The sequence below is a fragment of the Argopecten irradians genome, chromosome 12, assembly GCF_041381155.1.
Source record: "Argopecten irradians isolate NY chromosome 12, Ai_NY, whole genome shotgun sequence".
Taxonomy (NCBI): Eukaryota; Metazoa; Mollusca; class Bivalvia; order Pectinida; family Pectinidae; genus Argopecten; species Argopecten irradians.
Window position 1 is genome coordinate 20,781,204 of NC_091145.1, and position 144,179 is coordinate 20,925,382.

Consider the following 144,179-nt stretch of genomic DNA (forward strand, 5'->3'; position numbering starts at 1 on the left):
GTCAGTTTTTTTTCCAGAAATGCCTTAAGACTTTTACTTTGTTAGGCATACGGGAATAAGGAGGATGGGATAGTCATCGATAAAGTGATTTTTTGCTTCTCACGCTTCTTTTATAGTAAATGTGGTCCAGAACTCCCATTCTGTCAATATCTTCCCACCTTTTTTACATTGTATTATTTATCTTAGAAACGCCTACATACGTGTGAAATGTAAATATTAAACCTAAGACACAGATGACACGGATAAATTAAAAGTACATATTTTAAATTGATCGATGGCTAGGCGATACCGAATATCGCCTTTTGTTAAAGGCTGGAACCTGGTGTTAAATAAATAGAGATTTAGTTTTTATTATCAATAAGTATATTGCGGTGAAGGTCACTATAACTGGTGCATTATTGAAATAAACAGGGAGTCCTATAGCAGACTTGTTTCTTTTATGTAAAGAAGTTAAGCAGACTTGTATATTTGACATATAGAAGTAAAACAGACTTGCATATTTGACATAAAGAAGTCGAGCAGACTTGTTTATTTAACATAAAGAAGTAGGACAGACTTGTTTATTGGACACAAAGAAGTAGAGCAGACTTGTATATTTGACATAAAGAAGTCGAGCAGACTTGTTTATTTAACATAAAGAAGTAGAGCAGACTTGTTTATTTGACATAAAGAAGTAGGGCAGACTTGCAAATTTGACATAAAGAAGTCGAGCAGACTTGTTTATTTGACATAAAGAAGTAGAGCAGACTTGCATATTTGACATAAAGAAGTCGAGCAGACTTGTTTATTTGACATAAAGAAGTGAGCAGACTTGTATATTTTACATAAAGAAGTAAAAGACTTGTTTATTGGACACAAAGAAGTAGAGCAGCTTGTATATTTGACATAAAGAAGTCGAGCAGACTTGCTTATTTAACATAAAGAAGTAGGGCAGACTTGCAAATTTGACATAAAGAAGTAGAGCAGACTTGTATATTTGACATAAAGAAGTCGAGCAGACTTGTTTATTTAACATAAAGAAGTAGGGCAGACTTGCAAATTTGACATAAAGAAGTCGAGCAGACTTGCATATTTGACATAAAGAAGTAAAGCAGACTTGCATATTTGACATAAAGAAGTAGAGCAGACTTGTATATTTGACATAAAGAAGTCGAGCAGACTTGTATATTTGACATAAAGAAGTAGGGCAGACTTGCAAATTTGACATAAAGAAGTAGAGCAGACTTGTTTATTTGACATAAAGAAGTAGAGCAGACTTGTATATTTGACATAAAGAAGTCGAGCAGACTTGTTTATTTGACATAAAGAAGTAGAGCAGACTTGTATATTTGACATAAAGAAGTCGAGCAGACTTGCATATTTGACATAAAGAAGTCGAGCAGACTTGCATATTTGACATAAAGAAGTCAGAGCAGACTTGACATATTTGCAGAGCAGACTTGTTTATTTGACATAAAGAAGTCGAGCAGACTTGAATATTTGACATAAAGAAGTCGAGCAGACTTGCATATTTGACATAAAAAAGTAGAGCAGACTTGTATATTTGACATAAAGAAGTCGAGCAGACTTGTATATTTGACATCAAAAAGTCGAGCAGACTTGTATATTTGACATAAAAAAGTCGAACAGACTTGCATATTTGACATAAGAAGTCAAGCAGACTTGTATATTTGACATAAAGAAGTCGAGCAGACTTGTATATTTGACATCAAGAAGTCGAGCAGACTTGTTTATTTGACATAAAAAAAGTCTAGCAGACTTGTATATTTGACATAAAAAGAAGTCGAGCAGACTTGTTTATTTGACATAAAAAAGTCGAGCAGACTTGTAGATTTGACATAAAAAAAAGTCGAGCAGACTTGTTTATTTGACATAAAAAAGTCGAGCAGACTTGTTTATTTGACATAAAAAAAAGTCGAGCAGACTTGTTTATTTCACATAAAGAAGTAGAGCAGACTTGTATATTTGACATAAAAAGGTCGAGCAGACTTGTTTAATGTAAACAAGTCAGCCCTGGAACCACGATCTTTGAAGTTTTAATATATTTTAAAGATTGCAAGCAGATACATAAAGCTTTAACAAAACTTTGAACATGTGGTCCCATAGCAGACTTGTTTCATTAAAGTTTCAAAAATCGTAAGCATAAGCATAAAGCTTGAACAGACATTACATTTTATGAAAGATATTGATGAGAATAAAATTCTGCTTAAATTCTAGTCTTAAATTAGATATTATTTCTACAATATTTTACATGGTCTACAACAAATAATTCAATAAAGTCATAACCATCATATTTCAGATGTAATCATGTCTTACTAGTTACCATATCTTAGTGAAAGTCATATTAGTGGTAAATTTAGTTTAGTAGTTATCTCTTAATGAGAATATAATAATTTTAGTTAATCACAATTTTATTATCTTTAACTTTAATTGGGACATTATTTCATTGGTAATCTTATTTTACTAAGTAATTGGGATAGAATTTCATTGGTAATCATATTGGGAATGGGAATAATATTTTAATGAGGATGTCATACCAATGGTAATCATATGACAATGGTGATATGATAATATTTGGAATCATATGATTTTATTGGTAATCGTATTTTAATGGGATATTATTTTATTTTAATTTTAATGAGGATATTATTTTATTGGCAATTATATTTAATTGAGGATGGTATTGCATTGGTTATATTTTAATACGCATATTATTTTATTGGTAACTACATAACTTTAAATAAAGTTGCGCTTTAGTATAAAAGTATAATGCTATTTAGCAAATTTATTTCACAACTCTTCTTTGCAGTGTTCAGCGAAAAAAATAACACACATCTCATCATCAATATTTTAGCCCTTTTTACATTTGAAAGATTATACTACTGGATATAATAATTAACAATAAGTAACAAGGCATGTATTTGATATATGTTTGTTACAAATCCTTAAATACGTTGGTTCTGTTGTAGTATTCATTGGAAGAGTAATTAGGGTTAGAAGTAAACCGCAGTCTCGAATACGGTACACTGTGAGAGTGAGGCTGGTTATTAAAGTAAGTATTAAACCGAATTTAATATTTAGTATAAGTTACTTCGTACCCAACAGACATTCAAATAAATGTTACTTATATCTTATTTAACCGTCATTCGTTCAAATGTTATTAATTTTGGATTTACTGAAAACAGTTCCTCATTGAAAACATCTTACTATATTGGTGTTCTTGAATGCAATTTTGAATAACACTAATGGAATTTTTCTTTTGAAAATGTTTTAGCCTTAATTAATTTTTTTATATGATAAAAATATACGTGACTAGTTGGTCGTTTATTATTGTCTTTGACAGGGTAGTGTAGACAGCAAAAGGATAAAGTTGGTAAGCCTTAGGCCACCATGTGATGTGGCTCTAGAAAGAGGGAACACTTATCTCATATCAGGTAAATCGTAAATCTTATCCTTTATTTTCAACATTTTTGTTTCATTTAAATATTCTATAATGCTCGATTTCTTTAGATGTTGTTACCTTTCATATTTTTAAAACACTTTCAGCATAAATACAATTAACGAATTACTATTATTAATAATATACATGTATATATATATTTTGTTTTTCTTTTAGAATTTTTGGTTTTAAATAAATGATTGTTTGCCTTGCCTGCCATTATACATTAATACCATAGCCATGAATGTCTGAACATTATGTTCTTACCTTAGAAGATCAATCCGGAAGTTGCTTAATCAGTATTGATTCTATATGTTATCTAAAAAAATATTCAAACCAAATAAAACTCATCAATTCTGATCAACATAACGTTATTACCCGTTTAATACTATCCTTACCTATTCAAAGTTGACCAAACCTCTATATTAAGCATTCCTAAACCATGGCAGTGATGTTATCTATTGTTATAGCTTGAGGTATAGTCGGTACAAAGTCTACTATTATCACCTACTACTGTTAAATAGTTACCTTTTACTGTGGAATAGTTTGTGAATTATCCCATAGGAAACGGCAATTATTCCAAAGTTGAAGGTAAATGTATTGACTGGTGAACATGGCTTAGCATGTAGTCCGAAATACATCCTCATTTATTAAATCCACGGAGAAATGGATTAAAGATTAACTCAGGTACTTGCTAACGTTATCGTGATGGATTTTCATAAAACTGATATATACAATTTCCATCACTTCATTCCAAAATATATATCATCATTTCTTTCACAACCACTGTATCCATCGACTAGAAAAGAATCAAGAAGAGAGCAGATTAAGATTAAATTCCATGAGACAAATGCTGAATTCTCTGGAAAATGAAATAACAGATACTTGACATGATTTTACCATATTTCGTGTATCAAAATCACTTCATATTCCATAAAAATGGCATCTATCATACATCCCAAAACCTTTCATGAAGATAATAATTCCGAAGGAATACTTTCAAAAAACACACTCTTCTGCCGTATGATTACACTTTTTGTGTGTATATATGTACCGGTAGAATCATGATCCATAATATTGGGGAGTATTTTTCCCTCTAAATTCTGATTAGCTCCCTCTAAGGCCTGTGCTACATGGGAAAAGATTTTTGCCCACAAATCACTTCAAAGTTATATCCAAAAATCATCACTTTTGTGTTAAATCTGGATACAGAGCTACATATTTGTGCTCCTCCATATTGAACAGTGAAAACTAAACTGTGTAAATGTTTCAGTGTGAGTACCATATAGTACCTGTGCATGAATCTTTCAAAAAATCATGCAAATCATGAATCTTATTCTCCGAGTGAGATAGTGTAATGAATCAAGAATAGGTCTCAAGTTTAAACAGGTAGTTAGGGTTTACCTGGAGCTGTGGAATAGTTAAACAATACCCAGTGTAATAGTGGAAAGTACCGAAGACATTCTGTGCCATGTTTTAAGTATGAGAAACACCTCAAACTGTGGAATAGTCAAGATAATGAATAGTTCTCGACCCTTACGGACCTCGAACAATTAATTATTCTGACTATTCCACAGTTTTCGGTATTTCTTCTATACATATTTTCGTATAATGTAAATACTGTAGAATGTAAATATTAAATTTCGGCAGCTTTAAATTCTACTATTGTTTATGAATATAACTCCTTAAATTGATCCCATCCTTCAGATCTTTCTTTGAAATATTTTAGCAATAATTCGCAAAACGAAATACCTCATTGGAGAGTGTCAAAGCCTTGCTTTGGAGATTCCTGAGAAGGGCAAAAGGCAGTTCATAGGCCAGTTCGATTCCAAGAAGCCGAACAGTTATCCAGGCAGAGATGAAATCAACTGTCAATTGTGTGAGGTATTGTAGTTCATTCCCACAAGGAATTATGTCCACCTGGCCTGAAGGATAGGCTGGCTGTATTCGTTATCACTGCGTTCATTGTCACCTCTGTTCGTCAATAGTTGCCTTATTGTTATGTAAGATTGTTGTTGATTGGCTTCCCTCGTATACAAAGGGCCGTTTTCGATTGTTTGGACCCAGTTGTTCGTTTATGAAATAAAGGCGGACCTGATGATTTTATATTGTTTTCAGACGAGCCTTGACAAAGCCCTCACAGGCCTGTATCAAAACCTGCTGGCCCGTCAGGATTTATACTTGAAATATTGACTTTAACAAACGAACGAACCGGTTGTTCCAAATAAACGAAAACGGCCAAGGTGTTGTGTTTTTTTTTCAAATTTACTAACCATTCGTTATTATAGTAAGATTTTTAATAATCTTATTATCTTTATGAGAGTTTGGTAAGTTAGTGCGACGAGTTTTGGGGAGAATGTGCTATGCTGTACCCTGTTTCATGAACATTCTTTAACTTTAAGGAATTTTTTAACTTAAAATTTCCCATAATACAGCATATCAGAAGTTAAGAAAAAAACTGAAGTTAAGGAGCTTTCCTTAAAATCGGTAATGCTTTCCTATGGAGAATTTTAAGTTAAGGAATGTTCCTTGCAATAGTGGAACTCAAGCCCATATATAGTGATATATATGGCACTGAAACAATGACTCCGAACATCTCACCAAGTCACATTATATTGGCAATGCGCAATCCAGTCTCTTCACATCGAAAGATTTCAATTTCAATTGCACAGAATATATTGTGTATCGGCCAGGGAACGGCCAGTCCACAACTTTATTCACATGAAAAGCTGATGGTAGAGTTAATGTAAACGTTGAAGAAGTTCGTCTGAAGTAGAACTCTATGTACAATATCTTTTGTTGCAAAACGTATTGAAATGGTCTATATTTAGGGCGAGTTATTTTAGGTGAAGGGCATATGTTGTAAGAATCATGGGCTATAAGAACTGGACACAAATTAGGAACATACAGGAAAAATACAGGCGATGTCGATTCTTTTAAAACTACCCCCTCTGTTGTAGATCGATTATAACTCGTCGCAAAAAGATTAAAATATTACTAATCGTAAATCACAAAAGGAAAAGGCGTTAGGCATGCAAAAACGAAAATAAATCGCTGCGAATAAGTTTACTTACAATATCATTTTTCTATTTTGTTATCTTTTTAAAACATAATTTACTTCAGATAAAATATTGTGGATTGGAGGACTGTGTTGATGAGCCGCCTGCTAACACTTGTACCTACTTTGGTGACCAAGGACAGATCGACTGTTACAAAGACCTGCAGTGTGTTCCACATCCCGGCAAACCAGGAACATGTCGGTGGTCTTCCCAAAAATGTGGTTGACCAGTATGATATCTAAATCTGTGTTCCATGGGAAATTAAACGCATTCATGCACCAAGCATAAGATTAGTTTTTTTATTTGTTGGGGGGGGGGGTGTATACTGGAATCGGGTTGTCCGTCTTCTTTGTTGACACAACTTTGTCCGGCGAACCCCTCCTAGACTACTTGATAGTTTGATAAAATTTGGTACACAGAATCCCGACATAAAGAGGAGTTGAGTATACTATACACGGTAATATTATATAGGGTTCTGCAATATTAAGGATTAACTTGAATAGATTTTTTATGTTATGGAGATATAAACACAAAACATAAAAGCGGTTTATGATGAGAGTTCAGATTTTTGTGTTATATCTCCATAACATAAAAAATATATTCAAATTAATCCTTATAATTCAATTTACTAAAGATAATCTCTTCAATATTCAAAATTCATTATGGGACTCTTTTGTCTATGAAATCATTACGCCGTATCTCAGCCAATCAGAAGCAACGTATAAAACGGCGACGCCATTTTTTCCTTTATGGGCTGATAAAGTAAATTTTAAGCCAATAAATGCTCGTAACAAGCAAAATTGAATTATTAATAATAACAATATAAGAGTTAATAATAAATTTGTGAAGCGGGGATATTAGTCGGCCAATCTAGTGGCAGTTCTAGTTCCAATTCCGGTCTATATTAAATGAACATGTAGATAAATTCAGATTTTTGCATTGGGCTGTTGGGGGATAAAGAAAGGGGAAAACTTTTTCTTTTTTTGTTCTTGTATAGTATCAGTACCATGATAATATATGTATTGATAAATTTTGTTTACACAGTTCCTGTAAAACCTGTCTTACCGACCACCTGGTTAATCAGACCATTTTGACCATTTTCTACGGACATGCTGGTCATACATTAAATAATTAACTTAGTTGTCTTATTCAACATTCATTTTTCTCTATGAATTTTCATTTTTACAGCAAAAATGCGAGGATGTTTTATGAAAATAATAATACGAACACCAAAACCATGCACTTGAATGTAATTTATTTCGTCATTAATCATTAACAGTATCGGTCATTGTAAAATAAAATCATGGCATTGTTACCATATACTGCCTCTTAAGTGTGAAGGTTTTGATATCTAAAAGTGGCAATACTATCAAAACAAAGAGCAATTTGCATTTGTAATCAAAGTTCACATCTGCCAAACAGAATCAATTATAACAAGCCTATTGGTTTGAAAAAATCACTTAAACTCATAAGAAACAACCAAACTCAGAAATATTGCCTAGTCGTCTATTATCTAGTTTTCATTTCAGTCTCTGAAAAAAAGCTTACAAAGATGTTATAAAGATGAATGTTAAAGAATGATTTTTATATGCACTTAAAGTGTACTTCCACTTTTTTTTTTCTTTCAACAAGAAATCTATTAAATTTTCAAATGAAGATAGCAAGAACCTCCATAATCTTATTTGGGCATAAGCATCAAAAGGTCTTGTATTCCGAGAGAAAAATGTACTATCCACTTGAAGAGGATAGTTTTGATAGGGGTTAGCATTCGTTACCTCAATGAATTCGACACAAGTGATGTAATGTGATGAACGACCTATAGTGTACTGCATACACAAATGCACAACAAACATTTAGTGACCTAAAAATTTATCATGGATGCAGAAGTGTAGTGATTTAATGGCTTTAGATAGCTCCATAGGGCTAGGATTTTGACTAGGTTTTGTTTGATTTCAAGTTGTTCTCCATATATCTTGGTTTGAATGATGGCCTATCTGGTATGTTCCTTACACACAATGTGGTTGAGTTTGTGATTTCAGCAATGACGGACAGAAATAAATACCCCTACCACCTTCAAAATGGAACATCTTAAAAATAATTTACACTTCCACCTGTGAACCAGGCTTGTGCTAGAAAATTATACCTTTTTCAATACCCAACCAATTTAAAATTTTAATGAGGAAATTCGCATAAATTAGCTTAATTAATTTGTAAATAGTACAAAATTCATAACAGGTATAAAAATTATCAACAATTTTCTTAAATTTCAACAGTATTTTTCATAAAAGAATGAAAATAAATTGTATAAATTTTTCAAGAACCTTCTTATTTTTTCAATTGTCGGATACAAATATCATTGCCTTAGTAAATACATTTGTAGTTGTCTCTGTCCTATATTTCTCTTTCAAATAGTGTGAGATCAAATCAGTCTTATCCCAGACATTTTCTACAATAACTTTTTTTTAAATACATCATGTCATTTCTTATCTCTTCTTTACACAACTAGTGCAATGAAAAAACATCACAAATTGATTTTTCAAAAGTCTTTCGAATCACCATTTAATTTGACATATATTAAATTCCATATTATCATTCAAGTTGTTAAAATCTATTTTTAATTAATCCTTTCAATTTCCTTGAAGCAGTAATAGCACATATGACCACATGTTGCACTATTGCTGTGGGAGGGGGTCCATGTGACCAGACCCTTACCCTACTCAAGGATAGGGTTGATCCTCGTCCCTGTGGGAAGGTCTCCATGAGCGAGCATCAGTGTGGTCATCTTTAACTTTACAAGCCATTGAATGGTGGCTTTTGGAGCAGTGTGTACTGCTTTGATTTCAGTCACTTATCACTTTATTTCCACCACCTCAACGTTTCCTGGAAGTTAACATACAAATACATTGCTTCACATGTATATTCAATATGGCATTTAAAAACTGTTATTCAGCTTTATTTCATTTCTTTTATTTTACAGATGATTAAAATTCATGAATTTAGATCATGGAAAAAAATTAATAAGCAAAATAAGTTGGTAACCGTAACAGTTAATCTTGATTATGAACTTTAAAAAAAGCAAAAAAAACCAAATCGCTCAGAAATTTTAGCATCACTTTGGCTTCAGCAAAAGTTTTCATTTATCTTGTGTTAAAAATCACTAGGTACACTCATATTTATACTACAAATTTTACTTCCAATATTTGAACATAAAATTCAGATACATTGGCAATTTTGTATTATATCAAATTCCTGCTGTTTTCACCACTTGGAAATATTTTCATTTTTCTCCAAAAATCTTTTATACAGTAAGCATACTGAAACAGGAAAGACGAATATAAAAAGATATTTACTTTGAGCCAAATATGAGGTCAGCATCCGGAGCACCTTTGGGATGCTGGTAATTCCTTAACCTTCTGTCTCTGTTAGCATTTACCAATGGCATTGGTCTGTTTAATGCTGCGATCATTTCTGTAGTAAAAACAAAGCACTTAATACATGATTGTCAATTGGATGACGGCTTAACGTCCTATTAACAGCTGCAGTCATTAAAGGAGGGCCTCCCCCGTATGCAATGTGTTGCAGCATGTGTGTGAATGTCGGTATGTTTTGGGAGGCTACGGTATATGTTACAATACATGTGTGTGAATGTCAGTATGTTTTGGGAGGCTACGGTATATGTTACAATACATGTGTGTGAATGTCAGTATGTTTTGGGAGGCTACGGTATATGTTACAATACATGTGTGTGAATGTCAGTATGTTTTACAATACATGTGTGTGAATGTCAGTATGTTTTGGGAGGCTACGGTATATGTTACAATACATGTGTGTGAATGTCAGTATGTTTTGGGAGGCTACGGTATATGTTACAATACATGTGTGTGAATGTCAGTATGTTTTGGGAGGCTGCGGTATATCAAGCTGTATAGTAGGACTCTTGAACTTTTTATAGTGTTAACTCCCTGGAGCATGCTTCCAAACACAACAAACAGCACAACTCACCCCGTTACATACAGATAATGGGCAACCCGTCGTTCCATTCATTTTATACGAAGCACTAAGTAGAAGCAGAAACTTTAAATTTTATAGATTATGGTGTGTCTCAGCCAGGAGATAGAACCCAGAACCTTCCTCATATGGGCAAACACTCAACCCAAGGCCAAATGTAAGATGGTGTCAATCGGAAATGGTGGTGAGGTTTGGTTTGGCTTGGTGTGTCATATTTACATCTTATTAACAGCCAGGATCATTTAAGGACAGCCATCCATGAACCAAACTGCATTGTTTATACCGCGTGATACTCGATAGCATTTGTGCAGGACTAGTATCTCCAGTGGTGATGTAACGTAACTATTTGTAATCTTCCCACTGAACTGACGTTAATAGCCTAGGATATCATCTTTTGACATCATTCCATCACCAATAGAAACAATAGTCCCACACAAATGTTATCGGGTATCATGTGGTACGTGAATGATTCCCATTATCACTGGACATGACAGACTGTCTTGTGTTTACATGATGTTAGGCTATAAATGTAACCAATACAGACCTTGGTAGTCCTCCTCCTCCTGGCGTTCATGGATTCCAAGTACCACTTGCTTCATCCTTTCTTTCTCCATCTTCTCCGCCTGTAAAACAATAATCCACAGTGTTACTTTAATGTCACACTTGGTACATTCTCCTATCATCAAGCCTTTAACAACATCGCACTACATGTAAAATAGGAGGCCAATTTATTGTTACTCATCAAATTTATCTGTTGTACTAAGGGTCACAGTGGCCGTGTGGTTAAGGTATTTGACGTTCTACTAGCTCTCCACCTCTGGGTTGTGAGTTTGTGGCTTTGGTTTTGTTTGGTTTTATCAGATTAACATCCCATTAACGACCAAGGTCATTTAAGGACAAGTCAAGTTTATAGGAGGAGGAAAGCCAGAGTACCCAGAGTAAAATCCCAGACCAGTGGTCAGTACATGGCAACTCTCAACCCAGGGGAGGGTTTGTGGACATCTGAACTTTTCGGCACCTGTGAGTTGAAGACTTTCATGGGGTGATTGCCAGTTACTAATAACTAGTTTGGTAATCTTTTTTTTTATATATATGTATTGAATTTCTGTCTTCCAAGGAACCAAATTTTTTTCCATTACCAAAACCTAATATATCCTTAAGAACAAGGAAAGCTGTTACAGAATGTTAATCATAAACAAACATATTAGTTCAACTGCCTATCTCCTAATCAACTTACATGTTCCCTTTCCTTATACTTGGCAGCAAACTCAGCGGAAATGGGCACATTCAGATTGGTGAACTGAAACAGTACAAGTAGCAAAGATGGTTTTTTATCTGAAGTGAATGAGATGCAATTTAAACTTGTTAAAATCAATAATGGTAATACTGCATTAGCATAAAAATTATATTTACATTCTTACCAAGCGCAGTTTGCATTCATATAATCTATGAACTTCAAGCACTTATTATGATATCATTATTATTATTATGACATCACAATTGTCATGCCAGCGATCACGGCAAACAGCTATCAAATGGCTGTCCCATCCTTGACGATAACGAATGACTTAATTCAATATAGATGCAAAGTCTCTTGGGATTTCATCATAAGATTGTAACCAAAAGTAAATATAAGCATTGAACGTCTTTCAGTTGGCATTCACAGCCAAAATGAATGCCATCTGAGCAGAGGCAAATTCAATATGAAGCAGTAGCAGAATTCATGGAATTTGCCTCTGTCCAGTGGACATTCATATTGGCTATGAATGCCAACTGAAAGATGTTCAATGCTTATATTTACATTTGGTTACAATATTATGATGAAATCCCAAGGATTTTCCTACCTGCTAACAATTAATGACATAGCCCTGTATCAAAAGATTACAGCAAGGATTCCTTATATTACAAAAGGCCTACAGTAAATCCTTATTGACACACTGAAGTATTTCTATCATACCTGCTGTTTGTTGCCTTTCCTGGTCATCAGTACAAAGTCTATAGACTTATTCGCCTTAGGTACCTCCTGGCTCTGATCTGTGGTGGTAGAAACATATCAACCAATTAATGTTTTAATACCACTCAAGTCTCATTGTCTTGGTAACTATAGACAGTTTGGATGTTTGATGAGAAGTTTGGTTGTAACAAACAAAATACAGCAAATTCATCAACGTGCAAGGTTTTCTCAACATTAAGTCGAAGATTTTCTCAACATTAAGTGGATCCAAACCAAACTTTGCACTAATATTCTAACTCACTTAATTATAACTTGAATACAAATATATACTGTATATGGAAATTTTAAATATTGTTCAACTGATAAATCAATTATTAATAATATTTCATAAAATAAGCATTCCTTTCAATAACTAAGAGTCAACTAATTATTATTCATCCTTTTAGGTTATATATTGAAAGCAAGCAAGTAATATTAAAAGTTTAAGACAACATCACTTAGATGATCCTATAACTTACCTAAGAAGTTAGAGCATGCTGCCTTTTTGTTTTTATCCCTCAGGTGCATAGGGACGGCTATGTCTAGTTGTGGCACTTTGAGTGACTCCTGGTTTCTTGCCTGCAACACAATGTATGTATTGCATGAACATAAAAGAAATATTTTGCAATTGCTATGTAATCTTAAGAATTTAGAATGCATAACTTTTATGTTACCAGAATGTATGGAACAATCTAATTGGCTAAAATGAAAGAAGTGGAGTGATCATAATTTTTTTTTATTGATAATTTTTAAGAAAGAAAAAAAGGGGAAAATATGACATGTATGCAACACTGCATCTTAAATAATCTTCAATTGGGGATAGAATAGCATTTTTCATGAATCTACTGGTGATTAGTTAATTAATTATGCCATTTGAACACTCAACTTTGTTAAAGTAGTTTTACGAAGAATTTGACATAAATAATTCATTTATGATTAATATCAATATTAAACAGCTTTAAAATGAAATTAATTTGAACTGTTGTTGATAAAACATTTGATTAATAACTGCTAAGTTCAAAACTTAAAAAAACAACTTTTCAAATTGTTAAAAATGAATTAAACCAACCTGAATATTGTCTGTCATCATTTTATCAAATGCTGTCATGAAATCGTCATCTTCTGAGCACTTAACAAACCTGGGACCTCCAGTTAACAAGGTAATCTGGTCAAAACGAAAAAAACATTTAGTGGTCATCAAAAAGTCTTATCTACAAAAAACAGCTGAACCTATAGTCTAACTCAATAAAGAATGCTCAATTATAAAAAATAAACTTATTTTAGCCCATAATAATTGATATGAAAAAAATCGATGTTGGTTAAAGTAATTCACAAAACGTTGGCATTTCAAATCAATATGTTTCTTTATGACTTAAGCTTGTGATTGAATACAAATTGTACCTCATCATCCTCAGCATCCGAATCCAACATGACATCTTCTTCATTTTCACTCATCTCGACACCTTCTCCCTCCTACAAAATACAAACAAGTCATAATCAGGGGAATCTGAATATGAATTTATAAATAGCTAGTAATGAAATAATTTCATGTCTCTCTCTATCTAGTATATTTTAATCCTTTATTTTTGAACATCAAGAAATCTATTAAGAGATGTAATTTATAAGAAATCCTACTATTGAGAGATGTAATTTATAAGAAATCCTACTATTGAGAGATGTAATTTATAAGAAATCCTACTATTGAGAGATGTAATTTATAAGAAATCCTACTACTGAGAGATGTAATTTATAAGAAATCCTACTACTGAGAGATGTAATTTAGAAGAAATCTTACAATTGAGAGATGTAATTTATAAGAAATCCTACTATTGAGAGATAATAATTTATAAGAAGTCCTACTAGTAAGATACGTAATTTACATGTTATAATTTATATTTATAAGAAATCTTCATACTGAGAGATGTAATTTTAGAAATCCTACTATTGAGAGATGTAATTTATAAGAAATCCTAATATTGAGAGATGTAATTTAGAAGAAATCTTACAATTGAGAGATGTAATTTATAAGAAATCCTACTATTGAGAGATAATAATTTATAAGAAGTCCTACTAGTAAGATTCGTAATTTACATGTATAATTTATATTTATAAGAAATCTTCATACTGGGAGATGTAATTTGTAAGAAATCCTACTATTGAGAGATGTAATTTATAAGAAATCCTTATATTGAGAGATGTAATTTAGAAGAAATCTTACAATTGAGAGATTTAATATATAAGAAATCCTACTAGTGAGAGAAGTAATTTTCTAATAAATCTTAATACTGAAAGACATAATTTATCAAGAATTAGGATACGTAAATATTTTGACAAAATTTTTTTTTATGGTATTTCCATCTCACTAAGAACATTACGATTTTATCAACCAATACTTGATCCTGATTTCTTATGCTATCTGTGAGAGTTCACGTTTCTCCTTTATTTTACCTCGCCCTGATCCCGATTCCCCATGCTGCCTGTGTGACTTCGCTGACTCTGACTTCGGTCATCCCCGCTCGTCTCGCTATCATCCTCAGTGTTGGACAAACTGTTACTGAGATCATCTGTAAGAAGCAAAATCATCACTAAATAATGATTTTTCTTTGTTTTCATACTAAATCTGGCTTTCTGATTGGTCGACTCTTTTTTTATCATACCACTATGAAAAAAAAATATTCTGAGAATGGTGCAAAAACCCAACATTATCATGATGTCATAATAGAAACATTGACGTTGTGTTTTAATTTGAAAAAAATAATCCATTGGAAAATAAATAGAATTGTACAATGTAAATGTTTTTTATTTTATCAAGTATTCTGGAAAATCAATTATAAGCATATATGTTACTATATCTTAATTTCTAGTCTGACATATATCATGTATCTGGATCTGGAATTATGGTCCAACATCTTCACTCTGACAAACAGATGTAGCTAAAATTAATATTCCCAAAAAATGTTTTGTGTGGGACGATAAGCAATAATAATGGAATCTGGACGAGCAATCTGAAGCAGCACTGTTGTATATGTATACAGTGCTCCTATCTATATGTAGGCTATATACCCATACCCATTTCCTCTGTCTCCTGTATAGTCATCAGGCCTCCCTCATCTGCTTCACTACTGTTCCCTTCGTCTGTGTCTACGATGGGTAACACAGATGCTGAAACAACATACAGACAAAATGTCACATTAGTAATCTATATAATATATAATCCTCTAGGAAAGAACATCTTGATGAACAATATTATCCAACCTTATTACTGGAGTATACCAATATCTTAAGGGCAACTGATATCTCTCTCTCTGATTAAAGAAGGCTACATGTCTTTCTGACAATGTAGTACACATTGGCAATATATCATTAGACCAAATGAAGTCCATCACCTTATAATCAACTGCAAAGTTTTTTAAATTAAATTTAAACCTTGTTAACTAGCTCAAATTGTTAACTTGAAGACTGAGTTTGAATACAAATGCTTTGTTGGTCCAAACCAAGCTTTGTTGGTCCCAAACAAGCAAACTAAACTTGAATGATTCTAGTTTTATCATGATTGCAATTACTTTGAGATAGCTATTGCCAAATATAATATACTGCACAATGGAGCCTATTTAACCTTTGATCAATATAATCTTAGATCCACTGCTTTTAACAGCCTACTTAGTTTCTGTTTGTACTCTTCTTCATACAACAACCTACCTAGTTTCTGTTTGTACTCATTCTCCAGGTCCTCAGCGGCTTTGCTAGCCTCTTCGTAGTTCTGAGGGACCTGAGACTTGGGGCGTATAGCTTCAATTGTGTCCTGCATCAAATTTTCCACATCGATAGGGAATGGCCTGTCCTCAGTCCAAATGTTACATTGTCTCTTGAACCAGTAATATCGCTGAAATAGTTAAAAATAAATTATCTTCATGTAAAAATAAATTTTGCTTATTTCACAATAAAAGCAACCAAATTTGTTTATCTCGCAGTAGGGCAGAGAAAAACATGTTTATATAGAACACGCTTACAGCCAATTCATGGTTATAACATTGTAATTTTCATATAACAATGTTTTACTGTGTGTAGTACAACCACTAATTACCTGTTATAACAATGTTTTACTGTGTGTAGTACAACAACTAATTACCTGTTATAACAATGTTTTACTGTGTGTAGTACAACCACTAATTACCTGTTATAACAATGTTTTACTGTGTGTAGTTACTACTAATTACCTGTTATAACAATGTTTTACTGTGTGTAGTGCAACCACTAATTACCTGTTATAACAATGTTTTACTGTGTGTAGTACAACCACTAATTACCTGTTATACCAATGTTTTACTGTGTTTAGTACAACCATTAATTACCTGTTATAACAATGTTTTACTGTGTGTAGTACAACCACTAATTACCTGTTATAACAACGTTTTACTGTGTGTAGTACAACCACTAATTACCTGTTATAACAATGTTTTACTGTGTGTAGTACAACCACTAATTACCTGTTATAACCAATGTTTACTGTGTGTAGTACAACCACTAATTACCTGTTATAACAATGTTTTACTGTGTGTAGTACAACCACTAATTACCTGTTATAACAACTGTTTTACTGTGTGTAGTACAACCACTAATTACCTGTTATAACAACGTTTTACTGTGTGTAGTACAACCACTAATTACCTGTTATAACAATGTTTTACTGTGTGTAGTACAACAACTAATTACCTGTTATAACAACGTTTTACTGTGTGTAGTACAACCACTAATTACCTGTTATAACAATGTTTTACTGTGTGTAGTACAACCACTAATTACCTGTTATAACAATGTTTTACTGTGTGTAGTACAACCACTAATTACCTGTTATAACAATGTTTTACTGTGTGTAGTACAACCACTAATTACCTGTTATACCAATGTTTTACTGTGTGTAGTACAACCACTAATTACCTGTTATAACAACGTTTTACTGTGTGTAGTACAACCACTAATTACCTGTTATAACAATGTTTTACTGTGTGTAGTACAACCACTAATTACCTGTTATAACAATGTTTTACTGTGTGTAGTACAACCACTAATTACCTGTTATAACAATGTTTTACTGTGTGTAGTACAACCACTAATTACCTGTTATAACAACGTTTTACTGTGTGTAGTACAACCACTAATTACCTGTTATACCAATGTTTACTGTGTGTAGTACAACCACTAATTACCTGTTATAACAACGTTTTACTGTGTGTAGTACAACCACTAATTACCTGTGTAGTATATACAACTAATACCTGTGTTTACTGTGTGTAGTACAACCACTAATTACCTGTTATAACAATGTTTTACTGTGTGTAGTACAACCACTAATTACCTGTTATAACAATGTTTTACTGTGTGTAGTACAACCACTAATTACCTGTTATAACAATGTTTTACTGTGTGTAGTACAACCACTAATTACCTGTTATAACAATGTTTTACTGTGTGTAGTACAACCACTAATTACCTGTTATAACAATGTTTTACTGTGTGTAGTACAACCACTAATTACCTGTTATAACAATGTTTTACTGTGTGTAGTACAACCACTAATTACCTGTTATACCAATGTTTTACTGTGTGTAGTACAACCACTAATTACCTGTTATAACAATGTTTTTACTGTGTGTAGTACAACCACTAATTACCTGTTATAACAATGTTTTACTGTGTGTAGTACATCCACTAATTTCCTGTTATAACCAATGTTTTACTGTGTGTAGTACAACCACTAATTACCTGTTATAACAATGTTTTACTGTGTGTAGTACAACCACTAATTACCTGTTATAACAATGTTTTACTGTGTGTAGTACAACCACTAATTACCTGTTATAACAATGTTTTACTGTGTGTAGTACAACCACTAATTACCTGTTATAACAATGTTTTACTGTGTGTAGTACAACCACTAATTACCTGTTATAACAATGTTTTACTGTGTGTAGTACAACCACTAATTACCTGTTATAACAATGTTTTACTGTGTGTAGTACAACCACTAATTACCTGTTATAACAATGTTTTACTGTGTGTAGTACAACCATTAATTACCTGTTATAACAATGTTTTACTGTGTGTAGTACAACCACTAATTACCTGTTATAACAACGTTTTACTGTGTGTAGTACAACAACTAATTACCTGTTATAACAATGTTTTACTGTGTGTAGTACAACCATTAATTACCTGTTATAACAAATGTTTTACTGTGTGTAGTACAACCACTAATCACCTGTTATAACAACGTTTTACTGTGTGTAGTACAACAACTAATTACCTGTTATAACAATGTTTTACTGTGTGTAGTACAACCATTAATTACCTGTTATAACAATGTTTTACTGTGTGTAGTACAACCACTAATTACCTGTTATAACAATGTTTAAATGTGTGTAGTACAACCACTAATTACCTGTTATAACAATGTTTTACTGTGTGTAGTACAACAACTAATTACCTGTTATAACAATGTTTTACTGTGTGTAGTACAACCACTAATTACCTGTTATAAACAACGTTTTACTGTGTGTAGTACAACCACTAATTACCTGTTATACCAATGTTTTACTGTGTGTAGTACAACCACTAATTACCTGTTATAACAATGTTTTACTGTGTGTAGTACAACCACTAATCACCTGTTATAACAACGTTTTACTGTGTGTAGTACAACTACTAATTACCTGTTATAACAACGTTTTACTGTGTGTAGTACAACCACTAATTACCTGTTATACCAATGTTTTACTGTGTGTAGTACAACCACTAATTACCTGTTATACCAATGTTTTACTGTGTGTAGTACAACAACTAATTACCTGTTATACCAATGTTTTACTGTGTGTAGTACAACCACTAATTACCTGTTATACCAATGTTTTACTGTGTGTAGTACAACAACTAATTACCTGTTATAACAATGTTTTACTGTGTGTAGTACAACCACTAATTACCTGTTATAACAACGTTTTACTGTGTGTAGTACAACCACTAATTACCTGTTATAACAACGTTTTACTGTGTGTAGTACAACCACTAATTACCTGTTATAACAACGTTTTACTGTGTGTAGTACAACCACTAATTACCTGTTATAACATTGTTTTACTGTGTGTAGTACAACCACTAATTACCTGTTATACCAATGTTTACTGTGTGTAGTACAACCACTAATTACCTGTTATAACAACGTTTTACTGTGTGTAGTACAACCGTTAATTACCTGTTATAACAATCTTTTACTGTGTGTAGTTCAACCACTAATTACCTGTTATAACAACGTTTTACTGTGTGTAGTACAACAACTAATTACCTGTTATAACAACGTTTTACTGTGTGTAGTACAACCACTAATTACCTGTTATACCAATGTTTTACTGTGTGTAGTACAACCACTAATTACCTGTTATAACAACGTTTTACTGTGTGTAGTACAACCACTAATTACCTGTTATACCAATGTTTTACTGTGTGTAGTACAACAACTAATTACCTGTTATAACAATGTTTTACTGTGTGTAGTACAACCACTAATTACCTGTTATACCAATGTTTTACTGTGTGTAGTACAACCACTAATTACCTGTTATAACAACGTTTTACTGTGTGTAGTACGACCACTAATTACCTGTTATAACAATGTTTACTGTGTGTAGTACAACCACTAATTACCTGTTATACCAATGTTTTACTGTGTGTAGTACAACCACTAATTACCTGTTATAACAATGTTTTACTGTGTGTAGTACAACCATTAATTACCTGTTATAACAATGTTTTACTGTTTTACAACCACTAATTACCTGTTATAACAACGTTTTACTGTGTGTAGTACAACCACTAATTACCTGTTATACCAATGTTTTACTGTGTGTAGTACAACCACTAATTACGTGTTATACAATGTTTTACTGTGTGTAGTACAACCACTAATTACCTGTTATAACAATGTTTTACTGTTTTACAACCACTAATTACCTGTTATAACAATGTTTTACTGTGTGTAGTACAACCACTAATTACCTGTTTATAACAATGTTTTACTGTGTGTAGTACAACCACTAATTACCTGTTATAACAACGTTTTACTGTGTGTAGTACAACCACTAATTACCTGTTATAACAATGTTTTACTGTGTGTAGTACAACCACTAATTACCTGTTATACCAATGTTTTACTGTGTGTAGTACAACCACTAATTACCTGTTATAACAATGTTTTACTGTGTGTAGTACAACCACTAATTACCTGTTATAACAATGTTTTACTGTGTGTAGTACAACAACTAATTTCCTGTTATAACCAATGTTTTACTGTGTGTAGTACAACAACTAATTACCTGTTATAACAATGTTTTACTGTGTGTAGTACAACCACTAATTACCTGTTATAACAACGTTTTACTGTGTGTAGTACAACCACTAATTACCTGTTATAACAATGTTTTACTGTGTGTAGTACAACCACTAATTACCTGTTATAACAATGTTTTACTGTGTGTAGTACAACCACTAATTACCTGTTATAACAATGTTTACTGTGTGTAGTACAACCACTAATTACCTGTTATAACAATGTTTTACTGTGTGTAGTACAACCACTAATTACCTGTTATAACAATGTTTTACTGTGTGTGTAGTACAACCACTAATTTCCTGTTATACCAATGTTTTACTGTGTGTAGTACAACCACTAATTACCTGTTATACCAATGTTTACTGTGTGTAGTACAACCACTAATTACCTGTTATAACAACGTTTTACAGTGTGTAGTACAACAACTAATTACCTGTTATAACAATGTTTTACTGTTTTACAACCACTAATTACCTGTTATACCAATGTTTTACTGTGTGTAGTACAACCACTAATTACCTGTTATAACAATGTTTTACAGTGTGTAGTACAACAACTAATTACCTGTTATAACAATGTTTTACTGTGTGTAGTACAACAACTAATTACCTGTTATAACAATGTTTTACTGTGTGTAGTACATCCACTAATTACCTGTTATACCAATGTTTTACTGTGTGTAGTACAACCACTAATTACCTGTTATACCAATGTTTTACAGTGTGTAGTACAACCACTAATTACCTGTTATACCAATGTTTACTGTGTGTAGTACAACCACTAATTACCTGTTATAACAATGTTTTGCTGTGTGTAGTACAACCACTAATTACCTGTTATAACAATGTTTTACTGTGTGTAGTACAACCACTAATTACCTGTTATAACAATGTTTTACTGTGTGTAGTACAACCACTAATTACCTGTTATACCAATGTTTTACTGTGTGTAGTACAACAACTAATTACCTGTTATACCAATGTTTACTGTGTGTAGTACAACCACTAATTACCTGTTATACCAACGTTTTACTGTGTGTAGTACAACCATTAATTACCTGTTATACCAATGTTTTACTGTGTGTAGTACAACAACTAATTACCTGTTTATAACAATGTTTTACTGTGTGTAGTACAACCACTAATTACCTGTTATAACAACGTTTTACTGTGTGTAGTACAACCACTAATTACCTGTTATAACAATGTTTACTGTGTGTAGTACAACCACTAATTACCTGTTATACCAATGTTTACTGTGTGTAGTACAACCACTAATTACCTGTTATAACAACGTTTTACTGTGTGTAGTACAACCACTAATTACCTGTTATAACAATGTTTTACTGTGTGTAGTACAACCACTAATTACCTGTTATACCAATGTTTTACTGTGTGTAGTACAACAACTAATTACCTGTTATAACAATGTTTTACTGTGTGTAGTACAACCACTAATTACCTGAAAGTAGATGAGGAAACAATCCAGTTTCTTTTTACTTGAACCCTTGTCAAAGTACTGTCCACATGTCTCTAGCACCACACAGGTAAGTCGGATACGGAACAAGTGTTCTGGGGGGTCCAGCACGGACTGACCATTGTCTACAATGTAAGGTTATCATTAATAAAAACATACCATTTTCAGGATGTATTCTTCTGAGGTTTCAGTCCCGTTGAAGTCTCGTTTTGACAAAGATCAAAGATGTTATTAGATTTTCAAATAAAATCTAACAATATCTGTAGCAAGTTTCAGACTTTGTCAAAAAATTTCATTTCTATTTTTAGCAGATTTTTTTTATAGAGGAATTTTAAGGAACGGCCCATTTGACGGTCATTTTGAAATTGTGTCTTATCGCTTTGAGTAGAGCCACAGTTTTGCCTTTTATTACTGAAATAGTTTTTACTTGAATCATCACTGTGCCAGTATTTTTAGCTGTATCGAGCTAATTTTTGCTGTAAATCTTTACTAGGTTCGTGATAATGAAAATATTGAGCATTAATGTGTGAAATGATACACTTTTGTCACTTTATTTTTACATTTAATGTTAATTTGAGCACTTTTATTTTTTACTCTGGAATACTGAAAAATAACAAATATTCAAATGGGGCAAAACAGTAAGCACATGAACCCCCCATTTTTCTGCCTGATTTAGAAAGAACAACCTTTTCCCTGTTGATATGCAAAATATTAAAAACAAGAGGCCCATGGGCCTTAACGGTCACCTGATTTCAGATACAGAATGAAACAAAGACATGCATATAAACACTATATATTGACCCATCAGGCCCTTGAAGTCAGTCAGTGATTTTATAAATTTGACTTTTTAATCTATGAAGATTATGTGAATTCAGAAGAAAGATTTTTGAAATGTTATCCATTTTGACCCCTTTTGGCCCCGCCCCTCTCGTCCCTGGGGGTCGGCCAAGACCAATATGAATATGATGTTAAAATGCTATCTCAGGCTAATAATTCTAACCCAGATTGACTAATTTCCTATGAAAACTAAGCAAATAATGTTCCTAAATGTGTTTTTCCTTTATAAACTATAGTAAATTTGACCCCCTCCCCAGGGGAAAATCTGATATCCCAGGACCATGAAATTCACAATTTTTTGTAAAGGGCCTTAAGACCTTCCAATCTATCAAGAGTATCTGGGTCCATCAAATCTGTGAATTCAAAAAGAAGATTTTTGAAATTACCACTTTGACCCCTTTTGGCTCCGCCCCTCTGGCCCCTGGGGGTCAGCCATGAACAATATTGATATGATGTTAAAATGCGTATCTCCAGGCTAATGTTTTAATTCTAAACCCAGTTTTTGACTAATTTTCTCATGAATTACATAAGGCAAAAATTATGTTCATAAAATTGTGTTTTATCCCCTATGTGTATATATCGTATTGTGTATTACTTCGACCCCCTCCCATAGGAGGCAATATCGTCTGTGGTACTCTCTTGGTCTTTTTTATTTATCTTGCGGGGGGTGAATTTAGTACACCCTTGTAGGTATTGTGTTGTCCAGGGCTGCGGCGAGTCTTTTTTTTGGGTGTTACGGTGGGATTTTGATTTGTGTTGGTCTTTTAGACTAGATTCAAGTTTATTTTGGTTGTAACGGTAGTTTATTTAAGGCTTGTATTGTGTTTCTACCTGGATTTCCATTATGCATTCTGATGAAGTTTTTCTGAAAAGTTTTAGCCGGTGAACAGTAATATGGATTTTTTTTGTACCCCTTTGGATCCTCCGCCCCAATGGGACCCCTGGGGTCGGACTCCAGTCAGTGAAAAATTAGTTTTTAGGAATATATCGGCCATCTCAAACTGATTATTCTGACAATAAATTTTGTATCTCGATTATCCCTTTTACAATACATGGGATCATTTATAAGGCGGCTTATTAATGTGTCTTTCCCCAATTCCTTAAACTATAGTAAACTTTAACCAAATAACCTGGCAGGAAATGAATCTAGAGACCCCAGGGGGTCGTGATCAATTCCTACATTGTGTTTAGAGGACTTTCAAGACCCTTTCCTGTTTTCGTATCGAAGAATGTGTATTTGTTTATAGTCCATCTTACTGCTGTGAGTGTTTTGAGAAGAAAGATTTTTTGATAAAATTATTATCAATTCTATACCCTCTTTTGGGGCCACCTGCCCTCCCACAGCCCCCTTGGGGGGTGGGGGTGACCAATAGAATGACACTATATTTTGATTGCCTTATGCCTAAGAAGGTTTCTGCAAAAGGGTTAGGTGTACGATATGATTTGTGAGACTTTCTCAGGTGACCTAAAAATTTGAACATTTTCTATAAAGGGTTAAAAAAAAATAGCATTTTGTAGTGTTAGGTGTAGCATATGTTGTTATTCTGGGAAAAATATTAGTCTTATTAATCAAAACTGGTATATATTTAAAGAAGATCACTGGAAAATAAATTCTACAAACATCCATACATATCAAACACCTCATTAGGAAATTATGGCTTTAATCTCTTGTGTATATGGTCAAAACGGCACAATTCCCATAAAATCCAATATTTTGTTAACTAGGTATCTTTGAGTGACAAATAATAGCTCAAAAACGAGCACAGAAACATATGTTTTTTCTTCCATTTTCTTTTATGGTGTGGTATGAAATCCTATTTCCAAAAATCAATATGAGAAAAAAAGTTTAAATTCCTGCGCTTAAATATGAAAATTTCTTTGTTTGTATATCGTATCTTATTCATGTTGTTATGTGGATCAGAAAACAGTCCTATGCAAAATTTAGACCAAAGCAAACATAACCATATTTGACCAAAAAGTAAATATTGTGACTTGTCACCAAACGTAATGAAAGATTACGCTGGAGTGTTTTGAAAATGACTGTCAATTTACAATTCCAATGTGATATGAGAGAAAAGGATTTTGATCAACAGTCAGCTTACCACCAAAGATCGCCCCAATCTTAATGAAGGAGAGTTCAACTAATAACTACCAATTTTCAGTATCAAAGTTGAAGAAGAAGAGGGTTTTGAAAGTGACTTATACATGATAGAGGATTATGACAGAATACTAACCACCAAATGACACTCCAAACGTGATGAAAGAGTAGAGGGTTTTGAAGATGACAGTAGACTCCACCATTCTATAGTTATACAGCTCTCCAAGGAACTTGGCACAACTGACACGTCGCTGGTTATACTTGGGGTGGTTCACCTGGAAAGCAATCAACATCAATTACAATTATAGTTACACGTGTTCCCATAAACTTACCAGGTATCATAGCCTAGCTATTCACATACGGTTAACCAACTTTTGTGTGTGTGCAATTCAATTTTGTGTATTTAGCATAGCACTCGATAAGAAATAACCAAATAAAATTCTCATGAGAATGATTCAATGGGGGATGAAGTTGAACCTAAGTCAACTCTTGATCGTGAAATTATATCTTTGTGAAAAAGTTGTTATTCGTGCAGACCAAAATGAAGTCCCTGCATAAATAAATCGGTAATAAACAGTAGCTAACAATATACAATATACAATATACATACACAAAAACCATAAAAGGCTTTATCTGGGAACATAGACTGACATAAGTTCATTATTTCTAGCGAATAAATCATTCTCCGATACCCTGTGTAGATGTAATTACCTCCATTCCTATTCTGATATCCTCCAGCACTCCATCCACAACCTGTATAGCCACATGTTCCTGTTAAGGTATGAAATAAGTATCAGATCATTCTACATAAGAGATTTATACATGATAGCAAGCCTTTCAATTATAGAGAGCATTTATGGAATGACAGAAAATACAGTAACACGTCAAAAGCTAGTACGAACAAATCATATTGAAATGTCTTGCTTTGAACACATCATAGATCGGCAATGAAATAAATTCAAACTCATACTTTTAATTGCTATTCAATGGTTTTAACTTCAGGTCTTATTGAGTATGACTACAATCCAAAACAAACCTGTTTTTTTTATCCATATTAATAAGTGTATAACGTTTGGTCACATACCCAAGTATATGTATTTCCTTACGTAACATGCATATTATGAAGTTAAAGATGTGTATGACAAAACTGGTAGATACTAAATTTGGTTTGTGAAGACCTAATTAGACTTACATGGTAAGGAGCTAGACCAGCTAGGAGGTTGGCTGCACAGTGTATAGAGTTGTAACGCACATTCCATACTGCTATCAGTGACTTGGTGGCATAAAACGCAATCTGTTAAACCAGACAATTTTTTATTAATTATATCTAAGAAGTTGATACAATATAGGACTATATAGTCAGTATAAAGAATTCAATAACAAACTGAATAAACATGTATCCCTACCTCATGATCATCCCAATTCAATTTCCTCATTTGTCTCAGGACCTGTCAAAGGACAAACACATATCAAAAGAATTTCATTTTTATTATAAATAAAACAGTTAGTACAATAAACACTATAGGTGGTGATGGATTAGTTGTTAAGGTTTCTAACAATCTACCACAAAGATTCATTTAAGCATTGATGTCAGTATTTTTTAACTTCATCATGGTATGAAAGAAATTTTGTTTGCAAACTGTGTGAATCTGCGTAGCAAATTCTCACAAAAGTTTGCAAACAAAATTTATTTATAATTATTTTTTCCAGACTACTTCATAACATAAAACACATTTAAACATACGATTCCATTGGCTTTCAAATGGATTATTTTTCTAAATGAATACGCAACATCGATCATGCCTCTATTGTGACATCATGATAACATAGAGTTTTCGCGCCATTCTCAAATTTTTTTTTCATAGTATATGAAGAAAAAGAACTTGCTAATCAGAAAGTTGGAGTTAGTATGAAAACAAATAAAAAATAATTATACATGTAATGTTGCTGCCAGATGCGGAATTATAGGCGATTCATCTAATAACATGCAGTATTGCATTAGGAGGAGTTTTAAATGTGTTTCCAAGAGTATATCATTAGACTATACATATAGATATGATGATTAAAATACCAAATTTTTAATATTTTTCAACACAAAACGATAACTGATATGATGATGACAAAAAACAAAGTTGTCTGTAAGACATTGATTCAGAAGTGGAAAATTTAATCTTTTCAATCAATGCAGCCAATATATAGCAGCTTACGACCATGACAACTTTAAAAGACCAATGACTCTTTATTTCATTTAAGCCGCTGATTGAGATGTCAAACATATCCTTCTAAATGCCAGGTTATGATGCTGACCTTTTCTGTGGTGACCTTGGAGAGGTCCTTGTACAGAAGTTTCCTGATATACTCGTGGAGAGGTGGTCGGATCTTCCGTGTAGTCTGGGGGACGTCTGGAGGATTACTGTAGTAGAAGGCATTCTCTATCATCGTTGTGTACCGGCTGTCTAAGTGAAGAGCTGCCTTTTTCCTCATCATCACGTCCTGTAAAAGTCAAAGATAGAGGTCAAATATCAAATCTGAAATGAAGACTAAATAGAATACTGAGTCGCACCATATTACCCATTTTTTGATTCAGTAAAATTTGGGTAATGACAGAAACAACAGCTGAACATATCACAATTCTAAAGGAAACACGAACAATATATGAGAATGCCAACCCCAAAATTAGGAAACTGCTTATCACAATTTATAAATCTTAAATTATTGAATTTCTAGTCTTGATGAGTACTATCACCATGCTATACATGTCAAACAGTAATAAAAAAAATACTAGTCTACGTGTTCATTTTTTTTTACATGACATGACATTGGTGAGATGTTTTCCCGACAGGAATGATTGGGAAAATTAACAGTAGACTTCTTTTGAAACAATCTTAAGCACAAAATTGCTTTTGAACAGGTTAGCACAGCTATGTATGGATTCACACGTTCGTAATGATAGTAATACTCTAAATGTTGTGTCGGTGGTAAATTGGATTTTATAGTCATAATGTAAGTGCAATCATATTTTCACAGAAAATGTCAAGCACTAAAATATGATTACCACAAACAGATTATTTATAGCTAAGATAAACTAGGAATTGAGGACAGAAAATACTTTACATGAATCAGAATTCTTCAAGTTCATTTAACATTAATAGCTGTGTAATTAAGAGAATAATGATAGATTGCCTACACACCAGATAAATCTTGGTCCTGTGATGAGAGTCTTGAGATCTGTAGAGGAACCTGCCACACGTCTCAAGGAGGGAGCAGGCCATTTCAATGTTGTGATGGGTAAAGTCAAACATCAGAGACTGCAAAACACAAAATTTCAAGGTATAAAAGGGTCCCTTCTCCAAAACTAACGGCTAAAGCTTGACAGTACATTATCTCCGAAATCGGCAAATAAACACATTTATAGGTATCATTCAATATGGCTGACTGCAGGGCTCTCTAATCTTTAGATGACATTCTGTACAATAATTTTTCCTTAGTTCTTGATAACTGGCCCAGTCCAGTCTTAGTGCACTCCTGTCATAAAATCCCGACATGCTTCAAAATATTAAACTAAATTCTGACCAGAAACCACTTGGAGTTATACAAAGCTAAAAGTAAACCACATTACTTATGCAATACACAAATTTCTGTTTAATTTCACACAATTCAAAAGTATATATAATAAAATAAAATCAATATGAACACACAATTGTCAGTAAGATCCCTGGACAACAAACTTATGCATTTGCAAATATGTTGAAAACAACGCAATCTGGTTAAAATCAGCTGTTTGATAATCCACTAACTTCGTGCTACATAGCGGAATATCAAACAGTTTATTTCAATCAGATTGAAAACAACGAAGATACAAAATATTGTACACACGAAAAATAAAGTGGTTTGCTGTATACAAATCCTTTGTGTTGTAAGAAAACATACAGCAAAGTAACAGTGGAGCAATAAAATAGCTAACCTTTATACAATGCAGTGCCTCTGATTTGGGATATAACTTGAATTTGACTAGCTCTCCTGAAACACAATACAGAACATATTTACATAATATCTCTGTGCTTATAAAACAATAAAAAAAATCGACCATGTTAGGGTATACATGTTACATTGGTAACACTCAATAACTAGCAATATTCAACCATATAGATTTATTCATAATTATACCAAAATATCTTTATTTTTTTAATAAATGGCCCCTTTCCCCTTGACGATGAGTAAAGTACTTTCAGGAATATGTATACATTGTACTAAAACTTAAAGTAAGATTCCAATACATGTACTAGTAATCTTTGATTCAGAAACATATCAATAGTTGCTAGCATAAAAGTTTCCTGTACTTACCAATAAATCTAACAGTTTTTAACTTGGATTCAATGTTGATCTGATCCTTTTTCCTAACCTGTAAAAATGGCCAAATTACAAATCAATTATAGCTTCCCATATAAGGTATGTAAAACATGTGTGATTAGGCTAAAAAGTCATGTGATAACTGTATTGTACAACATCATTATATTGAGGTTTTAAGATGTCACCAAATAATTTCAAAGATGGAAAAAATTCTGCTAAAATTATTAAATGAATATCGATTATTTCAGAAAGTGTGTTTTTATAATATTTCCTACATGTGATATGAAGCATAAACATAATAATTGCATTGAATTATTTAAACTCATACTCTTTATCACACATTTCAAATATCCTAATATAGATGTACTCATTTATAAGCAGTTTATTATGAAATACAAGGCTAAGTGAACAATCGTTGGTCTAACACCCTGCTATGTTTAAGTGTATACTTACATGCCATTTAAAGTCTCCTTTGAGAAGCTGTACAAGGTCGTTAGCCACATCAGGCATACATGGGTAGAGAGTGCCAACCATCCGAGAGTAAAATGGCAGCAAATCATACCTGTAAAGTAACATCAGGTATATTTAATATTCAATTCCAAAAAATCAAAATTGATTAACAACTTGCAATTTAAGGCAAAGCTTAAATATCATTTTTATAAATATAATTTGTTTTGAGACTTTAAATATGTTTTTTTTTTACATCCTTGAAATTCAAGGTGAAAAACCAAGAATGTGAATCTTATTACAAGATTGTACTTTGCGAGTAATCCAGAGATGATAACCTTACCTGGTTCTGTGTACAGTAAATAATGCTTTCACTAACTTCTTCCTGTTGGCTTTGTTGTTGAAATTCATACAGAACTCTATACTAGCCTGAAACATACACATACATTTGGTTACTGTTAACCAACATTCTTTCGTGTGCGATTTATGTTTGTGATATAACATCTACATTATTGATATTGATTGGAAATTCAATCAAAATCTTAAATCTGTGAACGGTAAATCTTCACAAACTTGTTTTGAAATAGTAATCACGAAATTTAGTAGCTGCGAAAATAACTTAAAGATGCTCCACCGCCGACAGAGCATAATTGATATTTATCATTTGAATAATAATTGGTGTTTAATCGTGTATAATTAACACAAAAAAATACATAAAATAATTTATTTCGCCTTTGGTGCATGCGCAATCATTACTTCATTCTATATACGATATAGTGCCAAGGAATTTTTTCGGGATGCAATTAATTATTTTTTCTATCTTCAACTTGAAGTTAATTTAGAGGCTTAAACTTTTCAATGGTGTAAAGTAAGTAACTTTTGTAACTGATGCAATACTAAATCGTCTGCTCCTGTTTTTGATAGATGCTCTAGTGAAAAAAATACCATTTGTCAGCGGTGGAGCCTCTTTAATTTTACAGTAATAATATGAACTTGTGGGAGCATCCAAAGTAATCAATAATAATTATATAATGTACCTTCATATCAGTACCTTTTTGTGTATGATTGTAGCCTGTATGATTATAGCTATGTAGAATACAAACGTTTATAATATCTTTCAGTTTAATGACAGGTCTAAATCTTTTTTTTTTCTTTCCGTTTTTATATTTTCATTCAAATGGTAACCAAATGTGTTTCTAATCTGGTGTAGAGAAGTAATGAAAACACGTGTACAATATTATCTGAATACAATCATGTTAACTACATATGGTGACTGATTTTGTATTGTACAGCACAAATATCGCAAAACCTGCTTTGCAACAACCACTTCTGTGTAAGACAATTTTCTAGGGTCCCGAATGATTAGTTCCAACCTGTGTATAAAGACCACCTAATTATAGAGACGATTTTCTCTCTGTCCCTTGGGTGGTGTTTATAGACAGGTTTGGCTGTGTATGTTTGATGACTGACCTTGTCCAGCAGATCCCTGTTGACACAGTTAGGGAGTGACAGGAGGTAAGCATCTAGTTGAACCTTCATCAGATTACCGGTGTCGTTATCGTCATCAACTGTACAAAGACACAGAAAATGAACCGTGATATTGGTGTTAGAAATAGGTTTCACATAAATAATGGTACGTGAATCGTCATATTCTACTGATATATTATTTCTGTGCGAGTTTCTTTTCCATCTACAGTCAATGAATGTGTTCAACATTTATCCACACCATTTTAAGCATCTCATGCATTTTTACATTTTTTTCATTTAGTTTTCCAAATTTGTAATGATGAAAAACTTTATTCAGACCCATCCCCCTACATTTCTGTATATATTACCCCCTCCGCTGCTGATAATGTATATTACTGTACAGTGGACCCTCGATAATCCGGACACCTTCGTTTCCAGCCTAAACCATCTGGATTACGAGTTTTCCGGACTGCCGAATTCCATGTTCTTAGTCGATTGAATTGTCACATACAAGTTACTCCCCTTGACTTTGTAATCGATAATAGGCCTTTATGTAATATACATGTATTATAATAAATACTTTGTTTGTTATGTTTTATTAGTGTTATTACCTTAAGAATATTAAATAAACATATTTTTCTTTGCTTTTTGATGTACAGGCCTGTGTAACAACCATGCGACCGTTCATGTCTAAATTCGTGCACAATGTCTCACACGTGTAAATGGCATGTGCCGTAGCCTTTTTATCTTATACCATAGACGATGAATTCAAATAGATTCACATACATTTAAAATACTAATTAATTTTGTGAGTATTATCTCACTTTATTGTATCCGAAACTCAGAGCGATACCTTCTGCATGTGAAACCAGTAAGGTATCTACAGCATACGTACCCGTAACCAAGCTCAAACTGGATGTTTAAAGATATATTGCGTATCTCAATTACAACACTAAAGTTTGATCTCCTATATAAAACCAATGAACCGTTACATGACTGCATGTACCCGTGTGAAAGGTGTTCAGGTAAACGCCCGTGGCTATGACCTGGCAGCCGTCGTTATGACAACACACAAAGTCAAGTGGTAGGTTAATTTTACACATGACTGTAGGTGGCCTTGGATTTTCTCGGCACGTGGCGACAACAAATTGTCCAGATCATTGCGGGAATTTATAAACGGAAATTACATTTCGTTCCCAAAATGGACTTCCGAATTTTGAATCCAAATTTCTGGACTAGTGAGTATAAATAACGTTACGAAAATCCGTTCCCTGACATTTCCGTCCGGATTGTGTGTTTTCTGGACTATCGGTGTCTGGATTACCGCGGGTCTTCTGTATAACATGAAATATTCATGGGAACTTTCCTCCGTAGTATGGAGCTTTCAAATTTTTTCATGGATAGAAATATTTGTGGTTAGTCAACGGAATAACTATAATAATGATGCAATAGATATCGTTTGTTATCTTTATAATCATGGTTCCATGGTAACTATGAAAACAAGAAATTTTCTAAACAATGAACATACCATCCAGATCATGGAGAGCGCTGTAGTCCTCCTCTACAGGGTGTGTCCCCTCCTCCTCCTGATCTTTCCCCTTAGCTGCCTCCTCCTCAGCTTCCTTATTCTCCACCTCAGCTATCTGTTGTTCTGTCTCCATCTCTCTCTCTACATCCTCCACTTTCAAATTCTCCATGTCTGATATGATTAAAGAAAACAGAAAGAAACTCAAAGACTTCCTTTAACTTTAATTTTCCATGTCTGATATGATTAAAGAAAACAGAAAGATAGAGAAACTCAAAGACTTCCTTCAACCTAAGTTTTTTCCCCAAAATGTCTTGGCTGTATAAACACAATGAACCAAAAACATCCAACGAATTTGAAGTCTTACCACAAACCAACTGGATTCAAGGTAACCAGGTTTGAATTATCAATTGATATCGATAATTATCTAATAGATGTTTTTGATTTACTATAAACAGAACCCTGAGTGTTTCCACCTTTCAGTGGTAATACATTCAGTGATAAACTTGTGTAATTGATTTCGAATGAGCCAAATATGTAAATAATTCTTGTTAAAATCTCTTTGTTATTTTTTTTCTAAATCATATTTAATAAAAGTGTTTTTACAAAAAAGGCTTACCTTCCTCCAAGCCTGTTTCTACATCTTTGGTTTCATCCTTACCAGTACTCTGTTCACTTTCCTTATAACAAATCTTTAACAAAAAACATTATAATTTTTTTTTTATTTTATAAAGTTATTTCAATTTCTGATTAAAAGTTAAACCTGTATTCCAGGTATGCGAATTTCAATCATTCATGATATTTAATACTTAATTTAATAATATTAAAATTCATATTTAATAATAATTTCAAGTTTTTATAAGATCTCTCATAAAAAATTGCTGTCAATGTCATGTAGGAATTGATGATAACTCATTATACAAATAATTGAAAAGATAAGACAAGTTGTGATTTATCACATCTTAACAAATATTTCCAATAACCTAAGATATAATCATTGACTCCTATACATACCCCGGGTATAAAAGCTCTAAGATCAGGCAGGGATTCGTAGAAGGCTCGTGCATCCTCATCTTCAAACAAAGTACTATCACCAACATACTGAAACTAATAAAACATATATATATGACATACTTAATTAAGCATTGATATTAGTATTCTTTAACTTCATAGGGGTATGAAATATTTAAGAAATTTTGTTTGCAAACTGTGTGAATCTGCATAGTGGATTCTCACAAAAGTTTACAAAATTATTTCATAACCCTATGAAGTTAAAAAATAGTTTCATCAATTCTTATAATTAATTTTTCAGACTACATGTACTTGATACATAAAGTACGTTTAAACGTACAATTCTTTTGATTTTTGAATGGATTATTTTTTCTTAATACCCAATGTTGACATCTCATAATATATGAAGAAAAAAAATCTACTAATCAGAGAGTTGGATTTAGTAAGAAAACAAATAAAAATTAATTATTGTGAAATAACAAAATAAATAATTATAATTTACATATCTTCAGCGTTTCATTGGGAATTAGATTTAACAAATACAATGTTCTTTGGTTTCATTTAAAGATTTTGATTAACTGAAGAGCAAATTACAAATTCTTGATCTATACATGTATATGTTATTTGAGAATTATTTTCAAAACACCAAGACTTGACACAAACCTCTGCATTCTTTGAAGGGTCAAACACATCAAATCCAGATTCTTCATCTTTCATCAGATCTAAATTATACAAAATCTCTTTCAGAATACACAAAGTCGGCAAAGACTTAAACTTTACTAACCTAATTTGTTCATTAACTTAAAAGTAAATAATGAGCAGTGTGTCTTGAAACTTAAATCCCTGAAAATATTTTTAATTCACAAAAAGAAATCAAAGAGATTATCCAATTACAGAGGAAACAACTTTGTAGACCAATTTATTTTTGTGGGTTTTTTTATTTATTTCCATGGACTGTTTGAATCCACAAAAACTAATAGTCGCCCAAAAATTCTGACCCAAAAATTCTGAGTGCAGGTACAGAAGAACCATCATAATCTACGGGGTATATAACGAAACAAAATTGGCATGAAAATGACATTAGGCATAAAAACGTGAGCATAAGTCACTGCAGTTTACAGTATATCACAGATATGAAGCTTACCTTCCTCTGGTAAGTCTGGCATGTCTTCATCTAACAAATCCTACAAATATAACATAGGGTTGAAATTAAAATATGAAATAACAGTGAAATATTGTACATAACAAACATCTATTAAAATATAAAATAACAGTAAAATATTGTACATAACAAACATCTATTAACCAGTTATTTAAGGTGCAGAATACTGGTTGTATCTTTTCTGTAGGAACTTTAGTTTTTGTCCACAACATGTAGCTGGCTAATCCTGGAAGATAAAAGCTGTTCATAAGGTATAATACAAAGCACATGTAACCTAGACCAACTATACAGAGTATCTTTGATGAGTTTACTTCATATACTGTATTCGAATCATTAAGTCTCTCGGTCCTTATAAATTCCCTCCCTATTTCTGGGGCCTAAATTTCACTTACTTTAGATTAAATACAAACTGAAAACATGAAAACCATATCCAATATTTTCCAGAGTATATTAAAGCATACCAGAGTATAAGCAGCACACCCGATTTCCAGGTAAAAATTGAGGCTTACACACTCGTTTATTCATTTGGTTTCTTGTGCAAATTGAGTTATGCCTTAGTTTTGTGAAAAGGTAATGCAAAGTTGGTCCTAATAAGCATCCCCGATTTAATGTTATAGCACCCTGGGCACTTATTGGTCGAATGTGATAATTATTTATACAAAAGACTTCTCCTTTACATTATGGGATATGATACTTACAGCATATGTAGAAGTGTTGCCATGAAGCTTTTGATAAGTTGCTAATGCATTCTCATAGCTTTCTCTTCTCTCAGTGCTCAGCTCTCCCTTTGTCTGCAGAAGATAATATCGCACATATATTATCCAAAGACAAAATAACAGATATGCATTCCTTTATATACCTAAAGCCTGGTATTCACTCTCAAAGTCATCTTTTATACTAGTGAAAGAAATAAGCGTGAGAGTCATACCCCCATCAGGCAATGCTATAATTATTCTTGTGCTGTAGTATACATTTATCACTCAAAGTTACTGTAATAAGTACTAATTGTACAAAATGACACTACGTTAAATCTTTATAGCCAGATGGTCTTTATACACAGGTCGAATTGTGTTGATATTGGTCATTTGGGTCCTCAGAAAGTGATCTTACTTAGCAGGTGGTCTTTACACAGAGGTTGTCACTAAGACAGGTTTTTCTGTTTTTTCAAAAGAACATAAATAACAAAACTTAAATAACATAGCCCACTAGAACCAATCAATTAAATGGATCCTATCCTTAAATATATATATATGAAATACCTGAAGAGTCCTTCTGTTATGTCGTTCAATGTTTTTCAGGTCTTTATACACTCGTACCAAATGTTTACACAAAGACAAAAAGTAGTCCTTCATGAGATTCCGACAAGCCTTCTGCTTCTCTGGTGGCAGCATCTAGAGTATAAGATATATAGTACAATCATCATCGGATATAGGTAGGACAACAATCGGATACGATCATCAATAAAACTCTACAATAGATCAATCTATCAATTTGAAGCATTTACTTTTTTTTTATAATGAAATTACAGATTGACAAAATAAATATCCCTCTTAAACTTCATAAGTAAAGGTCTAAATATAAGTAGAATTAAAGAATATTAACTGATTTAGAAGATAGCTATACTCGTATACCATAAAATCCTTCTTACCTGACTCCCTGGTATTTCAAGTGAATACTTTTCGGCAAGCAGTCTATTCATATCAAATAAAAACAAAAAATTAAAATGAAGGGTGTGAAGTCAGACACCTAAAAACCTTTTACATATTGAACTTTGATCAAGAAATTTTTAACAAAAAAAAAACCGAAATTTTAAGATCAACCAGAAAAAGCTAAAGAGTAGATGCTGAAGTACAAATTAATATTATCAATTAAAAAACGAGGAGGATGAGATAGAACTGTTTTTAAGTTAATTGTTCATGCGATGAAATAAGAGCCAGATGGGCCTGTAAAACTCGCATGCTATCTGGTGATCATATATCTATACATTAACTACAAGAGTAAATTTTGAATCTCTTAGGTTGTAAAATGTCCTTTAATTAATGAATTTAACCTTTTTGATCTATTGGGTTTGAATGGAAGTCAAGGTAAACCTTTTTGACCCTTGTCACCTTAGATGAAGGTCAAGGTAAGCCTTTTTGACCCTTGTCACCTTAGATGAAGGTCAAGGTAAGCCTTTTTGACCCTTGTCACCTTAGCTGAAGGTCAAGGTAAGCCTTTGACTCAAATGAAGGTCAAGCTGAAGAAAAACCTTTTTGACCTCCATAACCTAAGTAAGATGATGGTCAAGATAAGCTTTTTGACCCCTGTGACCTTAGATGAAGGTGAGGAACTAACCTGTACTTCCTGGAGATGAGCCCCATGTAGTCATCCCCACAGTGTTTGCAGAAGCTGGACAGGATGGCCAAATTATTGTGTTCCTCATGGTCATTATTGACCAGCTGTTCAAGCTGTTTCCCCACCACAACCAAACCCTCCTTCTTAGAGAACAGTCCCACCGACACCAACTCAGCAAAGAATCGAAGGTCCACTCGATATTTACTTGGATTACTGATCTGTTAACATTAGAATGTTCACAATTATTGTACATAGAAGAAAATGATAACAAAGGCAAAATATATACTTAAATACAGGTTGTAAATTTTATAAAAAAATAATACTCAATTGCTATTAAAACAACAACAATGGTTTGGTTATGTTTGTAAGTCCTATAGTTGTAAAGCCAGCATGGGTTTTTTCATAATAAGGATGACAGGTGTAGGAGGCGGAGGAAAGCTGAACTTCCCAGACAAGAACCATTAACTTATGGCAATATGTTGAAACATCATAACCACACTACGACTAAGTGATTTTTCATGCATTTGGGTATAACTAATTTATGACATTTCTTAAAATATGACTATAAATTTTGTATAAATGTCATGATATATATAATGTCTATATGATTGTTCTCCTCATACCTTTTCATCTTTCTTCCCAAGAAGAAACTTCTGTATGTTTTCCAGTAGTGCAGCAGGAAATTCCTGGTACCTCTGGAACATGATGCTACTGATGTGAACTGCACATGGAATATCTGACATCTTCAATTTAGCTTCTGTGATGGATGCAGCCTGATAAGAAAAAAAGACATTTACTTACAATGTAATACTGTACAGTATATATGGAGTGCAGAAGATTATACTTAAGCTTATAATCAAAATATGAAAGGGGTCTAACTTCCTTTTTCAGCATGTTGGAAGTTAAATACAATACAATTAGTTTTTTTTTTTTGGTTTGTTTATTTTTACGTCCTATTAACAGCCAGGGTCATGTAAGGACGTGCCAGGTTTGTTGGTGGAGGAAAGCCGGAGTATCCGGAGAAAAACCACCGACCAGCGGTCAGTACCTGGCAACTGCCCCACATGGGATTCGAACCCGCATCCCAGAGGTGGAGGGCTTGTGGTAATATGTCGGGACATCTTAACCACTCGGCCACCGCGGCCCCCACAATACAATTAGCCTTTCTCAGACATCTTATGGTATTAAAGTTATAATATCTCAAATCCATTAAGAGATTCCCAAGTAAACTTAACAATATATAAATTTTAAAGTCCAAAATAGGAATACTTTTTACTTACCACTTCACCAACATATTTTGTTAGGTTAAGACCGTTGAACTCTCTTGTCAACATCTCTTTTTGGGATTCTGTCAGATTTTTCTGAAATGAATATTACAAAATACTTCTTAGCAAAAATTGAAATAATTGAAAACCATTATCTGTAATGATTTTTGCTATACCACATAGCTGGGTCAATCTTTTCCCAGTTTTTAATAAAATGATGAGGCAAAAATTTTACCGGTTTAAAATACTTCAGATCTATCTTTCATATGGTTCAACAATTCCTCAAAACATTGCAAACATTGCAAATGTACCATGAAAATGCCAAAACATGATATCCATGAAAGTTACCTGCTAAGTGGTATATCATGCAGCTTTATTCTGATTTGACAGATAGCCTTATTAATACCATACACCAACCATATAGTACATAAATTAACTAATACTTATGATTTTGTAATACAATCTAATCTTAAGTATCAACACCTTTGCAAAGTTACTAAAACCTTTCTTTTTTCTTCAGCAAAAAAGATATGTTTTTAGCAGAATACTCTTTAATAGTGCCCAACAAAGTCACTTTTTTGTCCTTTAAAAATTATTAAAATATGAGTGATATCTACAATAGTATATAGGGCAAAATTTGAAATGCTTTTAATTGCTAAAAGTAAACTAAGAAAAAAATAAAAGAGCATAATATTTTCATACTCTTCCCCATATATCCCTCCCTATTCCTCAAGGCCATAACCAGGCCATTATTTTTTCAGTGTTACAACACAAATGTTTAGGCATTTAAATTCCATCTTGAATCATGTAGATTTGATAGCTCAGGTATTTAGAATAAAAAAATGAAATTAGAAATTTATTTTCTTTCTTAAACAAAAATAAAATGGGTCAGCAAAAAATGCTAAAATGATTATTTTTATTTTTGCAATTACTGTCTACCATTAGCAGAATGCCCAAAATGCTATCTATAGAGTGAGCACAGTCAGCATGTCGACTACCAAGTCTTTGGTATGGTTAATTCCCTTGAAATTATAACAGCTAAGAGTATGTCTCAAAATGTTCCAATTTTGAGGTGACCCGAAACAGGAAGTTGTTACATCTTTTACAAGAGCATATCGTAGAGCATCCTAGTGGAGCATAATTACAACTTTAATTTTAATTAGATTGGTTGTAATAGAATAGTGACTCCGTCTATTTAAGTTTGTTTAAGTAACTGCTGAGTATACTCAGTGTTCAGTGAGATTTACTTTCAAATTATTGCTTGGGAATTACAACTGCCTGTATCTTTACTTACCAATTTCTTGACAAAAGCAGTGTTTTTCTTCAAGTTGGAATCAAGCTTTGTGAAAAACCTCTCATCTGGTCTTTGGTCTATCAAAAAAATAACTAAATTAAGACTTTTAAAAGATATAAAGAATTTTCAGTCTTTTATTTAAACTGTTTATACTTAAGCAACACTTGCACTATCATTTAAGTTGAACCTTGTTAAATAGCCCAAAGTTTGTACACTTTGAGATTATATCTGAATTCCAGGAATTCAGAAGAATTCTAGATATTAAAACTACAACTGCCTGTCAACATGATTTTACTTCTCAATCCACACTTTCCAATCAGTGAAAGGGACTAATTCACGTTCCATATGATACTTAATAATGTTTGTTAGGGACTATTGTTTCTATTGATGATGTGTTTCTATTGATGATGGAATAACAACGCACAAACATGATATCCTGCCATAATTTCATTACAGTGGGAAGATTACGAAGAGTTACTTTGCATCATCACAGGAGATACTAGTACTACATAATGTAATGGGGTACGCATCGCATGGAACATGACTTATTCCCATTTTTTTTTCAAAAAAATATTTCAAGTTAAAAACTAATGTTTAGGATCGAAAAATATTTACCATTCAAATCGATTTGAAAGTTTAGTGAAGCTATTACAATTGTTGTAAAAGTTATGTGACGTTTTCAATAACAACAAACCTGCTGCTGCCAGATTCTTTTCCCCTCAGAAGTTTTTTACTCTCTGTCCTTTCTCTACATTCTGCTATGTAGTCCTGGATACATTTCTACAAGGAAGATTTCAAATCCAGAAATACACAGAAACTCAAAACTTTGTTTATCTTATAAAGCAATAACAAAACAGCTATTTGATATTCATTTTGAAACCATAATATATCAGTAGGTGGGTAACTGCCCCACTTCGGATTTGAATTCGCGACCCAGAGTGTGGATGGCTTGTGGTAAATGTCGAGACATCTTAACCACATCGGCCAACGCAGCCCATTTGGTTTAATCAAAATGTTAGCTTTAAATAATTATTTTACTTAACAAAACATTGCACATACACTGTATCATTCTGATCTTGTCTTATTATAGTAACAAAATATTAATGTTAAACTTACCATTTCCTCTTCTTTTTGTCGTTGGGCTTCTTCTTCTTTTCTCTGCAGTAAATAAATAAGACCATAAATGTTTCAACTATATGTACGTATGTGTGCCTTATAAATTATTATGCATGACTTCAATGCATCGAAACAGAATAGGCCATGGAAACTTAATCATAATAATTCTAGTGAGTAGGATAGATGGAAATGCCAGATCCATGAAAATTTCATAGGTACATTTTGTATTTGTATAGAGAAAACAAACAAAATGAGAATGTAGTCATTTAAAATTCCTCCAATTATTTTAAACTGTAAACTAAAATTGAAATATGAATCATTAAAAAATTAGCTTATATTTTACAAAATCCCATAAATTCACAATTTGATTATCAAATGCTTTTACTTTTTCTTCCTCTTCTTTCTTTCTGATCTCTTCCAGTCTGATTCTTTCCTCTTCTTCTTCTTTCTTTCTTTTTTCTTCTTCCTCTTTCTGCCACTGAGCCTCTAGATCTGCTGCTGAGCTCATATGAGCAGCCTTAGAATCCTTTGAAGAAGACTTCTTTTGGCTGCATGATGAAAAGATGAGATACTAATATATCTAAAATCCATAAAGCAAGTAGCATTTCAATGAAATAATTAATTTTGTGGAGTTCCATTTTTAATGGAAATTTTATCACTACGATCTCTAATGATCAGAAGTCAAATCAGTATCAGCTAATGATAAAGAACAGAAACTTCATTATATTCAGGTAGTGAATTTATATTATAATCATTTAATGATATGCAGGTTTTAATGTGTAGGGAATTAGCATAAGCTTAAGCCTGGCTTAAAACACAGTTAGAAGGGGAGTTGTGATAGAACTGAAAAGTAACTGTTTTTTTTCTTTTCTTTTTGCAGGGTTGGTATTTCTGCAGTTTCACCCCCAGTGTTTTTCCTGGGTATTTTGGGAAATTGCCACCTGGTGAAAATTGGGAATTTTTGTGCGATAAAAGTAGGAAATTGGGAAAATTTTTAACTGTGTTTATGGAAATTTTGGAAAAGGTAGAAATAAACAATTATCCTTCTCTAAGAAACAAGTATAAGAATGTATGCTAAAATACAATGTTCAGACTTGGGATTTCCAGATTTTTTTGGTTTCGTCACACAAAATACGCTTCAACTCACTGATTTGGGAAATTTAGACATAGATTTGGGAAAGGTGACCTAAACACTACACAACCTTAAACTTTGATTATTTTTATAGAATAAACATATAACTATATTACAAATAGATATAATTATGACCAAAACTCATGGCATCTTAAATCAGAACCGAATTTACCTGTCCCTTCCGTCTCCCTTCTCCCCTCTGTCTTCTCTTCTGTCCCTTACATCTGATTTCCTATAATTAATATCATAACAATTTCACCACTGAATATGAAATATTACACACATATTAATATCAACATTCTTATTGAATTCAAACTCTTAAGGTGTAAATGTTAACTGGATCTGAACTAATTAGCCACTAGCTTACTGAGCTCTGCACGTGGAACAGCTAGAACATTTTGGTGCAGTTTTGGAATGATTAATTTACACATACACTGCATTAAATAAAAAAAAAGAAAGAAACAAAAACTTTTTCTTTAATAATTGGATTAATTATCTCCCCTTGATTTAATGCTAAATTCGCGACATGTATTTCGACTGGAAAATGTTGTTCATGCATTTTCTCCCCCATGAAAATCTTGAAAAGTCGGCAAGTATGGGAATCAAAAGCTTTCATAGAACTTTTTTTCATGGGCGTATATATGCCATCAATATTCTAAATCTAATGTCAACTGGCCATGGTGGGACAATTGATTTATACAAAGTTTTATCTTAAAATTTAAGACATATAGCCTTTATACTCCATAAAATGAAATGCAAACTGCATGTGATATATAATTACCTTGGTGTTTGTTCTCTATCCCTGTTTGAACCTCCAGATGAGCCCCTGCCACTCCCTCGGGAGCTATTGCCTCCCTTTTCCCTTCCATCTCCTCCTCCCTTATTTCCACTTCTTCCTCCTCGGCCACCACCATCACGGTCTGTCCCTCTATCGGATCCACGATCACTGGTTCGGTAGCCACTGCGATCATACTGAGAATTGTTTCTATTTCTATTTGTCTCCCTGTCGTGACCGCTGGACCCTGACTTCCTGCTGTCATTCTTGCCTCCCTTATTTGGGGTTCCTCCAGATGTACTAGACTTTGCACCTTTGGCCGTCACTCGATCATCATATACCTTGTTGCTACCTCTGCCTTCATTGCTCTGCTTAGCTCTAGCACCCGAGGAGTGTTTAGAGCCATTCTCTTCCTTCTTCTCAGTGACCTCCTTTTCACTCATTGTAAATTATAATCCTTAAAAGAAACAATGTAAAGAATACTTAAAAATACAGAAAATTAAAAGCTTAAAGAATTGGTTTTGGATGAGTATATAATTTACAAATAATTACCAATTCTATAATGATCTTTTATAAATGTAATTATCTGGATGCAGAGTTTTGAAAGTGTAAATATGTTACATATTTTTTTGTTTTTAATTTGTGATAAAATTACTTTTGGTTAACAGAAATATGAATTGTATAAGTTTTAAGTTTACATATACATGTATTTATATCTCATATATAGTGTTTCTGGTGAACTTTTACAATTTTTTCATGAAAGACTTCATTGTATCAGTACATGTGTACCTCCATGCAGCCAAATGTATTTGGGGATAGCTCCACAAAGTGTCTGAAAAGGTTATCGTACATTTGATTAAAGTTGTATGGTCTTTGACTTGCTGTATTTTTAGCATAGAGAAAGTGTTTAAAGTGTTCTACATATTTTTCTCTGCCACTCCAAGTTTTAAACTTTTGATATTTACTGACTTTTGTAAAGTTTGTTTTCGCAAAGTTGCTAAACAATTTAGTATTTTCAACGTGTACACATTAGAAATCAAACTCCGAACTCGTCCCATAGCTTCCGATCTGTACAATTATTGCCAATATTGGCCACGTGAGACGACTCTGAATGGTCTGATCCATACGGGTATTGCTGCTGTCAGTCATGTGATGCAACTTGGTTTTCCAATATTACCCGAAAGTTTTAAACATGGCTTTGACAGTGATGGTTCTTTCAAAACCGACATAAGGTTTGAGGTACGAACGTACCAGTCCAGTAAATTGAATTTCAATGTTCTAGTTACATTTCATTTTCTCCTGCAACCAGCATTGTTGTTGTCAGAATACACTTACCACATATACATATTTGGCTGTATTCAGCACCAATAGAAACGGTTATATACTTTTTCCATGTGCGCCAATTCCATCGACATCCTATTGGTTAATCCATTGTTTAGAAGTCGGACATGTTTGTTAAACATTGTGATACAAATATGTTAATAAATGTATCTCTGCTAAATATAAAAACCATTATGTATTTTCGTAATGTTGCAGGATAAAAAGAATACATGGTCAGTGACTTACAATATAAGCCGTATTTTGGCTCAGGACAGAATGACAAAAGTGGCTCACCAGAGGCTCGCCATTCGTCTTTCTCAACCCTCGCCAAAATACAATGTATGTTTTAAGACAATGACCATGTATTATCTACTGGGACCCAACCAATATTCGTGACAGAACAGTAATGGTGATTGTGTGCATATGCTACTGTGCATCCAAATTTCCGAATGTCTGAATTAAGTTACTTTATGATGGTGTTGTTTTGTTATGTGGAAATAGTGTTTTATGAGATACAACACATTTTTTTCCCAAAATCACGACTACTGTTCCATTATGACTACTGGTAGGGTCCCAGTTATATATGTTAGATTATATCTATAATCAATTATTTTAATTGAATAGGCCTACCGATAATTGTATTTTATTTTTTTTTTACTTTACTTGTCTTCAGTTGATTTCATGTTAGACAGACAAATGTACACCTATGGAGTAATTACATGTATATATAAAATGTAATATGTTAGTAGTTGTTGGTCTGGGTACAAAAGGAAGTAGGCCTTGGTACGGCCTAAATATAAAATGAAACAGCTGAAACATAAAAGTGACCACAACCTCTGCCAAGGTAATAATGCACTTGTCGTTTCAAAACTTTAAAACAATTTAGAAACGGTTCCAACGTACTATAACTCCTGACTGAAAGGTAATCTAATTATTGTCAACAACGCTAATGGCCTGTGTCGGTTTTTGAAATGATAGGCCTAACTGTGCTAAACTGGTAAATTTCAAGTCGGTTTCAAATCTTGGACTTGGTTGCTAAACCGGTATTATTTTAAACGATTGTCCAGAAAAATACAAACATACTTTCCCATTTTGAAATATTACTGGAAGACTGACATTTTACCTCACATTATGGATGTTTTATCCAGACATCAAATAAAACACGAGGGTGAAATTTCTCTCGTTTGTTTACAAATTTCAGCAAATATGGCGTCTGCATAAAATCCACATTGAATAGCCACTGTTTCGTAAAACGTCAGGATTATTTCAAGAACATAGATTATTTCAATTATTTTTCCAATCAGTTTTTAAAACGCAATATAATCAATGAAGTTATAAAAACTAGTTATCATTATTTTGTTCTTATTTTTTGAGAAAATACGAAAATAAGGAATCAATCAAGATTGGCGCCAAGAACGAATGTCAATAACATCAGAAGCTGGTGAGAATGATTATCTTGTAGTTGATGTATTATCGCTAAAATCTACTTACTTACTTTATTCTGTTTCATTTTTGTCGATCTATGTGTAATCAGTATGAAACTTAACGATACACAATCACCAAGACCGCCCAGTCTTTAATCTCACTGTCCATCATCCTCGATATTCCAGGGGTTCCGATTACTTACGATCTCTACACCCCTGGACTATCTCATAGTAAAACTGGAGGCAACAGAATAGAACAGGTAAGTTAGTCATTTGATGTACATCAAAAGAACCGTATAACGGTACACTGTGGTTGACTGTGTGGCTTTGATGTTAGGCGTCGCTCTCTCTGTAGTCTTCAAAGGAAATCTTTGCTGGCCTGTGATTGGTCAAATGTTTTCAGCTGAGCTGCCTTCAATTTCACTATGAGATAGTCCAGGGGTGTAGAGATCGTAAGTGATCGGAACCCCTGGAGTATCGAGGATGACTGTCCATAAGAAGACACTGAGATGGACAGAAACTTTCTAAAAAGAATACACGTCAACCCAGATGTAGGCCTAATTTAGTTACGCTTATACATTGTTAAAGGCAATCTGTTTTAGTCATTTGGGCTAAATTATTATTGTAAATAACTGCACAACAAGATCATTTATTAAGTCTGACAGTTTTGGAGACTTGATTATTATTAGGCTAACACTGGCTACATGTGTATCTGGAAAGGAGAAAATGTAGCGCCTGTCCGGGATTCGAACCAGGAGCTGGGACTTCCGAACACCACCTGGATGCTCTACCGCTGAGCTACATATATGTACATGTACCCATGATCGACCTACACTACCCGATAGGGATGGGTATCGCGAAAAATTTTGTATCGCGATATATCACGATACATCATAAGTGTATTATGATACATATCATGATATTTTGGTATTATTTTTGTATAATAAGAATTGCATGTTTTTTTTCTGTCAATCACCTAAAAAGAGTATGAAATAAATGTTTTGTCAATATATCACTTTTATTCTTGTTTTTATCTATAAAATGCGAGATAATGTCTGTGTTACTTCCGCTCGATGTTTTGCAAACACTTAACGTTACTACTGGACGGGACTCAGTAGCTGGGTGATGGCGACGCAAGTGAGTCGTCAGGTTCCTTGTTCCGCCACTACATTTAACGATTGCCGTACACAATCGACATCCAGCGATGCTTTCCTCGTTATTTCTTTCCCCTTTACGTACTGTAAGGCCAAAATGCTGCCATACAACCGCCTTTGCTTCGGATTTTTTACGAGGTTATCATTCGTGCCTATGAAGGCCGCCATTTTGAAACGTTACTAAGCACAAGATCAATCATAATCTACGTATGATAACATCACAAAAATCCATCTTAACCTGTACATTTGTCTGAAATGTTGTTTTAGTTTTAATTTTTATACAAATTCTCATTTTAAAAATATTTCCCGTCAAAAACGAAATTTTCACTGAAATATACGGGAAATCCCCGAATGATTCCGAGTGAACCGATACGACTAAATCGTACCGCGATACGTATCATTTTCAAAATGAACCTGGATATATCGGTATACCGATAATACCGCACACCACTACTACCCGAAGGGTGATTCGGGACTAAACCCCGCCGCGAGCGACGAGCGACAATCGAGCGAACTGCTCGGAACTCGCTGCGGATCCGCACACGCGAGATCGCTCCCGCGGCGGTCCCGCTCCGCAAGCGATTCAATGCTCACTCCAGCAGCGATCCCGCTGGCAGCGAGATCATCCGCTCCGGTAGCGATCCCGCTCTGGCAGCGAGATCATCCGCTCCGGCAGCGATCCCGCTCCGACAGCGATATGATCTGCTTCGGTAGCGATATGATACACTTCGGCATCGATTTGTCACCAAGCGATCCGTTGGTAGATATTGTCATCGTTTCAGCTTTGACAAACATGCCGCGATGATTACTTAGCATATGACACAATCTAAAACTAAAGGGAAGAGTATAGTTAGCTAACGAACTTACCTTCTTTAACTTGCTCATCGGAAACTATGAAGAAATTGTTTTAAAATAGAATGATGTGTTAACACGTGCTTTGTGAATCAATCCTATTCAGTATTTAATAAAATATACTATTGATAATATATACAGTATATGTCCATGTGTTGTCTTTCCAAAATTTGACACTAATTCAAGATTTGATATATAATGAGCTATTATTAGAATGTGTCGTATAGTTTCGTCGTTTTTATAAAAATACCCCTGTATTAGGGCCATTATATCATTTTATTTATCTTGTACGTACAACTTATTATATATATTATACGTACAAGAAAGTACATGTATCATGAACGTACAACTCAGTATCTATGGCTTTTACGTACAAGATAACACCTTATACGTATAAGATAAATAAAATGACATAGTGGCCCTAATACGCCGCCGTGGGCTTTAGATGATACGTATATTTTAAATTTAAAAGCATGTTTTCGTGATTTACTGAAATAGTCCTTTCCTATCATTATAATACCATCAACATATTGGTGATGACTTACCTATATCTACACCGTAGACAATTCAAACAAATTTGAAAAATAATCAATCCAATCTGGTTTGTAATGAAGCTGTAATAAAATCTTTTGAATGTTTAAATTTTATGTATGTTCAGAAACTTCTACACATTATATATTCAAAGGCCTGTTGAACTCAGTTTCTGTCAGCTGTCAAACTAATGTCGAAACTTCTATTCTTCTGACCATAAACATATATCGACATTCTCAAAATGGTTTATTTATTCTAACACTGAAACACGATCGTAAGAGGTTTGGAACAATGTGATACTTGCGTCTATAGGAGAACTGTTGGTAATTATACGACAAAAGAGGGTAAGAGCTTCTGAGAAACTTTGAAATTATATCGCTGAAAATATCATCAGTTAAAACTAATGACGCAATATCAATTAACTATGCGATATTGTGTATACGTCATGTACATAAATGTATATCTAGATAATAATGTCGGTCACAATGTCTTCCTTTCCCGATGATTTCAATATAACTGCATTCGAAATATATATTTCTGGTTCAATCCTATATACCCGTGACTTCCGTTAGAGATAGACTAATGAAAATAGAAATTTTGTTTATGATTTAGACCTCGTAAGCCAGACAGAAGTAACCAAATGATGTCAACGAGGTCAGTTTATTAATTCTGATCATGGAATCACTGCTTATTTGTATTTGTGTCATTATAAAGGTATAAAAAGCAAGACCATCAGCGTGTGAATGTCATTATGAAACATGTATTCATCTGCTAAATTTTGGGACAAAATTGTTAAAGGGTTAAAATCAAGATGCAGATATATAGTTGTGCATAGATCTATTTAGTTTTATTAGAAAATATAAAGGGTACCAAGTAGTACACATGATTATTGATCATTGAATAATAACGTTTGGAATCAATGTCAGATTTAAGACTATTTATATATGTTTTCCGAGTATTTTAATCTGCTATATATTTGAAAATTATAGCTTGTTTTTAAAAATGTCATTATCAACTTGGACATGTGTAATCAAAACAACATAATCCTTGATCCCGGTATACGGTTGGCAATGCAACTATACAAAGTACATAAAAGTCTCCGCGATAACTTCACGTTGTTAAATTACACTTACGTAATTGAAACGTACATGGTATGATGTAAGAGTAAAGGCTCTTTCATTCTTCCGGAATCGTTAATTTTGTATAATAGATAATATGATTTCCCGATATTTCACTCTGTACTTGTATATGTCTGTTCCAAATAAATGTCACAATGACCTTATTCAACTTCAAGATACTACAAAAGGAATTTGTACTTACCATGAACAGTCAGCGTAATTCTAACATCTTCCAGTAAACAATTCATTTATGTGCACATATAGTCTTGTTGTCGATTCTTTTCCATTTTGTTAAAATAGATTATGAATATGAAAAAAGAAAATGATATACATTGTATAAGACTTACCATGCCATGACTTTTCGAAACTGCTTAAATGTCGTACTAGTAACTGTTCCTGCTCCGAGACAGATATGATCGGCGGGCGAATCCGCTCTGAGGGCGAGCGGTCTCGCTCCATAAGCAGGCGAATTCGCTCTAGGAACGAGCAGCCGAACTCGCTCTACGAGCGAGCGAACCCGCTCGTAGAGCGGGGAGGACAGTGGGCGGATCCGCTCTGTGAGCGATGGATCATCCTCCCGTCCTTCCGGGATCCCGCTCCAACCTCGCCGCGATCCCGCTCAAATTCCAAGTGAAAGCTCCAGCGATTTTTCGCCCGCGGAGCTATTTACTCCCAAATCACCCTTCGGGTACTGTAGTCTAAATCCGCCACACACCTCCATTCCCTTAGCCTTCAAAGGCACACGAGATCCTTATACCAACACCATGGGTATTTTAGTTGGGTGCCAATTTTGTAACAGGAGAGGAGAAAATGTAGCAGCCAGACCAGGACAACCTAAGACCTCTATACACTACTCAGATGCTCTATTTTGGAAAGAGGACCCTAAGCAAAAATTGGCAATATATATCACCAGTGTTTTTCAAAATAGGGAAATGTATAACTTTAATAATTTGTTCAATTTTGAAAAGTTCTGGAAAAAAACATGATCTTTGCGAAATATGCCATCAACTTTTACAAGATATTAATATTATTGTTGTAGCTTAATTAATTTTCACATTATTTGGGGGTTTTAACTTAATTTTACAATTATTGGGACTGCATTGACTGAATTTTGGAAAATACAGTGCTGTTTTTCAATTTGGAATGCGTCCATGTACAGGACCCTACAAAGGCCTGGCAAAAACCCTGACCGCTGAGCTACCTGGTCACTGATGATTGACCCAGTCCAATCCTGCCACACATGTAACCATGCAGAAACATATAATCTCTATTTTATATTTCTGATGTAACCCCTCCTGTATATGTAGCTGTATGGTAATAATCCACTGTATAAATAAGCCTTAGCTTAGTAGACATTTGGTTTAATTTTAAAGTAAGCCTGCAGAAATTTTGCTTCAATATTATAGCCATGCATTCACCTCTGGGTTGCAATTGCTACATGTAAAGTGTACATATGGAAATCAATATGGGGGTTTCAAGATCCCAAAATGACATGGGTAAAGAACAAAATACCATTGATTAGTCCCACCAACTGGTGATTATGATGTAATCATTTAACATGATTTTTTTGACGTCATAATCACCGGAAGGTTGCTAGACTATAATTGAAGGTAAATTGTATGTACTTTACCCATGACTTTTGGGATCTCGAAAGCCCCATATTTGTTGCTAATGCCAGTTGACTGTACTATGGCTTTCACAATGACTCACCATCTTCTTTTGTTTAATTTATACCTGACTACAGGCAGTACCAGAGGAAAAAGGTATCATTAACTACAAACAAGATATGGCAGGTGTGTATGCAATGTAATGTCTTTGTCAATATTGAACAAGTTTTATTATTTTACTCAAATGTGTTTACTTTTTAGGAAGATGAAGTCTATATGAAATATCATTATCATACCATTCATATACCACAGGAATGTGTAACAAAAAAGTCAATATCATCATTTCAATTTCAACAAATTTTATTGACATATTATTTACAGTCAAGAGGATTAGACAACAGGCAATTTATCACCTGGTTAATTATTGGCTATGCAATATGTAAAATGATGTTAGCAGTTATAGATTTTTTTTAATCGCGGTGATTCAAATATATGTATATATATATTGGGTGTATGCACAAAAAATGTTGTACATGGCAAGGCGAAGCTGTGCCAAACAGCCTTTTTTTGCCTTGTCTACTAATGATAATGCAAATATTTTTCTTTGCATATGACCTATCACTGTTTTACTTTCTAGATGAAGAGGATGATTTAGCTATTGAGACATTAGCAGCTTTGCTTGAGGATGCTTCTGATGATGAGGAGATTCAAGAGGAGACAAAACAAACAGATAAACCTGGCCAAGATGGAGGTATATTAGAGACAAACTTTTGAGGCCCAATTACATATACTATTACTAGACACATATAAGAGAAATAGACAGGAAGATTTTGTATACAGCCTACAGCCTAGCTAGGTGTTCTTCCTTATCATTTACACATATAGGATATGTAATAAAAAAAATCAGTAATTTTAAATTTATACTTCATTGAAGCATAAAGAGCATATTGCTGGTATTTCAAATATTGGCTATCTGATGATCATATCTTCATGAAATAGAGGATCTTACATGAATGGCTATGAAATTTATTAAACAAGTTCAATAATTTGATATTTATGACATGGCTGTACACGTATACGTATGACATATCTGAACATGCCAGTTAATATATAAGTATTTTTAAGACTCTTTTAAAGCTTTCTGAACTGAAAAAAACTTATCTGTTATCTGTTTTTTCATTCTCAATAGATTCTGATGATTACTGTGATGAAGCTACTGCAGCAGCTTTCCTGGCAGATTCTGAGTCCGACATGGATGACGACAGTCAAGGGAGTGAGTTACCCTCCTCTACTAAAGGTTAGCTGTTATAGAGAGAGAGTGGGGGGGGGTGGTAATCTGAGCTATACTATTAGTGTATCTGCCTGACCCCAGCACTTGATAACAAATCAATTCTTCCACAATTGTCGTTTGGGTTCCTTTCTGTCACTTAAATCTGTTGAATGAACTGCATGAAAAGTCTCCTTGAGTGCAGCCTGGATTCCAGGGATAGTGTTGTACAATGTACTTGCAAAACTACAGAATGTTTTTCTTAATATTTAACACACAAAAAAATGCAGACTTTTCTTTCTTTTTTTTAGTAATGATTGATGTTAATATAACTTTTTTTGTTTTAGAGAAGCTTCAATCACCCAAAGATTCCGAGAAGAGTACACAAGAAAATGTTACAACAAATCAAACTTCACCAGTCCAGTCAGCTGAGACTATAGATAACTTACAGAGTAAGATAAACTTCAGTCCTGGGAGGAGAGGACAGAAAATTCTGTTTTATTAGTCAACAAAAACAGTATTCAATCCATATTTCGTCAAGAGTGACTTAAAAATTCAGAAAATAGAGAGGTGATAAATAGGACCAGAATAAGATCTTTCATGATATTGTACTATTATACGATTCATTTTTCGATCTGCATTTGATGATTTTTTTTTAAATCTTACTGTAAGTGAGTTTGAGGGGAAGTGACAATTACAGGGATATGGACATTTATTGAGACAAATACTATATAATGCAATTGGACTTCAATAAGCAAAATAAAAAAAAATTCACAACCATGATGTATAAGAGTGATAATAAATTGTCATTGCCACCTCGAGTAGTGGAAGATTCTATTAACAAAACTAACACCTAGTCATCTGGTTGAGTTAAGTTTTGGAGATAATTGTATCATCGTGTGTCCTCCTAACTTACCGCTTGATTTTAAAGGAATCCTTTTTTCCAGATCAAATTTTAATGATGCAGAAACAGATGGAACAGATGCAGAATCTGTTACTTCAACAGTCACAGAGTAGTCAAGGGGAAGTAACTCCTAAGGCTGTAAGTCTGCAGCCAAAGTCTACTCCATCTAGCAGTGCGTCAAAAAAGTTATCTCCTAAAATTCATTCTGGAACAAAACCGGGTGTTAAGGAATCCAAGTCGGTTTCTCAGAACAATTTACCAAGGACATCACCTAAATCACTACCTCAACACAGACCTGGCAGAATAACTTCATCTTCAGAGAGTATACGCAAAGACAAGCAAAAGATAAAGCAAGGTACGTTATTTTTTTTTTTTTTTTATTTTTTTTTGCACTCAGGACAAAAGTCATTCTCTATGCATATATGGTCCCGAGTATATCTTTTATATATCTTTCACAATAACAAGTCTCATTGTTTCTAACAGTAATTTTTTCCGACAGAGATAGAGAGAAAGAGAGGAGAATCGAGATAGAGAGGAGGGTAGTGAGAGTAAAGAGCAACGTAGAGAGAGAGAGGGTGGGAGAAAAATACAGAAAAGATAGAGAAAATATACAGAGAGATGGTGAGAAACATACATAAACGATAGGGGGAAGGGGAGAAAAAAAAAAACAGAACGAGAGCAGGTAAGAGAGGAAAAAGACAGAGAGTGGAAAAAGGATGAAGAAAAAAGAGAGAGGGGGGATGCAGACGGAAAAGACACGAGTTAGAGAATAGAGAGAATTGCTGAGGCAAGCGAGACGGTTCATGGCCGCATGGCAAGTGGGACTACTGTAGGATGAGCGAGGAAAGTCTTCAGAGAAAAAATAGAATATCCCAGTAAGGGAGTGAAGTGGAGAGCTGAGAGTCAGGGCTAGAGCAAGTGCGAAAGCTAAAGTTAGCTATGTGGGAGTCATTGAAGTCATCATCTTTCTTACAAGGATTCACATTACGCTAATATTCAATTATAATACAATCATGCGCGAAAAGAAATAAATGTGAATATTTATATATCGTTTGAGTGATTTTTTTTTAATTGTTGTAAATATCCATTGTATCAACTTTTTCCATATCTGCTAAAGAGTATTCTTCTTTCAGTGTCCTTCAATAGTGTCATTTTTTTTTATTATTATTTATCTTTTTTCACACCAATTGTTTCAAATACACTGTATTTAATTTCTACTCGATGATGAACCAAACACATTACATACACAATTATACTTAACAAAAATTGATTTTCATGCGCACCACAATCACCTAACATCAAGTTCCTTGTAAAATGGAGGCTACGATACTCAAAAACTTATACAGGACGTTTTCAAAATTGAATACCTTGATTTTGCAAGATACTCAAAATTTCATCCTCAACACAGACTTGGCAAATGTCTAATTTTCCTTACATCGAAGAATATCTTCATCTTCAGAGAGTATCGATACGACATTTTAAATCTTCATAAGACAAGCCGGTAATAAAAGATATTTGCAAAGCAACGTTTCATTGTACGAATCTTTTATCACATAAAATAAAGAAATTCGTAAGTTACCTGACATATAGTATTTTGATGAGTCTCTGAATTTTGATATTGTATTTGATGATCATGGAGTAAACCAAGTTCAACTGTTCTCACCACTTTTTAAATAGTTCCTACTATAAAAAGTTCAAGAAGATAATTCAGAATTTTTTGTTTTGATTTTGAAGAATCATCAGAGAGAGAACACAATCTTTTCTTTGACGAATCAGAAGAAACTTCTACGAAAACGGCAACATCTTCATCGACTGTGAATAAATTGAACAAGACACCTACTCGGAAGGAGCAGGAAAAATCCCTGTTTGGGGACGACAGTGATAGTGACTGGGAAGGATTAGATGGAGGTCACTTTACATTGTTACATGCTAACAATTGTTATTGTTAAAAACAAAAGATATTTCAGTTAAAGCTAAAATTGTTTTGTGTCACACATGAAAACAGACCTTTATTGTTTAAACCAATCTAATTAAAATTAGACTTGTAATTCCCTTCCATTGTAATGCTCTAGGATATGCTCCAATATAAGATCTAACAATTCCAGTTTGGTGTCACTTCAGCATGATCTTATATATATATATGGTTTGCCAATCAGCGTGTCGCCTTTGAAATATACGGTATGGACAATTTTCTCTGAAGTATAATTATATATAATCGGCTACTTGAACAGGTGTTCCCATCCTAGGCCAGAGGTTATGCTGAGGTGACCCCGAACAGGGAGTTGTTAGATCTTGTATTAGGATGTATCGTAGAACATCATAGTGGAGCGGAATTACAAATCAAATTTTAATTAGATTGACATGAACCATGATGCAAATGTTTTATCAGGGTGGCCAAATCGTAAAATTATCCAATATGCTGCAGATAGCTGTCCTTGCTGGGTTATTGCCCATAGCATGAAAGGAATTAGCAGCAGAATGTGTTATCAAGACACACCCGTAACCCATTCACCCCTGAAGTCACATTTAGACTATTCTAGTTCAAAGGCTGGAATAGTCTATTTTGAAATTTTAGGGGTGAATAGGTTTAAATTAACAGTAGAATAAATAATTTGGTTGGTTGGTGTTATCCATTTTTTTTTTTTACCTTTTCCTAAAGTCTATGACAGTGATTACTCTATGATATACTGTATAATATTTTAAAGAAGTGATTATTTTTTGACAACAACATTTGTTTGTAGAAGAGAAGAGCCGATTAAGTAAAGAAGGAAATGAGATAAGGAAACTGTTACATAGTGGAGAGAAAGGTCGAGTATCACATGCCAGTCCACAGGATGTCGAGGAACTTAGGAAGAGGGCAGCTAAAACTTCATGTAAGTAGGGAGAGTTGTTTACCTTTATATGTCTATTTCTCCTATATGATCATTCCCACTTTGGATTTGGTCATTCTAACAAAATTCTCATATTTGGTATTTAAAAATAAACAAAAACAATCTAGTAGAAACTAAATTCAATACCATTGCAATATATGAAAAATGAAAAAAAAATGAAAAAAACATTTTTGGGTGGAAGTTTAAACAGTCTAAAAATACTTTTTGTATTAGCCCTATTGATAGTATATCTTGATTATATGTTTATTTGATTTAAGGAATAGATTTTTATTTTGTTGAGGTTATGAGGGTATAAATGATAATGGAGTATGTGTAAATTATGTAACCCTGGCGAAACTGGGTTACATAAAATTTACACGGGTGGTGTCATGACCTGACGTTGCTACGCCAGCGACTATTCACGTAACAATAGAATTGCGGTACGTGTTGTACTATCATTATTCACAGATAATGATAATACTAGAAAGCATGGTTATTGAGTACATGTCGGTGCAAACTGTAAATATACTTTTTTAGATCACAAATCTGTAATACTGTGATGTGTTTAATAGTAACATATTATTGATACAGGGAAAGACCGCAGTCATCAACAGCCACTTGTCTCCAGTAAAATAGATGTATCCAACAAAGGAACTAGTAAAGAGAATGATGTCCCCTCTGTTACTGACCCGTTCTCCGGTATACGTATCATGTAAGTAGGATTTTAAATGTAATCATTGTAAAATAATAAAGGTACATTGTGCTATCAAACCTTATGTCAATTTCTCATAGGGAATTAAACCCTACCCACACTGGCAAAAGTCCAGAGTATTACCTCTGCACACTGTTCCCAACTAAAAGTTTAATATAAAATTAAGATATCATAGCCACTTATTTTACAAAGATGGTAAATTAAGCTCTACCCACATTGTTGGAAGTGGATAACCATTGCACTTGACCAACTTTTAATATGACTTAAGTACATGCAGGAGTTAAATAATTTACTGATTAAAATTTATACTGACTTTCTTTTTTGGTTACTAAATTTTGTAATTGACATTTCAAAATAAGTACATACAGATAAAACTTTTGTGGAATGAAATTTGGTAATGATAGATAGATATCTTTCGCAGAGAGAGAAACTTTTGCAAAATTTGAAGCAAAATTCAGTAATTGATTTATTCTTTAATTTTGATGGAAGTTGTGGACACAATAACTGACAATAATATTTGCAGAGCTTTCTGAAACTTATATTATCTTACAGAAATCCGAAAGTGTCATCCATAGATATGAAATACAAAATGGCTGACCGGAACCTGGTAAAGGTGTCGCGTATAGCCAGTCAAGTTGGTACTTCTAAACTGCAAGGAAACTGGGTGACCATTGCTGTGGTGGTCAGCAAGACCGACACACGAACGTCAGCCGCCGTAAGTTATACCAACAAGAATACAAACCACACCACATTCACCACAGATTCACCACATACATGCACGTGATATCAACCCTCTGGTATTACAAAAATTAAGGATGATTACACGAACTGATCATGGACTAGTTAATCTATGTATTAACCAGACTCCAATGGGAATAATTCATGTACCACGTTACACCTGATAACGTTTGTGCAGGACTATCGTTTCTATTGGTGATGGAATGACATCAAAAGATATCCCGTGCTAACGTCATGTCAGCAGAAAGATTACAAAAAGTTACATTCTATCACTACTGTCCTGCACAAACGTTATGGGGAATCACACGGTGCATGAATTAGCTAGTCCCATTACTATATGTCAGTTGATTATAGTACATAATTCATAATTTGTATAACTTGTCTAAACTTGATATCACTGAGACCAGAATATTTGGCCGGTATAGACAGAGTTCCTGATTATACTGGTTTACAGTACTTTTTTCAGTGGAAAGGAAAATGTCATCAAATTCCTACCCGCAATGGCACATAACTCTGTAAAGTGTTATATATAGGGATGGAATAAATGCTTTAGTTTAGAAATGTTGTATTATTGTCTAGGGTAAGACCTATTGTATCTGGAAGCTGAGTGACCTTGAGGACTGTGATAAGACTGTCAGCTTCTTCCTGTTCGGAGAGGTATACAAACAGCACTGGAAGAATAGTATGGGTACTGTGGTCGGCGTCCTTAATCCCAGTATCATGGACAAGGCTGAGAAGGTAGGTATCCTTAATCCCAGTATCATGGACATGGCTGAGAAGGTAGGTATCCTTAATCCCAGTATCATGGACAAGGCTGAGAAGGTAGGTATCCTTAATCCCAGTTTCATGGACATGGCTGAGGCTGAGAAGGTAGGTATCCTTAATCCCAGTATCATGGACATGGCTGAGAAGGTAGGTATCCTTAATCCCAGTATCATGGACAAGGCTGAGAAGGTAGGTATCCTTAATCCAGTATCATGGACAATCCTAGAAGGTAGGTAATCCAGTTATCATGGACAAGGCTGAGAAGGTAGGTATCCTTAATCCCAGTATCATGGACAAGGCTGAGAAGGTAGGTATCCTTAATCCCAGTATCATGGACATGGCTGAGAAGGTAGGTATCCTTAATCCTAGTATCATGGACAAGGCTGAGAAGGTAGGTATCCTTAATCCCAGTATCATGGACAAGCTGAGAAGGTAGGTATCCTTAATCCCAGTATCATGGACATGGCTGAGAAGGTAGGTATCCTTAATCCCAGTATCATGGACAAGGCTGAGAAGGTAGGTATCCTTAATCCCAGTATCATGGACATGGCTGAGAAGGTAGGTATCCTTAATCCCAGTATCATGGACAAGGCTGAGAAGGTAGGTATCCTTAATCCCAGTATCATGGACAATGGCTGAGAAGGTAGGTATCCTTAATCCCAGTATCATGGACAAGGCTGAGAAGGTAGGTATCCTCAATCCCAGTATCATGGACAAGGCTGAGAAGGTAGGTATCCTTAATCCCAGTACATGGACATGGCTGAGAAGGTAGGTATCCTAATCCTATAATCCCAGTATATGGACAATGGCTGAGAAGTAGGTATCCTTAATCCCAGTATCATGGACATGGCTGAGAAGGTAGGTATCCTTAATCCAGTATCATGGACAAGGCTGAGAAGGTAGGTATCCTTAATCCCAGTATCATGGACAAGGCTGAGAAGGTAGGTATCCTAATCAGATGGACAAGGCTGAGAAGGTAGGTATCCTTAATCCCAGTATCATGGACAAGGCTGAGAAGGTAGGTATCCTTAATCCCAGTATCATGGACAAGGCTGAGAAGGTATCCTTAATCCCATATCATAGTAGGTATGGACAAGGCTGAGAAGGTAGGTATCCTTAATCCCAGTATCATGGACAAGGCTGAGAAGGTAGGTATCCTTAATCCCAGTATCATGGACAAGGCTGAGAAGGTAGGTATCCTTAATCCCAGTATCATGGACAAGGCTGAGAAGGTAGGTATCCTTAATCCAGTATCATGGACAAGGCTGAGAAGGTAGGTATCCTTAATCCCAGTATCATGGACAAGGCTGAGAAGGTAGGTATCCTTAATCCTAGTATCATGGACAAGGCTGAGAAGGTAGGTATCCTTAATCCTAGTATCATGGACAAGGCTGAGAAGGTAGGTATCCTTAATCCTAGTATCATGGACAAGGCTGAGAAGGTAGGTATCCTATACTGACCCATTAGGAAGTACAATATTCTACCCAGTAAGCGCCCCCATCCCTATAGGAACCCCTCCCCCCTTTTATAGGCTTAAATTTTTCACTTACTTCGAACTAACTGCAGACTGAAAATATCAAAACTGTGTTGGTTGTGTTACTGATGTATTTTGCAAATTGATTTATGGCTTACTTTTTTGAATAATTTTATGAATGGCTAGTCCGAATTTGTCTCTATTTTAGCTCCCCCTTATATGCTTCAATTTTTGAAGTGCCCTGAGGTCTTATTGGGTCAAACATGGTCTCTTAAGTAACATTGCCTAAATTAATTAATTAGCGTTTTGTGACCTTGGAAGACTCTCCTTGACCTCATTGTGTGGGCTCAGTGTTAGTTATCAGACTATGGATTTAGAATGTTGTTGCTATTAAGACCTTTTACCCGAGGCCGTGTGTTGTGTACTGTTAGTGTGATATAGGTGTGAGGTGTTAATTAGACACTGGGTTGTGTTGACAGGTCCAGAAGGATGTAGCGTTTACAGTGAACCACCCACAGCAGCTGCTAGTGATGGGACTGTCTAAGGACCTCGGGCGCTGTACCGGCATCAGCAAGGCTGGCAAACCATGCACAAACTTTGTCAACAAGTAAGATGATTTTACACCCTGCTATAAAATTTGGGGTACTCATATCCGTCCTGTCCTGTCCTGATTTGATATTTAGTCTTTTCATAAAACAGAGTAACCTCCCTTGCAGATATGTATCTATATCGTGACATTATTTTGTAAGTGAGAGAGTAAAATGTTACACTTGCAAACACATGATGTCACAACCAATTCCTGGGCAGATAACTCTTATATGTAAATACAGAATGTGGAGGCAGATGTCTTCGCGTCCTACAGTATACAGTTGTTGACTGGAGTTGAGGGCAACAGATGATTTGTTGGACCCGGAGACATACTGTTGCCCGAGGTCGAAGGCCGAGGGCAACAGTTTTTGTGTGAGGGTTCAACAAATCATCTGTTGCCAGAAAAACCAGTCGATAACTGTTTTGTTATACCCATTGACTCAAAACAAATAAACAATGCATTGATGTCACGAATTGTAGATGTGAGGTCACTCCAGTCCAACAGCACATTTTAACAGTCAATTTTAACAGTACTTTGGACCGCTCGACGGAACAGTTCATTTATTGGCATTTTTGTCAAAAGAGTTTATATAGAAACTAATTTACAGGGGTATAACAAAATGTTTGAATTCTATTGGTGTTGCCACTGGTGCTTAGTACTGAGCATTTTTGGAAGACAAGATGTCTGTTCCTCATTTTCAGTGTTATGTCACAGGGTAGGGTGTTTGTATATTCATCTATATATAGTACTAGAAATAACACAATAGTTATATTTATCTCAAGGAGTCAGCACTGATATATCTTGGCATAAAATAGACACAAAATAGCACATACTAACATATAATTTTTATTAGCTCACCTGCCCGTCAACTTTTCCATTTAAACAACTTCTTCTCCAAAACTTCGAGACCCTAGAGTCCTGAAATTTGTCTTATAGCATGCTGGGATGAATGGCTACCAAGTTTGTTCAAATGATTGACCTTGACCTTCATTCAAGGTCACAGGGGTCAAATAGGTGAAAATGTTTAACAGACTTCTTCTAAATAACCAAGAGGCCTAGAGACCTGAAATTATGCCTGTGACATGCTGGGATGAAGGGCTACCAAGTTTGTTCAAATGAATGACCTTGACCTTCATTAAAGGTCACAGGGGTCAAATAGGCTGAAATATCTTGTTAAGACTTCTGCTTCATAACTAAGAGGCCTAAAGACCCGATATTTGGCATGTAACATGCTGGGATGAAGGACTACCAAACTTGTTCAAATTAATGACCTTGACCTTCATTCAAGGTCACAGGGGTCAATAAGGCTAAAATCTTTAAATAACTTCTTCTAAATAACCAAAAGGCCTAGGGACCTGATATTGGGCATGTGGCATGCTGGGATAGAGGGCTACCAAGTTTGTTCAAAGAATTGACCTTGACCTTCATTCAAGGTCACAGGGGTCAAATAGGCTAAAATCTTTAAACGATTTCTTTTTAATTACCAAGAGGCAAAGAGGCCTCTAATGTGCTTAGGGATGATATAAATTCTTATTTACTCTTTTTGTTAACTATGAACCATGTATGGTATGATTACCAGATTGCAGGTGAGAGATTCAGGCCCATTGGGCCCTTCTTAATTTTAATTTGACTTTTAACTTAATCATAACTAAAGTTTTTCATTTGACATTATTAAGTTGACACAAATACCGAGTTGTCATCAATGATATCACTGAAATCTCCCATTTTACAGACAACAAGGGGATAGGTGTACTTACCATGTGCAGTCTGCCTACAAGAAAACATCAGCACAACGCTCCGAACTTCAGGGCAGGTAAAATCCATTAATAAGTTAATCATGATTAGTGCCCCAAATATTATCTCAAGGAGGGAAGAGAGGTGTAATAAAGTCAGTCCAGTCATTCTTTTATCCATCTAGTATATCTATAAGTATCATAATACATTTATGGTAAAATCGGTAAAACTAATTGAATCCTATCTTCTTTCTCCAGAACAAAAGTACTGCAGTTTATCACAAATTATATTTTCATCTTGAAATTCTTTAAACTTTTTCTTTAAATCAAATACCTATGACTCATTGTGAAGTTGGCTTTATGACAGGTATTCCTTGATGTGTATGCTCTATATCCTTTATGACAGGTATTCCTTGATGTGTATGTTCTATATCCTTTATGACAGGTATCCCTTGATGTGTATGTTCTATATCCTTTATGACAGGTATCCCTTGATGTGTATGTTCTATATCCTTTATGACAGGTATCCCTTGATGTGTATGTTCTATATCCTTTATGACAGGTATCCCTTGATGTGTATGTTCTATATCCTTTATGACAGGTATCCCTTGATGTGTATGTTCTATATCCTTTATGACAGGTATCCCTTGATGTGTATGTTCTATATCCTTTATGACGGGTATCCCTTGATGTGTATGTTCTATATCCTTTATGACAGGTATCCCTTGATGTGTATGTTCTATATCCTTTATGACAGGTATCCCTTGATGTGTATGTTCTATATCCTTTATGACAGGTATCCCTTGATGTGTATGTTCTATATCCTTTATGACAGGTATCCCTTGATGTTCTATTCCTTTATGACAGGTATGTTCTATATCCTTTATGACAGGTATCCCTTGATGTGTATGTTCTATATCCTTTATGACAGGTATCCCTTGATGTGTATGTTCTATATCCTTTATGACAGGTATCCCTTGATGTGTATGTTCTATATCCTTTATGACAGGTATCCCTTGATGTGTATGTTCTATATCCTTTATGACAGGTATCCCTTGATGTGTATGTTCTATATCCTTTATGACAGGTATCCCTTGATGTGTATGTTCTATATCCTTTATGACAGGTATCCCTTGATGTGTATGTTCTATATCCTTTATGACAGGTATCCCTTGATGTGTATGTTCTATATCCTTTATGACAGGTATCCCTTGATGTGTATGTTCTATATCCTTTATGACAGGTATCCCTTGATGTGTATGTTCTATATCCTTTATGACAGGTATCCCTTGATGTGTATGTTCTATATCTTTATGACAGGTATCCCTTGATTGTATGTTCTATATCTTTATGACAGGTATCCCTTGATGTGTATGTTCTATATCCTTTATGACAGGTATCCCTTGATGTGTATGTTCTATATCCTTTATGACAGGTATCCCTTGATGTGTATGTTCTATATCCTTTATGACAGGTATCCCTTGATGTGTATGTTCTATATCCTTTATGACAGGTATCCCTTGATGTGTATGTTCTATATCCTTTATGACAGGTATCCCTTGATGTGTATGTTCTATGGTACTTTATGACAGGTATCCCTTGATGTGTATGTTCTATATCCTTTATGACAGGTATCCCTTGATGTGTATGTTCTATATCCTTTATGACAGGTATCCCTTGATGTGTATGTTCTATATCCTTTATGACAGGTATCCCTTGATGTGTATGTTCTATATCCTTTATGACAGGTATCCCTTGATGTGTATGTTCTATATCAGTTTTACAGGCATGACACCAAAAGCACATGCATGGGCTCAAAACAAGAAAAAATCCAGTTCCTTTTTCTTTTATGGAGGTGAAACATTTACAGATCTGAGGTATGTTACAAGTTGTTTTTCTACCACTTACAAGTCAGGGGAACAATACAGGCCCTCTCAACCACTTGTCTTTAGGTACCCTGGCATCTCTCCATTCTCTGTATTTAATTAGGTGTACATACATACATGGAATACCACTAGCCTTCCATCTCTTAGTTTCACGTTAGAATCCCTTGGCTATTGGACAGTATTGAGGTATTGACCATATAGGTTGGTGATTTGTTTCTTGGACTTCCCTTCACTTTTAAAATTAGACATATCCTTAAATGACAACAACAACAAAAAATATTGAAAAAATTTTGTTCACCCTGAACTGAACATAAATGTTAGATATATGTAGAATAAAACCCAAGCCAATACTCCATTGAAACACAGGTTTACGACGCGCGAAAAAAAAACAAACAACATGTATTATTAGTTTTTTTGTTTTTTTTTGCGCGTCGTAAACCTGTGATTGAAATGACTACATAAAATAGGATTTCTGTAATATTTAGTCATCCCCCACTTCAGGCCTCCATCAAAACCAACACTCCCTTGAAATGACTCTTTGAAATAGAATGTCTAATCTTTAGTCTTCCTCCACTTCAGGCCCCCATCCAATAAGAAGGATAAGGTGACGTTGGGCAAGCTGTCAGAGAAACAGGCTCTACAGGGTAAAGGGAAAGTGACCACCATGTCACTGCACAAACTTGAGCCAGAGGACCAGAAACTGCTCAACGACCTCAAAGATAAGAAGAATGAATTGTAAGTGATGCATCGGGAAAATAAAGTCATGATCCATATACTGCTAATTTGTGTTTTATATTGAAAAAAAAAAAAGATGAGATCTTCAATATCAAAGTTTCAGCAACTTAACAAGTCCTAAAGTGATCATTTTAGTTAAAGCATATAAATATACCCTTTCTCATTTTGAATTGACTATTTATATTGTGAATTGTTTCAGTGTTGATTTGCTGACCACTCCTTCTGTTGGTTCTATGAATTTTGTGAAGCATCTTGTGAAAGAAGAGAAATATATTAAAGGTAAGAATACCAACTATTGGTTTTTATTAAAGTAAAAAAAAAAAAAGAGAGAAAAAAGAGAAAAAAAATTCATTGATCTCATGACATAAATACTGTCGCATTACAAAATTTATTTTTGCGATTTCACCCGATATTGATATGGTTTGAAAATTCAAATTTAAAACTTTAAGTTATAGATAAATTCTATGCAGTTATATAGCCATATTACAAAATTTGTATTCGTTAAAGTTTAGTCAATCTGTTTGGAGTCAAAATAATGAATATTCCAACCTAGGAAATAATGACTATATGGTAGAAACAAGAGTAAAGCATACAGAACTTGGGACTCCAGTTTGTAACTAGTTAAAAACTTCCCAAAATTTTGTTCTCTAAAAAAACATGTCATTATTCGGTAACTTTTAGATAATGGTGGTAACAAAGCTTTAGTCCAGTCCATCACTCCAAAGGAACTGTTAAAGCAGCACCAGCAGGCTACCAGGGAGAGGAAGCTAGCCCAGAGGCGTACTGTCAACCCGCTGGAGGCCGTACCCACTCTGGGGAAAGGGTTATCGCCTGGCAGTGAAATCTCTCTGGAAGTCAAGTTTCCACGCGGAAAATCTGTTGGAATCACTATGGACATTGCCAAGGTAATCTGAACAGTTTATTATCCTTGTTATTTATTGGAAAATAGCACATTATTTTCATTTTAGAAATTAAGAAAAGTCAAACGTTCACTTCTCCATAACTAAATTCCTACATTCACATGAAATTTATGGATGGATCCATTAATTAAAGATGCTCCACCGCTGACAATTGATATTTTTTTCTCTTTCAAAGTCAGGAGCAGACAAATTAGTCATTTTCTTCAATTACAAAGATTACTTACTTTACACCCTTACCACCATTGGAAAGTTTGAGCTTCTAATTTTACTCTATAAAGATGAAAATGTTAAAAACAATTAATTGCATCCCGAAAAAATGGCATTTACTGATAGCACATGCACCAAAAGCGAAATAAATTATGTTATTACATAATTTGCTTACACCGATCTATATATGAAGAAATATAATATTTTCAACTATTACACCGATCGTTCAATAAAATCTTGTTATATTGCGTGGTTCGAAGTTATATTGCACGCTTCCATGGAAACAGTATATTGCACGGTTCGAGATGTTATATTGCACGGCTTTAGGAACACCTCGCTGTTGTTGTCTAGTTTTGTAGAAAACTTCCGAGGAATTGCGAGTAACAGTGAGTTACGTTATTATGACGTCACAAAGGTTCACGCTCATTTTCGCGCTGGATTTTTAGATCTCGAATCAAGCACGTCATGTAGAAGTTTACCGAGTAAAGGACGGACACGGTGAATGTATTAGATCAAAAGGCTGCATGCAGCTCTAATAATGAACAGCCATCTTGGATTTTGATAGTTAAAGTTTGTTACCGCTATTTCTCAGAATGTACTGAAGGGATCTTTCTCAAATTGCATGTGCAGGTTCCTCTAGGGGCCTAGTTGTGCATATTGCATTTTGGGACCGATCGATGAACAAGATGGCCGACAGGCCGCCATCTTGGATTTTGACAATTGATCTTTGTTACAGCTATTTCTCAGAAAGTACTGAAGGGATCTGTCTCAAATTGCATGTGCAGATTCCCCTAGGGGTCTAGTTGTGCATATTGCATTTTGGGACCGATTGATTAACAAGATGGCCGACAGGCCGCCATCTTGGATTTTGATAGTTAAAGCTTGTTACCACTATTTCTCAGAAAGTACTCCAGGGATCTGTATCAAATTGCATGTGCAGGTTCCCCTAGGGGTCTAGTTGTGCATATTGCATTTTCAGACCCATTGGTGAACAAGATGGCCGACAGGACGCCATCTTGGATTTTGATAATTGAAGCTTGTTACCACTATTTCTTAGAAAGTACTGAAGGGATCTGTCTCAAATTTCATGTGCAGGTTCCCCTAGGTCCCTGGTTATGCATATTGCATTTTAGGACCGATCGGTGAACAAGATGGCCGACAGGTAGCCATCAAGGATTTTGATAATTGAAGTTTGTTACCGTTATATATCTCAGAAAGCAGTCAAAGGATCTTTCTGAAATTTCATGTGTAGTAATATGTAGTAAATGCTTGAAAAGCAGAGAAAAGATCCCTCTTTTCTTTGTCAGACAAAGATCGTTCTTAGGTGGGCGCCAAGATCCCTCTGGGATCTCTTGTTGTACTTGATGAGTGATGATGTGACAGGATGTATCATGAAGAAATCCAAACAACTTCTCTGTTCACCATTTTATTTATTTCTTCCGGAAAACCGAAAAGTTAACAATTTATCATAGTTTGAATAAAATATAAGGAGATGGAATACACTAATGTACAAAACAGCAAATTATGCATATTCTATTGATAGTGTATACAATATATATATAACATTTTACATGTAATTTATCATGAGTTTTTTAAATTGCATTAATAATTTGCATGGAAATTACATGATCTTTACCATACAAATATCATTTGAGTGGTAAATCATGTAAAAATAACCACAACTGTGTTTCAATTTTACTTGTTTGCTCACTAGAGGGGCTTTTGGAATTACACTAGTGTCAATATTGGTTAATTAAGTATTGGTGCAAGTTGTTAAAGCGAATAGTCAGGCAAAGGAAACCAGTCTAAATATGTTCTTTGGCCTTCCAAAAGTCCTTGTATACCATAATGATGGTCAAGTTCTGCTTACGGTGTCCAGTTTTAACCATTGAAATTATGGGGAAGCCCCGTGTAAATTTAGCACAGTTCTAAATATAAATTCGCCTAACTCTTTGGCAATGAGGCTGCGTAGATATGCATTAAGAGTGAACTGCACTGATAGCCAGTCGGGAAGACGTATTAGGATTCCTAAAATATATATTAATTTCTTCGCATACAGAGCCATTTTGATGGGAGATTTTATTTTTCTATTTCATAAGAAATTATATTGGATATATTAACACCATTTTTACCGACTTAAGCCTTTGTTTGTCCGAATATTCGCTTTAAAACTCAGAGGCTACGATGGTCAAGTCGTTAAGTTGTCCTAACATATTACCACAAGCCTTCCACCTCTTGGTCACAAGTTCAAATCCCATGTGGGGCAGTTTCCAGGTACTAGCCACTGGTTGGGGGGTTTTCTCCGGGTTATGCAACGTTCTTACATGAACCTGGCTGTTAATATGGCATAAAACTATACAAACCAAACTAAAGTCGTCACTCATTACAAACCTACGATGGCCCATATCAGCCGACATGGCAACTGCTTTACTAAACTGTAGTTGTACACACATTTGTGGTGATTTTCATGGCAACTGCTTTAGTAAAAAGCACTTGCCAACGAGTTTTGTCATTTTACTCGTTTGGCAACTGCTTTACTAGAGTAACTGTTTTGTCATCCTTACGGTTGGCCCATATCAGCCGTATTGGCGAGTGTCTGGCTTTTGACACAATTAACATTCCACGCCGATATCAAGCCTAGTTTGATGCTGTACAGGTGTGCTGATTAAATGACCTTTGAAACGTCAACATTAGCCACAGATTGCGTTACCTACCAATGATTCTACCAAGAAAAGTGTCGTAAAATATCGTTTTGGTTTCAAAGGTCATTTAATCAGTACACGTGTACAGCGTCAAACTAGGTTAAATGTCGGCGTGGAATGTTAATTGTCTCAAAAGCCAGACACTCGCCAATACGGCTGATATGGGCCACGCGTAAGGATGACAAAACAGTTACTCTAGTAAAGCAGTTGCCAAACTAGTAAAATGACAAAACACGTTGGCAAGTGCTTTTTATAGGTCAACTGGACCGAAGGTCAGGATGACCTATTTCAACGTGTTTCTGTCCGTCGTCGTGCTCCGTCCGCCGTCCGCCGTGCGCCGTCCGCCGTGCGCCGTGCGCCGTGCGACGTGCGTAAGACTATTTATACAAAAGCCTACTCCTCCTTAACCCTTGAGCGGATTACATCCATATTTTGGTGTGAAACATCATTGGGGAAGACAATCAAATTTTATATAAATGAGCCTGGTCCGAACCCTAGGGGCTGAGGATGGGGCCCAAAAAAGGGCAAATTTTCCTTAATTTTAGCTTTAAAATCCTACTCCTCCGTTCATCCTTGAATGGAATTGTCATCTATATTTGGTGTAAACATAATTGTTGGGGAAGGACAATTCATATTTTATATAACAGAGCCTGGTCCGACCCCTAGGGGCAAGAGGGCGGGGCTCCAAAAGAGGAAATTTTCTTAATTTAAGCTTTAAAATCCATACTCCTCCTTCATCCTTGAATGGATTTCATCCATATTTGGTGTGAAACATCATTTGGGAAGGACAATCAAATTTCATATAAATGAGCCTGGTACGACACCCTTGGGGCTGAGGGGTGGGGCCCTAAAAGGGCATATTTTCTTAATTTTAGCTTTTAAATCCTACTCCTCCTTCATCCTTGAATGGATTTCATCTATATTTGGTGTAAAACATCGTTGGGGAAGGACAATCATATTTTATATAAATGAGCCTGGTCCGACCCCTAGGGGCTGAGGGATGGGTCCCCAAAAGGGTGAATTTTCTTAATTTAAGCTTTAAAAATCCTACTCCTCCTTCATCCTTGAATGGATTTCATCTATATTTGGTGTAAAACATCGTTGGGGGAAGGACAATCATATTTTATATAAATGAGCCTGGTCCGACCCCTAGGGGGCTGAGGGATGGGGCCCCAAAAGGGCAAATTTTTCTTAATTTAAGCTTTAAAATCCTACTCCTCTTTCATCCCTTGGATGGATTTCATCCATATTTAGTGTGAAACATCATTGGGGAAGGACAATCTTATTTTATATAAATGAGCCTGGTCCGACCCCTAGGGGCAGAGGGGCGGGGCTCCAAAAGAAGAAATTTTCTTAATTTAAGCTTTAAAATCCTACTCCTCCTTCATCCTTGAATGGATTTTATCCATATTTGGTGTGAAACATCATTGGGGAAGGACAATCATATTTTATATAAATGAGCCTGGTACGACCCCTTGGGGCTGAGGGATTGGGCCCCAAAAGGGCAAATTTTCTTAATTTAAGCTTTAAAAATCCTACTCCTCTTTCATCCTTGGATGGATTTCATCCATATTTAGTGTACCACCAGGGGCTGAGTGATGGGGCCAAAAAAGGGCTACTTTTTACTAAAGCAGTTGCCATGGCAATCACCACAAATGTATGTACAACTACAGTTTAGTAAAGCAGTTGCCTGAATGGGCCATCGTACAAACCCTTACTTTTAATCGGACCCTAAGAGTAATTCGTGGAAACTTGTCAAAGCCAATTTTCCAAATTACTAGGACTCTTCGGTTCAAAAAGCTATTTGCATAATACAGGATTGAGAATTAGAAGGTCATGGACATAATAAGTAGATGCTATCCAAGTGGTCAATTTCATACAACAGAGGGAATATTAATTAAATATTTCTAATTTTCTTTTGAAACACGTACATAAGGTCACTTTATGATTAATGTCATTTAAAGCATAGTCTAATTGTTATGATAAGTAAAAAAATGTTTATTACCGTATGTTAGCTAATTAATTTAAGCTCTTCAATTTAAGCTCTTCAGTTGGAGGGTATTTGTAATAACCTGATGTTGGCAATCCTTTGTTAACTTTTTTTTGAAAATAATATTTCCTAATTCTTATAGATGCTCCACCGCTGACAAATGGTAATTTTTCACTATCAAAAACAGGAGCAGACGATTTAGTATTTTTCTACAGTTACAAAAGTTACTTTACACCGTTACCACCATTGAAAAGTTTGGGCTTCTAATTTTACTTCAAGTTGAAAATATGAAAAATAATTAATTGCATCCCGAAAAAATTCCGTAGTACTATATCTAATATGGAATGAAGTGATGATTGCGCATGCACCAAAGGCGAAATAAATTATTTTATGTTATTTTTGTGTTAATTAGGCATATATACACAAGATTAAACACCAATTATTGTTCAAATGATGAATATCATTTATGCTCTGTCGGCGGGGGAGCATCTTTAAAAATATAAAATAAAACACTATAACCATCTCATATTGAATACACACATTTTATACCATAAGCAATTAAGGCCACTAATTACTAATAATAATGTTCAGTCAATCATCAATTAATTTATATCTTGTCACAAGATATATATATATATACATGATATGATCATAATATGGAATATGTAAATCATCTTCAAAAGCAATACACAATTTTTGTAACTGATTGCTTGTTCCCTTAATTTCATCTTGTTCTGGAAATTGTTATTAGAGAAAATTGAGGTACATGTTAATGTTGTAAATAGATATTGATTTGATGCCACTGAGGTTACTCTTGTTAAATATCAAATTAATTAGACATTTTATGATCGTGGTATTGATAGTTCAACTAAGCATTAGGACAGTATATTTTCTATCTAAGGGGTACCTCATCCCATATGTACAAAATGATCTACATTTGGTTTGACAAACCTTATTGCGATGTTTTATAAACATCAATCTGATTCATTCATCCCTGTGTTATATGATAGTCACCAACTCAACTTCCTGATAACTGGGAGCCGTAACCTAATTTGACAAGTAAACTGTTTTATATATCCTGGCGTATCCGGTATAGTCACATTAGACTATACACACGGTCGCCATCAGACCTCGGCAGCCAGCGGGCGAATCATTACCGATTATGTATCAGTAGAGTACAATAAGGAGTGTGTATTGACTATAGAAAATATCTATTTACTGTTCATCTAGTAATAGTATTTGGTCAGAAGCTCTCGGTGCTTTTGTGAATGAATTGGGTTTGATTCTTTGAGGCGGCAGTCTCCAGAGGAACGGTCTATTATATTTACTTGTCATTTTGCTGGCAGCATTTTCACTTATATTCCAGTAATGATTTAATTAACAGCATACGGTGATAGAGAAGTACATGCATTGGTGTGGCACTCCTTTACAAAATTGATTTGCGAGCTATCTGTTTTCCTCTCGACTCATCATGCCTTGTAATGTATATACACGCCTATCTATAATAACCTTACAGCTTACCATCTAATTTCTGTTATTTGTTATTTGGATTGATTAATGTTTTATCGGATTACAGCTATCATTTGATTCGGCTCAGCAGCAAGACATCAAAAAGCAATATAATTACCTCTCTCATTCATAAAGTCAAGAATGTGATTTTCTGAATGGGAGAATGGTTCTCGTGTTGCGTCCTCGCAGCTGTAGGTTCCCTGGTCGCTACAACCAATCAATGTATGTATTGTTTTCAATGGAAGCCAAAGGCTTGTCTGACTGCAGGCAATGTCTGACAGTGTGTGACATTTATGATAGTACAGCCAGTCATGATTGTCAAACCAAAGCCTAAAGAGGAAGTTTCCAAGTTTTCATTGCAGAAAACGAGACCATATGATATTGTCTATTGAGAGAAAATGATAGAAGCAATAGTCACTTTTGTGAACTCCGTTTCATATCTAACCTTGTATTTATGTTTGATAAAACTAATGTTTTGTCACAGTAAGCATATTGTATCAGCTGTTTCTCTACAAGAAAAATGTAAATGAATGGATAAAAGATTGAATTAAGTTTGGCTCATTTTGTATCATTTGCAAAAAACAGTTGGCATAAAGGTGCTTACATGACCAAGTGAAACTGTAGTCTTATAACACCTTCTTTACCAATATACTGCTTACTGCGACTCAAGGTCGAAGTTCAAGGTGACCTACTGAAAGAAATTCATATCCTTGTAAATTATTTACATTCCCTTGGGCCAATACAGTTCAAATTCCATACACACCTTCCTCATTGCCATAATAACTTGACTAGGATTGCTATACAGGTGTGAAGGTCAAATTTTGAATTTCAAGGTCACAGCTACTTGATAAAAATCATGTTGGTAACACCAAATTTTGTTTTGGGGGTGGGGGGGGGGAGGGGGACGGGAAATAAGGAGGAGATGATTAACTTGCACCAACAGAGATTATTGGAATCCAGGCCTTCATAAGTAGATGAACATTTACTTTTTATTAAAGATTTATTTATTGGGAAAATGGGTTGATGTGTTAAACACCTATGTTGTTTGTGTACACACCTAACAATGCTTACATCCACCTAAATGTAACAAGTAAAATATATAATAATCAGTAAGATATGTCGGTTCCTACACTTGAAATTTGAGAGGTTTTAATCAGAAGTTGCCAATGCTGAGAATCGGTATCGGTAAAAATAAAGTTATTATGTTATTTTGACACTTAATTGATCTTTTTTTTTTGTTCCAGAAAAAAGCCATTGCTAAGATTCAGATGAGTGGAGGCATTGAAAGAGATGACCCAAATGCTGTCAAGAAGAAAAACCGTTCTCCAGAATCCAATAAAAAGATCAAGAAAAGAGTTGCTGAAGGTTAGGTGTTTCAGTTAATTTCACCATCAGATGCTTTCAATTTGTTTGCTTAGATATGACTTAGAAAAAGATAATAAAAAAATATTGATTGGGGGGGAGGGGGGGGGAGAAAAAAATATTGATGAAAAACCCAGGAAAATAATATTTAAAAAGAAAAAAACATTCCTGTTAGAATGAAATGAAATTAAAGAATTTATTACTACGTAAAATGCAAACGAATTTCTGGTATAAAAACAAAAATGTTTCTATTTTAGCATATAATATTCTTTGATGTTGAAATGATAATATGTTTCAGTACAAAAAACTTTGACTATTGGCTATAGCTGTATGCCTTGATGTGTTAGACAACTAATCCAAACCAATCATTCTATGAATTATTTGTTTGTAGATTGCAGTAACGAGTCCAATGAGGATAGCTGTGCCAAGGAGCCACCAAAGAAGCGCTCCAAATTACTGGGAAATATTGATGTCAACTCAGAAGAGTTCAAACAGTTAATGAAAGTGCGATCCAAACACAAGGGTGTCTTGGCTGAGGTTTGTATGTTTACAAATATATCAAAATTTTGGTCTTCTAGAAGGGAAAATAGAAAGATAGTATTTATACAAGGACTTCAAAATATAAATTTCATGGAGAACCTGCACCAAATATTAAGGTCCATGTCGGGACAAATCACAATCTCCAATAGTAAGTGTGTCGCAGTACTTCATTTACTGCTAAGCTCTTCACTTCATTCTCACGAGATGCAATTTTTTGCGTAATTTGGCAAAACAACTGAAATGTGAATTCAAATATTTCACAAATAATTGTAAAAAAACCTAATTATGAAATATAAGTACATATCAGCCTTAGATGACAAATTTAACATATTTGAAAATGAGTTGAAATTAATTAAGAGGAAAATATAATATATGCAGAAATAAAGTGGTTTACTAACAGAAATAATTGTGGCAAAATTCAGATTTTCTAAAAGCCTGAAACATAATTTTAATCTGAAATTGTATTGATCTTGATCTTAAGTATCCCAGAGCTACACAATGATTTGTGTTCTAAATCATCATTACACTGGAGGTACACACCTATTCTAGTCATAAAAGCTCTTAACACATAATATCATTAAATTTCTCATTTCCATGGAAATCAATTTAGTAAAAAAAATATAGCATACAGTAAATTATTATCTCTTGATGACTTCAAACATTTACATCTTACACTTTTCTAATTCTAAAAATGGGATAGGCCATTATCAAATTATAGTGATTAGGTTTTTTTGAAAACATTTTCTTGGGGTTTGAAAATTATATGTATTGAGTTTGTTAAACAACTAGTAAATATCTTATATGTGATGTTTCAAAGACTAGTAGGATGTGTACACTGTCACCTTCATCCAACAAATGATCTGGCACTGATTTCTTGAAACAAACTGAAGTCAAAAACTGACTAAGTCATATTTTTTTCACATGAATTACATAAGAAGAAAAACTTAAGTTTTTACTTAGTCTGCAATTTTGTTTCGAGAAATCAGAGTCTGGCTGCATATATATAAGTACACACAACTGTAAAAAGTTTACCAGTTGTATTTGAAATGAAAGTTGAAGATCGATGCTTGATGTCGATTTTGGCGCTGCTAATTATATAACTTGATATGATTTGTCTTTGCCTTATACCTGGTCATATATGAATTGTAATATAATCACATAAGATGATTGGAATAGATCGATAGACTAAGTGTCTTCTGATGTACAGGTGGAGGCTGAACATGAAGAGAGATATTTTATGGCAATGGAGAAAAAAGAGAAATATGAGGATAAGATGTCATCCATTATGGAGATGAAATGCAAAGTATTTACCTGTTTACAGGTGAGTTGTGATAATCCTAAGTTTTGTATTGTTATAGCACTGTATAGAGAGTTATTTTCATAGGATGCATTTTTGCAATTTCGCGGCACAACGTTAAGATCATGAAAATTTGATCTGCTAAATATTGATAACTATTTAGTCACATAGACCTTGAAAGCCAGATCTGGATTATTATAAAGGCTAAAATTTAATTTTTAGTTAAAATTACGAAAATTTTTACTCAGGTAAACATCCGGCTTATACGGATGCAAATATTTGTACTACAATACCTTTGATACATAAAGTGTCTCTGATATTCATTGAATAAAAAAAATCTTTTACTCAAAAAAATGTGAATCAAAGAACAATTTATTTTATGGAACAATTATCTGATTTTACATCTGGATGTAAGTGCTCATCAATTGGGTTGCATAATGCAAATATTGTTGAATAGGGGTAATAATTTATTTCTCTGGGTAAGAGGATCTTATTTGCAGTGAATTATGGTAGTCCACAAATTTTAAAGGGACAATTTAAGTAAGGCTAATTCTGTTACATAACCACGAGGCAAATTAAGGCATAAATATATTGGTCTACATTCCTTATATTTACATTTCGACCGACCATTTCATTAAAAATAAAGTGTTCAAATAAAATAAATCTCTGTTTTTTCAATGTTACGCAATTGTTGGAACAGCCGGTCAATTGATGGAATCCCAGAACAACTGGCTTCAATTTGGCGGGAAATTTTGTCATATTCGGAGAGGACACAAAATTTAGTTCCACATTACTTCATCTTTTTTTTCATCCGATTTATACAATATTTGTTTAATATTTTATTTGCTGATATATATATAGATTAAGATTTACATTACATTCATACATGCAGTACATTGAAGATTTGTCATACAGATACAATAGGCCTAATCATAAGCATTCACATTATTTGCGGAAGTCAGTGTTCCGTTGTGTGTATTCTTGCGCGGCAACCACTGTGTTTACGCAAGTGTAGACGATTTCGCAGTTGGTAAGGTTATATAGCAAAAAAGAAAACGGAAATGTAAATATTATGGAATATGTGACATAAAATATTGACAAATTCCGTGTCATTGTTAAGTATTTTAATTGATACCGTTGAAATTCCAAAAAGTATAGCAATACAAATAAGCATGTACAATATGTGCCCACACCCGACCCAAAGCCACATAAGTTAAACAAATGCAATACATAACCACCAAGGAGTTGATGAAATTGGTTTTTAGACAGGAGCATGCACTTTATATGGTAAGTACACTACTGTAAGAGCAATTTGAGTAGTTCTGGACATAACTTGCATTACTCCACGAGCAAGAGCGAGGGTTCAGCATACAAGACGTTCGACCACAATGTTTAATGGCCGGCAGACAGCGAGCGACAATCCACCCACATTTCACCTCAGTGGACTGTTTTGGCAAATCACAGTAAAACCAACTATCTAATTTCCATTAGGTTTATTTCTGATATAATTGCAAATTTCAAAGTTCTCTTAGACTGAATTGTCCCTTTAATGGGCATATATATTTTACCCGTGTACTTATCTTAACTGGAGCATTGATTAGATATATATCATTAGCTGTCACTCAGGTTCTATCTGTGGATGGGCTTATCACGAATATCTTCAATAAAATCATTCACTGTGTATAATGTAGAATAAAAAGACATGAAAGTTCTTTATTTTAGAAGTAATTTAGGTAAATAGATCAGCTAAAAATGGAAAATGATTCTTGACTTCTGTGCAAGATGTAAAGTTCCACACCCCTTAATTGAAGTTAATTAATTATATGAGCTTGTGCATTCCTAGTTAACTTTGTTATTTTACATTAATTTAATCAAGTCTCCTTCCTTGTTTCTAGATTTATTCTTTGGCTGTTGTGCGTGGAATGGTTTTATATCACGACAACAAAGCCAACATTAAATGTGAAACAAGATTTTGTCCTCACAAACAGACAAATACTAACGAGGAATACCAATTATATAATCATGTTACCATTAATGTTTCCCTTACTTATGATTTGTTTCCCTTCCAGTGTAAATATACGGCCTTCAAACCAGGTGACATGTGCAAAGAAAACGGACACGCCGTCAAGACTATTGAAGCAACAAAGAGATTCTTTAAATGTAAAAAGTGTAACCAGCGAACGATTTCTATTCACAAATTTCCCACGGAACCTTGTAGGTGAGTAACCAGAATAATTATGTGGACATCTGAAAGCTGTTAAAGATAAAGAAAACAATAGGACAGTAAAAAGATGCTGCTTGTTGATTTTTTGTTTCAATTCATTTTTCTTTGCTTCTTATGTATTCACTTTATTGCACTTCATAGTAGGCATTTTCAAATAAAAAAGTAAAGAATATCAGGAAATTTAAGACTGTTTGGGGCTGTTTTCTTAAGGATGTACTCCTCTGAGAAGTCAAAATTTTCTTGTATTAAACTTTTTTTCTCATATAGATTTTTGGAAATAAAAGTTCATACCATAAAAGAAAATGGACGAAAAAAACATATGTCTGTGTGCTCGTTTTTGAGCTATTGTCACTCAAAGATACCTAGTTGACAAAATATTGGATTTTATGGGAATTTTGCCGTTTTGACCACATACACAAGAGATTAAAGCCATAATTTCCTACTGAGGTGTTTGATATGTATGGATGTTTGTAGAATTTATTTTCCAGTAGCCTTCTTTAAAAATATACCAGTTATGACTAATAAGACTCATATTTTTTTCAGAATAACAACATATGCTACCCCTATCCCTTAATTTTGAGCTACAAAATGCACCATTTTTGCCAAATTTGACCCTTAATACAAAAAGTTCTGGTATTAAACTTTTGTCAATATTTTGCATATCAATAGAGAAAGGTCCTTAAAATATTTGTTATTTTTCAATATTTTAGTGTAAAAAGTAAAAGTGCTCAAAGTATAATTAAACATAAAAATAAAGTGACAAAAGTGTATCATTTTACACATTAATGCTCAATAGTTTAAATACCATGAACCCAGTAAAAATTTACAGCAAAAATTAGCTCAATAATGCTACAAATGCTGGCGCAGTGATGATTTAAGTAAAAACCATTTAGGTAAAAAATGGTAAAACTGTGGCTCTACTTCAAGCGAAAAAAGACAATTTCAAAATGGCCACGAAATGGGCCATTTCTTGAAATCCCTATATAATAAATCTCCTAAAATTAGAAATGAAATTTTTTGACAAAATTTGCATCTGGCAACTTGCTACAGATATTGCAATCTGATTAAAATACAGATCCTTATAACCACTCCGTTAAATAGAGGAGCTGACAAAATTCCATAGAGGGTCACTTCCAGATGACCTTTATGCCATGTGGAATTCATTCCAAATCCTTTTCCTACACCTTGCTACATCAATTGAAAACGATATTTTGTCGCAGTAAACATACACAATAAGCTTTGTTGTGCTCTATGGGCGAGATGACTACGTAAACCAAAATAATTCTGACAGTCTTTTCAAACAATTTCGTCCCCTGAAATTCACTGTCAAAATTTTGCAAGTAGCAATTTGATTGGCCATTTTCAAAGGTCACCTGGACATGACCCCTAATGGGATTTCCTCAGATCCTCTTATCAAACGTAGTGATAATAAGGATCTGTATTTTAATCAGATTGCAGATATTGATAAATTGTATTTGAAAATCTCAAAAAAAAAAGTTTATCTACGTCGAAACAAGACTTCTACGGGATTGAAACCTCAGAAGAATACATCCTTAGGGTCAATTCCTGTACATGATTCATGAAAAGGTCAGGGGTTATCGGCCCAATCACTTTGGTTTTTTCTCCAGGCACTCCAGTTTCTTCCCCCCATGCACCTACATCTGGGCCATCAAAAGTTATTTGCATATATAAAGATATAACTTATTTACCAATTAATGTAAAATAAATAAAGTCAGTTTTTTATTTGCTTTATATAACAATGAAAAATAATGAGTTTATTTCCAATTTCAGAAACTGTGGAACTCAAAACTTTGAAAGGACATCTATGCATCAGGTAAATATAGATTTAACTTGCTAATAAATTCACTGAAACTTATTGTATTATGAATACCTTATCAATACTGTTATCACCAGAAATTTTTATTGTAAATATGTCATATTTTGATGAACTTTTTGGTCTGATATGGATCAAATACGTCAAACGGGGTCAGTGTGGCTGTACTTTTATGGCAGCATAAGATTCACATTCAACTATGGTCCAAGTTTTGAAACCTAATGTAAACAAAGATCCTTTTTCTGTTTCAGGAAAAGAAAACAAAAACACCATCAGAAGAACTCTGCTTACGAGGCGATGAAATAAAATATCTTGGATCACTGCAGGAAAAGTCTTTTCTTAATATATAGTTTACTGTGTACTAAGAGTGAGCATTCAAATCATTAATTGAGAATGAATTTGATGACATAGGAAATGAAAATCTTCACAGCCAACGGTAAACCTGTTATTTATTTGTGCTTCAATAGACCAAACAACAGGAAGCATTACTTAGAGGATATATTGTAGTTGGACTCAGTATACTGGAGATTACCTAGGCTCTAGTAAGGATATTTTTGTGCTGGCACAGATTGATTTTAATTGTATAAATCAATGTAATAAAAACATTTTGTAAAAAAAAAATCATTAAAGAGTTTCTTTGTTTTAATAGCTTTGTATTATTATAAGATAGATAATTGTGATCTATATAATTTTGACCAAGGACAAGACTCCAACAGTGGCAATGACCACCAATTAGCAATGTTTCCTTTTACATTACTTATAATGAGATCTATTATTGGGACCTAGTCTAGAGGCCAATTAATGAACTTGTAGCATGTTTGGAAGTTTGTTCAATTGTCTAGAGTATATCGAGAGTTATAGAAGATTCCTTATCTAAAGATCATTTCCTTTAATCTGTAATGCTTTCATATGGACAAATAGTGATTGAGAATTGGTGAGACTGGAACCTGCTGCAATGAAGTAATACTAAGTGAATGACCTTGACCTTTATTCAAGATTATCCAAATCAAGTAGGTTAAAATGTTAAAACCTTTTCTGAATTATTTAAAAACAAAAAACATAAGGCCTATTGGCCTTAATAGCCATCTAACAATTGGTACAGTACTACGCACTACACATATAAGTAGACAGTAGTGAAAACAAATCTTTGGATAGAAAAAGGACCATTTGGGCTGAAAATGCTTGAAAATTCAAAACATTGTATACTAAGAATTCTTCAGTAGAAGTTATAAGTTTATATATTTGACCACTGTGACTTTAAAATAGTGTCTTCATACAACCATGCAACAGTTCCAACAGGCGATATCTAGGCCTTTTAGTAAATGAAAAGAAGTTTTCTTAAGCTTAAATGCATTTGTAGGTCAAGGTCATTCGTGTGAACACAATTGGTAGCCCTTCATCTCGGCATGTTGTATGCCAAGTATTTAAGCCTTTCAGTTATTGAGATGAAATAGTTTGAATGAAAAGTTATGTACAACGAGAGATGAAGCATGTTGTTATAGGTCACCCTGACCTAAAACAAGATGTCCCATATTGGGTCTGTAACATACACATAACAACGATAATGGGATGAAGGGCTAGTTTGTCAAATAGGCTAGAATCTTTAATCAACCTTATTGACCCAGAGACCTGGTCATTGACCTGTAGCAAATTAGGATGAAATGCTACCACCAAGTTTGTTCAATTGAACGACCATGACTTGCATTGCTATATGATTTCCTCCTACAAAACTCTTGCTTCCATCGTATTTATTACAAGTAACGCACATTTGATCTTAACATTATTATAATGGCAGCTTCTACTAGATTTTCGCAACTCGTTTAGACGCTGAGATTCTTACGAATGTGTGTGTTATTGTGATTATGTGATAAAATGTATCTTAAATATGTGTTTATTTCACATGAGATTATATGAAACTCGTCTCATTTTTGGTCGCCAAGGCTCGCACAAATACAAAAAAATAATTCTTGGACTGGTTTTCAGATTATACTCTTAAGTAATAAAAAAAAATTTTAATTATAAACCGAAGTTTACCTCTCTCTCTTACCTACCATGGTGAAATATGATGAAAATTGGATTCTTTAGGATTTCTGTCAATTTAGTAGTTTTGATTCGACCCGTTGTTCAAAATTCCTATTCATTCGTCTGTGGTTCAAGACTCCAGATGACAACGATAAATGATATTTGCAAAACAGTATCCACTACCAAGTGCTTCATTTGTCTTAGAACGTGACCATGCAAGTGCCACTTAGACAGACTCGCAGCTACGCAATTAGAGCATTTTGAATATTTCTATCTTTAATTAAAATAAAAGTTCAAACATTTCAGTGGTGGTAATGGCGTAAACTAAGTAAGTTTTGTAACTGAAGAGAAATACTAATTCGTCTGTTCTTGTTTTGATAGAGAAAAATACCATCCATCGGCGGCGGTGGAGCATCTTTTTTGAAATAAAATAGTACACATTTCCGTTCCATACCCTGCGATTAAAGGCAGATCTTCACATCATTCATACTTTTGTTGACCTTTGGTTATGGAAATCACTTACAGTACTCCCTGTGAAAAATTGCTTGTAATGGTTTTTGGAGAAAGAATTTAAAAATGTCATTTGTATATGAACGGTTAAGTGTGAATGTCATTGGAGGCTATCATGACTTAACATGTTGAAAATGAGGTATAGAAGTAAAAAGAAACACTACACAATCTTACAGCCGTAAAGATTCTTAAATATGCAGTTAAAATATTGTTAACTCTTAAAGATTTCTTCATGTGGCTAATGTGTTTCCTCTGTCCGTAAAGGAGCCACAAAATTGTTTCAACAGCTGTGATGCCTTTTTTAGCCTTTATAAATTGATGTGCTTTTAAACACGAATCAAAAGAGCTTTTAAGCGTTTTGCTCTCTAGTTATATCGTTTTTTCAATCATTTGGATGTTTTCTGTGGTAATCTAAAACCTTTCATGAACCGTAATGTGTCAAAAATGTTGGTCTGTTATTCATTGGACTTAAACAAAAGGACTTGCACAGTAGCGCAGTGATTCATTTTGCTATCTTTGCCATGTTCAAAAAGACTTGAATTATAATGAGTTAAGTCATTTGTCATTATTCACTTCCTGAAACTGTTGAAAGCTTAAAATTACATGGAATCTTTTATATTTTTATTTTTCTTATTAACAACTTCACCAGTTTAAGAATCTTTCTCGGTTATCCATCATATTTTGACATGATCAAAATAAATAACTTATTACAAAGCATTTTTGGTCCTCAAGAATCAAAGTGCATGTATCGCCTCTATCAGAGAGAGATTGCTAAGCACTTCCGATTTAACATTTCTTTTCAATACTGTGGATTATTTTTACAATTTTAGACCAAATTTCAATTATCTTTAACAGGAAAACATACTTTTAGATCGTTTTACGATATATACTTTAACAACTTTCTATAGCGATTTATTTTCGCGAGTTTCGCGATCAAGGTATATTCACGAAAGTTTGTTTCCTGGAATTAGTATTTTCCTACGGAAGCGTATTAGGCTCACGTACGAAAATATTTTTTAGGATAGCGAAAATGTTTTATTTGGCGGCCGCCAGATAATTAACTGGCCACTTAATTTATCTGGCGGCCGCCACTTAAATTTCTGGCATATACTTATATTGCGCCGCCAAATAATATCTGGCGCCGCCAATAAATTATCTGGCGGCCGCCAGATGCGCCGCCAATTATATGGCGGCCACCAAGTATTAACATTTTCGCAAATTATCCTGAAAAATATTGTCGTACGTGAGCCTAATACGCTTCCGTATTTTCCATAATTCTAACACAATTCATTCAATTTAAAATCAACAAAATTGCTTAGAAACGGAAATCGCGAAATTATGTAGCCGTTAAAGGAAGTTGTTTACAATACAATGTAACGTCGGGATAACTTTGGATCAAAAAGTGAACCCTGTCGTACACCTCTGATTGGTAACCTTCTCCATGGCGCTGGCCTATTACATGGCGATGATTGAATATTTAAGTGTATTTAATAGGCTTTCTACCAGAGCATTACAAACGACACATGTGTTCTTGGTTAAAATATGACGGCAATTTCATGAAAAAAGGGTACTTAAATGGACCTCCCTGTGAACACGTCAAGCACTATGTGACAGGATGTTATTTCAACCGTGTATGTCAATTTTCCAAGACAGTCTGACCCGTAATCAAAACATAACACAATCACATGATATAGATTAATCAATACAAAATACTAGACAAAAGACAAAATACAATAATAAAGTTGAACGCAATAAATCCTTCGTTCAGTGGAGGCCGAATGTGGAATTTAGCTGGGTTCAGCCATGATGTTCAAAATGGAAAACCAAACTTGGCGAATCGACATAATTACTTCATGCGCCGAAATGTTTTCAATAGCAAATATTTGGACATGTTCCATTCTGCTGTTTCTCATCCTCGATCTCTACACCCTTCGACTGTCTTATAGTAAAACTGATAGGCCATGGGCTAGGAGGGTCCCACATGCACCCCCCCCCCCAAACCTCCGAACCAATATTTTTCTGAACCCTTATGACCCACTGATCACAAATCCAAATGTTAACATTGCATAAGTTGGGATGAACTTCCGGTTATGACGTCATCAAGATGGCCGCCATCTCGAATTTCACTAAAAATTGAAAAATAGTCATAACATTAACATTGTTCAACCGAAGTAGACAAATGAGGTATCAAAATTGGTGGCCATCTTGATGACGTCATAACCGGAAACTTTTACGATGTTAACATTGGTTTTGGTTGTTTTTGTTGCTTAAACTGATTGACAAGTGGTCAAAAAACTTTAGAAATAATAGATTGCTGTTGGAAAACATTTTTGCTGCGTCAAACAAAATATGAAAAATTTGCTGAAAAAAAACCACAATTTTTGAGCTTTAAATCCTGATTTTTTCATTTCCTGCGTAGAAATCACTACATATATTGGATTTTTTGGTCCTGATATGTATTTGTTGTTCTATTGTGGTCATTTTGATACCTCATTTGTCTACTTCGGTTGAAAAATGTTAATGTTATGACTATTTTTCAATTTTTAGTGAAATTCGAGATGGCGGCCATCTTGATGACGTCATAACCGGAAGTTCATCCCAACTTATGCAATGTTAACATTTGGATTTGTGATCAGTTGGTCATAAGGGTTCAGAAAAATATTGTTTCGAAGGTTTGGGGGGGGGGGGGGGTGCATGTGGGACCCTCCTAGCCCATCGACTGTCTTATAGTAAAACTGAAGGCAAGCTCAGCAGCACAAATCTGAGCCAATCACAGGCCTGCAAAAATGAAGATGAGAGAGAGAGAGCGACGCCCTACTTCGAAGCCACACAGTCAATCAGTGTACCGTTATACGGCTCTTTGATGTGCATCAAAGGACTAATTTACCTGTTACTATTATGTTATTACCAGTCATGGTATAGTCCAGGGGTGTAGAGATCGTAAGTGATCGGAGCCCCAGGAGTATCGAGGATGGTTGCTTCTTAGTCACGGCAACCCGTCGCGTAGTTTAATTACACGACTATGGGGAATGCTTCTAAGTGTCTTTGGCAGTTTGCTTAAATGTTATTATGAGATTGCTTTAAACAGGAGACAAAGCACAAACATACCACTGTGTCCAAAACTACCACTGTGTCCAAAAATACTTGCGCTGACAACACACAACGCGTATTGCAAAGAGCATGTAAGCCGTTTTTAAATGACTAAAGCTCTTGGTTGAACGCCAAAACCAATATCACAACCGGATTCCATTGAACGATTTTGATCGAAAAAATATTTGACCCAAATTTGTATGACAAATCTCCTCTACTACGAGGTATTTAATATGGACCATTCTCTTTCACCGTAATTCACAGGAAGATCCATTTATATATTGTCTTGGTTCTATCGATTTTAGTCATTATGTCCGTATTCGATGTTTTTATCCCCAACCCTTTTCAGCCTATTAAATGTCTTAGCTTGACATGCCATCATTCTTATTCAAATACGTAGGATAGGTCCATGTTATTAATCTTATCGTTAGTTCGGACACATCCCATTGGTTTCCACTGATTTCTGTGACAGTATAGTTTACTTAAGTTCGGCCACCCCCGCAGACGATAATGTATGACTGTCGCTTGTCAATGAACAGATGCTAACGACTTGTAGTAAACTAGGCACAGGTCAAATTAAAATCATTCATAAAATGTGTAATAGAGCGCACTCACGTAATTCAATATCCGTAATGATCGTCAATGAAATGTTCTATCGTTAAGACGGACAAATGTGAATAAGAATTCTGTCAGACACGCGTGTGTAATTGCGTTGTCGCACGACCGCTTATAGGAAATCATAAGACAAGCAGGGCAGATTGCTGCTGTTCATAGTATTGACTAAAACACTACATAAACAAATAATACAACAGCATGTATATATCATAATAAGAAAGAATGATGACATTTCGTGGCGTCAATGTAGCATCTAACTTATCGTCCTACGATCAGACGTTGTTAAATTCTGGAATAAGATGATTTAAAAAGGTAAATCTATGATAGACGAAGGCCACGCCTATGTCATCATCGATTCTTTAGGGATTACATGTACTACATTTTATCACTCGTATTATTCACCAATAGAAAATGTAATAGCAAAACTGAAGGCTTTGATTGCAACAACTGATGAACATTAACAAAAAAAATAGGCCATCTGACCCGAAGAGTCATCGTGCTTCGCCCGTCGTCTTCCGCCGTCAGTAACTTTTCACATTTTGAACTTCTTCTTAAGTTCTACTAGTGCGATTTAGTTGAAACTTGTCTGAACTGGTTCTGACATGGTGTTAACCAAGTGCTGTTATTTGTTGGATCGATACGACATCAAAGATGGCCACCACAATGTCAGGATCATTTTAGACAAATTTCAAACAAAAGCTGCTTATGGAACTTGGGAAGAAGTCACTAGAAAGATAAGATCCAAAATCAAATCGCCTTTTAAAATCATGCCATGGGGCTGATTCTAACGCACTAATGACGAAAAAACATGTTTTAATAACGTAATTGATTATTACATTATAGTTGAAACGAGTTGAATGACCATTCGATGAATCTTGAGTGACAGGAAATATACCGACAACTTCACTTACTATCTAACTCACTCCACCCCATTCATATTTATAAGAGTTACTTCCCTTCCTTTCACTCCCTCGATGATCACGGAGTGAAACGAAGGGGAATAACTCTGATATGTGTGGATATTTAACACGCACAAGCCCGGCGCCATATATTTTCATATCTAAGCCGAATTTTATAATTCATGTCTCCCTCTACGAATTGTTTTGTTTTACCCTGAGGTAGGGAAAATCCAATATAGTTATCGTCATTTCACTTGATTTCCTAACCTCTACATTCAATAGGTGGATATACATTTTGTAAATATCGAACAAAAAAACCTTGGTTGATAAATCTGAATTTCGTGTGACGTTCCATTACGTGGCGCATAATTTCCAATCTTGATCGTGATTCTGAGCTTGAAGTGTGCTGTAACATGTCGGTCAGCCATTTACTTCAGATCCCATTACTGTCTATCAAAGACCACTTTAGCATCAGATAAGCCGTGAGGAGTGTAATCAATATGCCCTAACTCTGGCTATAATGCCCCTTACGGAAGAAGGGAGTTGACAGAAACGCGGGATTGACGGATGTATTTGACAGGTAGGTCCAGACTGAAGGTTACACATACATGACATGTACCTTATGATAGTTGGTAATGGTAACGTTACTCTGATTATAGCTGGGGAACCCTATCCCATTCAGAAAACTGGGTTAAATTATGGTTGTGTATATGCAATACAAAGATATGTTTGTTTTGTTATTTTCACCTTCCTTACCAAGCCTTTGGTGAGTATAATAAAAATAGGGCAAACATAAAAAAAACCGATAGAGTTGTACCGAGATTTTCGTAAACGAGGAGTTTACTTTGTTACCTGGTGTTTCAGTGGAGTGAACGTTTTAAGGATTCATAAACAAAGACCATCAAAGAAGCCAAGTCAAATCTAGATGAAGCTTCATTCTAAAATGAGAACAGGGCGGGGACAATATATGTTAAGTCTTTAATAGTCTTTATCATATCATTTTTGCACCGTCTGTACACAAAGACAAAATCATTGACATTATTGCTCCGAAATAGCATTTTGACAGTAGTTTTGTTTTCCCGTTATGTTTCAAACCCAGCATAATATCAGAGAATGATCTGTTCAAATAGCTTTTAATTTGGCTACGCCCAATGCTTTCTGATTTTGTTGGCAAATACCATATAATGAGTTGATTCCATTTGATCTCCCAAATGTCTGGTTTTGTCAGAAACACTATAGAATAACAAGGAAGGATACTAAAAACGGGGGAAACGATTCAGACAGTTTTACAAACGAAAGAGCATAATAAGATCCAAACAGAATAGGGAGGACAAAGAATATTGGGTTTAGCAAAGAGAGCACCAACAAGAAAAAAAACCCAAGAGAATGAACATGATAAAGTTAAGATCCAAGATGAAGATAAGAAAGTCAAATGTAATGACAAGTGTAGAAAAGAACAAGTGAATGAACATAATAAAATCACGATCCAAGACGAAGGTAGGAAAGTCAAATGATATGTCAAGTGGGGACAATATATAATATACTATTGAAAGGACGAGGGGTTCAGATAAGGATATACCACAATCCTAATGAGTAGTAAAACTGAAACAGAAAAAAAACATTTCATGAAACAAATGGACTTACATTTAGAGAAGAACAACGGCAAGACTGTGACAAATTGTTATTAGCCACAATAAGAGCAAGAACGTCACAGAAGTCGTAACAATACCTTAGGAGAGCAACGGTGATTGAAACCGAAAGAATGAAACAATAAACAAGAAATAACTATGTTTGAACTTCCGTTATTTTCGCTTTTTCAGTTTTAGTTTAATGTTAAAAGTTAAAAAAAAGAAATATGACAATTTATAACATTATACGATGTATCCTATTTTAACTAGTTATCCAACAGTTTATTAAGATAAGAACAAGGATACAAGACGGCGTTGTATTTAAGTCCGGTAAGGTCACCAGGACGTCTGCCAAATAAGGATAGAGATGAGTACAGCGAAAATAGTTTTGTTATCCTTGTGCTGGGATTATTATAAGAGGATTTTCATTCTAACAGGAAATGGAAATTAATTTAATATCAGACTCTGCCTATAACACACTTTCGTTTCTTGTGTATTTGGCAGGGGTTGGTTATTATGTATAGCTTTGTTGTTATCTAAGTACATGTCACGTACGCCAGACCAAGGCCATACTGCCTAACGCGACGGACCTGTTAATCAGGATGTTACGATAACATAATACTGCAAATCGGTTTGATAAAACATATCGTTCACAACACAGACACTAATTACATTCCCAGTATAATAACCGTATCTTACACCGATTCTCTATAACAGCATGAACTACAGTCAATCAATGAGTCGATCCGTGCTACAATGGCACGGCTACATGCGTCATTTCAAACTCATTATGACTGCCTTATCATTTTCTTCAATTACAGATAAATTGTACCCGGTGTCATTTCCTTCCTGTCGCCAGGAGATGCTACACTAAAGTACGGATTATAAACTGTCAGATATTAGTGAGGCCGGGTAATGCGTGGGAGGCAGACCTAATCAATGGGATGGCGGAGTGCACAAGTAAACATATGTAGTGTAGGAGCCAGCCACCGTGTCTATCATAGCAGGCGAAACTGGCTCAGAAATCAGTTAGTAGGTTATGAATTGCTGTTGACCGCAATTACTCTACTGCACAACATTGTTCAAGACTTAGCCTATTTGTGCTTTTTAGGCTTAGAATTGTTCTAAGATAGTTTTTGATGTATACCCTATCTAGTTGGCTATTTTGCAGTTCTTGAAATTTTAATTAGTAATATGAGGTGGAAATTGCGAAGGTTTTGACCCACAAAATTACTGGCTATACTCTTAGGATATTCTAGGAGTTAATATACTGCGTATTATCAGCTTCAGTAAACCATTTGTGAAACCGTAACCTAGCAACCTAACGTCTCTATGAATACATTCACGTGATTAGAGTCACGTATCAGTCAGTTGGTGTACCTACCATATCTGCTGTGTTAGTTACTGTCATTGCCAGCCGTGGTTATTTTAGGATACGTCAAATGATGCTGAAAGAAACCAAAGAGAAAGAGGAAGGACTCCAAGTATGAAATTCAGTACCCGTCAATTGCTTCTAGATTTGCGACCAACAGTTCAAGCTAGAATGACAGACACGTTAACTACCTTCCATAGTCGAAGCTAAAGTCCCTTTGTAGTTGATTAAAAAATTATAAATCATAAAGACAAAGATTGGAAGGTCAAAATAAAACATGTATTTAACGTCCCGAGTAAGACCAACCTTTTTGGCATGGGCAGTTTTTGGATTCCGAGAAGATTCTACCACCAATGTTTATGGAGTATTTCATAAAAATGTATTCAGTCAATAATTGTAGATATCATAATAAAGAAGGAAAACACTTCAAGGTAGCTGTGGTTTTTAATTCTATTCTCAGAACCAATATGCCATATGCTACATACAGTTTAGGTGGTCTAATTTATCATAACGTTTGTTCAGTTTTGTCTCAGTCATTGTCTTTGTCAGTATGCTGTTCTTGCTATTTCATTCTCTCCATTTTAAAACGTTCTTATCAACATCGTTTCGTTATAATCCACGTCTAAACCTTTAAATCATGCTGACCAATCTGGCATTCTATGGATCTAAATAACCTGAACAGAAGAAAGATTTGCTTAAATATAATACAAAGAGCACACTACTGTTGACTTTCTTTCTAACCCAGTTTTTTTCAGCGATGTATCACACACTTTAGCTAGAGTAACCATCACCTCGACCACGTGACTGATATTATCAATGACAGTCACATGGCAATCACATATTGAAGTCACGTGACTACTTACGGTGTTGACTACCACATCATGGAGTCACGCAAGTTCTTTCTATACGTGAATGGAGGACACACGTTGTACTCCTTTCCTTCTGGGAATACCATGTCACAGATGTCCATGATTTTGTCTGGTGTGAGCAGTGTGATGTAAGTCACGCGATACCAACGATTCGATTTTCTCCAGCTTAAATCAGCTGTGTTAGACACCAGGCCAATGATTTTCCTTTCGCGAGTACGCGGGTTCTCGTAAAAGAGCGTTGCTCCAGAGTTTCCTACACTGGAGTCACATTGACTCAACAGAACATTTTTCCCATACATTACATGCTTCAGATTCTCCGAACACTTTGTTTTTGACATGGAAGATGTGTCGTAATGAAATCCGAGGAAGTAAAGATCCTCGTTTATGAGTCTTTGGCTCGGTACATGCAGAGGCATGAAGTCATGGCGGCCATATACGGCTAGGTTAAGGTGCAAGACTGCATAATCAAACTTGGCTCGTTTGGCGTTAGCCGCCGTCTTACCCCACTGTGACGGCACACTTATGTTCGAGATAAAGCGTATCAGATCCCCGTGACTATGTGGTATAAAAACCTTGAGCATTCCCAGTTTGGACTTGAAAGAGTCACCATCGTGAACACAGTGCGCCGCCGTTAGAACATAGGTCGGCGTCAGGAGAGTGCCCGTACAACCGATGCCGCCACCCAAAAGTCGTACGATATTGAAATATGGGTAATGTTTTACTCGAGACGGGTCGATTGCTAGTCTGTCGTCTTGTCCATATACAAAGACTCGCTGTTGGCGTGGAGGACTTCTCTTATTCCCACCGTCAAACAGAACATTATCCTCCAAGGCTTTGAGCAACATCAGCCGGTCACTAGATTTGGTTCTCCTGAAATTGGTCCATTCGAATCTGCGTTTCTTAGGCGAATCATATAAGTGAAAGACGTGTGAGGAACTTTGCATAACATATTGCTTTAAATCCTTGCTGACACTGACATTGGACAGTCGGCTCCGAACGGTATCACCCACCCCCTCAGACAACACCACCACGTGCTGATAGAACGACAGCCACACGTAGACGAGGTAAAGTAGATATGAATAGGCACACGTGTAGAGCATAGCAACGCTTATTAAGGTAATAAAAGTGGCAGCACGTGAAACGACGTTCTGTGGACGCTTGTCAACTGATTCACATCTAGGTCAACAACGTGTTATATTTTCCTATGTAGCAAACAGGCAGGTTGTGTTTATCTGAAACAAGACAATAGAGAAATGGATGTTAGCAGTCATTAGAATATGTGAAAAATTTCTTTATGAAAAAGCAGAAGTTGTTACTAAATTATTTCTGTTTTTTTTTTCTTTCTGATTTTACGATTATGGTTTCATAGACGTTTCTTAATTAAAGGAAACTCAAAATATATAATACAAAAAATCTTAGATTTAGGAAAATATGTTTTTACGGGGTTTTTTTTGTGTGTCCTACGGATAACCACAAGCTACGTATTCTTCACATTAGTATATCGGCACATAAATGAAACTACAAAATATGCGTACAAAGTAACAATACAACATTCAGAATTTAAAGTGGCGACCATTTTGGAATTGAAATCACAAACTATTCGATAAATCAACAATAAGTCTATTTTTGAAGAAAGAAAAATCGTTAAGTAATGATTTATTCCATTTTTTATGAATACAATGTACCGAGAAATGAAATGATTTACGGTTGTGTTAAAAATCAATGTCAACTATTGCGCAGTTCTAACCGTTGTCTGTGTAACAATAAAGCTTGTTTATTTTTTTGTAAAGTGTTCTGCAGCTTACTGTCGAGTAAAAACTCTTTAAAGGACACGATAATGTAATGGTTTATAAGGATCGTCAGTGCTGAAAAGTCAAAATTGGCTAACTTATTTCCAATATGAATTTTTGATGAAAATTGAATGAAAATCGTATGGGGGTGTGGTCGGGTTTGAACTATTGTGAATGAAAGATAGCTATTTCACACAATGTCATTTTACTGAATTCAGTTGTTTTGAACATAAACACGAAACGTTTAAGCAAACCGTATTCTGATGTCTGCAAAATCTAACCATTACCGAACCATTGAAGAATCAACCCGATTTATACAGCAATATCAGCCTATGATACCTCTGTAACCTAAACTTTGAAGATCGAAATACCGTATTTTATTTTTTAATATCTTCGCTTATTCATAAAGGTAAAAGAGACATTTCGCTACAAAGCAACCCCCCCCCCCCCCAAAAAAAAAAAAAAAAAAAAAAAAAAAAAAAAACCCCAAAAACAGAAAACAAACAAACAAACAATAAACATCAAATTGTTTAAGAATTGCCTACTTCATTTTAACTCGCTCCTGAAATTCCGTCATGGGCTTTTTCTAGTATTTGATTAAAGAGGGCCTAAATGTGTCGTTAGTGTGAATGAGTTAATTGGTGTAAAAGATAAAGAAAAAATCAACCGTAAAGTTTTAAACAACTCAAATTTCCAATTGGGACTTTAAAAAATCATTGGTGATATTAGATAGGAATTGAACAAAATAAGTAAGTTAAAAGGAATTCACCTTTTCCGCTCAACAAAATCGATCATATTATATAGTGTCCTTAATCAGTGCCCCAGTTTTTGGAATGTGTAGACATCAAACATCAATCAAAAGATACTTAGTCTATTGGGATACAGAAAAGGAGTGTATTATCCATTATTTGTAGGTGTGTCTAGCTGCAGGAGATACACTAATGAAGGGAGCCAAGTCTCCATCACAATGGCAACGTACCGGAGTGAACCACTATAGCAAAACAACCCTCAACAAAACAGTGAGAAAATATTATCTGTTTCCGCGCCTTTAAACCCAGACATTGTAACCAAACCTTGTTGTCCACGGTGTTGACGCCATTATATATTGTCACTTGTCTAGGTTTTATCAATAGCAATAATCTGAACTGGTTATACATTACTTGTATGCTAGCTACATTCTATTTCACATCACTCGGCTCCAGCTATTTTTTAAATGCAATCTATATGACGCGTATAAGATTCGGTGACCAAATTGCATTGCACTTTTACTTTTTCTGTGTTTTTTTTTTTAATTTAGAGATACCTTTTGTAATATGTCGTTTGAATATGAAAAAAACGAACGCTACAAAATTTGTAAAATCAACTGCTTTTCTTATATTTGGTGTTATCGCCTGTTTTACGTATAGAAATGAATAGAGATATTTTGTATTATATTGTTGCTTAGGTGTACATGAACATAACTAAATTGATATAGAGTGTGTATGCATTATGACAAACTTTAGGGATGACTGTTAACTTGTTGTATAACTTGTATGCGTATAACTTGTAAACGTTTACATAGTATGCGAAAAAAGTCCACAATGTTCGGTATATATTTCTGTCGCCAAGTAACCAGATGTCGTTAGTTTTACTAGTGTCTATAGCAGGTGCAGAGAGTGTTGTTTGATCGGTAGGACATACAATGATAAGTTGGAGCTTTAGAGCTCAATGGTAAAAGTTTAAGAGGTGTCGATTACATCAGCTTTTAACCATGTAACACATTTTTACAGTCATCAAATTTATAAATGTGTGCTACTAGGAACATTGATCATGAAATCGACACCTGTTTGAATGGTTGAATTTTATCAGTGAGTTCTGTAGACTTACCATCCTACTCCTTAAAGCGAAAGCTTACCAATAAACCCTCGTATATATTAGTATTCACATTTCGATTCAGGGCTTTCGTGAAAGATGAAGAGGAAGTACTTAATAGTAATAATAACAACAGCTGATAAAGACAATCGGGATATCTGTCGTCGGCTCGAGGATTATCATATCAACATTCATGGCTGCGGCTTGATCATTTTAGGTAGCGGCTCTGTATTCATACGTCGTATTCTTTTGCAAATGATTGACTGAATGAAAATAAGTACTGATTTTTTTCTGGTTAATTTTTTTGGCATTCTCTTAATCGATTGGAGATAAATTGTTTTTGTTATATTATTACTGTTGATTTAAAGAGAAATAAAAAGTGGAAATAATCAGTGTCTAAGGTAATATAATTTTAGGTGTTTTTATTTCGAACTTCAAACTTCCATTTTAACGTCTGTGAAAATTATACAAGGTGGATGGTTCTCTTGAAATTTCTCTTATAGAATTGATCGAGGCACGCATGTTGGTGCTACAACTTCAACCAGTTGCAATGATAGTGAATGCCCTATACAACATAGAGCACATGTCCTTTATGTTGTATATTAAGTGACATACTACCAGTCTTTATCATGTCGTCATTGCATTTAAACTCAAATTAATACGGATACGTTGATGCCGTAAACAAACAGTTTTGCAGCGAATTTATTATGCGTGTTCACGTATACCGAACTTTTCATGGTGACTTTAGTTTGCGGTCTAAACTTTTAGATTTAAACATTTTTATTGTTAAAAATACAAACAACATGGCATTACAAGTTATAACAACTCGTCAACGCTTTCTCTCAGTATGTTAAATATATATTTACACATGTAAAGCGTTCTCAGATTACGAATTAATATGCAAATATATGTACTTATAATTCTTTGGATTTTTTTTTACATGTATGACTAAATTATATAACGAAATTATGCATGTTTTAAAGATATTTTAATTTGAGGTCTTCGGCATGCAAAGTTGTTTCTAAGTTAATTCAGCATTTTAAGTATTAAAATCGTGAATGAGAATACCCAGTCCTTTGTAAAGAGACGATACTAAAATTGAAGCGAAAGTCATTCCAACATGGGCGCCCACAAGAATTAGCAGGATTACGTGAAGTAGGAACGATAAGTTGCATATCAGATTTTAAAGATTGTGTTTATTATATTTACGTCCTACTTATAGCCAGGGTCATGTAAGGCCTGCTTACCATGTGTATGTGGTGTCTTGATGACCTATCGATGACCTAAGATGGTTTAACAACACCAAACAAATGTAAGATTTCCCGCGTAATCTATGCGAAGATCCATTTAGCTGTTTTGCCGACTGGCGTAAAGTCAACTAATGCACGGTGATGAGGACGAGAGCGGGAAATATAAAACGTCCCGCATTATGAAATTTAACATTTAATAAAGTTTAATTTATTTTAAAAATGGAAATCCGTTTCGGAAAGGTATTGGGCCTTTAATTGTTACAAAGTCTGTTTTTTGGTGTGTTTTTTTTCCTTCAATATTATGTTTTGTCATTAAACATGCAAAAATAAATTCATCAATTTTTATATCTAAGCTTGATTATTTATGAAATCGGGCTACAGCACAAAATAATTGCCTCAATCTGTGTCAATCAATTTCGCTGTTTGGACACGTAAGATAATGCTAATGGTTGTAATAAGAAAAACCTGTGAGAATTAACACATCTTCATCTACACGTATTTATTTTTTCAGAGAGTGGTGATAAGTGTAGTATTAACGGTAAACTGGAAATTTAATAACTTTTGTCTACAATATTTACTTGTTTTTCACTTCCATTTTAATATTAAAAACGTTGTCGATTAAGTAATTGCAACATTTTAAAGTTCAAATACACATAAGTGAACTTGAAAATGCTGACGATGTGGAATTTGGAACATGTTTCACAGTATATGTTCCAATATCACTGCATATTCCGTTCATTGAGGCCTGCATATCCTGTGTATATGACTGGATATAGATTTGAGTGTAGTCGTTGACTAGGGACATCAGCTGTCACCACCATACACAGTTCTGTGATTAATGACTACTCCCCCAACCCAACAACATTAACAACGATTCATTCGAAATATAAAAAAACCATTAAATTCTCCATGATTTTTAACCATCAAAGATAACTATGTACAGGTGATTATCTTTACAGAAAATTAGAAAAGAAATAATAAGAATTGTCATCCTTCGAGATCCATGAGATGATATATTTATTGATATGTCGTTATGTGTCAAATAAATGAAAATAGCATTCCGTTTGGTACATAATTACAAGATTGACAACATTACGGTTATAAAATGCATTATGTCATTGTAATAACTATTGATCAGTGCTACAGGTAGCTCAAATAATCAGTCACGACATTTGGAATAGCGCCTGTCTTTTTGTCCATAAACCAATTTAATTCCTCCATTTTTGTGTCACGAAACGAAACATTTAAGCTATCACCTGAATGATGTTGAATACTTAATCGTATTACCATGTACACCATAATGTTTCTTCGGCGCCATACACAGCTGTCCCGTTTTTAACATTTTCGATATCATTTTTTAACATTGAAAATGACGTCATATTAAATCGCAAATAGGTCATGTAATGAATTCTAAAAATAATTACACCCAGATTGAGAAGGCGTCATCATTTTAATGTTTGATATTGCGCTTCATTTGTTTGTGTGATTTTCCGCTGACATTTAATTATTTCATGTTATTCTTAGGGGGAAATTTTTGTCCAACAAAATACTATACTTTAATCAATAAAGGAAACTATAAACCTAAAACCCAAATGATGCTTTCTTTGTTTTTGTTGTTAAAAGGTCCTTCCTAGAAAATGTCAATGCCTCTTTCGTACTAACGTGTAACGTTACAAAGACGCGTCTCTATGTAGACAAAGGCTCCGCCACAAAATCGAAAGAAAATGACGCACTCTAAAAAAGGATGTGCGAACATTTGCAAAAAAGGTACGGACGTTATAGATGTTTTACTGTCAACAGATATTGTTTTTATTGCCCATACGTTTTAACCAATAACCACACCTAACTTGATAACATTGTTTTCATAAATTTTAGAACATATTGAATCTCGGAAAAAGTTTACGACATTCAAATCAAACCGGCCTTTATAATCGGACATAACTGTCAAGCAAGACATTTCATTGAATTTCAGTCTGGAATTTTTATTTTTGAAGAGATGAAATATCCGTTTTAAAGCTTAAACATCACTTATATAGCTTCTAGACGATATATTAGAGCAATCATACACATGATTCATTTTCTGTTATATTTACCTCTAAGCCTATTGTAAGAGTCATGCTTTAAATCATTTTCTCGCTTACCATTTCTTAATGCATGAGAATTTAAACAAACTAAACGCGATACTGCTTGTTTTTTTCATAAACTCCAAAAACATTACAAAACACACTTACCAGCAGTTGATGGATCGGTCAGGACAAGGCAGCGTGGTAGTTGTTATAAAGCTTCGGTCGAGCGAACTTCGTTTGTGTGATGAAAAGTACTGAATACATGTCCATACCATATATATATATCCGTTAATTAAGACCAAATGGTCCCAGATGACACTAATTGGCATACTGACCCTCTCTCAGTGGTCCTTTGAGACGGGGACAGTGCGCCGGTGCGCTCATCGCCTTTCGGACGAACCTTTGCATGCTTCCAAATTGTTGGCTCGTACTGGGGAGTTGCGTTAAACGACGAGTATAATCAATTATTAGATAGTCATATTCCTCACCCCCGCAATTCTGCCTCATCGTGGCTCTCTCTATCTCTCCTCTCAGACTCGACCTTCGTAACATACATTATCTGCTATAGGGGCCAACTTCCGTACAACGACCCAACCCAGTCAAGCTTTTTCGGGCACTTAAAGCTTTGTACTTTTTCTAGACAGATATAACATGGCAAGAAGCAAACAAGGATGTAATGTTAAGCACATATGCCTGGCTTTGTAGTTAGCAGCGAAAACATACCTACATGTCATGTTTATGAGAAATATGATGCAGTAGGACAAAGTGCGCCTTTATTACAAAGTGACATTTAAAAAAACCTTCTGTTATGACTGGAAAGAGTTGGTTTGCTGACAGTCTTTTTACCTATCATTGGTGGTATTATTTTAGGTACGAAATAGTTCATTGCGATTAAACTACCACATGTAAATGCAATTCAGACAGATTAAAGCAACATATACATAATTTCATAACGAGTTCTCATTAAAATTAAAAATGTTACTAGCATGTTTACATTTTGTTTACAATGAGGCTATTGCATGTTTATAATTCCATTAATTCCATTTGATGTTTCAAGTGTTGGATTTAGTTGCCTTCTACAGATCAACGCATCTGACGCCAAGCATCACTTGTCATGTAAGTAAAAACAGCTGTATATGGAGCCTTTAAAGTCGCCAATATATTTTGTATATGATTTGTACAAAAATCTCACGAGGCTTTTTAAGTACATATGTCTTCTGGGGTGAGATGTATAATAGTTGTAGCCGCATATTAAACCATACAGTGTCGCGTATAAAATTGTCTTCCTAAGCGTTACCAGTAGTACCATTAATTCAAGAATTATTTTACCACACGTAGAATGGTTACCCAACACTGATATTTTTACATGTATATCAAAAGAGAGTCAGCTTATTTAAAGTATTTATATTAATAGGAGCTAAGATCTATTGAACGTAAATAAGTGGACAATATAATTATTGAAAACATTGAACATGAAACTTTTATTATTAATCACTGTTGTCAATTATTTGCTTATAAGGTGTCTCTTGATAGTAATTACAATAACATGTCAATTCCAACCTGTAATAAGCGGCAACCAAAGGGACCAACAAAAATTGTCTGTTTAAACAAGATACAATTAATTCATAGAGATACAAATGGAAATTGTATATAGTGTGTATTTTGTTACATATGTGTGTATTGCTAGATAAGTTAGGCATTTTTATTCAATATACAAAAATGTATTATAATGTAAATATTAGTTTAAAAAAGGGCTTCCAAGATATAAATTCTTGACAATAAAAGTGGCCGCTTAAAGCAGGTGACCGTTTATATAAGGTGGCCGTTAAGGCAGGTTTTAAAGTGATCATTTTCCGACTAACTACTGTACCTCTGAAAAAGGCGTTGTTCAAAAGATTACAACATAAAGACAGAAGAAACAAAACTAACACGATTTGATATTTGCAAACCTCCATAGCATACCTTACTAATAAGCCCTGACAATTGTAAGGAAAAAACCATTTGAACGATGAATCTAAGGTATTCCCCTGGCGAGAAACGCGATACTGTTGTAATTTACTATGTTGATAAGGCTGTTCATTATAAAAAACACAGTAATATCAACACTGCGTATTTCATTAAAAGATCAATAACTAGGAGTTGAGCGTCTTGTCACTGGCGACTATGTAATTCGGTTTGATTGTTGTAGGATAGTGATACCTTTGTTATTTTTGCGTTCAATGTCTCGACACGATCTTTCTATTAAATTTCTGTTAAATATATGAGATTATCCTGATATCTGCTATTCCTTGTACTGGTATTTGTATTCATTGGTCACGATTTAGGTTTTTTTAGATTTTATTAATTTTTTATTGTATTTGTTTCTATATATTATAATAAGCTAAACATTCAAGTGAATAATAGTGTTCTATTTATATAAATGAAAATTGTATTATTATCATTCCAAATGCTCGGCTTAACTTTCCCCATTGAATTAGTGCAATATAACAATAAATCAATGTATCTATCAGTTAAACTAGAGTGAAAGAGTGAGGTTGTAACAGTTGTTAAATAATGGGAAGTTTGTCCCCATTTCTGTTTGTAATGTATGTTGAGGAACTAATTTCAAAGACAGTAAAGTTGCGACAATATTTTTTTATCATTTATATTACTTTAATATGCAGATAGCATCACCTTGATGGCCTACTCTAGTTTCGCAAGACTATTGTAATCATTGGAAATTATAATTAGGCGATTTAAAATTATAATTAGGCGATTTAAAATTATATTTGTGGAGATTCATACAATTCATTTTGGCCTCGTACTCTAACCAGCGTCATTTTATTTGACGCTAGCTGGACAAGGAAATAAATGGGTTTTTTTACAGACAGAGAAATAATTGTAGAATTAAAACATAACGTAGTGAAATGAAGTTTGAGAAATTAGTATTTTCTACAATGAGTTTTGGATGTGAAGTGTGGGACTTTCGCTCAGAAATGGCAGTAGAAAGGTAGTAAAGCTATATGTGCCGTAATTTTCATAATCACGTATAAAAACAATGGTTTTAATACATTACTGTTGAAAAAATAATGACAAAATTTTTACCTTGTCACGGCACATATAGCTTTAAACTTATATTTTCCGTAACTATAAAACATATCAGTGAGGTCAGTCCATGATGAACTTAATGAACAATTGGAATCTTAATAATAAATAACATAATATGAAATAATAATTTTGAAACTTGACAAATTAGTTAACAATATTATATATCTATGGGTTTGGTTACGCTTGGTAAAACACGTTGGAAACAAAAATGATATTTTGAATGATGTTTAAATACAAAATTTGTTTATACCAGATGTACCTAAGATTGTAAGTTGGTAAAACTCGGCAAAATAGTATTTATTGTTTACAAATGAATTTTGGTATAAAAGGTTTGAAGCTCAGTCTTCTGTCACTATGCACTTCTGTTTTGTTTAGATAATCTGTTTTTAGGTTACTTCAGTATCTCATAAATACCATTGTTATGTAAATAAAAGGATAAATTTACACGAAGACTTTTTAGTCTATCGCTGAAATTAAATAAATATAATACCATATAAAGAATTGGAGCCTACAAATCATGGAAATGATGACATATGGAACGCCATATTGGTCACATATGATTTGCATTTATTATATGATTTCATATTTCCATTCTAGTGATTTATTTTTATCGTGATGTGATTTGATCAAATTACATGTATATATAGTATCCTGTTTTCAATATATGATTTTCTGTTTACTTTAAGCATTAAATCATTTAATTTTAAAGTTTTATTTGTTTTCACCATGACATTATTTGATGAAATCATTTTATTTGACAATATCAATATATTGTGTTAAAAAAATTAATGTATCATTTGACAGCATAAGTGTATCATTAGAAAGCATAAATATATCATTTAGATTTGTCATTATTTGGTTTACTACTTACTATTTACTCTCTCTTTATCATAAGACGACCCAGTAAACTAATTGTTATGAATACAAACGCCATTGTTTCATTTCAATATGATTTTACCGTTTAGTTATATTTATAATTGATCAATCATCTGAGCGACTCTGTAATCTTTATGATATATGTTGTTATGTTGGTTTTTCTTTTAAATAATTTCCATATACAGATTTTTGTTTGGAACAAGTTCAAATATTTTTCCATTGTAAGTCCACGCCTGAAAATTGTTTGTTGTTTTGATAAAAACTTGACACAAATTGCATAATTGGTGAAATTACGAGCGAGAAGGCGATGAAGAATTTGAGCTCCTCCATGACATTTGATGAAAATATGTGATTAAGATCTATACATATGTTCGTAATGTCATATATATGTAAACGTGACATTTTATCAGGGTGATTAGAGTACAAAAAATAGAGATAAGACTAGGTTGATAAAGGTCATGAAGCTTATCAGAGATTAAGCGATCTCTAATTCTGCTTAACTTCTGGTATTACTGTTATTGTTATGAACATCTACAGAACTCGTTAATCCATCACTCCATTATTAAAAACTCACAACGTTTAAGGTAAAAAAAATGCAGACGTTGTTTGTTCATCACTGATATAAAAAATGAATTTCTAGTTTTTGCAAAATATACAAAATTCCTTTAAATATACAAAAAGGGAGAAGAAACCAAAAAAAGAGATAAGAAACAAAATAGTACACGTATAATGTCAATTTGTTCTATTATTTTTTCCCTTAAAATATCTTATTGCGATATGAAAATCAATGTTAAGAACCTAGCCTAGTTTAGATCTTTCCCAGATTATAAAACAGACATGAGATGGTAGTAGTCTTAATCTAGCTTGTGTCTGTTGTATTGAGAGAAAATGTTGTTCAAAGAATGAACATTATTTTGCAAATTAATTTCATTTTGCCGATGATAATGATAAGATATTCAGCATTCAGTATACAGTATAAAAAAGAATCAATTACTTTATTCTAAGTGAGTTGTAAATAGCAAAATTGGAAGCAAATTAATCACTGTAATGGTATAACCTCAACGTGGTAGAAAAATTTATCTCTACCGTGAAGGGGCCGTATATGTACATTATAGATGTAAATAAATAAAATAAAAATAGAACTCAATGGAAATATTATCTCTCGTAAGGGCCATTTCATGATGGCTTTCCGGAAAAAACTCAACGACCTTCCTCTAGTACTTTCGCCATTTATGATGGCTTTTCATAAAGTACTAGAGGAAGGTAGTTGAGCTTTATTTCTTTATATATTCATCTCTACAAGGACAAGTACTTTTTTCTTGGCTTATATGCACATGTATATGATATTTTTTTTTATTTTTTTTTTATCTTTTTTTTATTTTTTATATTTTTTTGCAAACGCTTATAGACAATTATTGATTAAATATTCTGGTATATGTTGTGCCATAAAACAAAAGTATAAACCAATATAATGTACATCATTATATTGTTGTAGGAGTGTTATATTTATTTTATTGATATGTATAATGATTATGGTAAAAGGAAAAATAGAAATGAAAGTAATCAAATTGAAATATATCAAATGAATGAGCCATGGTCGATATAAATGCCACAGAAAAGTCTTTTTCTATTGATATTGCGTTAGGTAACTTGTATTAGAAATTTGTAAATCAAATTTTGGAGATTTGGAATGCTTTAAGCGACAAGCTTTGCGAGCAACCAATACATGCTGTTGTCGGAAGGAAACATTATATACAATGTATCGATATCAATGCTAGTGGGCGTATCCTTAGAGAAATGGTCCGATCCCAAATGTAGTTAACGAACTGCATTCAGCCACTCATGTTAATTGATTGGCACCTTTTCTAATGGATAGATTTATCATAGATAAAGACAATTAGCTTCATTTCTCGCGGATTCGATATACATCAACGGTCGGCAATTTCGAATTACCATTGTGGATAGTGTTAATGTCGATCAGAATGTAAATACAAGGCAAATGTTATCTTTACAGAATAGTGAATCAATCCAAACGACCATTCTTTGTCTTTTTTCATCCTTATTGAAAAGTTAATAGCAATAGAATTTCCAAAAGACTGCACGAAGTCGTATGAAAAATCATTTTAAAGCCAGCGAAAGTATATGCATTTGCAAAAATATTATTTATAAAACGTGCAAAAAGAAACATCACAGAGTAAAAATGATATAACTGTTATTGTAATATGGGTTTTATACTCATATGTGACTGCCATATCAACATTAGATTGTGTTAATTGTTGTAGATAAGTTTATTTTTTCTTTTTTTTCTAACAATAGTTTGTATATCAATGTATCACTTTTCCTCGGTGTTTTAATACTTGTTAAAGGGACAATTCACTCGGTTTAATTCTTTTACATAACCAAGAAGCAAAATATGGCATAAATGTATTGCTCTATATTTCTTATGAAACATATAACACAAAATATTGACAAAGTCCACGTCATTGTTAAGTATCATAATTGATACCGTTGTAATTACAAATCTTTGATCAATACGATTAAGCAGGTACAATATGTACGCTGTACCCATATCCGAGCCACGCACGTTAAACGAATGAACTACATAACCAATGTGGAGGTGATAAAATGATTTTTAGGCAAGACAATTCACCTAATACGGTAATCACACTACTATCAGAGCGATTTGAGCAATTCTAGACAAAAGTAGCGTTACTCTACGAGCAAGGGACAGGGTTCGGCATACAAGATGTTTGACCACAATGTGTAATGGCGGACAGCGAGCGTGTTTGAACATTTCACACGCATTTCACCACCATGGGCTTTTCTGGCATATCACAGTAAAACTGACTGATCTAATTTCCATTAGAACTGGATTTTATCTGATATATGTACAAATTTTAATGGTCTCTTATACTGAATTGTCCCTTTAAAGTTTGTCTCCATTTCAGTACAAAACAGAGGATTTCACAAGTTTAATCCATCAGTGAATGGCAAAATATACAGCCCTGTATTTTAACATGGTAGGGAAATCTTTCATCATCTGACATGACCTTATATATTTAGTCCTTATTTTTATATTACAGAAAATTGTTTACATTAACGCTCTGCTTGGCATTATAAAAAATAGATCATATGTCCACGAGCCCAGCGATTGATTTTAGAATCATGCATCCGTCATAAAGAAATTGAAAGCATGACATAACCTACCTAACATCAAACCTGATAATAAAAAGAGACAGAAAAGAGGTTTTAATTATGTTTATTTGAGTTTCAAATCGGATCCATCTGTATATAATTGCATATTTCTATAATTGACGGAGGTAATATATTTCACTAATGAGTGGTTTCGAAGGTACATTACAAAGCGTGGGAGTAATTCACTCGTTGATGAGATGTATTCAACAACAATCAAAATATTTCATTCAAGTATCAGAATACGCCTACCACTTCGAGAGAATCATGATGTCATAAGATGGCGTAATTCCGGATGATTTCGAATTTCCTTCCCGAAACATTAACCTGACCTTCGTGTTACTGGCTTAGAGATAATATGTCAGTTTATTATTTTGTCAAAAAAATTGACGACGTAAACCACAAGGAGACCAAGTACGTTTATCTGCCATAAGCGTTACCACAACATTATACACGTATCATTTTATAACGGGTGTTATTGTGACTAGGTTAATAGAGAAGGTAAGCACGACTATCATAATAGCATAGATATGGCCCAAAATTCAAACACATGGGGGGAAAAAGAAAAAAAAACACACAACCTTCCCCTCAAAAAAAAAAAAAAAAAAAACCAACAGCTTCATATTACAATGAACAATATAAAGGTTGTCGATTAGAATCCGATGTCAACATGACAACTTCCCCTTAGTCTTTCTTACGTGATCTTTACTGACCTATTTTAGTTTTGTTTGTGTGTTGTAGTCTACATTTATTACATTAGTTACCACTGTAAGTTAGATTATTCTCTATTCTCTCATTAATTTATATTAATGAAAACGAGTCCTCTTGATGCAGTTTTAGTTCTAAATACACTGTAAATCCTTTATAAAACAAACAATTTAATATAAAAATAACATCATATTTGTATAAAACAATACAATGTAATACAATAATAATATAATATGTGTATGAAAAAATACAATATAATACAATAAGAATATAATATGTGTATGAAAAAATACAATATAATACAATAATAAAAAATATGTGTATGAAAGAATACAATATAATACAATAATAATATAATATTTGCATAAAAAAGGCACCAACAGAATATTTTGATATCTTTTTTTTCAGATACAACACTGTATCATAATCATTTTGAAACAAATACTATACATTTATATACATCATTACATTGTTCATCTCATTCTTTCATCATCTTTTTCTTTCTCCCTGCTTTGTGCTACTATTAATCATTCATTTCACCAATTCGTCTTTAATTTCAGTTTCGCATTTAGCAAAAGCATTACCATCACGTTTATACATTTTTTTTTTAAATATATCGTCATAACTAATCGATTTCATTCAAATAATCTCGACTCATACATACTTTTATATTCTTTCATAACAACAGAATTTAACACACATCTGTGGTTGGTCTATTAAAGGCCAATTGATGAATGACCTTTAATAGACCAACTTGACCTCTAAAAAGGAAAGCATTTTTTCTAGGATTTTAATCACAATCAGACACTTCAAAGTGCCTTAGATTATACTGTGTCCTCCCAAAATTCGGTTACATTGTGCTTCAAAAGTTCTGTTATATATGTTTAAATATTCTGACAATTATTTCTAAGACTATGAAAACTCTCAAAAAAGGCAATGAATGAGTTAGATAAGATAAATAAGTTGATACATAAACTGATGTCTGTATTAACAAAATTTACATATTTATGTACTTATTGTATATTTGTAAAATCCTCGTCTAACTCAACTTTCGGAGGGCAGTGATATAAGACGAAGTCTTTTTTCTATGATATCCAATAAAACCAGCCACTTCCACGTGTCTTGGAATATATAGAATATATTGGAATATATAAAATATATATATAACGATATAACAAACCTATATTGTTCACGATTTACAACCTGATTATTTATTTATTAATTTATTATCGATTTGGCTTACATTGTAGTAATTAGCGATGTAGGGGACGGTTACGTTTCCGGCATGCCTGGATCTTATAACGGAAATTAGTTCATAGAACTAACAAGCAGAAAAAGTGTGTGTGAGAAAGATTGATTCATTAGACAAGCATGCATGCAGCAAAGTTTTAAGCTGTTTAAACCTCAATATCTTCGTTTTAATTGGTTAAAATTACCAGATCAATAGCGTCGCTTGTAGTGCGGACAATACGAAACAGTGTGCTATTTCACCATTGTTAGATCCCCATACAAATAGAGTATGAGTTGTTGTTTTGTGTTATTTTGAGTGATATTCAGGTTTCTCCTAAATCCGCAAAATTTCACCATCAGCGAAATGTTTCAAAAACTTGCATTATGAATAACAATAGCATTATCTATGTAATGCTAAGTGAAGTATTATATAAAAACGTTGCATTAATTTAACTCGCATTCTAATCATCTTGAAAGCGAAATAGAAATTGCATTTGCGATGAAACATTTACTAGTACCTCTGCCGGATGTTCGAATAATGTCACATATATCTTTGTTTAAATGTATTTTTTACCATAGACTTTTTTCTTGTCACACAAAAATGTATTGCCATCCAAGGGACAAAGGAAAAGTGATCGTGATGGCCACAGGTAAAATTGTCATTTGGAATCCTTACAAAGTGGTCTAGATGGCCACAGGTAAAATTGTCATTTGGAATCCTAACAAAGTGGTCTAGATGGCCACAGGTAAAGTTGTCATCTGGAATCCTAACAAAGGGGTCTAGATGGCCACAGGTAAAGTTGTCATTTGGAATCCTATCTAAGTGGTCTAGATGGCCACAGGTAAAATTGTCATTTGGAACCCTATCAAAGTGGTCGTGGTAGAAGTGTGGAAACTGGTCATTTGAGACCCTGACAGAGTGGTCTTATTAAATAGGCGATCTTAATAGAGGGGTGCTGCCAAGGCAGGTTTGACTACTTTGAACGTGAAATGGTTTCGAAGGATTTCAGATAAAAAAAATTTGCTTGGGCTAATATCTTAGCATATTAGGCATAGTACTTGTACTCTATGACCATACCGTATATCGTAATAAAAGTTTGAATATGTTTGGTTTCTTAAAAATACATTTTCTGATGATAAATTCTTAGAAAATTGTCAATCAATAAAAATAAGAAAGTTTTCATCAATTTATATAATCTTGGAGAGCAGTGATGCATGTAATTTGAGAAAGTCGTCCTCAGGGTAACCGCTTTATTGCCATGTATGCTAATAGGAACTCTGGAACGCATTTTAAAGCAGACTATCACATCACACCTGTTGTAATGCGAACCGTATTAAAACAAATATGAGCTACAAAGCTGACATTTACAAAAGTAAATTCTGCTGTGTCTGTTCTGACTTCCTGTTTTAATATTAAAGGTGCCTGTACTTGCTGTATATAATTCTTTTAAACAAGTGTATAAAGCTGCAAAACGGTACATCTATAATATTTATCCAATAGTTGTTTTATCCTTTGAGGATTTGCAATGACAGCGAAATCTATTAATACATACACCTTTTGGAAAGTGTGACTAAACGATGAAGGGAAACTTTGGTACACAATTTCAATAAATTCCGCAACTCGAAATGTATCGTTCCGAAAACCATTGCGTGCCGCGCAGTCAGTCACCGTGCAGTCGTTGTCAAATAACAAAATATCTTCAAAGATTGAATTGATCAGGGATCACAATGTGATAAATATGGGATCTTAAATAGTGTTCATTTCATATACACGAAAAGTCAAATTCAACTTAAAACCAATTTTATTTCACAAAAAGTATCTACACAATGTTTTAAAACGATTTTGACGAATTTCATAAATGGACAAAATTAAGATACTTTTTATCACACAACAACCTGCAATTTGGAAAAAAAATCAGCATCAAACAAGCTTCAAAAATCCAGCGAATGAAGTCATTTTTCCCGCCGTACGCGAATCCTTTTGCGTCACGTAATTGTTTCCTTACGTCACATTTTGGCATGATGTCACAATGAATTTCCTACACGGTACAATGAAAATCGCTCCAGGGCCCAGTTTCATGAACATTCCTTAAATTTAAGGAATCTCTTAACTGAAAATTATCTTTAGGACTTTCCTTAACGTCTGTATTATATTTCTATTCTGTTTTATATTACACTAATGACTGATGCAGAAATATGACACGGGCGAAATCACTGGATGTCAAGCGGATCATGTGATAAAAGGGAATTAGCTGAAAACTTTTCTTCAACCAGAAATACGTACAAAAATACAAAGACACGCTGAATTGGTTGTGTTTAACTTTGTATATTTAGATATAATCTGCTAATGAAGAGTCTGAATTCACATTTAACATACGTCTTATATTTTGTTATCTAGAATAAAGCGACACACGAGAGGGTCAACAGTTTCAAATTAATTTTCTCAAGACATCGCAAAACAATACAAAAACAAACCTGTTATGAAAATATATTCTTTCACCATTACAGAAATGTGATGTTTACGTGAGCAATTATTGCAAACAGAAAACATGAAATGGTGAGTGACAGACATCATCAGGTGTAGACTACATTCAATAAAGCTTAAAGTTATTTATAGGTGTAGACATAACGAAAGGAAAGATAGGATGGTGTTATGGAAAATAAAGCAGATTTGCCGGAGATATTAATAGCCACCTAACAAGCAGCACTCACCGATTAACACACAAATATTCTGTTTCATATTCAGGTAACCTTCCACCGACTTGTCATTTCTTGGTTCATATGGGGTAAAGGTTAAGCAACTTATTTTTTGTTAAATTCATAAAATAAAAAAAATTTAAGAAAAAATAAAAACAAATTCATGAAATAAAATCATGAAAAACAAAATGATCTTTGTTTCTACTAATATAATTACTAATAACTCTTTTTCACTGCTTTTCTTTCAACTAAAGATAATACATGTATTTTCACCTTTCAATTTCCGCGTATTTCACGTCTGGGTTATTTTCAACTTACTAGCGAAAATACAAATTCCTTATCAAAGGCTATTACTATCAATCATGAGTTCATACGTTCGAAAGGTGTATAATACAGGTGGAATATTAAAGATACTACACTGCCAAAAATTGGAGCAGACGAATTAGTATTTTTCTTCAGTTACGAAAGCTACTTTCTTTACACCATTACCACCACTGAAAAGTTTGAGCTTCCTATTTTACTTCAAGATACAAAAAATAAAAGCAATTAATTGCATTTCGAAAAAATTCTGTGGCACTATGTCCTAGTTGGAATGAAGTACCGATTGCGCATGCATCGAAAGCAAATTATCTTATATTATTTTGTGTAAATTAGACATATATATACACGATTAAACACCAAATATTGTTCAAATAATGGATATCACCGATAGTCGACGGTAGAATATCTTGAATTAATTGTTAACAGCGTATTAATGATTATTATCACACTTTTGTCTTTGATAATGAACGTTTTGCCCATGCGATTCTGGTGCTGTCCGCGCTGTCATATCATCGCCCGGGCTGATATCACATTATGACGTCATAATATCAGTTATCGGCCCGGGCTGACATCACGTCATCCAGGGTTTTCATTCCGGATTTTAGAGTTGCCGCTTCGATTCAGTTTCCTGCAGACGATAAGTTGGATAACGGATACAATTTTCAATTTCAAAATAGCTCTCGGATAAACGTATTGAGACAGATATCAGAAATAGCCTGTTTCATGATGATTTTACTGGCGATTTTGTCTTAACTAAGATCAGGTCGAAATGAGTTTTGTCCACATTGCCGAAAACAAAGCATTGCAATTCATATTTATAACACAAAAAGAACGTATTTGGTATAAATGAATAAACGACATGCGTTTGCCAACAAGAAGAGACGCAGGAATAAATCAGACAGTTTGATAGTTTAATTTTCCCGTCGAATTCATAATTTCTGTCCATTTTAAAACTTATCATTCTGAAATGAACCCGCTTTGCCGGGATTTGTTGAACATTATAAATTTTTAAGTCTTCACTAAGATCTTGTTTATTTTGTTTAAAATACATATTTCAACTCGTTCATTTAACCGAGGATTATGTATTTGTAAAACATATCCATGTAATGAAGTTTTTCCACTGTTTCAACATTATGGCCAATTGAATATCGGTCATTGATCAATGCGTTTTGATACATGTTTTTAAATTGTTAAAATTTCTTTCTCTTTTTTTTCAAAATGTGTGATAAAAAGGTTATGATACGACAATTTTGATATCGCACCCTTTATCAGCCCTTGACCTGATATCAAAATTGTTATATAATAACCTCTAAATTTCAGCCCCCCCCCCCCCCGTTAAAAAAATGAGATATACCTATCCTTCATATCCACTTATGAAAGAGTATTTTTCTTTCATACCTCGACGTTTTATTGCAATTTTACATCTATAAAATCTCTCCATTTTGAAATAAATTCGAAGAAATCCACGACTGAACGTCAATTTTCTATACATGAAAAATTCTGTTGTTTGCATCTTTTATAGTAAAACCAGTCAAGTTGGTGAAAAAAAATGTTAAAATTTTACCGAGGAAATAGAAATTTTGTTGACGCCGTGACGTCACGAGGCTTTATTGCATGGGTAGCAACCATGCAATACAGCCTCAAGTACCATTAGTATATTACCCTAGACCAGCCAGTATTACACCCGTAGGTATGAAAGAATAATGCATATATGATAGTAGATGCAACTGTTACTAAGTGTCATCCAACAGATAACTGTGTATCTACTATAACAATTTCCATGGTTGAAGTGAACAACGTTACAGAAATAATTACTATTATATATAGCCAATGCAATCACTGGAAAATAGAAGTCAGAACAGTAAATGGAGGCGTTAAAATATTGAGAACGCAATCCATATATAATGTCTGGTTTAGTATTGTCTTTTTATTAGCTGTGATAACCGACCACGTTTATTTTTATATAGATAAGTTAACATACAAAATGGAAAGTCAGTTAAATATTAAATGTATTTTTACTATTAGATAAGTGCACGTGTAATAAGGTTTTTAGGGTAACAGTTAGTGTTTTTCATTACTCACCAATCTCACTCCGCTGCTGTGTTTAAAAACCATACATATTGGGAGGGGTTGTCAGTGTACTTGATATTTGTCTCGTTACAATATTTGTCGTTTTTCAGTGTTTTGTATAAAATATTACAAAATAAACAAAATTGTTTTATCTACGGTATAATGTAAAGATAAAAAATGGGTTACAATTTCACATTTCAATTCTTCATTTTTTTCACCACATGTATAGTTGTATGTATATATAACAGCAGAAATGAACTTTATATCGCTAACAATGTATTTTAGACGTAAAAAAGTGAACTGTCGACCTTTTACAAAGTGTAAGAGGCACACATTTTCAATATGGTTATCAACTTGATCATTTCTTATAATTCGTTTATAAAAAATCTACACAAAAAGAATATTTTGCCAATTTCTTATAGCGACTCGCTACCAATAGAGAAAATCACAAAAAACACACCAAAAAACATAAGCACACCACTTTTTGAAACGAGATCTCCACTTTTAACTTCACCACAGAAAAAAATCCTTAACATCATTTAAGGTTGTATTCTTCTGAGGTTTCAGTCCCGTTGAAGTCTCGTTTCGACATAGATCAAAGAAGTTATGAGATTTTCAATTAAAATATATCAATATCTGTAGCAAGTTGCCAATTGCAAATTTTGTCAAAAAATCACATTTCTATTTTTAGTAGATTTTTTTATACGGGGAATTTAAGAAATGGCCCATTTGGCGGCCATTTTGAAAATGTGTCTTTTTTCGCCTTGAGTAGAGCCACAGTTTTACTATTTTTTACTGAAATTGTTTTTGCTAAAATCCTCACTGCGCCTGTATTTTTAGCTGTATCGAGCTAATTTTTGCTGTAAATCTTTACTGGGTTCGTGGTTATCAAAGTATCGAGCATTAATGTGTGAAATGATACACTTTTGTCTCTTTATTTTGACATTTAATTGTAATTTGAGCACTTTCATTTTTTACTCTAAAATACTGAAAAATAACAAATATTCAAATGGAGCAAAAAAGTAAGCACACGGACCCCCCATTTTTCTGCCTGATTTAGAAAGAACAACCCTTTCCCTGTTGATATGCAAAATATTAACAAAAGTTTAATACCGGAACTTTTTCTATGCAGGGTTAAATTTGGCAAAAATGGCTGAAAATGGTGCATTTTGTAGCTCAAAATTAAGGGGTAGGGGTAGCATATGTTCTTATTCTGAGAACAAATATTAGTCTTATTAATCAAAACTGGTATATTATTAAAGAAGACTACTGGAATATAAATTCTACAAACATCCATACATATCAAACACCTCATTAAGAAATTATGACTTTAATCTCTTGTGTATATGGTCAAAACGGCAAAATTCCCATAAAATCCAATATTTTGTCAACTAGGCATCTTTGAGTGACAATAGCTCGAAAACAAGCACACGGACATATGTTTTTTTCTTCTGTTTTCTTTTATGGCATGAACCCCTTTTTCCAAAAATCTATATTAGAAAAAAAGTTTAATACAAGAAAATTTTGACTTCTCAGAGGAGTACATCCTTAACATCATTTTAGACAGATTCCTCTGTAGATACTACCCGAGACATCAAGCAGCACAGAAGAACTCGATCACGTTGTACTGGTGACTTGATAAATGTGGGAGCCTTCCATAAAAATAGGAATGTCAGGGTTTATAAGAAGACTGCCAAGATATCCAACCTAGCTGGAAAAAATATAAGCATTATTACAATACGATCATCTCTAGGTAGTTTGTCTTTGTGTGTTACTATCAGGGTTAGACGTACATGTGAATAACATGACGGGAGTTGTTGAATAAGGTGATGGCGCTTCCCGACTAGGAACGCCTAGTCCTACCGACTTGGATTTTAGCCTAGCAATTGATAACAAAATATAGTCTATCGTTTGTTTTATAATTTATTACTTTGCTCTATTCATTTTTAATTCGAACAAAAATTTTATTATTACGATGCAAATCGTATTATTGATGTTGTTTCTTAAATCTATATTTTTTTTCATTGTTGCCTACTGTTTTGTTTTGGCATTGTATCTATCTTCTTTTGCTTAAATAGTTGATATTAACGCTAAGCATCTGCATTTACAGCAAAAAACAGTTTAATGTTGTAAATGATATGCTGCATGGAACTAAATTGAAAAAAATGGGTTTTTTTTTGTGTGGTAGAACATGTTCATATGCGCCAAAAGATCAAAAGTTTTAGTCGCAAACATTGCAATATCGTTGTTTTTTTCAAACAAAATACGATTTGAATTTTTTTTAAAGATTCAATATGCATTACAAAAAGTTAATTTTGTAGCGGCAAAACATATGATACTTATGTACATTTATGTGAAGTATAGGGTTCCATAACACAATATTTTTCATAGACATCTACGATATTGCCGACTTAAGAATAATGCATATCCAAATGTCACTATCAACCTGATACATTGTAAAAAGTTACACTCCCTTTGATCAATATCAAAGTAAAATAGTGCAGACAGATTTCCCGTTGATTACTGACGAACGAAAGACATTTCAAAACTTAAAGATTAATGTGTTCAAGAGCGTTTATCAATCGACAGATTACAGCAGGATAAACACAGATATCTAACACGGTAATACTAGCGGCCTAGTAAGCTACTGGGATGACGTATTACAACTAACTTTTTAAGCCTGTTGCACAGGAAATAATTATTGTCTATTTGCATGACTCTAAATTGTAGAGTTTAACATAGTCTGTATTTATCTCCCACGTCATTCCAGTAATTATTAGGATGTTGTATTTTCTGATTATCCATGGAAACACGAAAAGAAAACGTTCTACAATACAAGTTGACATCCCTCTTTTGAAACATATTGACTTCTGTTTCCAACAGTTCCAAAGATTGCCTCAAGCGGATATCGGTATGCAAATTTAATTGTAGAGATACGACTGTAAAAATGTTCGGAACAGATTTGATAATTTTTCTGCTTCAGATTCAATTTTGCTTCCACTCATGTCCAAATGCAATTCTGCAAGATCACAGACGAGGATTCTAGGAGCGTGCGAGTTACAATCGATAAGAAAACATGTATGTCGGCAGTTTTGCTGCTGGCGTTCCAAAAGCCTCTAAAAGGTTTGACTCATTCATAAATTGCCTGCTTGCTGTCTCTTAGAAATCTCCATTCAGAAATTCTCCCGACTACATTCCATTCATAATACCGGTATCACTACATTCATTCAGAAATATCAGTACATCGACATCCGTGATTGAATTTGCTGCTATGAGCAGACGACGATCCTGTGGTATGTTGACACTACTGAGATGTCAAAACTGTTACAATCAATCAGTGTCCATCTCGGTAAATGATTCACAAATGATGGGCACAATTTATTACCGTTACAACCTTAATGGGCCAAGCCGAGGCAACGACGCATGCGTAGAGATTACAACGCAGAAATGAAATTAGATAAAATGACCATTTTTATTCTATATCCCTGTTGGATGGACGGCCATTCCTATGGGATGGTATTGTCTCTTTATCTCGATCAAATTGTGTCGCCGGCTAACCGCCTGGTACGATTAACCATTAATCTTGTCCTGTGTTGTAGACAGAAGATAGGACGCCATTTGCGGTTCCATTCATAAACTTTTTATTTATTATTCGATCGCGTCTCAGCTAAGAGATTGGGACCAATGATATTGATAATTTACACAATATACTAAATACAATTATCTGGTTTTTTAAGGTTTTGCTGTGCGTAATTTGTGTAGATTGATTTTCGAGATTATACTCTTCCAAGCCAAAATCGTTAATCAATTTTCAATGTTTGTAATCCATCTGATCATACCATCTTTAAGATTAATTAGCTCCATTACCATATGTGGTCATAAATCAAAGTTCCCGGAGAAAAGATACCGCCGAGGATACATATTTGGCAACTGTCTGATGCAAGCCAGAAATGCACGATCTAAATAAGGAGGAGGGCTAGTGGAAGTCAAGCATCTTAATCACTGGAGCTTTTCTAGTTTCTATAACACGAAAAAGAGAACACATTTTTGCTAAAATTGATAAAAGGATTAAAGTCAAAAATTTTGTTTAACCAATCGTTCATGTAATTCTTTCATAGATGTTTGTCAATGCATTTTCTAAATTTAACCGGACGATGTGAGAAGGATATTTTTTTATATTCATTCATTTGATGCTATATCTCCGTTTCAATAAAACATGTGGAATGACATTACAGTTAAACTCGTCAAAACCGGATCTTGTCTAATCCGGATCGCTGTTTATTTCGTCGTAAAGGTTCATTTGAGCTAAAAGGCATCGATCAAATTCAGATATAAAACTTTGACCGTTGAACAAATATGCTTTCATATTTGTGTGTTGTTCCAATTGGATTTAATTACAGAAACAAAACTTATCTGCTGATAGATTGTAAAACAAAGGCGTTCCAATCACTACAGGTTATCTCCGGTCGCTGTGTATCATGTACTTATGCTAAAAGCTTGTTACCATTCCTTGGCGTTCATTAAGTGAGAAACAAAATATAATTATGGCGAGGCGCCAGGTCTGCAGTTTTCCCGTTTGCTTAATTGAACAATAGTGTTTCTAAGATTGAAAATATGTTATGGTAATACAAGGAGCCTCGTTAAAGTAATGTTTATTTGTGACACATGTATTCACTATTTCCAAAGTCTATACCAATTGCTAAACGATGTTTAGCTGTCTGTCGCTGTCTTTTGTCTGCCAGTTATTGTTTGGCCTATATTTGTCTGTTTGTCTATCTGTCTGTCGCTGTCTTTTGTCTGCCAGTTATTGTTTGTCCTATATTTGTCTGTTTGTCTATCTGTCTGTCGCTGTCTTTTGTCTGTCAGTTATTGTTTGTCCTATATTTGTCTGTTTGTCTATCTGTCTGTCGCTGTCTTTTGTCTGCCAGTTATTGTTTGTCCTATATTTGTCTGTTTGTCTATCTGTCTGTCGCTGTCTTTTGTCTGCCAGTTATTGTTTGTCCTATATTTGTCTGTTTGTCTATCTGTCTGTCGCTGTCTTTTGTCTGTCAGTTATTGTTTGTCCTATATTTGTCTGTTTGTCTATCTGTCTGTCGCTGTCTTTTGTCTGCCAGTTATTGTTTGTCCTATATTTGTCTGTTTGTCTATCTGTCTGTCGCTGTCTTTTGTCTGCCAGTTATTGTTTTCCCTATATTTGTCTGTTTGTCTATCTGTCTGTCGCTGTCTTTTGTCTGCCATTTATTGTTTGGTCTATCTGTCTGTCACTGTCTTTTGTTTGCCAGTTATTGTTTGTCCTGTATTTGTCTGTTTGTCTATCTGTCTGTCACTGTCTTTTGTTTGCCAGTTATTGTTTGTCCTGTATTTGTCTGTTTGTCTATCTGTCTGTCGCTGTCTTTTGTCTGCCAGTTATTGTTTGTCCTATCTTTGTCTGTTTGTCTCTCTGTCTGTCGCTGTCTGTGATTGTTTGTCTGCCAGTTATTGTTTGTTCTATATTTGTCTGTTAGTCTATCTGTCTGTCGCTGTCTTTTGTCTGCCAGTTATTGTTTGTCCTATCTTTGTCTGTTTGTCTCTCTGTCTGTCGCTGTCTGTGATTGTTTGTCTGCCAGTTATTGTTTGTTCTATATTTGTCTGTTAGTCTATCGGTCTGTTGCTGTTTCTGATTGTTTGTCTGCCAGTTATTGTTTGTCCTATATTTGTCTGTTTGTCTATCTGTCTGTCTCTGATTGTTTGTCTGCTAGTTATTGTTTGTTCTATATTTGTCTGTTTGTCTATCGGTCTGTCGCCTTTTCTGATTATTTGTCTGCCAGATATTAATTGTCCTTACCTACATGTATATTGTTTTTCATCATGTCCTGTTTTTAACATTTCATTGAATGGAAACTTGATCATCCCTGAACACTGATAACGTTCAAAATAGTCATAAATTTTTTTACTTTGTTCTTTCTTTATTCGCAGTCATGAGTAGGAATTGGGGAGGGGGTTACACGGAATGTAGACCAAAAATCAGCCGAAATTTAAACAACATACGCGGAATCACACAACTTGCAAACAAAATTTCTTTCGTTCTCCGCTGAAGTTAAAAAATAGTGACATCAATGCTTAAATTAATATTTGAAGGACATACGTGTCGAGTTAATATTCATAACTTTATACTGATATCAATTTTATAATTGTATGATTTCATGTCGCGCGTTTAGGTATAATGATATTGACGTACACTCGACGTTTCCACGCTTTAAACGACACACTTTATATGATATTTTAAAATGATTTTCAATTTTTATAGCTTGCCATCACCTGCAAACTTTTACTATTGTCATTAGATTACTCGTCCATTTTCATATGGTACACGGTAATCAAGTAATATGATCGATTACACAAAATTTAGTTTTAGAATAGATAGTACTGTAAAATAACGACAATAAAATGATTTAATGACGATGGTTTCATACAAATAAAAGAAATGTAATAGAATGGCGCAGAATATGAATAACAAAGACATAATATAAATGGCAAATATACGATAAGAACAGTAAAATATCCAACATCAATATCAAGGATACATTATAAATCTCAATACAGAAAATGAGTAACAAATTACACAACATAAATAACATACTATACATGTACAATACAAATAACAAGAATATCATCATTGCATAATTTAACAACTTTTAAAACGCCATACCCATCTTTCAAACATAAACCATTTTCAAAGGTGATTAAAACTGTCTCTTTCTCGACTCCAGAATTTCACACAAATTGTACGCAATAGTGTATTTTAGTTTGTTTATAGCATATCATTTACAACAAATGCGAAACACATTACACAACTTTCATTCATAATATTAGTTTACATTGGGCGGTTTGACCGTGGGAATCCTAAATACTCCAGGGGTTCCGATCACTACTTATGATCTGTAGAGATGGTAAGCGATCGGACCCCCTGGAGTATTGAGGTTGAACCCTAGAAAGAAAACAAGGAAAACAAACACTATGAGACACAGTGACCTCGCAAAGGAATCGAGCCATAACTGCGATCGCCAGATAAACCAATGGTAATTAAACTATACAATGACATCTATTCAGTTCCTCTTCTCAGAACTGTAAAAAATTGAACACTCACATGACTTCTTATTCCCGCTAATTATGTATTGGTATAGCGACGTCGCGATTATGACGTCATTTCCGTTTATTGTTTGGATGGCGTGAGAGACCGATTCAAACATGTTTTAGAGACTTTGTGAGAACAAAGCAATGGAAATCTCCCCTGTGGAGATTTCTCTGTCAGATTTGCAGACTCAAACGGTGGGTTCAGAAAAGACACGTGAACACCCGGACGATCCACAAGAAACCGGTTCAGTTGCGTCCGGTTTGAGCAAGAGTGATGAAGCAGCTTGTTCTAAAAAGCTTGCTTCGATGAAAAGTGTGGAGATGAAATGTGAGGTATTGGAACATGTTTTGTAGTTTACTGACCGACCAGTCACATTTTGGATATCTCTGTTTTAAATTGAATTCCCAATGGTTATCGTTGGACTATTGTCTAATATAAGATGTAATAAGTTCATAGTCATACCTTTTTTTTTTTTTTAAAAAAAGCAAACCGCAATGTCTTCAAGACTGATATACATATATAATGTGTATGTATTGTCTTCGTGACTTTATTTACTCTTATTGTCTATTGTTTAACTAGACAGAACAGATTGTTCAACTGGGAAAGGACGGCGAAGCAGCACAAGCGTCGGAAACCGGCCTTTCATCGTCCTCATCTTCGTCTGACGAAACTGTTTGCCGAATTTGCCAGGGGTCCAACAAAGATACAGGTAATGTTCGTTGTGCAGTTTGATCAAGTTATATTATATTATGGATATTTTTCGAATTATATTCCCTACTTTCAGTGCTGTAGCTCATTCTTTACGACTACTGGTAGGCGACCAGTTCTCGCCGAGTACCAATTCTCTATACATCGCATATGTATCTGCATGATTTTCACCCAATCCGTGTGCGATCAAACAAATACACATGTGTAGCGGGATTGGACTGGGTCGATCATCGGTGACTAGGTAGCTCAGTCGGTAGAGCACTCGGCTAGTATTCTGAGGGTCCCGGGTTCGAATCCCGGCCAGGCGCTACATTTTCTCCTCTCCTGTTACACATGTGATGGCGAGAACTGGTAGGCCTTCTTGTCGAGAACTACAGTCTCCTGCCATTAGCATTTGTATGCAAGGGTCAAACATTTTGCGATTATGAATAAAACTTATCGAGATAGGTACTGTGGAAGTAGATCTACATGTACATGTATATCTTACGTTAGACACAGGCGTCTGCTTCTGGTTTTGAAAAATACAATTACCTACCCCAACTATATGAACATAATTTACTGTTACATGTATATGAAGTATTAATGAGATTTTCATGACAACATCAATGTTCAACAAAATCGCGCAAATATTACCCCGTAATAATTACCGACTGATAACTTTGTGATATCGTGGAAGACGAAATGTGTACATATATGTAGTGCTATCTTACTGAACCAGACTGTTGACGAACACGTGTGACACCCAAAACGGAAACGGAATACTTACAATCGGATAACCATTATGTAGTTAATAGAATATACCCACAAGTTCTGACTATTTGTGTATTGTTTACTAGAGGAGCCTATACAGACGACCCGGTGTGCCTGTAAGGGTGCTATAGCCAATATCCACCAGTCGTGTCTGCGGGAATGGGTTCGACACCAGCGGAGCGTTCGATGTGAAATATGTCGAGGAAGATTTTCGGGTATCAGTCCTCCTGGGTCGCTGGAACGAATCGTTGAACGACGTTTGGGGAATGTGATGCCTGCTGAAGATATTACGGTAACTAACTTAATAAAATAGGATGCGCGTTACTTACAATATCACTGTGTATATACCAATATACATAGTGCTTATAATATCAAAATGTTAGGTATGCTATTTTTAGAACTATCGAGTTGATATTTTAACCGCCAACCCGTCGAGTTCATGTAAACTATGTCATAATTTAGACAAAACACATATATTGTATATAATTATAGAAATAAAGGACCTTTGTTGCGGTAAATATGGCGAATTATGATCCTGGTAGAATATAAAAATATGACCTCGGGCTACCCCTTCAGTCATTATTTAATTTCACCATAACACCATATTAAATCCAACAATGGTTCATAACTGATAGACATCGGATTGTAGTTGTGAAGGCAGCAAGAAATAATTTGGAAAATCTCGACATTCTTTGGAAAAAAATCGAATCGCTATAAACACCCAAAAAGTAGGAAGAATATTCGTCCTGATATTATTTCACAGAAGGAACTAATTCCCTTCTGTCTACCCGACACAGGAGTCCGTTCACCAACTGTACTACCATATCAGCAGACTCCAGCCGTTCACCAGGCGCAGACGGGCAGCCATAGCAGCATCCATCGTCTTTCTGTCAATGGTCACGTGCATGAGTGCCATAATGACCGTCAAGGCTGACCGGGATTATCGCCAGGTGTCTAGGGATCCCTGGTCGACCCATCACGATATTGACCAATCAGGACTCTTCCTCAGTATATGTGTTGCGTCGGCCTCATTTAGTGGCACATTGACCATTGGTGTGGTGTTGATCTGGATTGGTGTGGAGTTGAGTGCCTTCTTACAGCGCCGGGCCGTGTATCGTCGAGTAGAGCGTAGAGTTTTACAAAGAATGAACAGGCCTGACGTAATAAATATATGATGGTGGTCTAGCTAAACAATGGTTTCTTGTTATTTACAATATTCGTTTGAAATGCACTCAAATTCAAGAAAATAATTTACGTTTTATTCCGAAGAATGTCGATATTTTCCTTCGTTGGTTTCCGTTGTTAGATCACTAGATCAGTAATTAATTATCTATTTACCCGTTACAGGATACCATACACCAGCTGTACTTCCATCTCAACAGACTCAGACCGTTCTCCAGGCGCAGACGTGCAGCCATCGCGGCATCCATTGTCTTTCTTTCCTTGGTTACATGCATGTGCGCCATAATGACTGTAGAGGCTGATCGGGAGTATCGCCAAATATCAACAAATCCTTGGTCAACTCACCATGCCATTGACCAGTCCGGGATCGTATTCAGTGTATGTGTAGCCTCAGCGTTCTTCTGTGCTACACTAACCATTGGTTTCCTGGTGATCTGGTGTGGTGTGGAATGCACATACCATATGCAGCGCAGAGCTCTGTACCGCCGAGTCGAACGCACCGTTCTCGAGAGCATGCGCAGACACAACGTAGTAAATATTTTATAATTGACAGATATAAATAAAGAGTCAATTGCCTATTTCTAACTAACAATTGACTTCCTCTCTCATTAAATTAAGAGTTCCTTTATATGAGTATTCGTCTCATGACAAAACCAACCTACTACAAGGTCAAATGGTTACAAACAACGTGGGCAAGGTACGATTTATCGTCGATTAGCCCAACCGTTCGGTGATTGTGACGTCATAATTTGACGTCATTTTTTGTGGTGTCTTAATCACCGGGTGGTAGTTTACCCATATCGGAGACGTAGTCAGAGTTGAAATAATGCGGATGCAATGTTATTCCATCCGAATTCACTCCAAAGCAACTTGCCACACTGATATTTTCAAAATCAGGTATATATTAAAAATCGTACAACTGTATTTTCTACTCATTTACCCTTCCTTCTGTGTCCCTTTTAACTATCACCATCAGACACCCATTATCTGACTCGTTGCCCTGCTCACTTAACTATTCATCATCATATTTCGAGCTCGACGCCGAGTATCTCTCATTCCACAACAACAGAACACCCAAGGAAACAATCGTTTGTAAGTGTATCCTGTGAGAAGTCACCTAGCCATAACCAACGAAGGAAATTGTTTGTTTGTTTGTTTGATTGATTAATTAACGTCCTATTTAGTATTAACAGCAATGGCCATGTAAGGACGGCCTCCCATGAATGCGGTGTATTGCGTGTATGTTGTGCGAAGTGCGTGTTTTGGGAGACTTTGGTATATTCATGTTGTGTCTTCTTGTATAGTGGAACTGTTGCCCCTTTAATAGTGCTATATCACTGAAGCATGCCACCGAAGACACCAAGCAACAAATCCTACCCGGTCACATTATACCGACAACGGGCGAACCAATTGTCCCACTTCCCTGTATGCCTCGGCCAGGGGATAGAACTCGGAGCCTTCCTCACAGGGGCGAACGGTCAACTCAAGGCCAAAAATGGGGCGGTGCCAAGGGAGGCATTAGGAAAGATAAAGTTAGTAAGGAAGATGTAAGTGCAGTATTATTATACTGTAACTCTCCACATCTGTATCTTGGAAAATATACGGGAAGGCCAATCAGGGTTTAGGGGAGCTTTGATTACACATTGGTACATTATGCAACTGTGTTTGAAAGAAGAAAGTAACATCCCACCAGAATTGAACTTCATTATATATAGCAACTGAAATCGATCTTTCTATATATTCATGTTTTTAATATATATATCTTTGCATAGCTGTCTAAATTTAAACGTTGAACTATTTAACAGAACACCTTGATGTAAGTTTAAAACATTCATAAATTAACTTGGATTTATATCTTCACTTACAATGTGGAGTTGGGGGCAGTTTTCGTTTTATATTATTTCTCTGAGAAGACACTCCCGGTAACTCTGATTTCTCTCTATTATACCTGTATTATTATTATACCTGTATACCTTGTGATACTAGTGATTACTACTACTAACCCCGGTAATTATCGCCATCGATAGCGGCGACAGTGGATTAAACAGGTCCATGATAGTTTGGTTGTTACAATGATGACATATGATGTATGAGAGTTAAGTCAAAACCTTGATTATAAACTTTTTTCAAGAGGAAAAAGTATTGACGATATACATTTACAACAAAACTCAGTGTATCTACACTGTAGATACATGCATGTTCTTTAATTTAATATATAATGAATTTCCAATACACTGGCACTATAATTTGCGATGCGGGTGAAAATATTATTTCTCATAGATTTTGTGTATAAGTGTTATATCTGATTCAGCTCTAATATGAAAATGATGTAGATGTACGAGAGTGCGGAAGAGAATTAGGTTAAAGTTTATCTATTTGCGGAAGAGAATTAGGTTAAAGTTTATCTATTTATGGACCAACCAGAGTACCCTATAACCATTTTTAGACGTTTTAGAGGTCTTTATCAAAAATCTGTAAAAATCATCTCTACATAGTGTAATATACGTATATAGTTTGTTTGTTTGTTTGTTTGTTTAATTTACGTCCTATTAATCATGTAAAGTATGATTTTTACCGATTTAGATTAAGATAATCTCCGACTTACAGACTGCTGGATTTATACAATTCTTGTTAGTGTGACGTAAATGTTCCTCATCAAGAAAAAAAAAGATTAACGTACACCAATTGAGATTACCTGCTCTCATTAGCGACATCTGCGTTTGTTTTGAATGAGAAGGCATTATTTCTGCAAGCGAAATGTTTGAGATATTTGTAGGTTTGATAAGGACCTCTAATCCGAGGAATTCTATAAACCTGAGTGTTATCGGTCACTTTTTTGTTTTCTTTTAGTATCACCGCTCGAGTATGCGTGCACTTCTACAAATGACAGCTCATAAAAACATAGCCCGAGACACTCTGGCCCTGACACCAGACTTGGACATTATGGCAGATAGATGTCTGGTCCTACATCAGACATCTATCTGTCATAATGTCTAAGTCTGGTGTCAGGGCCAAAGTATCTCGGGCTAACAAATACATAAACACGTACATTTACATTCGTTGGTAAAAGTAGAACTGTTATGAGAGGTGCTTACTTATCTAATATTAGTACCGGTTAATGAAGTGGTATATTTTTGTCGCATTATTGTTAGTTATGTTCCAGAATTTTCATCGCAATGTACGGTATGGCTATGGTAAACTAAGTTTTGTTTTAAAATTTCTTTTTCGGTTTTGTTTGTTTTGTTTCTTCTATTATATAAACCAGTCTCGATAAAATTTACCCACAATGTTAAACAAAGGAGCTATACGTAAGACGAGCGCGGCCAGAGTGTCCAGCCAACGTATCTAGGAGAGGGAGATATTTACCGTCAAAGTGGACACTGGTCAGCAGAGGTCAGCGATCACACCATCTCAACTTATAATACGTAAAGCGTAAAAATCATGAAAAAGATATACAAAACCTGGAGCAGGTCGTCGTCAAACTTAAGTGAGGACACCGTTTTGGGACGCCACATTCCATTCTTGCCGTGGTGGCACTATCCATCAATGATATCGTAATGATTTATAATTTGATAAAAAAACCAACTTTCAAGGAGTATTCAATCTTTGCATATTACAGAGTTAGCTCCCATGTGAATAGGTATCCATTGTGACGTCATGATTTATGAGCGAATTGCAAGTCTTAAAAGCATGACGTAACGTTCACAAACATATGAAGTCATAAGCAATAGCTACCCACAGGGACAGATAACTCCATAATATTTAAAGACGGAATAGCTTCAAGAGAACATAAAGACGGAATAGCATCAAGAGAACATAATTTCAGGCAAGCTTTTATGGAATAAAATGGGTAACTGAAAATAACTTGATATGTATGAAACAGTCTGTATTTATCATCGTAATGTTCTTCTCTCAACTGAGGAGCCTAATAAGATAGGGAGATAATTTAGCGTACCCGTCTTCCATCCTGTGACCGTTACTTATATATACATATTTGAGCACACAGTCCACAGAGTTCAAACCTTGACCAAGATGGCTGTGTCCGCTAGCGTATTGGTACTGACCCTACTGTTTTATACGGGAGCCTCTGGACAGCAAAGCAATGACCTTTCCGCTCTCACTTCAATGGTGCAGAGCCTTCAACAGCAGATGACAGCGATGCACGCTGCCATCAACAGCGGAGCACACTGTGGTACAGGACCTAAAGGTAGGTTTAACAAATCTCGATAAAATGGATTTAAAAGGGGTTTTTACACATGACGATAGCTTCCTCGGCCGATCTTTATAGAGCGATCCAACTATGGATTTCTTACACGATGTTACGCAATCCCAACCAGAGTTATCTTTCCTAACACTCACGCTGAATCAATATGCCCCATGGTTCAAAGCGGTACCCACATTTCATGAATGTAGGAATCTTAATCGGAACCCTGGGAGAGATTGAATCTGAATGAGAAACCACCATAAACTCCAAGGGCGTGCGGTGCCTGCTTCTACATGTACCAGGATTCCATTTTTCACTTTAAAAGGCCAATTTGGTGAGGCTAATTCTGTTACATAACGATGAAGCAAAGTATGACATGGAAGTATTAATCAATATTACTTGTGAAAAAATACCACCAAATTCTCCGTTATTAACTATTAAGAGCGCGATTTCAATACAAAGGTTGCTTTAATCCACTGACGCGGGCCAGGGTTCGACCTACATGATGTCGACCATAATGTTTCACCCACTGTGACCTTTTGCTGTGGCCATTGCTGGCATATAACAGGGCTGACAACTACTCCAAATTTCATTAGAACTGTTTCCCCGATATATATCCAAATCCTAATGCACTATTAAACTGAATTGTTAGGTTATCTGACCCTAAGGGCCATGCTTCTTTCGTCGTCGTGCATCGTGCGCCGTCCGTAAACTTTTTATTCAAACGACTTCTTCTAAATACCCGAAAGGCCTAGGGTACTAATATTTGGCCTGTAGCATGCTGAGATGAAGGGCTACCAAGTTTCTTCAAATGAATGACCTTGATCTTCATTCAAGGTCACAGGGGTCGTATAGACTCAAATCTTTAAACAACTTCTTGTGAACTAATAAGAGGCATAGAGACCTTCATTCAAGGACACAGGTGTCAAAAAGGCTAAAATATCTAAGTGACTTCTCAAGTGCTGAAAGCCCCGGGTTACTCTAATTAGGCCTTGCGGCATGCTGGGATGAAAGGCTACCAAGTTTTTTCAAATGAATGGCCGAGATCTTTATTCAAGGTTACAGAGGTCGTATAGGCTAAAATCTTTAAACGACTTCTTGTGAATAACTAGGAAGCCTAAAGACCTGATATTGGGCCTATGACATGCTGGGATGAAGGGCTACCAAGTTTGTTCAAATGAATGAACTTGACCTTCATTCAAGGTCACAGAGATCAATTAGGCTAAACTCTTTAAACGACTTGTTGTATTGTGCCAATAGTCAGATAACCGTTCAGGTCCATGGGCCTCTTGTTTCTTTAAAGAGTACAGTCAATGAAACAGAAAAAGCTTACATTTCCGGAGCATCTGGTTCTATTGTTATTCATGGACATATCCGTGCTGTACAGATGTATATTGACAAACTCTGCGTCTTTTGAACTGGTTTTTTCTTGAATAAAGTTTACATGCGTAGTGTTACCATTCCGGTAACCGTTACATAACCTATAGTTTACTAAATTTTGTCCATAAAATTTATTTCACATTTACAATTTTCTATATCAGTTGATCCGCGTAACTGTAAAGATATACTGGATTCTGGGAGAAATACCTCAGGGAAATACCTAATTTACCCAAGAACCCTGCTAGGCGAAGCACTTCCGGTCATGTGCGATATGGATGACGAAAATGGCGGCTGGCTGGTAAGTATCATTCGGTATCATTTGGAATGCCTCGTTCGAGGTGTTCCGATTGTAGTGAACTTGTATTGCGGGGATTTTGTCTGGTTAATGGTAAGGAAGAAATCCTAATCCTATACCCTGGTTTTAACTCAGGCTAACTTGGGTGGGATGTGCATCTGAGGTCAGTGGTTAGACTTCTCTGTGCTACCCGGAAGCGTAAAACACGGCTGTCTGTGCTGGCGTGGTTAATTTTATGTCAGTAGTTCTAGATGAGATGTGATGTGCTTCATGTATATAAATTAGGAATGTGTAAGAATGGACAGTTCAAATGTTAGTGTTTTAGAAGTATTGATGTGTGTGGAGGAAGACTATGACAGCCGATATTTGTTTTACTGTTTAGACATTTTCCTCGAACAAAAAGACGATAACATACAACTCTTTGTCCTTTGTAATGCAAGAAAGATAACCATCATTTTGCCTCGATTATGAAAAGGCGATATTTTTTATAACTTGCTTAGAACATATCCCTAACCATATAGAAGGAGGTATATTTCCATTATCTTTCGACTATCAATAGTAATGTACCATACTTTCCATCTCGTTCTCAGATGTGTGGGCGTGTCCTGTAGGCATTGAATGATATTTCCATTGACGACTGTTGCTTCGCATCAGTAACTATTTGTTAATAGCCATAGTAATATCAGACTGTAATCTTCTATTGGGCAACGTCACTACAATTTTACGTAAACTTACCATATCCGAAAATAGATCTTTCTATATACTTTTAAATAACATTAGGGGAACATCTGTCTGTTATTTTGTTTATATTAAGACCTACTTGCGTAGATACGTCTAACTCAGAGAGAATAAGATGTGCTTTGTCGGTCAGACTAATGTAATTACACCACTTTACTAACGCCATTATTTTATTTTTGGGAACTTTGTACAGTCCATGAATGGGACGTAATGATATATCGATGTCCAGATAAGTTTTCAGTGGTGAATCATCAAATTATTATAAAACGGCGTTCATATTTCTCCTATAAAGGTCATACAAAAAAGGCAGGATGGCAGCGAAAACTTTTTCCGTAGCTGGAAAGACTATGAACGTGGGTTTGGTAATGTGACGTCAGAACATTGGCTCGGTGAGTGACATTCGGCACTACTCGGCAGCTTTCATATGAAAAGCTTTTCTAATGGAAGTGTAATAAAATAATGCTTTTGGAGTAAACTTAATGTGATGAACTTTTGATATAAACTTTCCTTTAACACAAACCTTTCAAATATGAATTCCAGCTTTACGAATGTTATGAAAAAGGATTATCCTAACTTCATAATCTTTAGATGTTTTTCGAATTTCTTTTTCAATCTCTTTTTTATTCTTTTCAAATTTTTGTTATTTTGTTTGGTTTTAAAAACAATATGGCGTCTTCAATATTTCTAGGTAATAAAAACATCCACGCCCTGACCGTGAGTGGGTTGTACGAATTGCGAGTTGTTCTGGAAGATTTTCAGGGGAACAAGAAGGTGGCAAACTATCGCTCATTCTCCGTTGGGGACGCCGAGTCTAAATACCAACTGTCTGTGGACGGGTACTCTGGGGACGCAGGTCAGTAACACAGGGGCACGACAATAAATTAGAAAGTACAGCATTCGGCACAGGGACCGGAGAATAAGTTCTAATATTTGTAACGGGTCCCCGAGAATAAGGTGACAAAAATCATTATTTTTATACAGAGATATGATGATATGTTACAATTTTTGTCACAGGGACATGCAAATTGGTAACAGGGACAAGTCAACCGATTTTGAAAATGAGTTATAGTCTTATTCGTTTTAATGACACATATTCAATAACACTATAAAATATGGCTAAATAAGAAAATGCCATATTCCTGTTTTTGTTTTTTTTCCAATATAAATGAAGAATCTTTCAGACATCGCAATGAATACTGTATCAACCCGCAAGAGAGGTAACTCTTTAATATGCAAAGACGGAATCGATTAATTACGTAAATGCTCTTTCTCTCCCTGCTATTCTAGGAGATTCACTGAAGTTTGACCACGATGGTCACGCCTTTTCCACGGCGGACGCCGATAATGATGGTGCTCAGTCGGTAAACTGTGCGCAGACGCACTCCGGAGGTTACTGGTACAGTGACTGCCTAAAATCCAACATCAACGGCAAATACGGCATCAAAGCGGAAAACGGTATTATCTGGGGCTCTTTCAAAAATTGGGAGCTTTTCGTACTCAAGAAAACGGAAATGAAGATAAGACCAGTTCCGGTGTGAAGCGACCTGGATCTCTGTCGAAAGGTCTTTCCATGCCAAAAGGAAAACTAGTCTTTGGGACAGGCATTTGTTATTACGTCATTAATTTGTGTGTATTAAAAATAATAGTCGCATTTATCCTTACAAACAAGTGACGTAATAGTCAATCCTTCTTGACACGAAGAACTGAGTTCTATGATAATCTTGAAGTACTCTCAATATAAATCTTTATTGTATTAAAGTATATGGTGATCTGTATTTGCTTCTTTATTATTAGTTTTCGGTATTTAGTATTCTGTTGATTTAATATTTAAATTTAGGATCGTGATTATGATGAATTAACCCTTAACTTACGTAGATGCAAATATAATATATCTGACATTGAACTTGATCGCCTCATCACCCTGAGAGAGGGATGATAATTGATTACATGCCCCAGTCAACTTCAATGACTTTAAGGAGTTCTTTACCTTAAAATTCTACTTCCCATAAGATCATTGCAGAATATAAGAAATAATCATAAGTTATGTAATTTACCAAGTAAGTATTTTCAATAAAGAATTTCAAGATAAGGAAAGTTGACGCAGCTGCGCCTTACGCATGCTACACAGAGGGGCCATCTTGAGAAGAATTCCGACTCCGCCATACATGCTTTTTGGACTAACATGCTGAGTCGTTCGCCAAGATGGCTCAATAAACAAACGTCAAATATGGGATTTTCTATAGTATACAAGTTGACTACCCGAAATCATATGAAGTTATGTCCCTTTTCATTTAACAAATAGTAACCTCGAACCAGTATAAAGTGATGTCATGCCACTGATTCTCCAATGTGATGACCTTGCTCTGTAGTAATGACCTTGACACCTAGTAGATGTGACCTTGCTGGCTTGCATAACAGTTGTTAATACAATATCATGACATTGGTTCTCAGATGAGGTTGACCTTGTTACTCTGTAGCAATGACCTTGAAACGGAGCTCATGTGACCTTGCTGGCATACTTGCATGATGTTTGTTACCCCATTATCATGAACTTGGTACCGAACTGAGGTTGACCTTGTTGGTATGTCGTGACCTTGGTACCATAAAGTGGCGGCTAAGGGTACAGTATACTGACGTTAACTTAATGCTGACCTTGACCTTACTAGAGTGTCGTGAAAAAAAAGTCTGTTTAGGGTTACCCGGCCGACCCGCGAACCCTAAGGTTTTTTTTTCTACTTTTCTACGAAAAATATTTAATGTCGGGATTTTGATCTCAGACTCCGGTGCTGTCAATAATTTAGAGTGAAAGACACTAAAAATATTAGAAAAAAAATCGCGACCTACCGAACCTATTTTTTGGCCAATGTAACCCTAAACAGACATATTTTTATGATCTCACTACAGAAGCGCTGCCTTTATACTATGCTGAAGACTTCCTATAGGATCTCTATGTAGACATACCCCCTGGTATCCCAGAATTCCGTGACTCTGTTCCTGTGATGTCGTGACAACTGTTACGTTGATGTCGTGACAAGAAAAGAACACCACTGTGCCGATAAAACACTAATAATTATCGTTAAATTGTGTTCATGCCCCCGTACTATTTCCTGATGAGCTAGCATGTCATAGACAAATTCGGTCGGAAAGCGAATTCTTTGACTCTCTCATTTAACCATAAATAACACACTCTTCCCATCACAATCACAGACCTTCTAAAATTAACGCTAGTTTACAGTCACACATGCGTAAGTCTTGGGTAGAGACTTAGTTGTGGTATGGGAACCGTCTTATTGGTGGCATTATTTATAGCCGAATTTGACTCTTTATATTACAAGCTTTAAATGTCGTGAATGTAATCTACAACTTTAATAACGTAAAGGTCTATCCAGAGCTATATGTACTCGGCACAATGTGTTGAGAGAATGCTGCTTCTCTGTTCATAAATTGATGATATATGCATTACAATAAAAAGAGTAAAGTTCATAAAAGTATTCAGTTCGTATACTCTACACTTTCACCTTTCCACATCGCCTTAGACTAATACACAGTGAGATGATCCAATTTCCCTTTGTAATACAAATGGCGTATAAAGTATGAAGTTCCTCATTTACTTAACAAAAGTTCCTTTGTTTTTCTGTTATATTTATTGTCGTCCTATTACACACCAAACATAGCAACATATTTACGGATGTGTCTGGTGTGGAGATGGAGGAATCTGTATTTATTTTTCGAAAAAAACAACCCATTGACCTAAGGTTAAAGATTGGATGCCTATGGTAGAATATATGTGACCATCACTTCCCGACAATCAATTTGAATAGCGATTGGACCAGTTGGTAAGTACTACTCATCAAGCCATTCTCTCTCAGTCATCCCCACTAGCTAGCCGCCCCGCCAACTCCAAGTCCACCAAATAACCCATCTCTCTTACACATGGCCAACTAGCTCCATCTCTCTTACACATGGCCTACTAGCTCCATCTCTCTTACACATCGCCAACTAGCTCAATCTCTCTTACACATCGCCAACTAACTCTATCTCTCTTACACATGGCCAACTAGCTCCATCTCTCTTACACATCGCCAACAAGCTCCATTTCTCGTACATATCGCCATCTAGCCCATCTCTCTTACATATCCGCGCAAACTCACATCCCCTTCTCCCGATCACGCCAACTAGTTTTCTCTTGGTCCAAAATCCGCTAACTACCGCCCATCTCCTCAAATCCGCCAACTAGTCGCTCCAACCACACACCAACAAGCCTCCGTTTAACCCCCAACCCCATTAATTAGCTATCCCTCTCCTTCATCCCGTTATTCAGCCAATCCCTAGGCCTCTAGTCATTCCGCCAATGAGTCACTTTCCCTCCCTTACCCCGCCAACTAACCATCGCCAACTAGCCATCCCTATCAAAAAAAAAAAAAAAAAAAAAAAAAAAAAAAAAACCGCCAACTAGTTTCTCGGTCTTTCTTACACTGGTAACATTTGACTCAACTTCGAAACTTCAGGAATTACTTCCATTGTCGTGTTATCCACCCTTATAACATCCTCGATGCTTCAGGGGTTCCGATCACTTACGATCTCTACATCCGTGGACTAACTCATGGCAAAACTGCAGGCAACAGAACAGACTAGGTAATTTAGTCTTTTGACTGTGGCGTCGCTCTCTCTGTGGTCTTTAAAGGAAATTTTTACTGGCCTGTGATTTGTTCACATTTTGTCCTCCGTTTTACTATGAGATAGTCTAGGGGTGTAGAGACTGTAAGTGATCGGAACCCCTGGAGTATGGAGTATGCTCTTGGAACATGTCATAGCAAAATTGAAAGCTCTTTATGTGATAAGTGTTTTGTTCTACGGTACATTGTGGTTGACGATGTAGCGTCACCCTTTCTATAAAACCTCAAAGGAAGTATAGTTGGTCAGTTTGTTCTCCTGAACTACCTCTAGTTTTATTGTAAAAAAGTCCGTGGGTGCATATCTCGACAGTGTAAGCAACCCCTGGACTATCGAGGATGCATTCAACTAAACACGGGTCGATTTCTGACAATACATTTACATCCAAAGGGTAACAATTCTTATTAATAAAATTTAAAAAATAGGTATGAGCTACGAAGTCCTCGTATGAATATCCCATCCTTAGTCATTTTCATATTGACTAAAATTCTCGAAAAATAACAAACTCGTTAGACTTCAAGCGTTGAATGAATTGTACAGACGGTCTATATTAAACAAAACGTTGGTATGAGAGAAGAAAGATAACTCCTCAATCATCTGCCATGCAGTATACCTCACGTGGAAGTCCCACTAAAGACAACTACTTTGTGAATTCATGACGGTTTAACACATTTATTACACTTATATTCTAACACTAGTTAAAGTGAACAGTCGGGCAAGGATGGCTAAAGTCAGTAAAAATGGTGTGAATGTATCCAGTATAATTTCTTATGAAATGGAAAAATAAAATCTCTCGTCAAAATCTGTCTGTGTACGAAGAAATTAATTTAAAGTATGGAAATTCTAAAACGTCCTCCCGGCTCACTTCTTTACTTTAATGGTCAGAACTGGGAAACTAAGCAGAACTTGACCGTCATATCAATATGTGAGAACTTTTGGAAGGCCAATGAACGCATTTAGACTGGTTTTCTTTGCCCGACTATTCACTTTAAATAATCTCTGTCAAGTGTAGGAAACAGATTTTAGTTATAATATATATACGATAAATATTTAAAAAAAACATATTTTCAAAACAAATGAAACGCATCTATGTATGAATATGGAATTGGAGGTATAACGTTTTGACAATGGTATTAACGTTGCATTTCGTTTTATACAAAACGGAACAGGTTTATGCAAACGCCATTCAAATCAATATATATGAGTACGGAATCTCAGTCTAAAGTTGAGTAGACATTAATTAACAGAAAACAGATTGTTTGAATGCAAAAATACATATATTTAACACATACATTTAAGAAAGGTTCCATTATTTTATTGTAAAAAAATGAACGTTTTGATTACTCAAGTACTTATTAAGAAATTTCTCAATAACATAATTGGCGACCTAAGAAAGTCACAAGGATGGTTGGTTGAAACTCTGGAATGACTTGGTGCCAGTGAGCATGACTGTGAGCACAAAGTTTCATAAGAAAAACAAAATAATTATGATAAAGAAGAAAAGGAAACTATTTCTTTGAGTAAGCGTTTTTTATCAATTTGATCTATGAATACATTTGATTCCACCACATATGTCGAGATATTTTTTTTGTAAATTAGACGGTTTCATCCATTTTGACTGCACTTCTGACTACTAAGGGCCAGCTAAACAAAACAAAGGTATATAATGTTAAAATGCTAATGGGTATAGACGGTTTATTTTTCCCCATATACATTAAATGATAAAGCTCAATAATGTGCTCCATATATAAACTGATTTACACCTAGTAAATTGGACCACCCCCGAGTGGAAAATGCAAGACCCCAGGGAAACGAAAATGAAATTTTTGAGTTTTAACCCTTCAATTGATAAAAAAAGTATCATCTGTGAGTTGAAAAGAGGATTTTTGCAAATTAAGTCAATGTTATCCTTTTTCTCTTCTCCTACAGCCTCTGGTAGTGTGACTATAAATATGTAATACACAATTTTGATTTGCTTTAAACAATAGGTATACGCAGAATTTAGCTTCAGACGAGAAGTTGAAAATGCAAATTGTGATTATGCGCAAGCGACGGCGGACATAAGAAAATAGACCACATGGGACTTCATATCAGGCGACATTACGAGGTATGATTTAACAGATATGCCTGTTTAGTTTCTATTGCATGTCCTTTAAATACGTGACATTTGTCAAAATTATTGCAACAACCAAGAAAATATTTTGAGTACATAAAAATGTGAGTGATAAGTGATAGCATTATATATTATCATACAAGATGGTCTCATCACCTTATAAAATAGCATATAATGCCTAAACATTACTACATAAGTATTTGGCCTTTAATGACTAATATTAATGACATGTAATTGTCATCAAGGATTTCCTTTTTTGACAAAAATAAGTTGTCAAAGTTGTTGTTTTGTATCTATCAAATTTAAGAACGACATACTATCTCACAACAAAAATAAATTGTCAGGCTGTGTAGCATATTCTGTATTTGCATATTACAGAGTTATCTGCCCTTGCGGGTAGGTATTGATTGTGATGTCATGTGTTTGCGAGCGTAACGTCATACTTTTCGGCAAAAAACGACGTAAATTGCGCTCACAAAATAACGACGTTACAACAATCGATACTTACCCGAAAGGGAGCTAACTCTGTAATATGCAAAGGCGGAATATAACTGACAAGGTAAAAAGATACACTATTGAGAAAAAGTACTATGAAGGAGGTCTCATAAAGGTAAAGATTAGTAATTCATATAGGCGCCGAAGTTGGAATGGATAAGAAGATACTCAAAAAGTCAGACAAATGGTAAATTATTGTAAAAACATACATCAATTTAAATAAGTTTATACACTGTGGATATGATGTTGTAACGCTATGTAAAGATATCATGTTAAAGATAGATTCTCGAAAGATATTTTTCTAGCATGAATGAGGTTGAAAAACTGTTATCAGGCTGGTTCAAGAAAACATTACTGAAGTTAATGATTTAATGATAGATAGTGCCACGCTTACTTTTTACAGTTTTGATTTTATAAGATTAATACTATTTATTTTAGAATATTATGGTTTTTTATCTGCTATCAAAAATACCTGAATGAAGGTGACTCTAAAAAATGTAAAATTGAATATCCTTTTATTCCTACATACACTGAATATTTCATATGCTCTTTACAATTTAATGAAAATATAACAATATTCCTACGGAGGGTGGAGGAGAAGATGGGAGGACTTCATTTGAATCATTTGAAATGGGTTGATATCTATAAATTTCTAAATTACCTTTACAGTAATGAAAAATGCTAAGCTTCAGCAGTTTCAAAATAGAATAATACATCATATCTTGACCACAAATTCTTCAAGTTTAAAACAATATTGTTAGTCTCACTTCTCTTTCCTCTTTGTTATCTTGAACAAGAAACAATAACTCACATCATGTTGGAATATTTTTTTTATTTATTTAACAGACCAGAAGGTCCACTTACAGACTAGATAACAATACATTTAATATAAACATAAAATATCACAATTAAGTGCTTGGTAAATGGAAAACAGAAGTAAACATCCAGTTACTAACTAATGTAAGATTGCCTTTAAACGGGGTTTAAATGGTACAATGAATAAACAGAACATATTACAGTCAGACACAGAGTTAATACCATTAAATCTAAATTGCATTCGGTTTTAGATACTGTACTTTCTCACATTAACTCTACCACGCTGGCAATAAAACTGGTTGGAACGACTTGAACGTAAATTACGACTAGGGACTAAAAACACAATTGGTTGACTAGGTAAGGATAATTTTAAGTACTGTTGACAAAATTAAAAAGAAAGACCATGTCTAAAAATGTCTGCCTACTTTCCAAGCTAGGAAGATTTATTAAAAATATTTACATATGTCAGCGTAAGACATAAAAATTTAATCAATGTGAGCTTTTAAACATAAAAAACTCCAGAAGAATTTCGTTGGACAACTTCTACATGATGAATTAAATATTTTTGGTGAACAGTATGTTTGACTCTTCACAAGAGTAATATAGAGAGACCTTTCAATTGAAACCTGAGCAAAACTTTGACATGTCAGATGTTTTTTTTTTACAAAGTTTATATACATGTATTTCTATAATTGCAGAGCTTATGGGAATTATACATGTTATAAATAGTCGGACTAAGTGTTACGAATGCTAGTATATTCTGCCAATTTTAAATGTCGAATTATTGATTCATGAATGTTTGAACTTTTGAAACAAAACATAATTTAGTTTGAAAAATTACCCCCAAAACATGTATAAATACAGCCGATATAGATTTTTACGTAGAGGATTTCACTTGTGCGTAGTAAATAATCTCCTAAAATCCGTAACGAATGCTGAAGAAACTTAAGTTTTATATGTCGTTATTAGAATTCTGATGGAGATATGTGTGTGAACTTCTTCTTCGAAAACAAATCGATATAATTGAAATTCTTTATTTTTTCATCATTTTAACGACTAAGTGGTACCATTTTTCTGGAATGGCTTTGAGATTCTCTTGTAAAGTTGTTTGAAGTGCCCCGTGACCACTTGACCCACTGACCAGTTCGTCAGCGTTAAGCTCGTCTACAGTATCACGGATCTCTTGTCCGATACTGGCTTGATTTCTCCTACCAACTTCAATGACAAAATCGAGTTATCTTTCTTCTCTCATTCTCTTACATTACGACTTACAAACTTCATCGATTCCAGATCATGAAAAAGGAAAAAGTTATGGTTAAATCGAAACTAAGATAAATGCTTGTCCTAATACTGTCTTATAAAGCATCAAATCAGGTAGTAAAGTATAAAAAAAATAACATATAAGTTTAAACATCTGTCAGTTATTTCTATGGGATATATATTTTAGCATCTGCCAATAACAGAACGAATGTACGTACCTACTATGTTTTTCTAAAGATGACATCATTATTTGTATATAAGGTTTTAGATCTACAGTACTGTGGTTACAAGTAACAATGACACTTAAGATCGCATTCAAAACTTCTTCATAATATTGGATAAATACCTGAAAGTCAGTAAGAAGTTGTTGAAATGAGTCCCTTAGTTGTGCTCGTTCCTCTATAACCGCCTTAGAGTTTCCTTTCTTATCTCTATCTTTAATGACGAGTAAGATAAAAAAAAATACCACAAGATCGGAATACACAAATCAGTCAACATTAAACGCTTGATTGAGATTCACATATCTGTAGTTTCGGGTAGGTATTTATTGTGACGTCATTTGTTTGCGAGCATAACGTCATACTTTTCGGAGAAAACGACGTGAGTTGCGCTCACAAAATCATTACGTAACAATCGATACCTATCCGCAAGGGAGATAACTCTGTAATATGCAAAGACGGAATAAACGAAAACATAACTATCAAAATATCTATAAACCTTAGTTTTTTTATATAATTAAATTAATTGTTCATGTTAATCTGATGCCTTGACAAATAACTTTCTATTTAATAGGAGATGTTTTCAGAATACATATAAGGCGACAAAGTAGTTGATAGTTCCTAATACTAAAGGGAGATAATAAATCATAATATCAAAGGAAGGGTAACTCACTTGCGGAGAGTTTGGCATGGTGATGCTCCATAGGATAAACCAGAATTATCATACTAGGACGAAGTGTAAGATAAACTTGAGTATCGGGGAAGAAATAAACACTGGCAGTACCTGACAACTTTTCTGCGTTGGCGTCTCAAACCTTTGACTGTGATTTTATGCACGCAATTTAACAGGTCAGTAAACACGAGTCAACATGTTTGAATGTTTTTTGTAAAATTATTCGATTGAAGAGATCATTTGGAGGTAGAGTTCGTTGTGAATTTCTTGTTTGACAAGGATAAATTCAATTCATACATATGTAGGTTATCCATTAAGTATCACAAGATACTGGGTTTTTTTCTGATGAAAAAACGAAAGTGTTTCAGCCTCGCGGTCTTGTTTTTATGTTGGCAATATAAAACATTTTATAACCATTTGAGTTGTATTTTAATATGGTGATGAAAATATAGAGGCATGACTCATTTGATATAATAACGGATTTGACCTTCGAGTTATAAGACGGATATCCTGGGTTAAACATGACACACAGCTTAACCTTCATAAACTAGTAATTTGCAAACCATTTTATACGCATACGAAGTTTCAAGCAAAGGTTTCCATCCCAGCGAGACAAGTGTTCTTCGCGTTTATGAAAAACGTTCTTCAGTTTTTGTCTATGACTGCGTTGGCCTCGAACCCTTGACTCAGTTTTTACGCACGCAATACATCAGTTCAGTCAACAAGAGTCAACATCAGTGAATATTTCTTCTAAAATTATTTAATTAAAGAGATAAGACCACATTGAGATAGAGTTCGTTGTGAATTTCTTGTTTGACAAGCAAAAGTTCAATTCATACACCACCAGATACTGTATTTTTCTGATCAGATAAGAAATCGAAAACGTTTCTGCCCCGTGGTCTTGTTAGGTTTTTTTTTGAAAATGTTATTTAGATTCGTCTGCGTATTTAATATCAAGGGAAGTTGAAAAATTTCCATCTAATATTTTCAATCAAGTGATTAACTCCATTCAATCAATTTGCATTTAATAACCATTTAAAGTGAACAGTCGGGCAAGGATGGCTAAAGTCGGTAAAAATGGTGTGAATGTATCCAGTATAATTTCTTATGAAATAGAAAAATAAAATCTCTCGCCAAAATCTGTCTGCGTACGAAGAAATTAATTTAAAGTATGGAAATTCTAAAACGTCCTATCGGCTCACTATGTCCGTGGTTACATTTCCACGCAGCCTCGTTTTCAATGCTTTCAACTTTTCTTTACTTTAATGGTCAGAACTGGGAAACTAAGCATAACTTGACCGTCGTATTAATAAGTGAGAACTTTTGGAAGGCCAATGAACGCATTTAGACTGGTTTTCTTTACCCGACTATTCACTTTAAGTTGTATTGTAATATAGTAATGGAAATATAAACTCACTCTTGCCTCATTTTATGTTATACCGGATTCGACCTCGTGCTACAAGATGGATGTCCTGGATGAAACATTACACACAGCCTATCCCCAATAAACCAGCAAACAGGAAACTATTTCACTTCAAGCAAAGAATACCATTTCGGCGAGGCAAGTATTCTTTGCGTTTACGAAAAATATCTTCCCTTTTTCCCAATGATTTTATAAACCCAAACGATGTTGAGAATAATGCAATAATCAGTTGCTTCGGTAATTATTAGGGTCAACTCGACACGTTAATACAACACGGATGTATATGGTGCCAAAAAATGTGGTTTGTATCGTAAACGTCAGTTATGATAAACCAATAATTTCAGATATATTGTATGCCACTAAACAGCATCACCCTCGAGAACAAATGCACTATCATCATTTTGTAAGCTATGAAGCTTGTCTCACTACTTTATCTTCCAGAGATAATAGCCAATATCCTTTAAATGATATAAATCAATATCTATGTGACATTCATGGGTGGAACGGATCGCGTTCATATTTTAACAACGACGCAAATTTATGAAAAACATTTTAATGTGAGGATTTTCAACTCGACTTACATTTTAGGGCTTGTTCACTTCCGTCCACGGCGATAACAACCTTTCGCCATCTTTTATTAGAAGATAAATCTTTGGTTGCGGAAGCGTCCGCTCTAAATTTCAACATGGTGTATATTCCAATAGTCACACTTACTTTAGACGAACTAAAGTTTTGATACTATTATACACGAAAAGGCTTTACTTTCCGGACATAAGCAGGAAGTAGGTCATTATAACTTATGCATGTGTAGCGATATTCCATACATTTAACGTCCTGTATCGAGGAATACATCAATAAAACGACTTACCATATACCTGCTGAACCTGGTTACAGTAATACAAGCATTTTTCAGACAATGAAATACAGTGTTTTATATTGCACTTGTACAATACGGAATGTTGTATTTCACTACTAGTCGGAACTACTTTTCGGGGAATTATAGAAGATTTGTGATTTCATAAATATCATATTTGGTTGGTAAAGTTAGTGTCAGTCCCGAAAAAATAATTATAAATTTTAGTTTTTCTATTCTTTATTTAAAGCTGACAATGCAAGTTAAAAACATGCAGTTGAAATTTTCAAAAAATATTAACAAAATATTTTTTTTCAAAAATTGTTTCTGAGACATCCCCTAGTTATGACAGTGTGGTATCTAAGGAAGTGGCAGCCATTTTTCTTTTGCTCTGCTTAGTAACCTTCACTGGCCAACCCCCTATATAAAGCACGGGACACTTGACACACGTGTAACATTCTAAACATATCTTGTCTCAGATACATATGCCCCGATATTGCAAATAACAATGTCAAATTGAAAATAAACACTGCACTCACCTGACAATATTTCATTGAAGTAATAGATGAATGTGTTGTCAGCTATATCCCAACATATGTCCAATACGAACTAATAAAACACTTCAATATACACTAAGTTTTACACGTACATGTACAACGACACGTGTGTGTCCTTGATAGTTGTCGCTCGTTCGGGTCAGGTACGTAGTTACGTGTATATGGTCAGTTGAGTGTGTCGGGTACGATGATATACGTGGAGATATGTGGACGGATTATTTTTGGATTTCTATTCACTTGCGTTGGAATTTTATTTTGAGAAACATCTAAATGACAACTTAGAGGAGTTGACATGTTTTCTTGCTAAAAAAAAGTCCCATATAGTTTTACAGGTGAGGGTTTTGTTTACCTATTTGTAGGTGATATAACCTGTGGACTGCTAGGTGTATAGGTACATGAATGAGCGCACGTGTGTCGATTCACGCGCTTTATATAGGGGTCGGTGAGTCGTCGGAATGTAAAACAAAAATGGCTGTCCTGAACCGGGGAATGTCTCATAAACGATTCTTGGAAAAACGAGTATACTTATTTAAAAAAAATCATGTTAATAATTTTAACTTGCATTGTCAGCTTTAAAAAATAAATAAATAAAAGTAATATTGTTGACATGGACTTTGTATGTGTAGAATTTAAATTTGAAATATTAAAAGGAGGATGTTGGCAGCAAATAACAACAAGTTGTCTTCTGCTTATACCTTGTTATAAAAGACTACATTGGCTTTGTTTATAATGATATTTGCTGGCAATGTTGAAATTTTACATGATTTACTGATGGATTCAGACACAAATGATGAATCAAGCATTGTTCAAGTTGAAGATAACGAAACAGTGAAGTCTTGGAATGAAATTAGTTCATCATCCTCAACCATTGCGTCGTGTACTATATGCTTCCTCTCCTTCTGACCCACCCTCGATACCCATGGCCATAATTCATTTGATATAGACGACGCCGATGACGTTATTCTATCCCCTATTTATACTTTCGATGTCTCACGTCTGAGAAATTACATCCTGAGTAAAAGAAATGAAAACACTGTTAAAGGATTTGTGCAGTCAAAAATTATAATTTCAGTTTATGCTGGAAATGGCTCTATTAGCACGTGTAGAAACCTCTCCGTACCGCGCGCGACCGGAATAACCTGTAAGCCGCCGATATCGAGGTCAAATTTTCTGACCACCAAATTATGCATATTTTCGGTCAGAAGAAAAGCCGATCAACGATTTTTTATGATTACTTTTGAGTGAAGTTAATCGTACAATAACTTTGGCTCGAATGAAAATAACTAAAGGAGTGAAATTCGATGTTTCAAATACTCTAATTTATGCTCTAATTGCAGGTATCTTCGTGTAATTATGAAAGAAAATCAATGCATAAATAAATGTTTCGGATTTTTTGTCGAGGAGTTCAGCAACGAATAAACTTTAATTAGATAATATTTACCTGTAGTCTGTATTTTTGATACATTATGAATTGCAAAGTTTGTGACTGTAAAACGAAACTTTACGTAACAATTTAAGAAATATTTGATTAAAGCATCAAGGATATGATGCCTGACGTACGTAAACACCGATGATTGATCATTACAAACATTGTGTTGTGTGTTGCTATCCGAATAAATTGAGATACATTTATTAAAATACCGTAAAACGTTTCAACATGTGGTAGAAAGAATTTATTTTTGATATTATAAAAGATCAAAATATTGAGATATTAAGCAAAATAAACTGTATTTTTCAGACCGTGCGGTCGCTTTCAATTTTTAATCGATATACAGTACGAGTAGATACACCGATATAGATATATAATTATCCATGCCTTTGGTTTGATGGTTATGTAATACCTTGACCAGGATGTTGTTTACCTGTACACAACGCCATTCATCGAACTCACCTGTAATTACCTGGCCGCGGGCAATTTGCTATTCGGAGGACTATATCGGGTGTTTCGGGTGTTTGCCGTTTTTGCCTTGCGGGCAAAGTGCAATCAAGTAAATTTCAATATTAAAACTTTATTACATTTATTTGATACATATATTGTTAGCATCCTTCATTATGCTTGTGAAACATGGGCGGGATTTAAAGCTGATGAAGTTGAAAAGGTTCATATAGAATTTTGTAAAAATATTTTATGTGTGAAAAAATCAACTTGTAATGCAATGGTTTATTATGAACTTGGTCGTTTTCCCTTGGTAAATCAACAAATCTTCAAAACCTTCAAGTATTGGTTTAAACTATTGAATAGTAATAACTGTATTTGAAGGAAATATATCAGTTCTTTTTTAAGGAAACTGAAAAAGTACATCCAAAACATAATTTTTTAGTGTTTATTAAACAGAAACTATCTGAACTTGGGTTAGGTTATATATGGTTAAGGCAGTCTCCTGCTGATATCATTTTACTTCCGTTAATTAAACAACGAATTGATTATCAGACAAAACAACTGTTGTTGGCAACAATAAGCACTTCCAGTAAATGTGATCTCTTTAGATATCTAGTAGATGACGTAACATTACAATTTTATTTAACGAAGTCTCTTTCAAAACAACGTAGAATTTCTGTATCCAAACTCCGTCTTTCAGCTCATAATCTTGCAATCGAGACAGGTAGATATAGAAATGTTGAAAGGAATAATAGATTATGTAGAAACTGTGAACTCTTCGAAATAGAAGATGAATATCATTTTTTATTTATTTGTCCAAAATTTTCAGATATTCGGAGAAAATACATTAAAAACTATTTTTGGGTAAAGCCATCTGTTTACAAAGTTATTGAATTGCTAAATACACATAACATAAAAGATCTTAATTTATTAGGCAAGTACATAATTGAGGCAAACAACAGCAGAATCACTTAATCACATATGTGCATTTCAATTTGTCTATGATAATTTAATGTTTACCCTTGTTGATTGTATATATGTATATTTTATGTTAATATTCCAATAAGTTGTATACTTACGGAAATAAAGAATTTCTATTGTCTTACTGACAACCAGGTTAGGACATCCGTTAATTGGATTGTGATATGAATTATGGAAATCTCGTACATCTATATGCTTTAGGTTTTTTATTGTCACCTCCATTTTTAAAATGAAGATGTAAAAGCAAATGGAAATAAAATATCCCTGATCATACCTAGGAATATATAT

At 34.5% G+C, this 144,179-nt stretch overlaps 5 protein-coding genes and 1 long non-coding RNA gene across 7 annotated transcripts; 4 read left to right on the forward strand and 2 right to left on the reverse strand.

The window, feature by feature from the left end:
• The first annotated feature begins 2,968 nt into the window (after window positions 1-2,968).
• LOC138335889 (uncharacterized) lies at window positions 2,969-6,728 on the forward strand. The gene is made up of 4 exons (XR_011210345.1): window positions 2,969-3,052; window positions 3,344-3,434; window positions 5,169-5,323; window positions 6,563-6,728. It is a non-coding gene; the product is annotated as an uncharacterized lncRNA (long non-coding RNA).
• Window positions 6,729-7,733: 1,005 nt separating this feature from the next.
• On the reverse strand, window positions 7,734-45,726 carry LOC138336100 (regulator of nonsense transcripts 2-like). Its single transcript, XM_069285400.1, is given in 42 exon segments — window positions 7,734-9,378; window positions 9,849-9,966; window positions 11,051-11,129; window positions 11,744-11,806; window positions 12,464-12,540; window positions 12,979-13,078; window positions 13,569-13,664; window positions 13,901-13,972; window positions 14,948-15,063; window positions 15,569-15,661; window positions 16,199-16,382; window positions 22,344-22,483; window positions 25,430-25,568; window positions 26,005-26,064; window positions 26,486-26,587; window positions 26,700-26,741; window positions 27,601-27,786; window positions 28,485-28,601; window positions 29,258-29,313; window positions 29,638-29,695; window positions 30,097-30,205; window positions 30,434-30,519; window positions 31,561-31,658; window positions 33,086-33,256; window positions 33,702-33,774; window positions 34,097-34,189; window positions 34,757-34,815; window positions 35,238-35,277; window positions 35,954-36,046; window positions 36,515-36,646; window positions 36,904-36,946; window positions 37,590-37,807; window positions 38,213-38,362; window positions 38,870-38,950; window positions 40,149-40,225; window positions 40,843-40,864; window positions 40,866-40,928; window positions 41,265-41,306; window positions 41,650-41,812; window positions 42,569-42,628; window positions 43,178-43,628; window positions 45,615-45,726. Coding segments are annotated over 41 exon segments (4,218 nt in total). The 5' UTR covers window positions 43,615-43,628; window positions 45,615-45,726; the 3' UTR covers window positions 7,734-9,368.
• A 162-nt stretch (window positions 45,727-45,888) lies between these two features.
• On the forward strand, window positions 45,889-80,055 carry LOC138336206 (protein MCM10 homolog). Its single transcript, XM_069285580.1, has 23 exons — window positions 45,889-45,932; window positions 51,315-51,363; window positions 51,815-51,928; window positions 52,367-52,474; window positions 52,792-52,896; window positions 53,392-53,703; window positions 55,083-55,256; window positions 56,090-56,221; window positions 56,810-56,930; window positions 57,483-57,645; window positions 58,248-58,406; window positions 60,387-60,514; window positions 62,229-62,309; window positions 64,008-64,106; window positions 64,695-64,850; window positions 65,050-65,129; window positions 65,532-65,755; window positions 73,423-73,543; window positions 73,932-74,077; window positions 75,288-75,401; window positions 77,447-77,595; window positions 79,393-79,435; window positions 79,687-80,055. Exons 2-23 carry the CDS (start codon window positions 51,357-51,359, stop codon window positions 79,783-79,785), a joined length of 2,835 nt encoding a protein of 944 aa, XP_069141681.1. The 5' UTR covers window positions 45,889-45,932; window positions 51,315-51,356; the 3' UTR covers window positions 79,786-80,055.
• Window positions 80,056-89,996: 9,941 nt separating this feature from the next.
• On the reverse strand, window positions 89,997-97,951 carry LOC138336848 (serine protease 23-like). Its single transcript, XM_069286441.1, has 2 exons — window positions 97,563-97,951; window positions 89,997-91,672 (listed from the first exon to the last, which is right to left on the reverse strand). Exon 2 carries the CDS (start codon window positions 91,538-91,540, stop codon window positions 90,443-90,445), a length of 1,098 nt encoding a protein of 365 aa, XP_069142542.1. The 5' UTR covers window positions 91,541-91,672; window positions 97,563-97,951; the 3' UTR covers window positions 89,997-90,442.
• A 20,804-nt stretch (window positions 97,952-118,755) lies between these two features.
• On the forward strand, window positions 118,756-121,923 carry LOC138336809 (E3 ubiquitin-protein ligase MARCHF1-like). 2 transcript variants are annotated; one of them, XM_069286400.1, is made up of 4 exons: window positions 118,756-119,024; window positions 119,272-119,401; window positions 120,237-120,442; window positions 120,948-121,340. In XM_069286400.1, exons 1-4 carry the CDS (start codon window positions 118,836-118,838, stop codon window positions 121,323-121,325), a joined length of 903 nt encoding a protein of 300 aa, XP_069142501.1. In that variant the 5' UTR covers window positions 118,756-118,835; the 3' UTR covers window positions 121,326-121,340. The 2 variants fall into 2 exon arrangements, with proteins under 2 accessions (XP_069142501.1, XP_069142500.1); XM_069286399.1 differs by lacking the exon at window positions 120,948-121,340 and adding an exon at window positions 121,498-121,923 and having other exon boundaries at window positions 118,757-119,024.
• Window positions 121,924-125,332: 3,409 nt separating this feature from the next.
• Window positions 125,333-129,724, forward strand: LOC138336413 (ficolin-3-like). Its single transcript, XM_069285899.1, has 5 exons — window positions 125,333-125,539; window positions 127,078-127,214; window positions 128,242-128,338; window positions 128,638-128,802; window positions 129,237-129,724. The coding sequence occupies exons 1-5, from the start codon at window positions 125,365-125,367 to the stop codon at window positions 129,485-129,487; spliced, it is 825 nt and encodes a 274-aa protein (XP_069142000.1). The 5' UTR covers window positions 125,333-125,364; the 3' UTR covers window positions 129,488-129,724.
• The last annotated feature ends 14,455 nt before the right edge of the window (window positions 129,725-144,179 follow it).

What these genes read in the sequence shown, in the direction of transcription:
- LOC138336206 (XM_069285580.1), top strand. An exon ending in AAAGATAAGAAGAATGAATT is followed by an intron (nt 64,851 to 65,049) that starts GTAAGTGATGCA and finishes GAATTGTTTCAG; the next exon opens with TGTTGATTTGCTGACCACTC. An exon ending in AAGTATTTACCTGTTTACAG is followed by an intron (nt 75,402 to 77,446) that starts GTGAGTTGTGAT and finishes TTTCCCTTCCAG; the next exon opens with TGTAAATATACGGCCTTCAA.
- LOC138336848 (XM_069286441.1), bottom strand. Translation starts at nt 91,540, where the DNA reads ATGCTCTACACGTGTGCCTATTCATATCTACTTTACCTCGTCTACGTG.
- LOC138336809 (XM_069286399.1), top strand. Translation starts at nt 118,836, where the DNA reads ATGGAAATCTCCCCTGTGGAGATTTCTCTGTCAGATTTGCAGACTCAA. An exon ending in GTGTGGAGATGAAATGTGAG is followed by an intron (nt 119,025 to 119,271) that starts GTATTGGAACAT and finishes TTGTTTAACTAG; the next exon opens with ACAGAACAGATTGTTCAACT. An exon ending in TGCCTGCTGAAGATATTACG is followed by an intron (nt 120,443 to 121,497) that starts GTAACTAACTTA and finishes TACCCGTTACAG; the next exon opens with GATACCATACACCAGCTGTA.
- LOC138336413 (XM_069285899.1), top strand. Translation starts at nt 125,365, where the DNA reads ATGGCTGTGTCCGCTAGCGTATTGGTACTGACCCTACTGTTTTATACG. An exon ending in CTGTGGTACAGGACCTAAAG is followed by an intron (nt 125,540 to 127,077) that starts GTAGGTTTAACA and finishes TTTCTATATCAG; the next exon opens with TTGATCCGCGTAACTGTAAA. An exon ending in GACGTCAGAACATTGGCTCG is followed by an intron (nt 128,339 to 128,637) that starts GTGAGTGACATT and finishes CAATATTTCTAG; the next exon opens with GTAATAAAAACATCCACGCC.